Source organism: Pan paniscus, chromosome 17, assembly GCF_029289425.2.
Source record: "Pan paniscus chromosome 17, NHGRI_mPanPan1-v2.0_pri, whole genome shotgun sequence".
In the NCBI taxonomy this organism is placed as follows: domain Eukaryota; kingdom Metazoa; phylum Chordata; class Mammalia; order Primates; family Hominidae; genus Pan; species Pan paniscus.
This window is the reverse complement of record NC_073266.2, coordinates 65,336,432-65,458,327: the sequence shown is the minus strand read 5'-3', so window position 1 is coordinate 65,458,327 and position 121,896 is coordinate 65,336,432. Positions and strand designations below refer to the sequence as shown.

Here is a 121,896-nt window from a genome sequence, read left to right as displayed (position 1 = left end):
TCCCTGCCTGTGTCACAGTGGGTGCATAGTAAACACCTGATGTGATTAGTTGGGCTCAATATTTTGTCAGCAGAGGCTTGGGTGTTCCTAAGGGTAACCGCAACAAGGTTTTCCCTGGGTGCAGTTATGTTCTGGGCAGCCGTAAGTTTAGGGCCTTGCTGCCTCCTGTAGGGCAGATGTGCAAGTTGGGGCCTAATCGTCACAACAGTGGAGAAAAGGGGAAGGGGAAGATATCCCAGTCATTAAGGGACATCGTGACAGATGTTTCTTTTAGACTTCACAAAGACCCTTCAGGACATGGATTATTGATATCATTTTTACTGAAGACGGAACCAAAATTTAGGTTAAACACTTATACCTGGCATCCCCTACCCGGGCCCTAAGTGCTCTCCAAAGACCCCACCTCTGGGCTTATTTACATCGCGAACCCGCCCTCGTTCAGCAACACGAGGGCCCCGCCCACTCATTTGCATAGGGCGCGCCCAGTCACGGGCCGGGTCCTCGGGCTTCTCCCGAAGCCCTTTTCTCTCTCAGGCGCGTCCTCCGGGCTGCCCGGGGCCTCCCCGTGGGATGAGCACGTGTCCGCTGCCGGCCTCACGACGGACGGTGGACGACGCGGCAGGCCCCCACAGGCCCCACCCCACGACGCTGGCGAGGGATCGGGCGGCCACCGGGAATCGTCTTAATGCGCGGCAAGGCGCGGGCCTCTCCCTCTCCGCCCCTGAGCCCCGGTGGGAACGCGCCGGCGCCCAACTCAAGCGAAACCGCGGGCGTCCCGCCCCGCCCGGCCGCGCCCCGCCTCGCCTCACGCTAGACTGGGGAGGCGGGACCAATCAGCGAGCGACGTCTCCCTTCCGATTCGAGGCCCCCGATGCGCGGCTCACACCCCGAGCTTCCCTCGTGCTGATTGGCTGCGGGCGCCGCCGGTCCGGCCGGGAGGCGGGGCGGGCCGTAGGCAAAGGGAGGTGGGGAGGCGGTGGCCGGCGACTCCCCGCGCCCCGCTCGCCCCCCGGCCCTTCCCGCGGTGCTCGGCCTCGTTCCTTTCCTCCTCCGCTCCCTCCGTCTTCCATACCCGCCCCGCGCGGCTTTCGGCCGGCGTGCCTCGCGCCCTAACGGGCGGCTGGAGGCGCCAATCAGCGGGCGGCAGGGTGCCAGCCCCGGGGCTGCGCCGGCGAATCGGCGGGGCCCGCGGCCCAGGGTGGCAGGCGGGTCTACCCGCGCGGCCGCGGCGGCGGAGAAGCAGCTCGCCAGCCAGCAGCCCGCCAGCCGCCGGGAGGTGGGTGCGTGGCGCCGCGGCGGCCGGCGGCCGAGGGCGGAGGGCGGAAGCGGAGGTGGGCTGGCGGGGGAGGGCGCGGCCGTGCGGGCGGCCGGTAGGGCTGCGGGCGCGCGCCTGAGGGGAGGAGGGGCAGCGCGGGCGCGCGCGTCCTCACCCCCTCCTTCCCCGCGGGCGGCGGCCAGGCTCCCTCCCCTCCCCTCCCCTCTCCTCCCCTCCCCTACCCTCTCTTCCCCTACCCTCCCGCGCGCCCGGGCCGCCGGCCGGGCCCGGGCCTGGGGGCGGGGCGGGAAGACGGCGGCCGGGAGTGTTTTCAGTTCCGCCTCCAATCGCCCATTCCCCTCTTCCCCTCCCAGCCCCCTCCATCCCATCGGAAGAGGAAGGAACAAAAGGTCCCGGACCCCCCGGATCTGACGGGGCGGGACCTGGCGCCACCTTGCAGGTAAAGCCTGGGCGCCCGCGGGCCTCCAGCTAGGGAAGTGTTTGCGTGCGTCCGCGGCCGGGGCGATGGGCCGTGTCACATGGCCGCTGCGGGTGGGGGCTGGGGTGTGGTGAGTTCGGGGGCTGTGGGTGCGCCGGCCCGGGCGTGCGGGTTCGGGGCCGGAGAGCCGGGAAGGGACGGGGCTCGGCTGCACTGCGCTGCCGCCCAGGCTGACGGGGGCGGGGGCTGCCTGCGTCCCTTCCCCTCGCTGCTCTCACACTCCATAGTTTGTGGTTCTGATTTTTAAAGCCGAAGGGCCAGAGCTCTTGTTTCAGGAGTTGTGGGGAAGCCTTGTTAGGGACGCGTAATACTTTGCCTCCACTTTTTGTTTTTGGTGTCGTAACCTTTGTTAACAGTGGTAGTCTCGGGTTTTCCATGGCTTGTGTGTACTCACAAACACGCACACAGCTGATAACTCTGTGATCATCCTTCACTCACTTGTGAAAGTTGTTCTGCGGGTGGAGCCTATTAGTTTTTATCACACGCCTTTGGAAAGCCCTCGAAGTGATTTCTCGTATTTCAAACTTGGTTTTTAAAATTGCAACTTACTTTGTTCTCTTGGAGGGGGATATTGTCCTTGGGTCAGGTACGTTTGTCTTTTACTTATCCTTAAAATTTCCTTTTGATCCTAAACAGAAAAAGAATGCCTGGGTTGGTTTTGTTATTCCTTTCTCTTGACCCTTTAAAAGCAAAATACCACCAGTGTGTTGTCAACCATACCTTTAAAAAAGAAATTTCCAGGTAAAACGAATTTGCAAGCAGCATTTTCCATCAAAGTCATGTCTTGTTTGTTGCAATTTGGACTATCTTAAATTTGGGTTTGTGAAACTTTTAAAACGACATGTGTAAAATAATTGTTAATAAATAAATAACTTGGAATAATTACATCTTTTTAGAAATGGTCTTTGAAATGTGATTTAATTTCCAAAATTCTTTTTCTCTCTTCTGACTTCATATGAATTGAACCTGATAGTTTCGTATGAATGAATCGCTGATAGGATGTTTTCCTTGAGCCTAGTAATAAATTTGCTCTTATTATGCTGAAAATTTGCTATTCTACTTTAACACCCTTTAAAAAGTTTCCATCTTACAGAGAAGTTAGTCAAATAGTTAAATGGAGTTTCAACAGTTTTAATACATGAATTAGTGAAGCAGATGAAGCAGAGATGGGAGAAATAATTTAAAATGGGCTTCATAAATGTACCATAGTTTGAGGGTTTTAAAAAAATTTGCCTTCGGAAAACCCATACAAGATATTTAAAGAATTTCCTCTGCCAGAAGGTCATTTAGCAAACGTTTATATTAAATTCAAAAGTAATACTTTTATTTTTAAAGTTCCTTAGCCTTTGCCGTAAACTTAGCTGTCGTAGTAAATATAAATAGTTCACATCTTTAGGCATTTCTAAAGAGTGTGCCCACTTTTACTATAAATATTAAACTCTACTGGATTTAATTGAGTTCAAGGCTGTTCACTGGCCAGGTTTAATTAATGTAATGTGATTGGAAACGTTCATTTTGGGGTTTTAGTAAGAAATTGCTCTTAGAGCTTGGTTTTTATACTTAGCCACACCTTCTTTATAAAGTGCGGCCACAAGCATTGTAGATGTTCAACAAAAGTTTGGGTTTTCAAGGTTGTAACCTACGTTTACTTAGTCATAAGTGGTCATGTCTCTACACAGTCTGTAAGTTTCATGAAATAATAGTCTTTTAAGAAACTGTGCAGGGTAATTTCCTGTTGTTTGTGTCTTATCAGGCTTGGTATGTGTTTTAACTCTTGTGTAGGAATATTGGGGATGGTTTTGGTATTTCAACAGAACTTTAGTAGGAACAAAGGTTGTTTCTATTCTACTTCAAGATGGCCTGAGGTTGTTGTCCCCTTTTCATTTTCACATTGTAAATATTAGAATCATGTTGCTATAATCTTTACTTCACATTTGGGGGAATATATGTGAATGGAAAAACTCGGTTTAGCTGTGTAAACCGCTGGCCAAAGACCTATTGAATTTTTACATTTTGCAAATACTGTCAGTTTTAAAAGTCTTTCCTTGTTCTTGTTTGGTTTTGATTCTGTTGGTTTTGTGCTCTAGGGCTCCAAAAACCTCGTTTTGTAGCAGCTTTTTTATACAGGTGTTTTTGTAATGCATATAAAAGCTGTATTTAGTGCAGTCTGGCAGATGGAGATTTATTCATATTCTTAGGACAAAGAGTCATTTTTAGAGGGTAGAGGGGGGCATGTCTTTTAGATTCTTAGTCTTTTGATGGGTGTAGAAGAGCCATTTTTAGGCCCTTAGTTTCTGTGAGAGGTAAGATGTTTTCCCCTAAGTATTCCAAAGGTATGTCAGAAAATGTGAAACGTAAGGAACTCACAACCAGTTAAGAGAGGTTATGAGAGATTATGCATTTATATATTTTATTTTATTTTATTTTGAGACGGAGTTCACTCTTGTTGCCCAGGCTGGAGTGCAATGGCACGATCTCGGCTCACCGCAACCTCCGCCTCCTGGGTTCAAGGGCTTCTCCTGCCTCAGCCTCCTGAGTAGCTCACCGCAACCTCCGCCTCCTGGGTTCAAGCGCTTCTCCTGCCTCAGCCTCCTGAGTAGCTGGGATTACAGGCATGCGCCACCATGCCTGGCTGATTTTGTATTTTTAGTAGAGACGGGGTTTCACCATGTTGGTCAGGCTGGTCTCGAACTCCCGACCTCAGGTGATCCGCCCACCTCGGCCTCCCAAAATGCTGGGATTACAGGCGTGAGCCACCGCGCCCGGCCGATGCATTTATTTTCAACAAATACATTTATTCATTTATTCAACAAACAGCTTTTTCTGTGTGTCAGGCTCTGGACTAGGCAATAAAGTCTCTTAACAGCAAACAAGTACACCCCTGTTCCTTAATGGAGTTAGAAAAGTGGAAACTCGTGTCCCTTGCCCTATTATCCAGTGTTTAGAGTAAGACAGTTGTTAGTGTACAAATCAAGGGCACATGCATTACTGAGCCATTCCTAAAGTGAGCTTGCCTTGCTTCCTGTAACATGTAGCAGATAGCACTAGGGAAGATGTGAAGTGTTAACTCAGTGTCACTGGGAACAATCTGTGTATTTTGGGGGGACCTTGGCACCAGTTTTGCACAGTCTATACAAACTGAAGATACGGCCAGTCTTTCAGAAACATGTTTATTGCTGAACAGATGTACACTTGTAGAGGTAAGCTTCATCTGACCTTAATTTGATCACTTATTGCCCTTTAATTACAGAAGCTGGTTAAGGAAAGAAAGCAGAGTTGAATAACTCAGTGAAAGGATTGGGAATAAAGTGTAAAAACAGTTAGTTAAACCGAGACCCAGGATTGGACAGCAGTCTCATGTAGTGGAAAGGCCTTGGGTTTTGGAATCAGAGAGCCCTAGCCTAATATTTTGTTTCTCAGTTACAATACTGGGCAATTTACTACCAACCCCTGACCCTTGGTTTTCTGACACAAAATGGAAGTACTAACCCCTTCCTCTTATTCAGTGATCACAATTCAAGTACCTAGAACATTGCCTGAGATATAAGGGTCCTCTCAAATGATTTCTTCCTCTCTTGTAGTTGTGGGTTTGTTACTTGGGCTCTTTCTAATCCAAATGATTTGCCTACACTGTTATTATTGACCTATTGTAAAATGTATTTGAGAAGCAGACAATGAACAACAAAGGCCTGGGATAGCCAAATTGTCCCAGTCCATAGCTTAAAGCTTAGGAAAGCCTTGGAGACCCTTAATAAGAATGTGTTGGCATTTATTTAAAGTGTTTCTAACAAGCAAAGTTATCTGGCTTCTAAACCTGCACTAGATTAGAAACAAGTAGATTATGGGTACTGTGGGAGGTTTAGAGGGAGTGTGGTGGGGGCTGGGGAGTAGGATGTTAGCCTAGTGTCTCTTGTCAGAAAAAACAGATAACAGCCCGGTGAGGATAATAGAGATAATCTACAAGACACAAAAATAGTCAAAGCCTGACTAGCATGTCTGGGGCCATTGAGTGCAGGACCAGACCTGAAAGCATAGTAATGAATGTTCATCAATTAGCCTAAATCATGTTTGGGAAAATCTTTTTAAGAGTGCAATAATCTACGTAATATACTTTAGATTGTCACTCAGGATGATTAAGAAATGTTCTTAAAGGGGTTGAAGATTGTGCTATAGCTTATGGCTTATTTCATGAAAGATCACAGTACCTGTTATGACCAAGATGTTTTTCATTTGTTTTGCCATTCAGACAGCCATTCAGATTCCAAGCTGAAAGGGTAGCCAGCAGTAAAGAAAGGCTGTTTCAGTGTGGTAGCACCCTATGTCACCCCTTTCTTCGGTGTAAGTAATTTTTTTGTCAGTCTGCAGGAGTATCATATAAATTTTCACTTGTGCTTTGATAGTAGCGTATGCTTTTCACTGTGTTTTGAGATAGAGTATGCTCAAGATTTCTAGGATAAAGCAAGAGTGGATAGTTGGCCAGTCTCTCTGTTGAGGGTTTCTTGACTCTTGTCATGTGACTTCTGCCCAGTATTAGCACTGATAATTTTTTTGATCCTCTTTCTTGTAACCTTACCTCAGGGTTACTTCTTAAACCATCTACACCATCAGATAATTATTGGTGACCTTGTAATATGTAGCCTTGGCTGTTTTTAAGAATCAGGTTTTTTTTTAGCAGTAGTACAAAAGTACTAGCCTTTTTGGTTTAAAAATGCATAGTTAGAGGCTTATTGCTTGTCATTGATCAATTTTGATCATTTTTTCAGGTTGGTGTAATTGTGATGTATTCAGTTAGGACATAATTCAATGTTGATTCTAGATTTACATCTCAAAGATAGCTCGCAGCTTCAGTTCAGCAATTTCATGTAGGGAGAATATAATTTTTCCAAGCCAGGTGGATTTAGACACTGCCTTTAGTTTGGTCAGATAGCCAGAAATATTAGGGCAATTCTGTGTCTTCTGTGCTTGCCTCACATTGTACAGTGTGAGTGGTTCTCCTTGGCTCAGTGGGTTCCTCTTATTTGTAACTGAGGCACATTGATAGGACAGGTGCTTGATGTATCTTTAGGTTTGTAGTCTTAAGAAAATAGAAATTCTGACGTGATTAATTCTTATCAAAGTTTGTGAATTTACTGTGAAATTGTCACTAATTATCCTAGGTAGCCCTGTCATTTTTCAAAATCTGGTTTTACATTGGCCTCAAGGCTGTAGAGTAGTGGAAAGGGAGGATAGACTTTAGTTGCTTCTGTTTAGTACACGTGTCTACCTTAATGTAAAAATTTGCATTTCCTTGAATAATCTACAGTGTCATACCTTCCCTCATTTTGTGGGGAAGGGGGATGTAGTTTCACATTTAATGTATTCAGTAGGAATAATCTTGGGTGAACCACTGGTATTCCATCTGTTCATTAGTTTGAGTCTCTTAAGTCAAAAAAGACTCTTGATCTGAGGAAGTAGCATAGTGAATCTGTGATCTTATAGTTTGCCTATGTTTAAAAGTAAACTACATTTTCATATGCTGCTTCAGCTACTTCCAGAAATTCTGTAGAGACATAATGGTTAAGGTCTTGTAAATATCAAGGAAACGTTCCATCCTCATCACGTCTTTCATTTCAGAATGTGAGGTGGTGAGGCCGGAGGCAGTGGCTCACGCCTGTAATCCCAGCACTTTGGGAGGCCGAGGCGGGCGGATCACTTTAAGGTCAGGAGTTTGAGACCAGCCTGGCCAACATGGTGAAACCTTGTCTCTACTAAAAATGCAAAAATTAGCTGGGTGTGGTGGCGGGTACCTGTAGTCCCAGCTGCTCAAGAGGCTGAGGTAGGAGATTTGCTTGAACCGGGGAGGCCGAGGTTGCAGTTAGCCGAGATCCCGCGACTGCTCTCCAGCCTGGGAGACAGAGCAAGACTCCGTCTCAAAAAAAAAAAGAAAAAAAAGAAAATGTGGGGTGGTGAATCTTTTTTGCAGAGCCTCCTATATAAAATCCTCATAAATGATGCAGTGGAAGCTGGGCCCATGAGCCTTCTGCCTTGACTTGAGTGAACTATTGAAACTCTTTTGTTGACTAGAGATACTTTATCTGTGGTAGTGAATGCAAATTTTCCTTATTGAGATCAACTTTTAAAATTCTTTTTTTTTTTTTTTTTGAGACGGAGTTTTGCTCCTGTTGCCCAGGCTGGAGTGCAGTGGTGCGATTTTGGCTCACTGCAACCTCCGAGCCTCCTAGGTTCAAGCAGTTCTCCTGCCTCAGCCTCCTGAGTAGCTAGGATTACAGGCATGCGCCACCATGCCCGGCTAATTTTGTATTTTTAATAGAAACGGGGTTTCACCATGTTGGTCAGGCTGGTCTCGAACTCCTGACCTCAGGTGATTCGCCCATCTTGGCCTCCCAAAGTGTTGGGATTACATGCGTGAGCCACTGCGCCCGGCCTAAAATTCTTAATAGACAGGTAGTTAGGTTGTAGTTCATGTTAGCTGATCAATTAAACTTTTTTTTAAAAAATGTTTTAGTTATCAGGAGGGTCCAGCTTTGGCCTGAGGTTGTGCATTGGCCATTTCTGCTCGAAACCAGTAGTAGTCAGACTTAAAATGTGCACACCTGCACACACAGCAGCAACTAGAAAGCCTTTAGAGAGAAATATGCAGAATTTCAAAATGTAAAACAGATAAAAGGAGTAAAGCTGTTTTGTGGAAGGAAGAATAGGCAGTTGTTGAAGTCCTGCCTGATCAGTTTTCCTCTCATCCTCACCACCAGGAAGCCTTTGAAGCACAGCTGAAGAACAGTAGGTCTTGGAGAAATTTTTGCTGTAGACCTGCTCTATCTTAACAGGTAGCTGCCAGCCACATGTGGCTATTTAGCACTTGAAATGTGGCTGCTGTGACTGAGAAACTGAATGTTAAATTTTACTTAATCTAAATTTAGATAGCCATATGCAGCTGATGGCTACTGTATTAGACAGCACAGATACCCAAGGACATTTACATCATTGTATAAAGTTGTGTTGGGTGGCACTACTCTAGACTTTGCTTTAATTGAACTTTTATGGCCTGAGGACCCCACTCACGTGAATTGACGTGGTATTAGTTGCTGCTTCAGAAGAGGGTCAGGATAGACTTTGGGAATTTGAAGAGCAATTAGAGTACTTGTACTTTATATTTGTGCTGATTTGAGTCTGGGCCTGTGTAGTGTTGTCATAGGTGCTTTTTTTTAAAAAATAATCTGGGAATGATAAACCAATATGTAAGTTACGTGTTTACAAGTTGATTATAGAGTTGTGGATTCCACAAAACTCATTATAGGTGATAGGAATATAACTCCTAGTTAAAAAAAAAAAAAGTAGTCTCTTTACACAGCAGTCCCTATTTAATGTGGACTTTTGCTAAAATAATAATTTTCTTGAATTAAATTCAAGCTTGCATTAGGTTTGACAGTCCATAAAGTTGAACACATGAATGTTTTCTGTTTGCTTTTGTTTAAAAGACATGACCCATCATTCTCCATGGGGGCCGACCTAGGTTTCCAGTTGGCAGTGTCTTTCCTTACTAGCTTACGCTTTGGAAAGAACATAGTTGTAGTGAGAATTGAAAAATCTGTTTTTAAAAAATTGGGTTTTATGTGTTTTAATTTTTTTGAGGTTTTCTATTATCCTGGTTACTAATGAATTATTTATTTGACTAAAACAGTTATACAATTCCAGGTCATTGATGCTGCTGCTTTTATCTCTGCCATGTAGTATGTTTAAACATAGATTGCTAAAAATCTCGGTCTCCATAGAGGATTGGTTCCGGGACTCTCCTGCAAGCACCAGAATATGAGAACGCTGACGTCCCTTGTATAAAATGGTGTAGAATTTGTTTTATGCACATTTTATTGTTATTCTTTAAATCATCTCTAGATTACTTAATATCTAATACAATGTAAATAGTTGTTATTCTATATTGTTTTAGAAATGATGAGAAAAAAGTCTGTACATGTTCAGTACAGTCACAGTTTTTTCCTGAATATTTTTTATCCATGGTTGGTTTAATCCATGTATTTGGAACCCACAGATAAGGAGGATTGACTGCACATTGATTTTATATTATTTCTAGTGGGACCTTAGATGTTCTAGATGAGGCAGCACCATCATATTTAAAGTATTTTTGTTGAAATAATTAACTTTGGTTTTCTTTCTAAATAAAAATTCACATAGGTATTTGGGGAATATTTTGTATTTTCCTGCAGTTTGAAGATTTGAAATTTCTCTTCCCTCCATACCTTTTAAAAGTGCAATCTACTTTTGCTTTCTACATTTAATCACTATCTGTTCTTGACTTCAACTTTGCAAAAATATTTTTTAACCATTCTTTTTCACATTTCCCTTCCTACTGTCCTTCCAGATGAACTGTCAAGTTTAGCAGTCTTTTCTCAGTGATCATACTTTCTTCAGTGTTTGCTGTTATTGTTTATACTGTCTTTATCTAAATTTCTTAAAATGACACAGACACAAGTTAGGCCCATTCTTCCTACTGTAAACAGATGAAAATGTTGGATAAAATATAAAAGTTTTCTCTTATGTATACAGTTGATCTTGAGAGAGAAAGTGCCCAGGTACTAGAAACTTAGAAAAATCAGTCAACTTTAAGGAAAGTGTGGCCTTGGGGGATTTACTAGAGATAAGATTCAGTAGTTGGGGCTGAGGTTATAATGCCATTCAATGAAAGGAGACAGAACTGTGGGAACTGTGTGCTTAAAAAAATTAAAAAATGAAAAGTGTTCTGGTATCATTGAAACATCTGGGGCTTCTTGGAGAAAGAAGCCTCAGACCTCTCTATGGAGGAACTGGAAAAACAGTAGGCTTTAGATGGACTTTAATATCACAGCAAGGCAAGGCAGGGTACATGAAAACATCTACAGCTGCATGTGGAATAGTGAATTTTTGTATACATAATCCATGACTGTAATCCAAAATTCAGGGATACCCAGTGAAGAGTCTCTTTACTGGTCTGTTCTTTGCATACAGTTGCCTTTTCAAAGGCAAGTAGCTTTACTAGGTTTTTGTGTGGTGTTCCAGAGATTTTATGCATCTATGAACAATTTTGTGTGTATATTACCTTTTAGTACAAGTGGTCACATATGTCACTTTAATAGTACATCTTATTTTGTGTCAGTATGTAATGAATGCCTTTCTTCTTTTTTGGAGTAGTGGGTTGTATAATATTCTTTTGTATGGGTGTCTGTAAATTTTTTTTTGAGACAGTGTCTCACTCTGTCACCCAGGCTGGAGTGCAGTGGTGTGATCACAGCTCACTGCAACCTTGACTGCCAGGGGTCAAGTTAATCTCCCACCTCAGCTACCTGAGTAGTTGGGACTGCAGGCGCATGCCTACCATATCCAGCTAATTTTTAAAATTTTTTGTAGAGGTGGGGTTTTGCCATGTTGCCTAGATTTGTCTTGAACTCCTGGGCTCAAGTGATTTGCCTGCCACGGCCCCTCAAAGTTTTGGGATTACAGGCGTAAGCCACTGTGCCTGGCCGGGTGTCTGAATATATCATCAGTCCTCTGTTGAATGTTTCCGGTCTTGTGGTATTAAAAACAATGCTACAACAAATAACTTCGTTTATATAGCATTTTGCTCCTTTGCAGGTATGTCTGTAAGATAGATTTCTAGGAGTAGTTCAAAGAATATCTACATTTGTAATTTATTTTAGAGAATGTACTTTATTCATTTTTTCGAATAACACATGCACATGGTATAAAAGTCAAGGAGAACAAAATAGTAAATACTGAAAAAAGTAAGCCTCCTTTACATCTCCTACCTCCTGCTGCCCAGTTGTGCTTTCCAGAAATGTAATCACTGTTACTAGCTTTTCGTTTATCCTTCTAGAGTTGCTCTGTCCAGTATGATAGCCACTAGCCACCATGTGGCTATTGAGCTCTTGAAATTGAGATGGACCACAAGCATAAAATACACACCAGTTTTCTAACAGTACAAAAACAGAATGTTAAATATTTCAATGGTTTTTAATACGGATTGCGAATTGAAATAGTATTTTGGATATATTGGGTTAGATTAATAAAATTATTAAATTATGATTTCATCTTGTAATTCCCGCTGTGATGGCATCAGGAAATGGGATCTTTGGGAGATATTGAGGTCAGGAGGGTAGAGCCCTCATGAACGGGATTAGTGCCTTTATAAAAGAGACCGTTGTTAGCATTCTGTCCTCCATGTGTAGATACCTGAAAAAAGCGGCAGTCTGCAACCCAGAAGAGGGCCTTACTTGGAACCTAACCATGCTGGTACCATGATCTCGGACTTGCAGCCTCCGGAACTGTGAGAAATAAATTTCTGTTGTTTATAAGCCACCTAGTCTGTAGTACTTTGTTATACCGTCCTGAACTGACTAAAGCACACCAAGTTTTACTTTTTTAATGTGGCTGATAGAAAATTTAACAATATGTGGTTTGCATCCTGTTTCTGTTGGATAGCACTGGTCTAAAGAAATCCATACATATATAAACATGTACTAACATAAGAATTCCACTTAGGCAAAATTTTTTTCTTTTGCGTTGTAATCTTTGGAATCAGAAATCTGCTGAGATATTGGTAAAGAGTGGTACAAAGCTGTTCTTTATGGCCTCATCAGTCACCCCCATCCATTTATCATTTGGCTCTAATCAGTGAAGGTTATGCTTCCATTGACTTTTACAGTGTTCACTTTGGAGAGAAGGCTGCCGTTGTTTTGGCTTCGTCTTTTTTAGCTTGCTCCGATTTGCACTGGTTGCCTCTACACCTAGTACGCAGCAGTCATTCTGAGATTTCCCCCTCACTAGCATATTAGGGATTGCCTTCATTTTTCTTCTTTGTTAGATCTCCTATTCTTTGTGTGTGTGTGTGTGTGTGTGTGTATTTTTTTTTTTGAGACAAGGTCACACTCTGTTGTCTAGTTGGAGTGTAGTAGGGTGATCATGGCTCACTGCAGCCTTGCACTCCTGGGTTCGAGTGTAGATCGTATTCCTTTTTGTTTTACTAGTATCTCCTTTTGATGAGACATATTCTTCAGGACCTTCCTGGAGAATGTGTTGGGGGTGGGGCGGTAAATACTTGGAGATGTTGCATGTCTGAAAATGCCTTTGTTCTGGGTAACATAAGTCTAGGTTGGAAATTTTTTTTTGAAAAATTATGAAGCCCAGAATTACGAAGCCATTGCTCTCTTGACTTTGTTTACAGTATACTGTTGACAAAACCAAAGCCATTTTGATTGTTTTCTATATAACCTATTTTTTTTCCTCCTTGGAAACTTTAGGCCCTTTCTTTGTCTTTGGCATTCTGGTTTTGCTACCATGGGCCTTCTTGTAGGTTTGTTTTCATCTGTTTTACTGGGGTCTTGATGGGCCCTTTCCATCTAGAAACTCCCATCTTTCAGTTCAGGGGCTTTTTCTTAATTTATCTATTTGACTCCCCTACTCTGCATCTCTGTTTGGAACTGTTGTTGGGACATTGGACCTCTGGAACCAGTCTTCCAATTTTTTTCATTTTCTCTACTGTTTCCCATCTTTCTTTTCTGCTTTCTGGAAGATTTCTTCTACTTTATCTTCTAGCACTTCTATTGATTTTTTTCCCCCGTTTCTGCTGTCATGAGCTATCAAGCTATGCAAGAGCTGTTAAGTTCTCTGAATGCTGCCTTTGAGAGCATGCTGCTCTTTCTTCAGGGTTGCTCAGTCTTATTTCTCTGGCCATGTTGATGTTTTAAAAATGTTTTCTTTCTCTGTATAGTCTTTTCTTGAAGCTGAATTTTTCTGGTTTTGTTTGACCTTTTTCCTCAGATAAAGTAATTCTTAAGAAGTGGGGATCTAAAAAGCTGATCAAAAACTCAACACGTGGGTGAAACTTGTCTCCTTTCAGTTTCACTGGAGAGGGATCTGAGCAGGCAGGCTGTTTGTTGGTAAACTCCCAATATTAGCATCTATATGCCTTTCCTCCTGGGTCGGTCAGGTACCCTAGTGAAGTCTTTTGATCTGAATAACTGGGCGGAGGTCTGGCTGCTAGTATTTGGGAGCCAAAACCCAGTGGAGGAAGGGGTTTGGGAGTCGACATTTAACATAGCGTGCTCATGTTCATTCACACCCTCTTTTCTTCCTACTTATACCCAGGCCATCTCCTAGTCCAGGGATTTTGTTTTCCCCTTTGCAGAAAGTAAACGTTGAGGCAGAGGATTAGTTATCCAGAGACAGTGGGGGCGGAAATCTAAGAACCGAATTCCTTTCTACAAAGCTCTTAACAAGTGCTACCTATTATTCCTTCCCCTGCCTGGCCCTCAGTTCCTGCCATGACTTGCTGTTGGTTCCTTAAGTTTTTGAGGTTTCTGTGTTAATCAATGGTTTTCAGCTTTCCCTACAGCTAGCCTAGAGTTAGTAGTTTCTGATCTGTTCAATTACTGCTCACCCATTTTCCAGCCATTAAAATTTTGCTTCTGTTTTCTCCTTACCTCTTCTCCCTATCCTCATGAGGTTTCTGGTTTTAAAAAATTCCTTGGTTAGGCGTGGTGGCTCATGCCTGTAATCCTAGCACTTTGGGAGGCTGAGGCAGGAGGATTGGTTGAGTCCAGGAGTTCAAGCCTAGACAACATAGGGAGAACCCATATCTTAGAAAAAAAATTCTTTGTTATGGTTTTCAATAGGCTGTTTTCATCTACAATGCAATGATGAGTTAAAGTTTTCCACTAAAAATTTTTTTACCAATAACTCTCCAAAAGAATTGAAATAGAATAACGTATAACTCCAAGTCAGTGGGGATGAGGGGTGGAAATAAAGAGAAATTGATCACTCCAGTATAAGGCAGGGAAGAAGAAAAAAGCAAAGAAAAATGCATAGGTATTAGAAAACACAAAATAAGATGGTAGAAAATAAGCTGAAATATCTCCATAAACCCAATATGTAATCTCAGATTAAACTTGCTGGCTAAAGGAGAACAAAAATTTAAAAAATCTAACCAACTGTATTTTACAAGTGGAGAGACTCCTAAAAGTATGATGACATAGTTTAAAAGCAAAGGAATGGAAAAGATATACTAGGTGTAATTTATAAGGTAAAATTGGAAGAATTACAGGTATAAATCAAATCTATAATCGTAGTAGAAAATTTTAATATACCTCTCAGTAATTTATGAAAGGGTAGATTTAAAAAACTACAAGGTTATGAAGGATTGGAAGAGTACAATTAGCAAGCACCCAACAATTACAGAAGATACATTCTGTAAGGAGAATCGCTTGAACCCAGGAGGCAGAGGTTGCAGTGAGCCGAGATCATACCACTGCACTCCAGGCTGGGCGACAGAGCGAGACTCCGTCTCAACAACGACAACAACAAAAATAGTGTCAGCGAGACTCCGTCTCAACAACGACAACAACAAAAATAGTGTCTTTGATTTAGTGCATGTAACTAAGTTGAAAAGAGTGCCAAGATTGATAGAGGAGAAAAAGAGTGTACAAATGTATTGGAAATGAAGGGATGGTATAACTGCAGACAAACTGAGATTTTAAAACTGCAAGAATACTGTGAACAGTTTTATTTCTTTAAATTTGGAAACAGGTAAAGTGGACAATTTCTAGCAAAATAAATTACCAAGTTGGCTTAATAAGAATTAGAAACTTCACTAGATTATGATTTAAAAACTTAGTCATGTTTAGAAATACACCTATATCAGGCGGGGCATGGTGGCTACCACTTTGGGAGGCCAAGGCGGGTGATCACTTGAAGTCCGCAGTTTGAGACCAGCCTGGCCAACATGGTGAAGCCCTGTCTCTATCAAAAATACAAAAATTAGCCAAGCATGGTTGCAGTCGCCTGTAATCCCAGCTAATCAGGTGGCTGAGGCAGAGCCCAGGAGACAGAGGTTGCAGTGAGACAAGATCGTGCCACTGCACTCCAGCCTGGGCGACAGAGTGAGACTCTGTCTCAAAACAAAACAAAACAAAATAAATAAATATACCTGTACCAATGTAAAATTTTAAGTCCTCAAGCAAAACACCAGACTACAAATGAAGACCCCGTATGGGCAAGTGCAACCAAACGTGAGGGATTAACTCTAATCTTATACAAAATGTTACAGAAAAATTATTTTGCAAGGCTACTATAATCTTGATACCCCAACCAGATAGTGTGAGAAGGGGATATAGGCTGCATTCTCACCAAAGAACATGGCAATAAAAATTGTAGTTTGTAAAATGTTAGTATTTACTCAAAACAAAAATACCATGACTAATTAGGGTTTGTCTCAGGAATGTAGGGATGATTAAGCATTAGAAAACTCGTAAATGAAATTCATCATGTTAACACATTAAAGGAGAAAGGCCATATGATAATTTTGATGGACAACGGGAAAGCATATGATAACATTTAGTACTTGTTCATGACAAAAATTCTTAGGAAATGAATACAAGAGAACTTTCGAAAGGGTGTTAAAAAACACAGAAGAGTACATACGGTATAATTCCATCTATATGAATTTCTGGAACAGGTAAAATTAATACTCAGTAATAGAAGTCAGTAGTTGCCTGACGGGGGAAGGTGGATTGACTGAAAAGGAACGTAAGGGAGACATCTGAGGTGCTGGAAATGTTGTTTTTTTTTGGGATTGTGGTTACATTAGTGTAAACATTTGTTAGAATTATTGATTTCATGCCCACTCACGGTTCGCGACCCTCAGTTTAGAGAAATTGTAGAGTGCAGCATATGGTGAAATGTCTCTTTTAGCAAAGTGTGTGTGTATATACTAGGTTGCATGTAAAATGTACTTTTCACTGTGGGACTCTTTTCGGTTAAAAAGTTTGAAAGTTTGAAATTTTCTACCCTAGAAGAGCTTTTACATGGTATAAAATGATATATACCAGCCTATTCATAGCAGATTGTGAGAGAGGAAAATTGGAAACCTAACTAGTCATCCAGAGTGAATGGACAGTGAACTGTGCTAGTCATAAAATGGAATGCCATGTGACAGCTAAAATGAATGAACTAGGATTTAGGATTATGTATGTATCAGCATGGACTGAACAGTATCAAACTTTCATATAAATTTATAAAATGTACAGAACTGTATTGTATGGATACAATATGTAGCAAAACTGTTAAATGACCATGGGGGAACATCAGGATAGTGATAATCTCTGAGAAGCAAGAGGGAGGGAAATGTTATCAAAGAGGAATACATAGGGGGCTTTAGCTGTATCCGTATCTTATTTCTTATGTCTGATCAAGTACTGCAAAATGCTAAGATACAACAGCTAGATGGAAAGTACATGAGTGTTGAGTGTAATATTTTTGTATAATTAAAGTCCCCATTTACAATAAAAACCAAGATACCTGGAGAAATAAGTAAATTTGACAAGATGTAAGATTTTTTATGGAGAAAATATGCAACTTATCAATAGATAATAAATAAATGGAAATACTCATTTGCATAGTCGGAGTACTTGATATCATAAATATGTTCTCCATAAACTAATATAAATTCATTGCACTTCCAATCAAAATCCTATAGGATTTTTGTAGAACATGCTAAACTTAAAGTAACCAGCAATACTACACATCTGAAAAATAAGGAAGGGGGCTCACCCTGGCAAATATCAAGACTAACTAGAAAGCAGTAGTAATTAATATTTTCTTACATTGATGTTAAGTGTGAACAAATAACAGAATGCGTGTGATCAGACCTTTATTTAGTAGGAATTTGTTATGCGACAGAAGTGGCATTATGACTTAGCAACAGGTAAGCTTTAATACACAGGCTGTCCTTATGAGAGATGGTTAGATCACTGTCTCACCTCTTAAAACCAAATTTCTGATCTTTCTTTTAGAAACTTAATATGAAAAGTAAACTAAAGTGTCCATAAGAATATCTAGAGGGGATTCTCTGTATTACGTCAGGGTATTTATTTGTGCCTCACATTCCTCATTTGTAAATAATAGTACCTAACCCCAGTTGGTTCTTAGGATTCGGAATTCTTGCTTACTGGACTCTTAGGCTTAAGCACTCAATAAATGTTTCCTACTGTATTTAGAGGCACAGCAAGATTTCTTTGAAAAGCAAGGTTGTGGCATAAAAGATTTTTAATTAAAATATAGCTTTGTGTGTTCCAAAAGACAACATAAAATGAAAAGTCATTCTAAGGATTTGGAGATTTTTTTGTAATACATACTCAGTGATAGGGTTTATGTCAGAATAAAAACAGTAAGAAAAGGACCACATAGTTGAGGACTCTGGAAAGAGTATGCACTGTTGTTTAATTAAATGTGCAGAGAATGCTATTTGTCAAACTATAATATAGAGTTAATAACTTGAAGGCTTTACTACAAGTTCAGGATAATTAGACCTCTTACCTTATTGAAACTTTCCGGTGAGTAATCTTAGAATCCTAATTTTACTAAGGTATCATTTGGTAAGCCGACTTATTCAGCTGTAAAGATAGTCTTTGTGTTCTTTTGAAATCTGCATTATGTAAGTATCACTTATTGCTGGAATTAGAAATAAGTGTCTGAACTTAGATTTCAATTCTTGCAGATGTTGAAAATTTATTTCAGTAGAGAACTTGCTGCCACACCGTTGAAGGAAATCTGTATATTCTGTAAATGACTCATTCACGTTTTGATAGCAACTTGATTATAAATCTAGTTTTCTTTTTTGTATTTCATTTGTTTTTAACCTGGAACACATTGTTATCTGTTCCTTGTCAGCCTACATTCAGTCTATTTACACTTCAAAAATATTGGCTAAAAATGCTTCAGTTTTTAAAATAAAAGCTTAACTAATTGAGATATATTATCAGCATTACTTACAACAAATGTTATTTTATTACATAATTTAAAAATTTTCCGGAGATATTAGACAGATGTCAGCCAACCATGGTTACTGAGACATGCAAAGGTAAGGCTGGTAACTTTAAGTGTTCACTTAGTTCCAAAATGGTTTTAACTCCTCTTGTAAGACATGGGACACTGAAATCATGTGGCAATACCAGGTCATGTGGCCATTCAGATGACCCAGAATAGGCCTAAACTTAAGTTAGTTTCATTTCAGTGAAGAAAAAATATTGTAAAGGTTTTATAGAAAAGTTTTAGATCCCCAGGAATACAGCTTAACTCATAAGAAACATTTCTCCTAACGAAAGTGTAACAGACTGGGCGCTGTGGCTCATGCCTGTAATCCCTGTGCTTTGGGAGGCCGAGGCGGATGGATCATCTGAGGTTGGGAGTTGGAGACCAGCCTGGCCAATATGGTGAAACCCCATCTCTACTAAAAACACAAAAAATTAGCCGAGCGCGTTGACGCGTGCCTGTAATCCCAGCTACTCCGGAGGCTGAGGCAGGAGAACTGCTTGAACCTGGGAGGTGGAGGTTGCAGTGAGCTGAGGTCACGCCATTGCACTCCAACCTGGGCAACAAGAGTGAAACTCCTCAAAAAAAAAAAGTGTTACAGAAACTGTTTACTCTCATTCCTCCTAATGCTGGAAATCCCTTTTTTTTTTTTTTTTTTTTTTTTGCTGTTTATACAGAAGTTTCATTTTTTATTCTTTTTTTTAGGCTAAATTCTTATGAATGGAATAATTGAACCAAAGATATAGATACTTGTAGGGAGATTCTTTTATTTTGCTTTTTCTATCAGTTTTTCACAAGGAACAGAGAGATTACTCATGCTAACTCAAAAAGAGGTTTTGTTCTGAGGATATAATTGTGGAGCTGGAACAGGCCTGGACAGTCCTCAGAAACCAAGCCTAGAGATTGGCTGCTCTGCTTTTCTTCAAGACACCAGTTGTCTCTGCCTAGCTCGGGCACACACTCTTACTTGTACACTGACTGCTAGCTCCCCTGAGTCTACTATATTTTATGCTGCCTCCTGGCCATGTGATGAACATAGTTACTTACATAAAGGCATGTATAAAACTGACCCTTTAGCCTTCAGGGTTGCTTCTCTTTCCTCATTCCAAATAGTGATGAATGTACCATTACATGCCACTCAGTTACATTAGGTAGTCGGTCACATTAGTTGTGTTTCAATCCTTTTCCCTAAACTGCACGTCCAGTAGGTCATTCAAAATGCGAATTGTCACTGAAATAAATGAAGTAATACTCCTATCATTAGCAGTAATTTCTATCTTCAGCTCTTTAATCTGCACTGGCCTTATTTTCCCCTCATCTTCTGCCACAGTGCTTCCTGTGCACCGTATTTTAGTGATAACCTAAATTTTTCGTCTCTCCTAAAACGTTTCCTGTCTTTAGAAAACATGCTGAACTTTCTGCCTGCTGTATTATCTCTCTCAATACTTGTGCTCTGGTGTCAACTTTAGTGTCACCTTTCCCTTCCAAAGGTTGAATCCTGTTCTCTGTGCTAGGATAAGACTGTGTCACATGATACTACGGTGTCTGTAGTTGGCTCCTCTAGAGCATACTTTGTGGCACAGAGTAGGAATCCAACAGGGGCCAAAGGTAGCCAAGTACACTTTTTGCTACCTGATAGTCCCAGGTTATTAGTTGGTAGATGATTACATGCGTTTGATGGAGTTTTGTGTATTTGCTTAATTTTATCAAGTTACATACTACAGTGCTTATTTATGTGTCGTATTATAGGTCTACCACTATAGACAGTTTAACCGGGCTGTTAAGTTCACTGTTGCTCTTTTATTTGCATTACAGTTCCCTAATTCTACGCAAACCTCACTTTCCCACCATTTCTACTATATTGCTAAAGAAAGTTACATAATCCTATTATTGACTCCTTTCAAATTTTTAGTGTTTGAACCCTAGTTGGACTCCCAAGGTTGCCAATGCAGTATTGTTATGTGGCATTCCATACATCCCTAAAAAGGGTTGACATGGCCAAATTTATGAAATTTATGAAATTTGGCATGCTGTGTTGCCTCTTCCTGGAGGGAGGCCTTGGGGCCAGTCTCCTGAATTGAGCTTGAGGACGCATTGATTTTTTTTCTGTTTCGAGGGGCGTGAGTATGATTATATTAGGTTATGGCCATTATTTTCTTTTCTTTTTTTTTTTTTTTTTCCAGATGGAGTCTCGCTCTGTTGCCCAGGCTAGAGTGCAGTGGCGTGGTTTTGGCTCACTGCAACCTCTGCCTCCCAGGTTCAAGCGATTCTCCTGCCTCAGCCTCACGAGTAGTTGGGACTACAGGCACTCGCCACCACGCCCAGCTAATTTTTGTATTTTTAGTAGACATGGGGTTTCACCATGTTGGTCAGGCTAGTTCTCGAATGCCTGACCTCGTGATCCAACCGCCTCTGCCTCTCAAAGTGCTGGGATTACAGGCGTGAGCCACCACGCCTGGCAGTTATGGCCATTATTTTCTAGCAAATTATACCAAGGGCTGAATATCTTCAGTTTGAGGACCTTTTTTGAGAACATTCTTTTGATAATTTAAAGTTCTTTTTTGAGCTTTTACTTAATGTTTCTTTTTTAGTAAATATACAGTTGACCCTTGAACAGTGGGGTGGTTGGGGTGCTGTCCTGCACAGTGAAGAATCTGTGTATAACTTTTGACTCTCCTAAAACTTACGACCTACTGTTGACTGGAAGCCTTACCAATACATAAACAGTTGATTAACCCATATTTTGCATGTCACATGCATGATAAACTGTATTCTTTAAGCTAGAGAAAAGAAACCTACTAAGAAAATCATAAGGAAGAGAAAATACATATACTATTCACTAAGTGGAAGTGGATCATCATGAAGGTCTTCATCCTCATTGTCTTCACTCTGAGTAGGCTGAGGAGTGGTTGGTCATGCTGTCTCACAGGTAGAAGAGGCAGACTGGGAGTCAGGCACATTCAGTGTAACTTTATGAAAATAAGCAATTTTTGCCTGACTTTTTGCATTTTCATTTCTCCGAAAATGTTTCTGTGTGGTACCAGTCCTCCTTACACCTTTTGCTTTAGTTTCAGTGCCCATGTAATAGAAGGATCTGTGTTATAAAAGAAGTCAAAAGCAGCCTTCAATAACTAGAACCCTATATATATATAGCTAGATTGTCCTATGTCAATTTGTTTTCTGGCACTGCTTCTTCTGCATCTTCTTCCTCATCATCTGGAGCTAGTTTAGAAGCACTGATCTCTGTTATGTCGTCTTCTGTTAATTCCTCTGATGTGTGGAGTCTGTTAGCCCTTGAATTTCTCTAAAAAGATTCATCTCTTGAAGCCCTTCACTCCCCACTTTTTTTTTCCCCCATATCCACAATCTCTTATGATTTCCTCGATAGGCTCTGGTGTAAATGCTGTGAAGTCGGGCACGTCTGGATACTGTTTTCTCTAGTAGGAATGTATCATTTTGGACTTGATGGCTTTCATGGTTTTTTTCTATAACAGCAATGGCATCTTCCATGGCGTAATCCTTCCATACTTTGATGACACTCTATCAGAGTTCTTTTTTGTAACATTGACAGTCTTTTCCATGGAGTACTGTGTGTAATGAGCCTTAAAGGTCCTTATGACTCCCTGATTTAGATGTTATTAATGTGTTCAGGGACAAGTAGATCACTTTGACATATTTGGTGTTGGAATCATGGGATTGTGGGTTACCAGCGACATTGTCCAATGTCAAAAGAACTTTAAAAGGCAGTCTTTTACTGGCAGGGTCCTTGACTTCAGGGACAAAGCATTGATGGAACGAATCCAGAGAAAAGCGTTCTGGTTGCCCTGGCCTTTTTGTTGTGGCAGCCGGTGTTTATCTTTTCCCTTCAAGGATTGGAGGTCAGCAGCTTTATAGAGAAGGGCAGTCCTGATCATAAACCTGGATATATTTGCACAAAACAGTAGAGTTAGCCTGTCCTTTCCTACCTCAGATCTGGTGCTTGTTTCTCTTTTTGCTAAAAAATGTCCTTTGTGGCAGTTTTTTCCCCTAGAATACAGCACTTGCATCTGCATTAAAAACCTGTTCAGGCAGATACCCTTTCTCCTCAATGATTTTCTTAATGGTGCCTAGGAACTAACTCATCTACTTTGGTTGACAGAAGCTCCTTTCCTGTTATCTTGACATTTTTTAAGCCAGCCTGTTTCTAAATTCTCAACCATCTTTTGATTTCATTAAATTTTCCAGCTTTTGATCCTTCACCTTAATTTTGCTTTAAGTTGTCATATAATGACTCCGCTTTTTCTCAAACCATGTAATAGTCTATAGGTACGCCTTTCTTTATAGCAATCCTGTACCTACATAAAACCTGCATTTTCAATATGAGATCAAAAGTTGTTTCACAAAAGGTGCAAGATCTTCACACCTGTTGGCCTAGCTGCAGTGGCAGCTTCACAAATTTTCTTTTTTTTTTTTTAACAGTAGTTCTTAACACTGGATTCATTTATCTTGAAATGGCGGGCAACTGCAGCTGCAGACCTCAGTCTGTGGTACATACCAAGCAATTGGAGTTTTTCTTGTAATGTCATGATTTTTCTCTGCTTCTTGGGAGCACTGTCAGCATCACTAGTGGCACATCGTATGGATCTCATGGTATTAGTCAAGGCTTATGGTATTGCACTACACATGGTGAAAATTACATGAGAAATGTGAGAGATCACTTTTTACTGTGATAATTTACTGGAGAGAAGAACTGCTCATGCAGAGATGATTAGCCTCACACAGTGGATACTCGCAACACTTCCGCTCACCGTGTTAGCAACAGGAGGTGGCGATGAAATTATTACAGTAGTACAGTATGTACTACCGTTAATTTTATGTAGTTAATGATTTAATACTTCATCTGAATGTTTACATTTCTCAACTGTAAATGGCTCCATGTATGGTCTGTGTTTGTGTAAGTTTTGATAAATTTTAACTTTTTATAGTAGATTTTTGTATTTCATGATGGTAAATGATAGAGTAGTATCTACATATCTTTTATGCTTTATAACATACCTTTTTCTTAGTTTTTTTCAGTGTTTCTAGGCTACCTGGTTTATGAGTTTTTTTCAGATTGTCTCAAATCTCCAAGACATTTTGCAATGTTTCTTGAATAAAATCTGTGTATAAATGGACCTATACAGTTTAAACCCATGTTGTCCAAGGGTCAATTGTATAGCTCTGTTACAACAACCATTTTGTCAGTGCCTCATGTATGTTTGTGATGGCTGTCATTTGGGCTCTCAATTTTTGTCCTCAAAACAATACCCCTTCCACCCTCCATCCACGAACATTTGCCTACATGTACTTGCAGAGGCTATCTGCATGTTGTGGACGGCAACTTCTAAGCTTACATCTTTGGTCACTTGCAACCTCCTCCCTTCTGAAATTTGTAATGTGCATTGGCATGTTGAAGCTTTTGAGAAGTTCTTCAGTAAAGAAGTCTATTTAACTTAATTTAGGAACTTCTTAATGTGTTTGTCCAGGCACCTTTTAAATTTTTTTGAATTGTAATTTACATTGCTAAAATGCACAGACTTCAAATGTTCAGTTCTGTGAGTGTTTTTGAGATAGAGTCTCACTCTGTCGCCCAGGGTGCTGGAGTGCAGTGGCACGATCTCGGCTCACTGCAGCCTCTGCCTCCTGGGCTCTAGTGATCCTTTCAAGTAGCTAGGAGTATAGACATGCACATGGCTAACTTTTTTTCTGTATTTTTTGTAGAGACAGGGTTTCGCCATGTTGCCCAGACTGGTCTTGAACTCCAGAAATCAAGCAATCTGTCCGCCTCAGCCTCCCAAAGTGCTGGGATTATAGGTGTGAGCCACTGGGCTCGGCCAGTTCTGTGAGTTTTGGTAACTTGTACTCATGTGTGATTACCTCTCAAGATAGAAAACATTCAGGAATTCAACAGTGGATTTACAGGAGCGAGGGAATAAAACAAAGATAGAGAACACTTTTGTCACCCTAGAAAGGTACTTTGTGCTTCTGTCCAAACATTTCCACTTCTCTTCCTCAGTGCCTCTGAGATGGTCATCTTGACTTGTCATTAGATTAGTTTTGCCTGTTGTGGGAAGCCATGAATGAAATCAGTCTATATTTCTTTGTCTTTTGCCCAGCATGTTTTTGAGACTGATCCGTGTTGTGGAGTGTATAAGCTCATTCATATTTGTTCCTGAGCAGTATTCCTTTTTATGAGCACACTATAATTTTTTGTTTTCTTTTGATATTTTGGCTGTTTTTAGTTTTTGGCGATTATTAACATGGCTACTATGAACATTCTTATACAGGTTTCTTTTTGTGGACATACGTATTTATTTTTCCTGAATGTGTGATACAGGGTAGATCTAAGTTTAACTTTTTGGAACTTGCCAGTTTTCCAATTGTGCTATATACCATTTTATACTTTCATTTCGGCAGTTTATGAATGTTCTAGTTGCTTGATGTGGTAGACTGAATCATGGTCTCCAAAGATATTCAGGTTCTAATCCCAAGAACCTGTGAATGTTGTTTTATATGGCAAGAGAGACTTTACAGATGTGATTAAATTAAGGATCTTGAGATGGAGAGATTATCCTGGATTATCTGGGTGGGCTTTAAATGTAATGCCAAGAGCTCTTACTAGAAGGCCGTAGAGGGAGATTTGAATACAGAAGAGAAGGCAGTGTGACGATGGAAGCAGAGATTGGAATGATGTGCTCTGAAGGTGGGGGAGGGAGCACAAGCTAAGGGAAGGGAGCACAAGCTAAAGACTACAGGTAACCACTAGAAGCTGAAAAAGGCAAGGACGAACTTCCCCTCAGACACTCCAGGAGGAATCAGTCTTGCCAACACTGTGACTGTAGTTCATTGAAACTGATTTTGCTAAATTTGTGCTGTGATTGCGATTATTTGTTGCAGCAGCAGTAGTATACTAATACACTCCACATCTTCATCAACATTTAGTAGTGTCAGAAAAATTTTAAACCATTCTAGATGGTGTGAAATGGTATTGCATTATGGTTTTAGTTTGCGTTTTCCTGATGATTGGTGATACTAAATACCTCTTCATGTGCTCCTGTGTCTTTTATGACATGTCTATTATTCTTTTCCTGTTTAACAAAAAAGCTGAGCTTACCTTTTTGTGTGATTTTTAAATTTTGATGGTTTATGTTACATACACAGATTTGAGTATCCCTTATCCAAAATGCTTGGGACCCGAAGTGGTTCAGGTGTTTTCCAATTTTTAGAATATTTGCATTATAGCTGTATAGTACAATGACCGTTTTTTTGGGGGTGTCATGTTGGTACTCAAGAAGTTTCAGATTTTGGAGCATTTTAGATTTCAGTTTTCGGATTTGTGATGCTCAGCCTGTATTTTTTTTTTCTTTTTCTATTTCTTTTTTTTTCTTTTTGAGACATGGTCTTGTTCTGCCACTCAGCCTGGAGTGCAATGGAGTGATCTTGGCTCACTGCAGCCTCCGCACCCCTGTGCTCAAATGATCCTCCCACCTCAGCCTCCTGAGTAACTGGGAGCACAGGAGGCACCACGCCCAGCTATTTTTTTTGTATTTTTTGTTTTTTAGTAGAGATGGGGTCTTGCCATGCTGTCCAGGCTGGTCTTGAACACTTGAGCTCAAGCAGTCCTCCTATTTTGGCCTCCCAAAGTGCTGGGATTACAGGTGTGAGCCACCATGCGTGGCTCAACTGTATTTCTCTTGTGGTTAATGCTTTTTATGTTTTAGGGTCATGAATGTATTCTGTGTTTTCCTCTAAGAGCTTAAGATTCTGCTTTCCCATTGAAGATGGTATGCACTTGTGGTTGAGGCTTGTTATTTTCCATGTTGTTGAAAAGTTGTTGAAAACTAGATTGACCTTGGGCCTTACTGGAAAATGAGTTGACTGTATATGTGTGGGTCTATTTCTAGACTTGTTCTGTTCCACTGATCTTTTTTTCTTATGCCTACTCTATACTCTTGATTACTAAGTCTTTTTAGTAAGCCTTGAAATAAGGTGGTGTAAGGCCTCCAGTTTTCTTTTTCAAGAATGGTTTGGTTATTCTAGTTTTTTTTTTTGTTTCCATATGAATTTTATATCATATGAATTGCTTAACTCTGCTGGAATTTTGGTAGGGATTACATTGAATCCATATATCAAATTGGAAAGAATGGACATTTAAGCAATATGAGTCTTCCAGTCTATGAACATGATCTCTCTTTGTTCAGTGTTTTTCATTTTTCTTAGCAATATTTTGTAATTCTTAGTGTTGAGATCTTGAGTATCTTTCTTTAGATATCTAGAAAATATCTGTTGTTTCAAGCGTATTTCTTGAAATTTCATTTTCGAAATCTTGACCCTTTATCTTGAAACCTTGCTAAATTTACTTACTAGTTCCAGTAAGTAGATTACTTGTAGATTCCATGCACTTTTCCATGGAGACAGTCATATCACTGTAGAATATAAAGTCAGTTTTATTTATTTCTTTCCAGTCTATCTTTTCTTTGTTGCATAGTTGTCCTGTCTAGAATATCCAATGCATTACTGAATAGAAAGGGTAACCGTGGACATCTTTGTCTTATTCCCAGTTGTAAGGGAGAGATTTAATGTTTCTTTATGACATATGCTAGCTCTAGGTTTTTCATAGATGTCCTTTTCAGATTGAAGAACATTCTTTTCTAGTGTTGCTGGGAGTTTTAAATTATAGATGAGTGTTGAATTAACATTTTCAGATACCTTTTTTCTTGCTCATTTGAGAGAATCATAGGTGCGTTTTCTCCTTTATACTATAAATGAGGTGCTTGATTTTTGAATGTTAAACCAGTTTTGCTCCTTGGGATAAATCCTACTTAGTGATGATGACCTTTTCTATTATGTTGCTGGATGTGATTTGCTAATATTTTGTTAAGGATTTTTGCATCTAGTAGTAACAGACCTTTGCTGTGTATTAGTACAGGATCTTGGGCCCAAGCTGGCTTGTTGTCCCTTTTTCAATATCAGACAGCTGTTGCTTCTCATTCCTCAGCATCTGTGTGCCTTTGTCTGGGACTGGTGGTAGCAGTGTTTCCTCCCTTCCCATGGCAGTAGAATATGGTGGTTATTGTTACAGAGTGAAAGGCATGTTTGTGTGTGGAGGATGGGCAAGTAAGTTTTGCTCCACAAATCCCCCAACTCAACAGCACATGTCTTTTGCTCTACCCTTCCCTTTGAGGCAGGGGATCTTTGCTTGCCCTTGGGTTTGGTAGACTTTCCTGCCTCTCCCGTCATAGTTGAAGGCATTTGCTTCATACGAGATGCCACCAAATGGGAGGAAGGAGCTCTCTTCCGTTTTCTGCCTTTTTTCAAGAGCACTCAGTTGAGGCCCTTGGAAAAGAGCTTGTGAATGAGTGCAGATTCTCTTTCTATCGAGGACTCCCAGGGATTTTAACTGTTATCCTAGCTCGGCCTTTCATCCTTACTTTTATCTTCAATATTCAGCAGGTTGACCATGAATGTGTTTTCTTTCCATATGTGGATTAGTATCTGTCATCTCTTGAAAAGTTTGTGGCCATTATCTCTTCATACATTTTTTTGTTCCCCATTGTCTTTCATCTTTCTCTGGCACCCCAATTAAACCCAACTGACATTTGGTTTTGGATATTCTGAGTTTTCCCCCCCCCACACTGTTTTTTCCCTCTTTGTGTTTCAATTTGTATACTTTAATTTGGCCTGTCTTCAAGTTTACTGCTCATTTCTGTTAAGCCCATCTAATGATATCCTTAATTTCTAATACTATATTTTTCATTTCTAACGTTTTCCTGTGATCCTCTTTTGTAACTTTGATATCTGTGATGAAGTTTTTTCATTATTCATGTTGCTATCTCTTCCATCAGTTTCTTTAGCATTTTTATTATAGTTATCTGATTTTATTCATGTTTTGACTGTTTGCTACTCCCTGTATCTTGTAATTTTTGATTGAATGCTGAACATTTGTATAAAAACAATGGAGATTGAAGTAAATAATATTTACTTTTAGAAAATGGTCCATCATTTCTTGTTTTGTCCAAGTGTGATTTTGGATCTCTTTTTGGTTTATAGCTGAGCCATCAGCTTTCTGAACCATGAGAAATTTCTCTATAGCTCAGCTGTCAATTCCTTGGTCATTCTTATTTTCTTTCCCCCCACCCCCTCTTTCTCTAGTCCTGCCTCCAAGCTTTTGTGCCCAGTGAGAGGTCTTTCTGCTATTAATACCTTCCAGAGGTTTCTTTTAGCAATCCTACCCTGTCTTCAAGTTCGCTACTCATTTCAGCCTTGGTAGGTCAATGTCCTGAGTATCTGGGTGAAAGTTTTCTCATCTTTCCTGTCCTACTGCAGCCCTTGGCAGCTCAATGTCTAGAGTCTCTTGGGATCATCTTTTTCTCACCTTTCTTGCCTGTCCCTCCCCCCATCCCCCATTGATGAGGGTAGATTTTTTGCATTTATGGGAGATCTTAAGCTCCTTAGGGGATCTCCCTCAGCTTTCCAGTCCTGTTCCCCAAGCTTTGACATACTTTTTGCAAGTACTTAGTGGAAACCTATGGGGATGAGTGGTTGGGATGGATGCACACTTGCTCTGTGGGATCCTTGCAATTTAATATGTCATGTCGGTGTGCATGTAGGCTGGTTTCTTCTTACTTTCATTTATGGCAGGATTATTCCTCACTAGCCACTCCACCAGGAAAGAGACCATCCATGCAGCCTCTCTTCTCTCAAGGCTCAACACTTGGAATTTAGTTCTTCTTAGGCTGCTTTGTATCCTCAACTCTGGTTCAGAGAGACCATGATTTTGTAGCTTATCTGGCTAGTTTTGATTATTAGAATGAAAGTGATGCTCTGTTGTAACTTTCTACGTCCTAATCAGAAGTGGAATTCCTTCTATGGAATACTTTTTAAATATATAGTCTGATAATATATAACTGACATGTTTTCTGTTGTTTCATAATGGTTGATTTTCTCAGGGCTAGGTTTCTCTATTTTTTCCTGTTCTCAAATCTTAACTCTCCATCTCTGTCCTCAAGTGGTAAGTGATCTTGTGTCTTATTTTGAAATTAAAGTCATCAACAAATTATTTCAACTCATAGATTTATAGTTGTGGAAGACTTACTACTCAAATGGAATTAGAACGTCGTGGGGGATAGGATGCAGTAGTTCTTGGTAGTCCAAGACTCTTAATAAAACAACTAGAAAAGCCAGGTAATTTACAAAATTTATATATTTAGCGATAGAGAACAATGGGTGTAAAAATGATTAAAGAAAGCAAAATTTTGCACCCTGGGGGAATACCTTTCACAAGTGAGCTGAGAGGTCTGCAGCTGATCATTGTTTTTCCTGGGTACAGAGTAGAGGAGGCCTTTGGGCTGCAGCCTGAGTGGCAGATTGGAAATATGAGGGGCCTTTAAACACAGAGAACCCCCTCAGTATATTCCTAAATTCTGTAGTTCAGCTGGGCGGAAGAGATAAACCAAAATCTCAGAAAAGGAGATTGGGATATTTTCTAGTCCTATGGTGTTGAGATAAAGATTCTCTAGGGGAAGCGACTTGAGAACAATAGGTGAGAGTTGAAAGCGTTTGAGGAAGTGGTGAATACACACTGATGATTTTCAACACACCCAGTTTCTTCCCCCGTAGACATTTGCCAAATTCTGAAGCTGCTTAGGCTAGAGAGCTAAACCAGAAGTCTCTTAAAAACAAAGCAATTCTTATAGTATCTAGGTACCTAGAAGATAACGATCTGCTAGCTTTTGAAATGAAGGCTCTGCAGAGTCTCATCCTAGGAACAGGGACAAACCAGAGGTAGTCTCCTTCATAGCAAAACTGCTACTCAGCAGTGTTCTATGATTCTGGCATTATAGAGGAAGTAGTAGAAGTATATGTATGAAAATTGTGTTAAGTGAAGGATGAATAAGAAAATATCTAGGGTAACCACTAAAAGAAAAGAATGTGTAACAAATGAATACAGAAAAAAATTGGATATAGAATATGTGATAAATTCAGAAGAAGACAAGAAAGAAAATATAAAACAAGCAGGCAACTAAATTAGTAGTTATGTTACATGGAAATGGGCTAAATATTTCAAGTAAATGGCAAAAATCATCAGACTGGACAAATAATAATTACCTAAATATAAGTACCTAGAAAGATTGAGAGAAAATGATGCGAAAAGGTATACCATCCAAATGCTAACTGAAGGAAATAAGTGTGGCTATACCAATCAGGCAAAGGAGACTTTATTAAACAGTAGTAGAAAAAGAGAACTACATTTTATAGTGTAAGGGGATTGATCCACCAGAGTTACCACAATCCTTTATGCGTACCCAGTAAAATAGCCCAAACATCTATAAACCAAAAATTTTATTTTGAACTAAAAGAAACAGACAAATATGCCATCACAATGGATGCACATATATAGGACATACATACATCACAATTAGCAGGCTTGATTTAATTGTCATACACAGAACATTGAAACTATTAATGGTGGTATTAACCATCTTTTCCCTTGCACATGGAAATTATACTAGAATTGACCATAAGCTAGGGCCATGAACAAAGCCTCAGCAAATATCATTGATTTTAATAATTGAATATGTTGTTTGTATTATAGTAAATAAAAATAACTAGAAAATTCCTAGCTGCCTAGAAATAAAACACTATGCTTTTGAATAACATATGACTTAAAAGAAGAATTTATGATGGCTATTAGAAAATATTTTAAACTGATTGAAAATGAAGGTGAACTACAATGATCTAGAATGCTGCTGCTGAAATGCTAAGATGAAATTTATAGCCTTAAGTCTATGCATTGGAAAAGAAAGCTTTTTTAAGGAGGTAGAAAAGGAATAGGAAATCAAACCTAAAGACAGTAGAAGTAAAGAAATAATGAAGACAAGAGCAGAAATTAGTGAATAGAAAGTAATCTTACATAGAGAAAATTGACAAAGCTAAGAAAAAGTTGGTTCTTTGAAAAGATTAATGTAATTGACCACTTAGCAAAACTGATAAAAGGAGGATGGGGAGGGAGAGAGAGAACATAAATTTACATAATAGGAATTGAAAAATGTCACATCACTACGAATCCTACAGCCGTTAAATAGAGGCATTTATGAACAGTTTATGGAGAATATGGGATAGGCAGAGTAGGCAGAAATTTTGAGTAGTTAGGGCTGGACCATTCAATATGGGTAGGCAGCACCTTTGTGTAGCTATTGAGTACTTGACATGTGGCTAGTCCTAGTTGAGTTGTCCTGTAAGTGTGAAGTACTCAACAGATTTTGTAGACTTAGTATGAAAATTTTTTTTATATTGATTGCAGGTTGAAATGATGGCATTTTGGATATATTGGGTTAAATACATCATTAAAATGTTGCCTATTTTCTTTCCCTTTTTAAAATGTCATTAGAGAACTTAAAGTACATATGTAGCTCATATTACATTTTTATAGAGGTTGTTATATTGGCTTTAAGATAGGTACTGTTATCCTTATTTTACAGCTGAGAAAACTGGGGTGTATAGAGGTTGCCATGCAGCTAGTAAGTGGCATCCTTGGGATTTGAACCTGGCCAATTGGCTTCAGAATCTGTTCTCTGAAGCATTACACTGTTTATGGGTTCTTAAAGGATATTAAGTCATTTTACTGTTACTTTTTGCAAATATTGAAGGATTTTTAGTAGTAGGGTGACATGCAGTATGCATTTTAGAAAGCTGTTTGCATCAAAGAAGGTAGAAGGTGGTGACTGAAAGACTAGTTAAATGATTTGTAGATTGAGAAAGGAGTTGGAGCTAAATGTGTCACTCTAATCCTATCTAATGGACTAATTTGTCAGGCACAGATAGCTCTGTTGATTGTATAAAGAGCTCAGCCTTTAATGGCTCTTTTTAGGTCTCCAGATTAGCTTCAGATTGTTATGTGCAACACAATACATTGACACAATTAAGTACTTGTTCTCTGGCATCATGCTGCTTGATATAAATCCTAGTGTTGGCACTTAAAAGTTGTGTTACCATGTTGTGTTGCTATAAATTGTCCTTTGTATTCATGACACCTTTCTCCCTAATCATCCACTTTTTTTCCACATTTGATAACTCCTTTATATGTATTTCTTAGAATTTTTTTTTCACTGAACTTGGCGCTTTGTGAGCTCTCCCATATACCAGCATTGCGTTTCATTACCACGTGACAGTTTGATCTCTCTGCTAAGCCCCAAACCTTTGTTTCTAGCTGCTTATCGGGCACCTCCTTCTGGAATTTCATAGTCACAGCAAATTTAGTTTGACTAACACAACACTTATGTTCCCCAAATACTTCGTATTTTGGCGAATTGTATTTTCATTCAACTGGTTTTTCAAGCAAGAACCTGTAATTTGTAACTTTTTCTTAATCAACTCTGTTCCTTCTATGTCCCTAATATCTATTCTTTCCTTTTGTGTATTGCAATTCTCTGCTGGTTGATCTCTCTGCCCTTAAAAACTTACCCCTTCTCCATTCCCCACTGCCAATACCTTGCTACAAAGGATTTCTTTTGTCCTACCCGTCCCAGCTCAACAGTGTAGTTTGCAGATGAATAACACAGACTGGATTTGAGAATAAACAGGTAAATACAGGCACAATAAACAGGCAAAAAAAAAAAAAAAAATGTTGAATGCAAAGAGGAATGAATAAATGGCAAGCTGCCAGGGAAGTGCAAATATTTCCTCAGGAAAATCTTTCCTGACACCTAAGGCAAAATCAGGTGGTGTTTCTTTGTGTACCTGTAATCCCCCTTGCAGTTTCTCTTAATTATCATGTGTATTTTAATCATGGCAGTCTTCTTCACTAGTCATTGACCATCCTGAGAAGAGGGAATATTTTAAAAAAAAATTATTCTTCCATGTGGTGCAAACCAAAATAATGGAATTATGGAGAGGTTAGAGCAGGAATGCAGTTTGTGTACATTGGAAATGAATCTTAGCATATAATCTATGAAAATTAGCCATGTTTGATGGGAAATAAATTTGCATCTTGTGTTAGGATCTTCTTTAACGTTAAGAATATGTGCAAAGTGTGCTTAAAAACTGTTTTTTTCCTTTAAAAATGTTTCATCCAGTTTTTTGTACACACATACACAAAAACATACACAATGGCCATATCTTTCAGCCTTTTTCATCGTTTCACCCCCTTTTCTGCATATTGGTATATCTGCAACCCATATTAATATCCTAGATTTTTGTTTATACACGTATAATCCAGTTACTAGTTGTAACATGTGGCACATTGCCAGATTACTTAGAATAAAGCTGTCACATTTGACCTTTTCACCAGCAATGTGGAATGATAACAATTTCTTCACATCTTCTCCAGCAGTAGGTATTTTAATTAATTCAATTTTTGCCAGCTAGATTGGGCATGAAATTATGCCTTATTATTATTTTAACTTGTACTTCCTCCTCTACGTTTAAAAACTATTGTCTGATCATTATGATAATTAAGGAACAAACTAATGAAAATGTAAGCATCATTGTTTTCTTAAAGATACACTTTGAAAACTACAATTTTAGTATTTGGGGTGTGTGATGTAAAGACTACAGACCTCTTTACTTTCTAAAAAGGATGCCTTTTGGGAACTTTATTAAATATGGCAAATTGAACACATTCATTTTCCTTTTTCCTATATCTCACTAAAATTGAAGGCAAAGGAAAGAAAAGCGTAAGAGCTAAGATATTAAGAGCTTCTGGAGCGAAACAATTTTTAAACCCCAATTAAAGGATCAGGAATAAAAGTTATGTGGGACTTAACCAGTATCAGTAGTGGAGTCTAGAAAATTGAGGGGACAGTGCTTTCTAAATTCTGTGTGAACTGATAAGGAATGACCTACAGGGAATTAAGCAAAAAAATAAAAATAAAAAAATAATTTCAAGATATACAAAATAAGGAATATTATGCTACTTTTGTACAGCAATAAGGTGGGAATGTGGTTAGTTGTATGTATACATGTTTATATTTGTAAAATGACGCTGAATAGACAAAACAGCTTAATAAAAATGATTCCTATGGAAGAGAAAAGACAAGGTACAATTCCTTAAATTGGGAAGAGAAACTATCTGACTTTACTCACTATGCAAATTGTTATTTAGATGAAAATGAAAAATCATGTGTTAAAAAAAATTCTCTAAAGAGCAGGTGAAACCGGACTACAGCTTTTCTCCACCGACTCTGTTTGCCATGTTTATTTCTTTATTCTTGATTACTTCACACTTGACGCATTTTCCCTTCTTTTGTGTAACTGTAGATTTTGCCTCCTATTAGTTATGAAAGTTTAAAACCTGGGGGAGAGTGGGCTTACAAATTTTCAATGTATTTTTGTATAGTCTTTTGAGATTAGAGTGAAGTTCTAAAAAGTAAGAAAACCTTTTGTGAAAATATTTTAATTGACACTACTAAGAGTTTAAAATAGTATTGGTGGTGAAAAATCATTAAAAGTATCTGATTTTACTTGCAAAATTACTGTATTTTCCCACAAGAGGAGTCCTTACGACATTCTTGTTTTTAGAAGGGTTTGTTTCCATCATTCATTTAAATTCATAAAGATAACATTTTCATGGGTGGAGAAGTCTATTGGGAAAGTCATAATTTGAATTTCTATCTTGCTTTGCAGTTTGCTTTCTATGATAAGTTGAAATTATTACTTGATGTTCAAGGTAGTCTCTACATCATCCTTTCAATATTTCTGCTAGGTTCGATACAAGAGGCTGTTTTCCTAGCGTGGCTTGCTGCCTTTGGTAAGAACATGTCGTCCATCTTGCCATTCACGCCGCCAGTTGTGAAGAGACTGCTGGGATGGAAGAAGTCAGCTGGTGGGTCTGGAGGAGCAGGCGGAGGAGAGCAGAATGGGCAGGAAGAAAAGTGGTGTGAGAAAGCAGTGAAAAGTCTGGTGAAGAAGCTAAAGAAAACAGGACGATTAGATGAGCTTGAGAAAGCCATCACCACTCAAAACTGTAATACTAAATGTGTTACCATACCAAGGTAAGTTTTGTTAGATCCCAGGTTTGATCAAATTATGTCAAGGAATCTGAAGGAAAGTTACTGAATTTGTGTTCCTTTCAAGTTGCCTGTAAAAAGTGATGATTGAAATATGACTGTTTTTAACCTTGTATAAATTGTTTTTGCTAGCTGACTTGTTTTATAAATTATTTTCTTGAATAGTGAGGTTTAATCAAGCTAAATAAGATACTTAGATTTATTATCTTCATTGCCTACATTTGTATGTTATCCTCATTTCCGTGATTGAATGATACTTGAATAAAGAATTGAAGCTTTTTCTATCACTAACATAGTAGCAACCTACAGTTTTCTCCTCCTTTAGTCAAAACTTTCATCGGGGTGAAAAGAGGCTGCTCACTTTTTAATGAATTTTATATGGTTTTTCTTTGCGTTGCAGCATTGCTTCCAAGAAAGAATAGTGTGTTAGGTGGCTTCTTAATTGTTGTAGGCATTAGTCAGAACCTGTCTTAAAGACCTGCCTCTTAGGTTAGGAGGACCTGTTACTTTAAAAGTCTGAAGTTTTCTGAGGATAAATTTAATCATTTACAGATAAGTACCACTGTCATAAGTATTGTTTTTTAATAAAGTGACAGGTGTTTTAAAGTGTGTTTTACTACTTGTGTACATTACAGATTTTGGGGAGATTGTTAAATGTAAGAATTCTCTAAAATGATAGTTTGCAGTGTCATACCGTGGGCTAGCATATAGCATGTGAAACCATTCTACTTGACTTTGAACTTTGAGAAGTACACTTTTGATGCTTATAGATAACAGATCCCAATAACACCAGTGCAGCCTGTCTAGTTGCAGATACTAACAGTAGAATGTTTCTTGCCTTGTTTGGTAGACCATCCATTTCTTTCCCTTACTTGTTTTATGTATATCTTAAAGGTTGCTTTTTTGGTTTGTTGATTTGTTTTACAAATGCTTATTGAGTGTTTGCTATGTAGAAGGCACTGTTTCTAGACATATGGGGATAACAGTGATTAACAAAACACAAAACTCCTGCCTTCCTAAGGGATAGAAATACACAATAAACAAGTAAACAAATTAATTATAATTTGATATGGTAATGAGTGCAAAGAAGACAACCAAATGCAGTGATATGATAGAATGAAGAATTAAAAAGCTGCTTTGGGTCGGATTGTGATGCTTGCGTGGAGCTTCGAGAAGCAGCAGCCAACTGAGGGAAGAGTCTTCTAGGCAGAGGGAAGAGCCAGAGTGAAGACACTGAGGTGAGCTTCTTGTATTAGAATATTTAAAAGGAGCCCAGTGTAGATGGAGGACAAGACTTGCCCAAAGCTTATACAGGGCATCCTAGAGTGTGGTGAGAGTTTGAATGTTAGTCTGAATATAACAGGATGCAAGTAAGTTTATTCTGATGGATTTTAAAGAGGATCTTACATATTTTTACAAAGATTTTTCTGGCTGCGGGAGAGTGGTATGTGTGTAGTAGGGTAGATGGAAGCAGGAAAATTAGGAGGCTGTGAGGAATCTAAATGCAAGATGATAGAGGCTGGACTGGCGTGGTGGCTGTGCTAGCACACGAAGTAAACAGATTTGGCATGGGTTTTAGAAGTGGAACTGAGGACTTCCTGGTGAATGGGCTGAGAAGTCAAGCTATATTTCATTCTTCATTGTGTAGTGCTTGGGATTTCAGTTAGGTAACCATTTATCATATGCCTACTATGTGCCTGGTGTGCTGTTCCTCACTGGAGTTAAGATACAGTGTTTGCTTTTAAACTACTTACTTCCTAGTAAGGGAGATAAACTTAGAAAAAGATGGTTTCATGAGGCTTGGTAGATGTTATAAAAGAAGTATGCTTGGGGCTATATCCAGAGGAGGCTTGTGGAAAGTTTCCTTCTGGAGGAATACTGGTGATTTTGAGTTGAGCGGGGTAAAGGAGGAATTAGGAGAAGCCTGTTTCATCACATGTAGTGCGGTGGTGTGGAGATTGGGAGGTGGGGGAGGATTGGTGAAGCGTTCCAAACAAGTTGGGTATCCTTAGAGTATAAAGTAAGGGGTGGCAAATGGCCATAGTGTGTATAGGTAGTAAGGAGTCACTGCATGCTGTGCCAGTGTTCACACTTAACCTGAGGGTGACGGGTGAGGTTGGGGCCATTTAAGTGCCGTAGGGTCTGAAGGCTCAGAAGTCAGATTAATTTCAAGTGCAACGTGGGTTGCAGCGAGAAAACTCCTTGAGGCTGTCAAGAATGGAGGCCGGGAGACTGGTATCACTTGATTGAAGGGAGCTGTGTGATACAGCAGAGATAGAGCCATGTTTTTGCACAACTTCAACAAGGCTCAAGTTGCCATTGCAGTGAGGTTATCCAGAGCAGAGCCTGAGAGAGTCTAATCTTTTAGGGAGGTACAGCAGTACTAAAATTGGCCATTGCTGGTATTTAACCTGTGGAGGAGGTCACCTTAGTCATAGCTCTTTTCCTTATTTCCCATTCTTTTTACAGCCTCTTTTGGAGATAGAGATCTCTGAGAGCTCATATTCTGGAGCTGCTTCATCATTAAAAACATTTTTTTCTGCCCTCTCACCTGATTAATGAAGTTGAAGTGATAATTGTCCATTATCTTGTTTTTCACTATTGAAGTTTCCTTGAAGCGTAGAAATTTGCCTAATTTGGTGGTTTTTTTAGATGTTGCAAAAATGGAGATTTGTTATTATTGATCATGGTCTATCAAAAAAATTTTAACTTTTTACACACTGTAGCTTAGTGCCATATATTTTATAAAGCTTGTTTTTAGTAGTAGAACAATTAAATTGTGTCAGGTTATTAGTCATTTCTTAACAACTAAATATTCTTAAATGTAAGAAATTTAGTTGGAATTCAGGGAACTCATTTATATGTAGAGTGTAAAAGATGGGAAGTGGGATGGAAAAGATTTGTTATGGCTAAATCCAAACCTTAGCTTAAACAGAATTATTCAAAATGTGATACACAATGGATTTGTAAGCACGTTTACTCAGAATTTCAAGTAAAATGTTAGTAAAGTGCCTTTATGGTTTTATAAGCCAAAAAATACAACTAAGTTCAGCTGATGAAGAACGGGAAACAAATTGCTTAATTTTAAGAAATGGCAAATGTTTTCTGTTGAAATGTTTACTGAACAGTTCCTCCTCTCTACTTTCAGCCCGTTAATATTAGAGTGGGGTTAAAGTTAGGGCAGAAACATAGTCCTGGCTTTGTGTCCCTCCCACTCCCCTCATCTCATTACTCTTGTTGCCTCTGGCAGTTTAAAAGCTGTAGTTATAGATACGTCACTGTCGCTCCCTTCCCACCATTTTCTGTGGTGACACAGAGTAATTTATAGGTAGAGCTTAACCTCAATAAAAGCTGCAGTGAGCTAAATAATAAAAAATTTCAGGAAGCTTTTTCATCTCAAACATTTTTGAGTCCGAGGGATGGGAGACAACTTGGTCGTGAAATCAGAATGGCAATTGATATTTAGGTAAAGAATCAGACATAAGGAAAAAGCTTTCAATATATTATTATCCACAGTAAAGCAAAATTGAAATTGCAGTGGGGATGGAGGTCTGTAAAGTTAAAAGTAAGGACTATGGGGTCTAAAATGGCTATTTTATAATATTGATTATACATAATTGTATAGGAATGCAAAATTTATTTTCATAAGCATAAATTAAAAGGACTTTCCTAAGGTGGTACTCTGACCATGTAATCACATTTTTGATCTTTCATCCCAAGGAAATAATCAGAATATTGTCAAAGATTCCTGATGTTTGTTTCAGTATCATTTTTTCTTTTTTTCCACCAGTCCATTGGAATCTGTATTGTTTTTAATATGAATTAGAAAAAACCCAGTCCTAACCTTTAGTTTCTTTAATAAAGAACACTTAAGCTTATTTTATACCACAATTAAACAAGAATAGCGAAAGAAAAGTTTATGCCACTCTTTATAAACATAGATGCAAAAGGCATAAATAAAATATCAGAAACTAGAATTCAGTGGTTTATTAAAAACAAAACCACAAAAACATAACTAGGCATGGTGGCTCACGCCTGTAATCCTAGCACTTTGGGAGGCCGAGGCAGGCAGATCACCTGAGGTCAGGAGTTTGAGACTAGCCTGGCCAACATAGTGAAACCCGGTCTCTACTGAAAATACAAAAACTAGCTGGGTGTGGTGGCATGTGCCTGTAATCCCAGCTACTCGGGAGGCTGAGGCAGGAGAATTGCTTGAACCCAGGAGGCACAGGTTGCGGTGAGCCCAGATTGAGCCACTGCACTGCAGCTTGGGCGATGAGCAAAATTCCGTCTCAAAAAAAAAAAAAAAAGTCTAGGTAATGTTTATTGTCATTCAAGGATGACTCAACTACAGGAAATCTATTAGTATAAGATACCACATAATCATATTTAAGAAGCACTTTATGATCATCATGGATCCAGAAAGGGCTTTCTATAAAATTTGCTATTCATATTAACAAATTAGAAATAAGAGTTTTCTTAGCTTGATAAAGCATACTTCTAAAAATGTTAACACTTAATTATGAAACTTTTAGAGATTAATTGACCAAATTTTTAGTAATGAGTATGGGTGACCCAGAAAAGTCCTGTATTTTTTTTTCTAGTATTTATATATAAAAGTATATCACTTTTATAGTCAGCACAATTAAATGTTTAAATAGGACTTTTGGGCAATTTAATTCGTGTCTATTTATGACAAGACTATTCTTGTCTTTTTTCTTTGAAGTCAGTTTTTTCTGTTAAAAGGCAATTCTGTTTTTTTTAGCATTCTGATATTTGTATGTTTATGACTGTTTTTGCCTTCAAAAAGTATATTTCTAGCCAGACGTGGTAGCATTCACCTGTAGTCCCAGCTGCTTGGGAGGTTGAGGCAGGAGGGTCACTTGAGCCCAGAAATTCCAGGCTAGTGTGCAGTGATCACATCTGTGAACAGCCACTGCACTCCATACCAGGCAACATAGTGAGAGTCTGTCCCTTTAAAAAAAAAAAAAAAAAAAGTTAAAAACATAAAGTAGCATGTACATAACTGAAAAATCAACCATGATTATACGGTGGAAAAATCAGTCTCCCTCCCACCCCTGTTTTTTCGTCACCCAGTTTTCCTCTGTAGTGAATGTTGTATTACTAGTGCCTCATGTGTCCTTCCAGGATGTTTCTTCTTAATGCTGCCATTAACATTTGGATTTTGTTTTGCCTCTTAGAAACGAGACAGGGTTTTGCTCTTACTGCCCAGGCTGCAGTGCAGTGGTGGGATCTCGGCTCACTGCAACTTCTGCCTCCCAGGTTCAAGCGATTCTCCTGCCTCAGCCTCCCAAGTAGCTGGGATTATAGGCATGCGCCACCATGCCTGTCTAATTTTGTATTTTTTAGTAGAGACAGGGTTTCTCCACGTTGGTCAGGCTGGTTTCGAACTCCTGACCTCAGGTGACCCGCCCGCCTCGGCCTCCCAAAGTGCTGGGATTACAGGCATGAGCCACCATGCCCGGCCACCTCTTACAGACTTTTAAACATCAGAGCAATTAGTAACTTTATGCAGACTGTCTTCGAATAGAGCAGTTGTCATTAAAAAAACTGTCATCTTTTATTTCTAACCTCATGTTCATACCCTTTTGCTTCTCTAGGTAACCAGGAATAGCTAAAGAGAAGTCTTTTTGAACCCAAACTGTAGTATTCTTCCATTCTTAAGCGACTGCTTTTTCATAATAGGATAATTCTTTCTTCTCATTCATACATAGGCATGTGCGTGTGTCTGTCTGTATCGTAATATGTATGAAACACTATGGTGGAGGGAACTCTGAATTTCAAGTTTGATAACCTGTTTTTGTGTCAGCTTCTTTAGTATTGATGAATGTAGATCCTAGGGAATATGACTGTACTTTTTTTACTGTTCACAGCTGTGAAAGGCAGTAGTGCTATCTGAGTACTTTCACAGTATGACTTTTGGGTCCATTGAAATAATGTAAATGAGCTTCATAAGCTATAAAACATTATAGCTAGGAATATGATTTATTGGAAATATTCAGATATTCTAGGTCTTCGTTCTCTATTTTTGTTTTTCAAGAGAACTCACATTAAATTGTAGACATTAAAATGTATTGTCTCTGCTTAGAAAAAGTTTTTGCCAGGCAACATTGCATGATGTATAATTTAGTTTATTAAATGTATAAAATTTGTTGATAAAGTCAGAACAATAAAACTTTATAAATATGAATTAGAACTTTGAGGTTATGGGGAATAGGGACCTTTTATCAGCCTTAGCATCCAGTTTGTCATATACAGTTTATAAATGTGAAAGCACTTGTGATGAGGTCAAGTATCACGTGAAACACACTTTGGAAGGCACTTTGCTAAACCCTGGACCTTATCTGGTGCCTACATTTACAGTTAGGTATTTTGAGGGGGCTCCTGCTCCAGGACCTGGTATTCAAAGTCCCTTGTGTATATGGTATATTCTTGCATGGGGCATTTTTATCACTTACCTTATCAGGGAAAATACCTACCTGCCCTAGGACCTTTGTCCCTTTATAAAAATTACTGAAATTATACCCAAATTAATCAATTTCTGTAATTTTATCATGTAACACCCGATGCAATGAACAATATACCCTCTTTTCTTGTCCTGTTAGTTTAACATATTAGCTTCAGGAAAGAGTCAACCTAGCTAAAATAGGCATTTAAAAAATTACAGTAATCTTCTGTTTTCCCAACATCCTTGGTCTGTTTCCAGTCCTTTTTTTTTTTTTGAGACGGAGTCTCGCTCTGTCACCCAGGCTGGAGTGCAGTGGCGTTATGTCGGCTCACTGCAAGCTCTGCCTCCTGGATTCACGCCATTCTCCTGCCTCAGCCTCCTGAGTAGCTGGGACTACAGGCGCCTGCCACCATGCCTGGCTAATTTTTTGTATTTTTAGTAGAGACGGAGTTTCACCGTGTTAGCCAGGATGGTCTCGATCTCCTGACCTCGTGATCCGCCCACCTCGGCCTCCCAAAGTGCTGGGATTACAGGTGTGAGCCACCGCGCCCGGCTGTTTCCAGTCTTACCTGGAACCATTCTAGGCTACCCAGGCCTTGTTTTTTTTTTTTTTTTAAAGTATTTACCATCCAGCCCAAAATGTCATACCCAGGACATTCTTATGTGACTACATTCTGGGGAAAAACCATACTGTTTACTCCTTCCCCTTCCTGTCTTGTAGTAGAGTCCTTCCAGGCCTGTGTGGTCCTCACTGGCAACATAAGTAAATGTATCACTATCCAAAGTGCCTGAGATAGACAATACCCACACATGGACTATGGAGAGAGGTGAGATAATAGTAAAACAGCAGTTTAGGATATCTTGCTTTAAATCTTCTGTTGTACTTGGGCTAAAATCAGAACGTCTCTTACAGTTCTGTTGTTTTCATTTCCTTTTTTTTCTTTTTCTCTTTTTCAATTTAGATATTTTCTATTGATCTACTTTTGAGTTTACTGGTCCTATTTTTGTGCTGTATTCAGTCTGTTAAGCCTACGTAAGTTCTTAATTTCAAATATATCCTTCAGTTATAGTATGTTCCTTTGATATTATAGATCCCAAATCTGTAGAAATTCTCCATTTTGTCTATTTCCTTAATATATTTATAATAGTTACTTTAAAGTCTTCTGTGTGGCACTTCTAATGTCTGGATCATCTGTTGGTCTGCTTCTGTTATTGTCCATTCTTTCTCAAATTTTCCTGCATTTTCATGTCATACAACTTTTATTGTATGCCATATGTTTTGTACATTATGTAAAATTCACTCATAAAGATCTTGCAAATAATGCTCTCCCCAGAGTATTTGACCTTTCCTACCTTTACCAGGTAGATAGAGAGAAGCTCACCTTAATCTAATTAGCGATTGAGCTGGGTGGGGCTAGACTGCCATTTTAATTTGGTTTAGTCTGCCACTGGATTATACCTTTCCTGCAAACAGAGCTCTCCAGGGATTTTGATTGAAAGCTTGTTAGACTGTCACCTAACCCCTGAAACACTCGGAGATTCACTTCTACTTTTTCGAAGTATGAGGTGACTTTGAAAGTATGAGCTCTTTAGCCTCAGCTTTAAGATCTGATAAGCGTCTTGAGGGGGAATACTCATGCGACTGTCAAAAGTTCTACTGTTTTATTCCTCAGAGCTTCTTTTCTCAGACCAAGCCTTTAGCCCGCACCTAGAATCTACACGTGACTCCAGGGGAGGAAGTGATAGGCATTTGTCAGTTCACCTAGAAAGCTGCTTTGCTGCAGTTTTAGTTCATCTGGATCTCATTAGTTTGATAGCTCTCCATTGTCTTTTGAGCAAGTTTTTTTTTTTTTTTTTTTTTTTCCGTTTTTTCCCCTCTAATAAGAACATTGGACTGCTGTGACCTGCTTATATTTTACCTGGAGTTGGAACTATAGCAGAATGTTATAATAGGAAGTGTTCTGGTATTTACCCCAAATCTGAGAATAGTAGATTGCCAGTAACCTGCATTCAAAATTGAGGTGCTATAGTGTTCATGCAGAACATGCAGAAAAGACACCCTGAGTCAAGCATTGCTACAGTTAAAACCTGTTACTCACCTGTAGGCTGTATAAAGATCGTGAGTTCAGGAGAAGTACCCCATAGTGAAAAGATTTTTGGCAAGAGTAGTATATGTTAAGGTATTTCTCCCTTTTGTTAATCCAATTTGAAGGACTTGACGAGAACTTCTCCGTTTGACATGTGTCTGCTGAGGTTTGAGAGATAAATAGACTGGTACTTACTTGACTTCTATCTGAAAAAGCCTAAAAAGTGAGATAAAGGCTGGAGCTGCCCCTGTATCGGTAGAATGAAGAAAGGGCACAATGGGAGTGGGCCAGCACTTTGTCAGAGTTTGATGGGTCAAAGGTGGAAGAATTACCCCCATGCACAAAGTAGACGTTAGTAAGACATAATAGTTGAAGTTGGCTTACCTTGAAAGGATCAAGAGGCCATACTTGGTTGAAGGGTCACAGTGATCCAAGCAGACAAGCCTGAGAAGTTCCTGCATCAGGAACTAACTATAGGTGAGAGTCTGCATTTGGACTTCCAACCTCCACAGGACTCCATCACACATTACTGTCACATCAGATTACAGTCCAGCCAGCCACTTAAGATCGTGCCCCTTTTCTCTCAGACTCCCTCTTCCTGCTATTTCAGAACCGGGAGGGGCCTTAAAAATAATAGCTGGAGAGTACTGGAAGAGGTAGCGTGAAAAGAATTAATGAGATAGTAAGATTTTGGCTTTGCTGTGGCTGGATTTTAATTTCTGAAGACATTTATTGTTAATACAAATATCTGGATATGACTAGAAAGTGTTGAAATCTTTTTGGGATTTTGTGCAGACAGGATAAAAGCAGCTTGGGAAGAGCTTGTTGGAGAGCAATGACTAGAGTGGTGGTGGAAGGGAGCTCACTAAGTCTAGTTTGTTTCATGAGCTGTCTGTATCCTCTTTTTGAAAATTGAGAATTCCAAATTTAGTGGTTGCTGGGGACAGGAAGAATATGTGGGGAGAAAAGAGGGATGTTACGTGTGTCTACGTGAAATACATGCCATTTTAACAAAAGCCTTTTCTTTTTTTTTTTTTTTTTTTGCATATAATCATGATACTGGTTAAATTAGCCAGTGATGCTTTATTTTCAAAGAAATGTTACAACTACAGTTTTCTTCTATTATCATCATCGTTTTCCTTGAAGCGGTAGGTTAGTCTTTACTCTCAAAATCCAACTTTTAACTCTGAGTTTGGGTTATGATGGGAAGCGCTATGAAATGGTCTTGGTGCTCTTATGAAACTGTGATCAGTAATAATACTTAAATTAGAACTGAAATATATAAGGAGACTTCTCACTAACTCCTTCACCCCAGCCTTTTGTCTTTTAGAACTTTGTTTATCTTTATGGTTAGATAGATAGATAGATAGATATAGTTTCTCTGAAATTTGCTAGGACAACGGGGTTTGGGGGCAATGAAAGAAGGTTTTATATTTATGTTTAGGATGATAGGGACATTGAGAGATACTGAACACAAATTTATAATGAAGTTAAGTAATTTAAAAGGGTTTTCCTGTAATTTTTATATGATGCCTTATATAATTTGCATCCACAGGTATAAAACATTAATCTGTGTGCTTAAACATTTGCCTAAACATTTTAACATGTTATCTAAACATAACCTCTATGCATAAAAGCAGTTTATCACATTCAGAGTGCTATACAGATTTGAGTTGATTTTTATTTTGTGGGATGCTAATTGTCAAAAATTGTCAGATTATAAAAACTTTTACAATCAAAGTCAAGCATTATAAAACTGTGTAACTTAAAAAGTTGAATTTCATGGAATCACATTCTGTATTGTAATCATTGTTTTATGGTTGTTGTAAAGTCATCCCTTGGTATCCTTGGGATACCCCATATCTCCAAAATCTGGAGACGCTCAAGTCCCTTATATAAAATGGCATAGTATTCGCATATAACCTATGTACATCCCCCACCATATACTTTGTTTTGGAGGCAGTGGGGAGACAGCGTCTGGCTCTGTCGTCCAGGCTGGAGTGCAGTAGTGCAGTGTTGGCTTACTGCAACCTCTGCTTCCTGGGCTCCGGTGATCCTCCCACCTCAGCCTCTTGAATACCTGGGATTACAATTGTGTGCCACCATGCTAGGCTAATTTTTGTATTTTTGGTAGAGACAGGGTTTCATCATGTTGCCTAGTCTGATCTTGAACTCCTGGGCTCAAGCGATCTGCCTGCCTCAGCCTCCCAAAGTGCTGGGATTACAAGCGTGAGTCACCATGCCCAGCCTGTATTCTTCATTGTTGTATTGTTATTTTATCTAGTTTTTCCTCTAGTATTTTCTATCCATGGATGTGGAGCCCACATATACAGAGACCAACCATGTATTCCAGATTTTATGCACTTATTTTAAGATTAGAATAACATGTACTTATATTTTATATTTATTTTGTCATTTATGTTACTGTTTTTCTTTTTAATTGTTAAAAACAGTATATATTGGCCAGACACGGTGGCTCATGCCTTTAATCCCAGCACTTTGGGAGGCTGAGGCAGGTGGGTCACTTGAGGTCATGAGTTCGAGACCAGCCTGGCCAACATAGTGAAATCCTGTGTCTATTAAACATATAAAAATTAGCTGGGCCAAGTGTCATAATTCCAGCTATCTGAGAGGCTGAGGCATGAGAATTGCTTGAACCCAGGAGGCGGAGGTTGCAGTGAGCCAAGATTGTGCCACTGCACTCCAGCCTGGGTGACAGAGAGAGACTGTCTTGGGGGGGGGGGGGTTATATGTGTGTGTGTGTGTGTGTGTATATATATGACTAAATCTAGAAAATCGATAAGCTATGTTATTAAAGTAAATGTACCTGAACCCTTTCAGTGTTAGCTTTTGTTTTTTTTAAGTAAAAAGTTTGTATTTGGAAGGGCTTGAAATACTTCAACCATTTTTAGAATTGATATTTAAATCTTTTCAGTAGTAGAGACTATTTTGTGTGTGGGAGATACTTTGTTTTTTTCAGGGGCAGCAGAAATATCAAACGGTATCTCAGAGTAGAGTTTTTAATACAGCATTTGGAGGTGGAGGTGGAAAATATTGAGAAAGTTTTTTTCAATCATCACCTGGTCCTTCTTCTAAGAAAGGCTATACTATATCAAAGATGAGTAGAAGTGTCAATTTTATTCTTATAGGACTGTGTGACTTACAGGAGTGTGATTATGGAAGTTCTGTTGTCTCTGCCTATTTTTTATTTAGTTATTAATATTTGGAAACCTAAGCTGCTTATTTTAATTTGGAAGGGGCTTTCTCAATTTACTTGTCCAAAGAAATTTTCTTTCCTGAGAAAATGTCTCTTACAGTGAAATCTTCAGTTTTTATAATTAAACATGTTGTGTAAATGTTTTACATACCTGGGATATTATACCAGTTTTATTGTTTTAGCTTTGATTTGCTATGTTTATATTACTTGTTTCTTTTTAGTAACTATATATGGGGCGGAATAATGTTAATAATTAAAAATGTGGCCTCTGTCTCTTCCACTTGCTGGCTGTAGGACCTTAGACATGTTACTTTGTGTTTCCATTACCTCATTTGTCAATTGGGGACAACAGTGCCTGATTCATGGCACTGTTGAAGGATTAAGCGGTTTAATATGTGTAAGAGCTTGGTACATAGTTGGTGCTTAATAAGTGTGAACTATATGTAGGATGGGATTTTATATATAAAATTTGATTTTGATGTGAAACTGATGATGTCACCTATATTACATGCACCAAGAGGGCATGAAAAGGTTTATTACTCACATAATGATGCTGTCTGAGTAGAGCATGGCAGGCTTCCAAGTTGGTCCAAAAATGACTTGAGAGAGCAGTGATAGGAGACTGGCTTGGGGTTTTATGGTGATTAGGGAATGGGGCTGTGGGCTGGTTTTTACACTGTACATATGCTGAGACTTGCCTGGTTTGAAATTTCTCTAATATCAACAGGTGGAGCACCTGGGCTTTCTTACCAGCTTGCCCAGATTCGAGGCAGAAGGGGAAGAGGAAATGGTGGGGCTTGAAACCTATCAGCAGTCAAATATCAGAAATGGAGTTGGATTTCTTATTCAACACAAACAGGATAAATAAAAAGAAAACCACACTTAGATATATCATAGTCAAACTCATGAAAGAGGGAATCTTAAAGCAGCTGGTGAAAAATGGCACGCAGCATACAAATGACAGGTGATCAGCAACAGAGAAGATTGTAAAGTGATATATCTAAATCACCAACATCAGGGAGTCATAACAATAAATTGTATCTGCTTAATAAAGGAACTTAAAAATACATGCAGCAAAACTGGGTAGAATTAATGGGACAGAATCACAAATCCACAATTGGAGAGTTCAATTAGAACAAAAAAATCAGTAAAGACATAGAAGTTTTAAGTTACATTATTAAGTTACATTATTAACTACCTACGTGATATTTATAGAATACTAAACCCAACATGAGTAGAAATACAAGCGTTTCAAGTGTTCATGGTAACTTCACCAGGAAAGACTGTTTACAGGGCACAAGTCTCAATCAATTTTAAAAGATTGAAATCCAAAGTATGTTCTCTGCCACCAATAGAATAAGAAATTAATACCAATAAGACATCTGTTAAGAATTGGAAATTAAACCTTAAAATTCTGACTTATGGGTTATTCAGGGGAAAAATGAGGTAAAATATATTTCAAACCAAATTATAATGAAAATACAGCATATCACATATGTGGGGTGTAGCTGAAAGAGTGCCTAATGGAAAATTTTATAGTTTTAAATAATCTGCTAGGAAAGAAAGTTACCTAAAAAGATAAAATAGAAAGTAAGTAGAAAGAAGAAATAATAAAATTAAGAGTAGAAATCAGAAAGCCAAAAGCGAGTTCTTTGGAGAGAGAAATGCTTGTTAGACTGATCAAGAAAAAGACAGAGAGCCCACAATCACAAATGACCTATATTGGTACTGAAAGAGGGATTGTCATGGTAGGTCCTACAGACAGTAAAAAGATTATAAGCAAATATTATAAACAATTTTATGCCATTAAATTTGATGACTAACTGTAATGATGAAATTTAGGTTACCCCCAGCTGATGCAAGAAGAAATACAAGATCTGGGTAGCCCTATAACAATGAAAGAATTTGACTTCATAATCAAAAGCTTTCCTGCAAAGGAAACTTCAGGCCCACATGGTTTTACTGGTAAATTTAAGCATTTGTGCAACAAATATCACCAATCTTATAGACAAAATAAACTCAGAAAAATGTTGTTTTATGAGGCTCACATAACCCTGAAACCAAAACCTGACAAAGATGCAACTAAAAGAAAAGTTAAAGATTAATATATCACTAACATACATGAGAAAAGAATACATCATAATTGAGTTCTATTCCAACAAGGTTAGTTTATAACTTTCAAAAAGTAATCAGTGTAAGCCAGCCGCAGCGGCTCATACCTGTAATCCCAGCACTTTGGGAGGCCAAGGCAGGAGGATTGCTTAAGCCTAGGAGTTCAAGACCAGCCTGGTCAACAAAGCAAGACCCCATTTCTATAGACAGATAAAATTACCCACCCAGGCACGGTGGCATGCCCCTGTGGTTTCAGCTACTCAGAGGCTGAGGCAGGAGGATCACTCGAGCCCAGGGGTTCAAGGCTGAAGTGAGCTATGATTGCACCAGTGCACTCCAGCATGCATGAGACATTGGGACCTTGTCCCCCACCCCCGAAAAAAGAAAAATTAATCAGGTCAGATGCGATGGCTTATGCCTCTAATCCCAGCACTTTGGGAGGCCAACGCAGTAGGATTGCTTGAGAGTTAAGGAGTTTGAAACCAGCCTAGGCAACATAAGACTCTGTCTCCACAAAAAAAAAAAAAAAAAAAAAAAAAGCCAAGCCTGGTAGTACATTCCTGTGGTTTCAGTTATTTGGAAGGCTGAGGTGGGAGGGTTACTTGGGCCCGGGAAGTTGAACCTGCGGTGAGCAGTGATCACGCCACCACACTCCAGTTTGGGTGACAGAGCAAGACCCTGTCGGGCAAAACAAACAAACAAACAAAAAAACTATGTAATTTACTGCATTAACCAAGGAGGAAAACTATAAGATCACCTCACTTGGTCAAAAGCATTTGACAAAATTCATCATCCATTCATGATAAGCATTCCCAGCAAATGAGAAACAAAGAGACTTTCTCAGTCTGATAAAAGGTATTTAAGAAACACCAACAGCTAAGGATTTACTTAATCATGAAATACTGTGTTTTGCCTCAAGAACAAGACAGGGATGTCTACTCTTGTGTCCTTATTATTTTAATAGAAGACCTAGCAAGTGCAGTGAGTTGGGAAAACAAAATATAAAAGGTTTAAAGATCTGAAGGAATGCTTCAAAATTCTGTTTGTAGATGACATGCTTATTTATGTAGGAAATCCTAAAGAATCTATAAATATAGCCACTAAAACAAATGAGTAAATTTAGCAAGGCTGCACTTTATAGATTCAGCCTATAAAGCTGCACTTTATAGATGTCTAAAAATCAATTGTATTTTTGTAAATACTAGCAGCAGACAAATAGGGGTGTTAAGAAAATTCATGAATAGTAGCATCAGTACTAAAATACTTAGGAATACATTAAACACACACACACAATGACCTCTGCTTAAAATGCTGAAACCTTGCTGAGAGAAGTTAAACAAATGAAGAGGGAGTTGTGATTCTCATATGGCCAGGTATGCTCTTACCAGACTGACACTCCCTCAATAACAAACTGCACAAAATTCTAAAAATAACATGAAGTACTGGAGAATAAACAAAAATAGGCATGTTTTAGAGGGGATTGACACTCGGAAGAAGGAAATGGCGTAGGTGAATTTTCTGTTTTACAGCTTTTGTCCATGCAAAGTGTGCAGGGTAGGTAAAATTCCAACACAAAACCAAGTCTTTCTGGCCTTGAAGCACCATAGGTAAGACTTGGGAGAATCACAGCTATTGGAGAGTGAGGAGTGAATATCAGCAAGGAGAGTTTCAGAAAGAGAGCCCTGGATTCTGCCTACAAACTTTGCCAAAATCACCTGCTGACCCCACATGTGTACGGTAGACAGTACAGCCAGATAATCAGCCTGATTTGAATTGCTCCAGGACAGAGTTTGTGGTTTGAATGCAACCAGGTTAATTGTCTGGTGAAACAAAAATGAAGACTTTTGGAAGATTGTAACAGAACCTCTAACTACCATCAGATAAAATTCACAATGTCTAGCATACAATCCTAAATTACTTAGCATACAAAGAACAAAGAAAATGTGACCCTTTATAATGAGGAGACCAACCCTAGAAGACCTACATGTTGGAATTACCATGCAGTAAACTGATGGATACACTTGTGAATTGGAAAACTCAGTAATAAGTTAGAGTACTTAAATTACCCTGACTTCAAGACTCACCTTGAAGCCATAGTAATCTGTATAGTGTGATACTGACATAAAAACAGATAAGATAGCCCCACATAGATAAACACTGTGTGCCTATATGATTTTCAACAAAGTTGCCAAAGCAACCCAGTAGGGAAAGGAAAGTCTTTCAACAAATGGTGCTGGAACAGCTGAATATCCATGTGGAAGAATGAACATGACTCCACCTTACACCAGTGAAAACAAAATATTTCTGGATAAATTGTAGTCTAATTAAAGCTAAAACTATAAAGCTTTTATAAGAACATATAGGAGAATATTTATGACTTGGGGGTAAACAGAGAATTGTTCAAAGTATATAGAAAGCAGTGACCATGAAAGCTGCTAAGTTAGACTCCATCGGTATACAAAACATCTTATTAAAATACATTGTTAAAAAATAAGTCAGAGTGGGAGAAAATATTTGCAAAACATTTCTGAAAGGATTGAATCTAGAATTTATAAAGATTTCTGTAACTCAGTAATGGAAAGATAGCCTAATTTTAAAATGGACAGTAGTTGGCTACTTCAGTGAAGATAAAGGTCCAGTAAAGAAATGGAAAAATGTGTAATATCGGTAGGCTTCAGGAAAATGACAATTGAAACCACAATGAAATACCACTGCACAATCATCAGACTACCTATAAAGACTGACCACACCAAATGTTGATGAGGCTTTGGAATAACCAGGAGCTCTCTCTCATACATTGAAAGAGGGAGGACTGTAAAATCGTGCTCTGGAAAATGATCTGGCAATTTATTGAAAAGCTAAACACGCATCTATCCACTAACTCAAGATTTTCACTTCTAGGTGTTTACCCGAGAAAAAAAGAAATCATATTTCTATATAATGATATGTACTTTCTTGAATGTTCATGACAACTTTATTCACAATAATTAAAACCTGGCAACAGGTCAGGTGTCTATCAGTATAAGAATGACTAAATAAATCATGCTTGTTCAAGTAATGGAAAACGACTACACATACACACACACACACACACACACACGTCATATACATTAACATGGATGAATCTCAAAATCATGCTGAGTCAAAAAAGACGCAAAAGAATATGTACCATATTCCATTCATACATAGACTTTCCAGAAGACACGACACCTATGGTGAAAAGATCAGATTAGTGGTTGCCTCTGGGGATGAGGGCATGGATGCCAGACATTGAGAAATGGACATGGGTGATGATCTTGACAGGGTTGAGAAGTGTACAATGTATGCATCTGAGAAAACTCAAATGGTACCATTAAGATGTGTGTTTCTTGCTGTGTAAATTTAACCTAAAGAAAAAAAGAACAGCGAACTCTAGTTATGTGCAATTCTTAAGTATCTAGATTTGTGGTATCTGCAGCTTTTATTTTTCTCTCTGAGACAGGGTCTAGCTCTGTCATTCAAGATGGAGTGAGTGCAGTGGTGCAGTCTCACTGCAGCCTCCACCTACTGGGCTCAAGTCTCGGCCTCCTGAATACTAGGAGCATAGGTGTGCATCAGCACACCCAGCTAATATTTTGTATTTTTGGTAGAGATGGGGTTTCACCATGTTGCCCAGGCTGCCCACATACACCCTTATTTTTAATGTTCCAAAAAGTAAGGGATGGATAGAGAGGTTAAGTAGATACATGAGAGAGCAAAGGAAAACAAATCCAAATTACAGAATCTAGCTGATCAATGTGTAGGGTGCTTACTCGTAACTTTAATGGATGTTTGAAATTTTTTATCATACAGAACTCAGGAGAAGATGGAAAGCTTGTTCATGGAAGTATCTGAGAAGCTGGAATAAATACTTAGAAACTGTTGAGTTTTTCTTTTCTGAGATATTCCTCTCCAAAAGTTTGCTTGATACTTTCGTTTTGTTTTGTTTTTTAAGATGGGATCTCACGGTTACCCAGGCTGGAGTGCAGTAGTGCGTCATAGCTCACTGTGGCCTGAAACTCCTGAACTCAAACTATCCTCCTGCCTCAGCCTCCCAAATAGCTGGGACTGCAGGCACATGCCACCATGCCTGGCTAATTTTTTAATTATTTTGTAGAGATGGGGTCTCACTTTGTTGCACAGGCTGTTTGCTTGATTCTTAAGAACGTATAGGGATCCAGCTGTACAGAGCTTTCTGCAATCTTTCGTAATAGAATTAGTTGTTAAAATTGTACTTATTACATGAGCATCAAAGACCTTGGAATAAAGCTATTCCTCACATATCTGGACATTATTTGGACTTACTATGTTACCGATTAGGAAGACTTGGTATTAGTTTATTTTTTAAAATTCTGTTTCATGTGTGTTCTTATAAAATTACACAAATAACGGTACCACACCATTGTGTGGTGAGCTCTACTTAGAGCTCTGTACAGCTTGGGTATCTGGAATGTAGACATGCTCTGTTCTGATTTGAAACTTAGAATGAAACCCTGACATACCGGAATGCACATTTGGTGACTGTTTGTTTTTGAATGGTTACTATTTCATTGCTACAAGATAAAATCGAAAAACATTTTCTACACAGAGTGAAGGTTTAAGCCAGTTAAGGACCCTGTTAAACTGTCTCCAGATTTAATTACTGCCCAATTATGCCTTAATTATGAAGGAATGTGAGCACTTATTAGCTATTGTTGATGATTCAACCTTTTTGAAATAAATTTCTTAATATATTTCTTTTATATTTTCAATTTTTATTCAGGAATATCTCAAGTTTTCAAGAGATACAGTTTTTTGCATCTGTAATGCAGCAACTTGAAAAATCATTTGCACCTACTTATTTCTCAATCAGGATTGTCTACATTTTGCAAATAAAATATGGGGAAGAGACTGGATTCTGACTGAGGCAAATAAAAGGCTATCATTCTTAATCATTGATTAAAAATTTAAGTTTAATCAAAGTAGTCACATTGTTTTCAGTGATGTGATAAATGACATTTAAACATTTGTAATTGAATACTACAATCTATTTTGTGTCTTTCAATTATATTTGTAGTCAAGATAAAATATACAGCCACACATAGTACTTGTAATTATGGAGACTTAAAAAAATTATTACAGTGATTAACTCGTCATTCCTGAGCTGTTTAAATCTAAACTTTTAGTCTTAAGTCACATATAAAAATGAAAGGATTATTTTAAATAGAAATAATTATGGATGCATAGTTACAGATTACTCCCCTAGAAGTCTGTATTAAATGAGTAGATCAGTAATCAAGAGCTGGAGCCTTAGGAAAGTTCCTTTTGTTGATAATATTCTGCTAATTAACTAATTTTACTGAGTGTTCAGCATGCTTTTAATCTTACCAAGGTGGCAACTTAGGTTGTTATCCCTTTTGATTTGTTAAAAAAAAAAAATACACTGTTTAGGCAAGAAGATCATGAAAAATAATAAATTAGTAAAACAATGGGGTTTATTACTTTTGTTATTGGTTGTCTTAACTGCAGCAGTAAATCTTGCAGATATGGTAGGAACAGTAAAACTGGTTTAAAGGGTTACCAGATTCTGTGATACGAGCCACCTTTTGCCCAAAGTTGGTAGTGTTTTCTTCAACTTAATTCTCACTGCTTCTCTTTTCTTTCTCCATAACAAAGATGTGAATAAATATCTATATCCTTAATGCAAAAAAAGTAGTAAATTGACCAAACATAATATCTGGATAATTGGAACAAAGTGCAAAATGTTAATTTAGATGTGTATATATGTAGGCGAGTGTATACTTTGTAAATTGTACACTAGATATTAAATTTTAATTTCAGTTTTCAAAAGTCAGCTTATTCTTAGATGAAAATCTTTGATGTGTTTTACTGAAATACTTATTGTAAAAGTTATTACTAGGGAAATTTGATAAGGATTTCTATTAGGTTTATTACCAAGTCATCCTGTTAGTTTAGTGATTAATATACTGTATGCCAACAAAGGTAGTTGCTATATTAGTATGTTTATGACTTTAATAGCTGTTTTGCCTCTCCTCCCTACCTCTTTTTAATTCAAGCTAGATATATAAGCAAGAACATAACACAGTTGATGGGGGATAATCTGTCTTTAAGAAACTGTTCCATGCAAAGAACTTTGGGACTTTGCGTGAGATAACATACGTATGCTTGTTCATCTGTATATTGATGCAGGGACATCATTGTAGTTAGTTAATGGTCTGCTACATCTTATTTCAACATATTGTAATATTTCACATTAATTTGTTAGTAAACAGTATCAAATTTGTTCAGGCAGAATTTATGAGACCAATTTTTGCTGATATTTTTCAATACATGAGAGTTTTAGGAATATCCTGAAGTTAGATGGTCAAATAAATTTAGGAAATGTTGAGCCAATGTGTTTGGGATATTGCTATCATTGTTATAATAACTTAATAATCTCTTTAGGATATGTTGATTTTACATAGCAAGTAGTCTTAGTTTAACATTTTCAGACCTATTTTCTATCCTTAGTACTTTGTAAACAGCTTGATGTTGTACAGGTTTCTGTTTTTCACATTTGAGTAATGTACAGACACTTCTTGTGGACTTCCTTTAATATTATTTAAATGTATAGAAACATACTTAAGTGCAAACTTAACGCTAACCAAAAGACAAATTTATACTCAGTTATATAACCCACAAAATTCCAATTAGCATCAATTTAATAGGTGATGGATACTATTTTTACATAACTTGCAGGTTACTTTGAGGTCCCTAATCCATTTAGTCTTACACAGTGCTTGATATAAAGTAGCTAGCTTATGAAGACAATTGTCATTAAATATTTGTTTGTAAGATGCACATTTTTTTCACTTTGAGATGCCCCTTATAAATAAAATTGAAAGAGGATTTTCAAGTGTTACACAAATAATGTTGCATTTTAAAGTAGATAATCTTAGATTAGTGAAATTTATTGAATGTGTAAAAGACTTTTTATATAGTTGTTATAATCAGTGCTACTTCTCTAAAATTTTTCCTGCATTTGTTTCTTTTAATATTTTTTAGAAACTGCCCATACCTAGAAGTTATAACTTACACTTTTTATTAACAAAATGAAAACCTGGGAGATACAGTTTTTCCCCAGTGTTATTTAGGATGTTATGATTTAATGTGATAAGGAATATTATAATCCACTTTTGTACTGTGAAAATACCAGTTGGGTCACCAAATATGTTGTTTGCTGGGTGGTACACAAAGGGCTTTGGGAGCTCAGGGTGTTGTTGGGAAATACATTGTGGTTAGACAGAATCTTTAAGGAAGAGTGGGTGATTAAAACTGCCTCATTAAAACCTACCAAAGGCATCTTAAAAATTGACCTCGTTTGTTAGACTTATTAAAGAATTAGTAGTAAAGTTAAAAGGTGGCTAGGAAGGGGCAGTTAACATAAATGCACATGGAAGAAAATTGGTACCAAAGGTTCATGTGAGACAGAAAGGACATTGTGTGAGAAAAGAATGATCAGGGCTCAGGCTGGCACGTTATTATTTGTCTCTTATAGTAATGCCCAAACTGTGCTTTAAATGATGCAGTATAGGAAGTAATGTGCCTCTAATGTTTTAGAACCATATCTTTTTATAGAAGTGTCGAGATGACATTGACTTGCATTTTATTCTCTGGCAATATTTTCTTCTGTTTTATTTTTACAATTTTGGTGAAAGGCAATACATTCACATGGCTCAAAAATATGTATGTTTATGTATGTATACACATACAAGCATGCATATACACATACATTGGAACCTCTCCCTTCCCACTCTGCACCTCAAGTAACTACTGTCCATGATGTATGTGTGTCTTTATGCATATATTAGTGAGTAATTACAGATCTTTTTACGTGTCCTTTTTTAATACAGGGAGTAGCATATTTTAGACCTTTCCATATCAGTTCATAGGGTGCCTTCATCATATGCTAAATTGTTCTATGAATTTTTTGTTGGGACTTTTTCTGTTTTGGTTTTTACTTTTCTTTGCATTCTTTTGTGTTTTTCCTTTTTTCAGGTAAATTTTTTATATGGTGAAGTGCACAAATCATATATTCAGTTTAGTTAGATTCAACAAATGCATACACCAGTGTTTTAAGATAAAGAAATTTCAATCATCCAGAAAGTTCTTTCATACTCTTTCCTAGCGGTTCTTCTGGAAACAGTTACTGTTGTTTTTCACTTTGAATTTGTTCTGCCACTTCTAGAGCTTCGTATAAGTGGAGTCATTCAGTGTAGATACTTTAGTGTTCAGCTTCTCTTGATCAGAATATTCCCAAGATTCATCCATGGGTCAGTAATTCTTTTTCAAGATTGTTTTGCTATTCAAGATCCTTAGTATTTCCATATACACTTTATATCAGTTTGTCAGTTGCTACAAAAATATTTTTGCTGAAATGGTCACTGTAATAGATATAAAACAAATAGGCAACAATCATTAGGGAATTAGGTCAGATGGACATCTTAATATTGACTCATCTGTGAATATGCTGTATCTCTATATACTTAGCTTTTAAAAAATATCTTTGAGCAAAGTTGAGTTTGGGCAGAGTTCACAGTCACATTTTGATGTTTTTCCCTTGTGCCTCTTTCTTTACAGGGTATCTTCCTTCTTTTTTCAAACTCTCTGGCAGCCCCAAATGTGTCCTCTGATTCTAGGTCAGTAAAACTGCAGTTTTCTAAAAACAACCGCCCTGCAGTGTTCTGTTTGAATTCTAGTTGCACTGCCTAGCTGTGGCTGGGGAGTGCCCTTGGGTACACAGCCACAGAAATGCAGCTCTCATCCAGTACAGTTTGCAGCTTTGACAGTTGGACCTCCCTTCAGCTTTTGTCTGTTTTTGATCTGTGTCTACTATTTTCAAATAGTTGATTATTTTGTTCAGAATTTATCATTGTTATATGAAGGAAAGTTAGCCTAATTGAGGCTGCTCTGCCATTACTGGAATTAGAACCTCCATTCTGTTTTGTGTATTCTTTTACTAATTGCATACTGTTCTAATTATTGAGAATTTATTATGTGCTTCAGAATCTGGTAGGACAGGTCTTTACTATTTGTTAGAATTTTCTGGTCATACTTATTTGTTTTGGCTTATTACAGTATTTGGACTAATACCTGGATTTTTAAAACATTTATTTTTATTGAGATTGCATCAAATATATAAATTTGGTAGAGTTAATACCTCTATGATGGTATCTTCCTGTGTAGGGACGTATGTTTTTCTTTTTTGCTCAGTGCACTTTTGTGTTCTTTAGTTATGTTTAAAATGTTTCTTTGTATAGTTTGACACAGTTTTAATTACATTTATCTAGATGCTGCTTATACAACTCTCACTATCTAAGGGGGATTGGTTCTAGGATTTCCCACTCATACCAGAATTAGTGGATGCTCAAGTCTCTAATAAAAAATGGCATTGTAAGCCTGGGCACGTTGACTCACTTCTGTAATCCCAGCACTTTGGGAGGCTGAGGTGAGAGGATCACTTGAGTCCAGGACTCAAGAGACGTTGTTTGTACAAAAAGTGTTAAAATTAGCCAATCGTGGTGACACACGCCTATAGTCCCAGCTACTCAGGAGGCTGAGGCTGGAGAACTACTTGAGGCTGGGAGGTCAAGGCCGCAGTAAGCCTTATTTTAAAAATAAAATGGCATTGTATTTGCATATAACCTATGCACATTTTCTCATACTTTAAATCGGCTGTTCCCAACCGTTTTGGCACCAGGAGAAGGAGTCATGAAAGACAAGTTTTCCACTGACCGTGGTGGTGCGGCAATGGTTTTGGGATAAAGACGTTCCACCTCAGTCATCAGGCATTAGTTAGATTCTCTTAAGGAGTGCCCAGCCTAAAGCCCTCGCATGTGCAGTTCACAATAGGGTTCTTGCGCCTATGAGAATCTAATGCCACTGCTGATCTTCCAGGAGGCAGAGCTCAGGTGGTAATGGTCTCTACCCTGCTGCTTACCTTCTGCTGTGTGTCCTGGTTCCTAACAGGCCGTGGACCGGTATCAGTCTGTGGCCTCTGAGACTCCTGCTTTAAGTCATCTCTATATTATGCATAATATGTAATACATTGTAAATGCTGTGTAAATAGTTGTTACACCATATTGTTTTTAAATTTTGTATTTTTCAATTGTTGTATTTTTTAGTTTTAAAAATTTACTTATTTTTTCTACTTTTTGATCCACAGTTGGTTGAATCCAAGGATGTGGAACCCTTGGATACAGAGGGCTCTATGTTTTATTATAAATTGGCTTATTTTTAAAAATATTTTTTATTATGTAAACAGGCAATGATTTTACTAGCTAGAAGCAAATTTAATATTTTAAAATAAACCTTCCAATTTTGTTAGGCATGATAATGATGGAACTGAGGCTTAAATATACCCTATGGCAGCAGTTGGAAAGTGGCCGAATTAGGGTTGGGGTCTAGATCTGTCTGCCTCTAGATTGATTGCAAGTTCTTAACCATTACTGTTTATTCTTCTCCGATTCCTTTCAAGGATTAAATAAAGTACAATGTAAACTTCATGCTCTATTTTAGATTCTGGTTCTCATGTGAGTCCCAGAATAACTTGAGTGAAATGTTCTGATACAGAGCAGAATAGCCTCTTGTGCTACACTTTTGTTAATTATTTTCAAAGAATAGTCTCCTGTATACCATTTCTTTAATAGACTCAGAAGTCTGTAGAATTGAGGTGATTCTGTTGTGATTTAAACTACATCATGCTATATGTTTCCAATAGATATTTGAAAATATCTTTTAAATAAACCATTAATGTCATGGTTTTTCAATCAGTATATCTTTGGAAAAAAGGGAAAGGTCTAAGCCTTAATTTACCTGGCTTTTTCTGGCTTTTATAGTCTGGTAAATTTTGCAGCCTGAAAAAGCAAGAGAATCTATAAAATACTTGAATGAGATGCTGGAAAATTTCAGAACAGGTTTTGTTTTGAACTGTCGGGTCACTGTAGCCCCCAAAGCAGGGCATGATGTGTTCCTGCAGCCTGATAGCTATGTGACAGCACCTGTAGTACTAAAGCCAAGGATGCCAGGTGGTTCTGTTGCCTGGCCACAGGAAGCCAGCGCTTCTCACCATTGCCCTTTGAACTGTTGATCCAGTTAAGCTCACTAACAATGTGTAAATTTGAAATTTAATCAATTGCTTGATTCATTTTCAAAAGATGTTTTGAAATACTCCTTTATCCGCATTGAAGTTTTGATGATTTTGTAATATGTAAGAAATGGACTTTTCAGAAAAGTACAACTTAGTACTTGAGACATTGGCTGTCAAAGTTCCATTCCAAAACTTCCTTTTAAGCTCTCTTTCCCTTCTCTCACTGACCAGAAGTTACTTTGAAATGAAATAGAGGTAGGGAAAAAGGGAGAATTATCTCTGAGCTGCCCATATTCTGGAGAGAAATGTGGGAGAAAATTTTTAAGGCGGTATACTAAATTAGAATGACTTCAAAGTCTATTTATTTATTCTAGAGATGAGAACAAAATAATTTTCAGTAAAACTTAAAAATATCATGACCAGATAACCTGAAAATCTTAACTGTGGATGCATGTCTATTTTTATTGGGATTTTTTTCTATATTAAAAATCAGTTGACATCTGTTTTTAGATAATTTTTTTAAAAACTGGATTATAAAATGAAGCACTTAGTAAAGCTGATGGCAGAGGTTTTAGATCTTTTGAATACAGGAAAGTGGTAAGGGCATTATAGGTATGATTCATTGAGCTAGAGGGCATTGGTGTTCACATTTTAAAAACATAATCATGACTTATCTGGAGTCACATGTTCCATTTTATTGGCTTCCTTCATATAGAAAATATAGTAACCAGCACGACATGCCTGTGAAAAAGTGAAGCAATTGTATATTTTCTGGGTGAAGGAAGTATTCTGTACATTCTCCATGTTTTACATCATGGTATTTTGAATAACCATGCTTCCATGTTCACATCAATTTTTTGTTTTTCAATTTATGCACAGCACTTGCTCTGAAATTTGGGGACTGAGTACACCAAATACGATAGATCAGTGGGATACAACAGGCCTTTACAGCTTCTCTGAACAAACCAGGTGAATATTCTGCCCTCTGTCGAATCTTAGAGATCTTGTGGGAGGGGGGTATATTTTGAAAGACCTATATGGGGTTGCTTAGTATAATTTTGCCTAGGATGTTTCCTTAATGTAAAATAAGGCATAGCATTTAAAATATCTGCTTGCCAGTATTAAAAATATATTAAATGTTTCAGCTGATGTTTTAATCAATGCAATTCTAGTTTGAATCTTCTTTAAATTACTGTATCCCCTAAAGAATAATAATTTTGATAACTATATATTTATTTTAGCTTGAGATCAGATTATAATCTGTTGTTGGCCTAATTTTTAAGTAGATACATGATGAGTTTTGCTAAATTTCTTGTTATCAGAATCTCATCTTTATACTAATAAATACATACTTAATGAACCCCTTATATCACAATTAACAGTAGGTTAACTCATTTTTATGTTACTTTTTTTAATCACTTCATTTTCTTTTTTGCGTATATGGTATTTGTTCATTTCATCTCATCATATTCATCACCATCCACATTTATTTGTGAACTACATAAATATACCTCAGTTCTCAAAACAGTCACAACTGGGTAAAGAGTTGCAGTAGTCTGAGGAAGTTACTATCACATCATTGTTGGTATTTATCATTCTTCACACTAGTTCCTTTTCTGACTCTTCAGTCACCTCCAGAATTAATATCCTTAGAAGCATCTCTAAAATGAGCTTGATTTACTAAACATAGAAGTTGACAAAGTTTTTCAAGTATAACTGCATAAACTCTCTTTTTTAAAAAATCAGTTTTTCCCAAGTTGTTAGCCTTTCATTGGCATTTGAGTCATTTATGTGACATATTTATAAGAAACATCTGCTAGTGCTGCTGCATACTTTTATCAGATCCATTAAATAGTACATTTTTGTTCTTGATTCTCACTAAAACTAACTAAATGGCTGTCATTCTTTTCTTTATGCTTTTATTGTACTAATTTAGCCCATTTGACTGCACTTTTTTTTTTTTTTTTTTTTAAAGTTCCCTCCTTTCTTTTCCCCTTGCTTCCCAACAGGTCTCTTGATGGTCGTCTCCAGGTATCCCATCGAAAAGGATTGCCACATGTTATATATTGCCGATTATGGCGCTGGCCTGATCTTCACAGTCATCATGAACTCAAGGCAATTGAAAACTGCGAATATGCTTTTAATCTTAAAAAGGATGAAGTATGTGTAAACCCTTACCACTATCAGAGAGTTGAGACACCAGGTAGGAATATTGCAAGTTTTTTTCTTGGTTTTGAATTAAATGCCTGAACTTCAGTATATTTAAGTACTCTTGTGACCCAGGAAAATTTTAGTGTAAATTCTAATAAATTACCTTAAATTGTGCATATTATTTGGTGGTAATTAAAAATTTTTTATTTTTAAAATTTTTTAATGAGAAAACATATCTGTTTCTTGGAATAGCATATGATTTGGCATGAAAGTGCATATCCAGGAAATCCTGTAGATTGGCAGTCTGCTCAGAGCTATGCTGATGTGCTTCTACATGTCCCTGCTGCAGTAACATTTTCAAGCATTTTGCACTTGGAGTGCTTTTAGAAGTACTTTAATGACATCATTTGTATGTACACCGTTTAGTAAAGCTTGTAACAAGACTTTTCATTTAGTTAGCTGTCTACCTGAAACTATTAAAAAATATAGCAGTAGCTGCGTTTTTGGAAAATTTCCTATATCTGATTTTACAGATAAAGACAATGTTAAGTTTTCCAATGGGGATTTATGAACTTTAATGGTAATATAATATTACCAGGATCACATTGTTCCCAAAAGTTTGAGATAAATTAGAACTTGGAAATTTGGATAATAGACTACCTAAGTTAGAGCCATAATCAGATTTGTCATTTTCTCAATAACTAGTATATATCGAATAGGTGGACCCTAGCTTTAAAAATTAAGCTACAACTTCTCTTCTTGTTGAAAACTTTAAAAAAGGTTCCCCCACTCCCCTTTGCTCTTTGCCATTAACTTGGATTTCTTGAACTTTTTCAGTTTTGCCTCCAGTATTAGTGCCCCGACACACCGAGATCCTAACAGAACTTCCGCCTCTGGATGACTATACTCACTCCATTCCAGAAAACACTAACTTCCCAGCAGGAATTGAGCCACAGAGTAATTATATTCCAGGTATTTTTGCCTTCTGAATCTCCTAAAACTTGGATAGATGCAAATTTTGTTAATAAGCATTCAAGTTTTAGTAAATTGTGGTTTCACTTTTTTAAAAATGCTTTTGAGTTTTTAATAGAAAAATCGGATTCGTTGGGTGATTATTTTGTGAAATGTATAAGCCTAGTACATTAAACAGTTTTGTTTGGAGAAGAGTTTTACTTTATATTTCATTTTCTTTTGCAGTGACTTTAATCAAAGTACTGTGAGAAGCAGAAAAGAAAAGATCTTAGTAAGTTTGTCTTAGTTGTTGAAGCCAAGCGAGATGCAGAATGTAAGCAAAACAAATGGTGTAGGAGAAAAGTACCCCCCAAACACATGTAACTGAATATCCACCCAATGATCACTTTTTCTTAGATAACTTGGTAATATTTAACAGAAATATAACATTTCTATAAGAAATATAATACTTAGTTCTATAGACATAGCAACACTTACATATTATAACCCGAACGTCAGAAAACCTCTTTTAATTATGTTTCGTCTGCATCTCAGTAATTTCTGATGAAAATTGAATTCAGCTACATGGTTCTCAAATTTTGTTCTGATGTATTATGTGATCCAGTAATACTCCACGATATGATATCTGGCCTTTTCGTTTTTTATGGTTTCTTTTTTTTTTTTTTTTGGAGAACAACTAATACTTTGTTACTTTTCTTGTATGTTTTCCTTTTTGTTTGGTTGATTTTTCTCCCTAGCAGAAACAGCATGATGTTAGGATGAGGATTAAGCTGTAGTGTCTCGATTTCTTTCTTCCTTTTGTAATATTCTTTTATTCCACTCTTATTTTATACACTAAAAATATGTAAGGAACTTAAGAGCATTTACAAAATTCTTAAAATACAGTTTTAATACATTTAAACAATTATTTCTTTCATGTATCCATCATGGAAATAATGCTTATTCATTGAAGATAATTTTTAAAATGTAAGGAAGAAAAAAAAGAAAAGATAACTAAGAAAGATAAGTTTTTTTTTTAAATAGCTGGTTTTACAGATGGGAAGTGGTTTTTGATTGTTTTAATGTATATTTCTTTGATTACTGTTTTATTCCAGAAGAGGATTTAAAGCTGCTTTTTGGGTTGCTAGGAAATACAAACTTACTGAAGTTAAGAGAGGGAGAGGGTGGGATGTAGTATGATAACACTAGGAGGAGGGAAAACCCGGGACTATGAAACAGGGCAATTGCTAGGTAGAAAAGGGAGTGGAGTTGTGTGAACGTTGGTGTGGGGAAGGGGAGGCATTTTAAGTCGTTAGTGTGGAAATTACTGTTATTCAGCCAGCAATACTAACCTTAGGTATAAACATGCAGTCTTAGGGACAACACGCATATCCAGTAATTATTTGGAAGGATATTCACCAGAATGTTTAGTGGCTTTCACTTGTGAAGATGTTCGGGCTCATTTTTCCTTTCTTTTTTATTCCTTTAATTATTGATAGATTTGAGTATTTTATAAAGTAGAAAATCAGTAGTGGATTATACCCATTTGCTTTTCTGGACAGTGGGGCTTTATCCGGTTTCAAGCAACAGCAAAACCAAAGGGTTCACATTTTATTCCACTTAAAAGAAATTTTAACATTTTCTCAAAAATGCTAATAGCTTTATTATTTATTACAATAATGGAAAAAATAAACACAGTAAGATAACGTATTTTAAGGTTCAGCATTTCTTTCTGATTAGATCTTTGAAATACAGGTTAAACTCAAAAAGCTTAGCACCGTTTAACTTCATTAGCTTTAACTTTTAAAATATGCATAATATGTACCCTTATTTTTATGTTCTTTGAGTATATGAAGATAATTTATTCTTAGAATTTTTGTTTTAAAAATTTGGGGGTACTGACACTTAAATGAAAAGTTTGATACTTAAAGTTTGTGGTTAGTTTATTGAATAGATATTGTAAAAGGTTATTGAAGGAGACCCTTAACCTGTATCTTCTCTCCCTCTTTTTTTTTTTTTTTTTTTTTTTTGAGACGGTGTTTTGCTCTTGTTGCCCAGGCTGGAGTACAATGGTGTGATCTCGGCTCACCGCAGCCTCCACCTCCTGGGTTCAAATGATTCTCCTGCCTCAGCCTCCCTAGTAACTGGAATTATAGGGATGCACCACCATGCCCGGCTAATTTTGTATTTTTAGTAGAGACGGTGTTTCTCCATGTTTGTCAGGCTGGTCTCGAACTCCCAACCTCAGGTGATCTGCCTGCCTCGGCCTCCCAAAGTGCTGGGATTACAGGCGTAAGCCACCGCGCCTGGCCTCGTTCTTTTGATAATTTTAAAATTCTGTTTGGATATGTGTCTTTGTTATCTTGAATCGCTCAAAACTGTTCAGTGTAAATGTAAAACTGATGAAAGTCTTCCGAACTTATTTTTCCTCCCTGGAATTACAGTTGATTAAATTGTATACATGTTTTTATTTTACATGCAGTTTATTCAGCTATTCAGATACCTTTCTGAATATAAGTGTTTTATTCAGACAACATGTTGGAAATAATATATTAGAATCCTAATGGTTATTTTCAGGGAGCATTTTACCTCTTTATACAGTAGTCTATATTTGAATTGAATTTTCTGCTTCAAACACTTAGACTTTACCGGTTAGGAATCCTTGGAGAAACACACTTTTTAGATAGAATTCAGCCTGGACCAATCCGGAACCATACTCTACCATATTTTACCCTATAGAACTTAGTGTAAGTTGTAAGCCTGTATTATTTAATACTTTTATAATCCAAAATCTTGTGTGTTTTTTAATTTTCTAAGTACTCATAAAATAACGATGTTCATTAGATTAAACAACAACAAAAAAAAATTGTAGTTACTGATGGTTTTGCAGCCTACTGATTCAGATCTGAGGCATTTTTAAAGTTACGTTTTTGGCTCTTGCCCCAGAATATGTACATATAGGAATGAGCAAGATACGTACATAATGTGTATGTCCAGAGAGTAGGATTTTATTAAAAGTAGATGTTAAGGATTCACTGCAAAATTTGGACAAGATCCTGAATTATACACCCTCAGTATGCAATATTACTTTTTATAATATTATATAACATTATTATTTGTTATTTGGAGTGATTCATTGGTTATCTCTGGTAGCTGAGAGAAAAGGTAGTGAGATTATGTTGCAGCTATGCTTGATTTGTTTTAAACTTTTGTAGAAACGCCACCTCCTGGATATATCAGTGAAGATGGAGAAACAAGTGACCAACAGTTGAATCAAAGTATGGACACAGGTAAAAAAATGTCTTTGAAAATTCCTCAGTTATTAGATATACATTTCTTGTATTGTTTGAAATTCACAAAAGATGTTACTCTTAAATTTAGAGAAGTTGAGACGCATACCAAAAAAGATGATCTTCTATCTTGATTTAACATATCTGAACTACCAAAGAGGTCCATGTTGTCACTGAAAAATTATAACGTATGCTACTCTGCAGAATAATTGTTATTTTTTTATTAGAGTAAATGAAAATTTGAAAACATGCACATACTTTTATTTCTTTTTAAGTATTTGCTTCTGTTGAAAATTTTAGTAACCCTATGACTAAGTATCTCTCTGTGATAAAAAACCATAATTACTCAAATAACAGATTTTCAGAGGAATTTGGGGGTGAAGGATGGGGATCAGCTTTTCACTGCTTTTTTAACCTAATAGTGAGTTTTGAATTATAGTAGATTAATTTCTTATACTTAGCTATCAACTCCAAAAAGTGATGAAGAAAAAAATTAAAGCTTTAAATCACGTCTTATGTAATAAAATGTATAACTCAGCAGAACTAATAAACTACCAGTGAAATCACTTTGATGTCATTGTAATTGTCCAGTTTGATTCATTTTACCTGTCTGTATCTTAACTGTTGGACACCTTAATATCACAACCTGACAAATTATACCATCAGTCTTTCTCCACATCTTAACACTAATGCATTCTTGGTTATGATAATCTAAATTATTTTTAAGTGGATTAACATTGGTGGGGGAGGGAGGGGTTACAATAATTCTGTTGTTTAAATCCGTTTTTTTGGACTCCCAGGTAAAGAAGTTTCTGCTGTAGCTAATCATACATTTGGGTGTTTAGGAGTACCAGATAACTAAGAAAGGTAGATAATCTAATGAACATTGGAAATAACGTGTTATACATCTTAATGCAAATAATATTTGACTTTCCACATATGTTTTACTAAAATTAGATGACACTCTTCTTGAAGCAATAATATTCTTTTTTGCCTGTGATGGACAGCTGTTACTGTGACATTTGAAAGTGAATGATGGGAAAAGATACTGAACGTCATAAACCACAGTGAGATACTACCTCACACCTACTAGATGCTATAATCAAAAAAGGACAATAACAAATGTTGGTGAGGATGTGGAGAAATTGGAGTCCTCATATATTGCTAGTAGGAATGTTAAATGGTTCAACACTTTGGAAAAGTTTGCTGTTCCTCAAAAAGTTAAATACAGAGTTAACATATTGTGGCCAGCTATGTATCCAAGTGAACTGAAAACATGTCTACTCAAAAACTTGTACATGACCATTTATGCAGGCATTATTCTTAATATTCAAAGTTAGAAACAACTCAGATGTCCATCAAATGATGAGTGGATGAATAAAATGAGGTATGTTTCTGCAATGGAATTATTCAACCATGTAAAGGAATGACAGTATAGCATGACGTGTGGCAACATGGATGGACCTTGAAAGCAGTATGTTAAGTGAAATAAGCCAGAAAAAAAAGGCTGCAAGGATTCTAATTTAGTGCACAGACACCTATTCAACAATAACTGAAACACAGGAGGAGCAATAATACGAGTATTCGTTACGTATGATAAATGAATCAAAGTACAAAAGTGGAGAATAAGCTGAATCAGCCAGCTAAAATAATTGCAGTGTTGGGGCTAACTTTGAACCCAACCTAATATTTCTGTTTCAGTGGAGCAGTGTTACTGGCTTTCTGAATGACAGGTTTAAAATTACTGTATGGCAATGGGAATATGTGATTCATGAGATGCCAACAGTTTGTTTGGCTGCCAGCCTCTTACCCAATATCAGTTTCTCTCTTGGGGCCATGGCAAGAAACAATTCTGACTGATGCAGGGCTCCAATTTAGAACAAAGTTGGCCACCTCTCTAACTCTGGTTCATACCTTCCAGAAGGAAAGACATAATTAAATTCATCTTTCATAACCTGCTGTTAAAAATAATGAATTGAAATTTTTTAAAAGGGCAACCAGAGGATAAATTAGGCATAATAAGTAAGTGTACGAACAAGCACTTGTTACTTTTTTCTTTTTTTTAAATTTAGATTTTGCTGGTCAAGACTTTATTCTTCCTTTATAGTGGATATTAGAGATCAGGCTGGACATCGTAAGAAATTTATAAGTTCGATTAACCTTTGTAGTATTGTATAATCAGTCCCTTTTCAAGTCATGATTTTTATGAACATATTTGTTCAAACAGGTATATAGAGAAATAGAATATAATAGATCATAAGATGTGGATCTCATAACTCACAATTCAGTTTTGTATCTTCTACATACACGGTGCTTGGTCCAAGATACACAAAGAGACTTAAAGGGGTTTTTAATCTGCCTGTGTCCCAGAAGATAAAATGAGGTGCTAACCTCCAGTACCTCAGAATGTGGCCTTGTTTGGGAGTAGCATCTTTGTAAATGTAGTTGTTTAAGATGAAGTCATACTGAAGTACGATGGGCCCTAATTCTATATGACTGGTGTCTATAAGATAGGGAGGAATGTGCCATATGAAGATGGAGGCAGGTAACTGGAGTTAGCACCTGCAGGCTGAGCAATTCCTAGGATTGTTGGGAAACCCAAAAGCTTAAGAGAAAGGCATGGAACAGATTCTCCCCTTGAGCCTTTGAGAGAGCATGGCTTTGCTGACACCTTGTCTTGGGACTTAGGTCCTTCAAAGCTCTGAAAAAATAAATTTCTGTTGTTTTAAGCCACCCAGTTTGTGGTATTTTGTTAGAGCAAGCCCTAGGAAGCTAATACAGTGAGTATTAAGATTTTGAGAGTATCCTACTAATATGTACACTTAATTATTTGTAAGTTATATACAGGTACTTCATGTACATTTAAAAATATATACAAAAATTAGAAATTGAAGGATGAGATTAAATAAATAGAAAATACGTTTTAATTTTTTCTTCTTGTAAACTACTAGTTTTTTGTACTCCTAGACAGTTTTCCCATACACTCCACTTACAAGACTTACTCCTCTTAACTAAATGCATATAATCAAAATAGCATAGTGAGACTCTGAGCTAGACTATCTGAGTTTGAAATGTTCCTCTTACATATGCTAGCTAGGTAACCTAGTTTTTAAATCTGTAAAATAGGGACAATAATAGCATTTAACTCATAGAGTATTAATAGGGCTAATATTTATAAGGCATCTATGTGTTCTAACCTGTAATAAGCACTGTATGAAGGTAGTTAAAATGTTAAGAGGAGTTAACCATTAAGAAAAAGGAAGATAGTGGATTGCACAAAGATTTGAAGGAAAGTGAAGAATTGAGATCCAGACACAGAAGCACTTGATTTTTGTGGTTTAGGATCAGCTCTATAAAATAGGAAAGTAAGATTTTTGTCAAAAATGAGGGGTCAGGTTTGACAACTTCAGGATAATAGTCTTAATAACAATGCCTTTTTTCTGCCATGTGTTAAACAGTTTTTGATGTAGATGTATAGCATGTCTTTCATTAGATAAATTTTTTAGTATTTTATACTTTTAGTGCTGTTACACGTTTTTGTTTTTACATTTTATTTTCCAGTTGTTCCTAGGATATGGGAAATACTTGATTTTTGTATATTCTTTTCTCCTGCATTCTTGTTAAATTGACTTTTTGGTTCTAGAATTCTGTAGATTCTTGAGGTTTTCTGCATACACAGCCATGTCATCTGTTGATAAGGACAGTTTTTTTTGTTTGTTTTTTGAGATGGAGTTTCACTCTTGTTGCCCAGGCTAGAGTGCAATGGCATGATCTCAGCTCACTGTAACCTGAACCTCCTGAGTAGCTGGGTTTACAGGCATGCACTACCACGCCCAGCTAATTTTTCGTATTTTAGTAGAGACGGAGTTTCTCCATGTTGGTCAGGCTGGTCTCGAACTCCCAACCTCAGGTGATCCACCCGCCTCGGCCTCCCAAAGTGCTGGGATTACAGCCGTGAGCCACCGTGCCCGGCTGACAGTTTTTCTTTTTTTCCCCAGTCTTCATGCTTTTTTCTTTTTCTGTCCTAACTAAGACCTACAATAAACTGTTGAAGCTGTAAGAATGGACATTTTTGCATTGTTCTGATTATAGGAAGAACACATTTCACAATTCCCCCTTTAAGTATGATGTTAATTGTGGATATTTTGGAGATTGTATCTGATTGAGGAAGTTCTTTTTCCTTTTTGTTCTTAATGTTCTAATTGTGTTTTATAAATGGCTGTTGAATTTTGTCAAATTTTTTTTCTGCGTTTATAAAGAGGATCATATAGTTTCATGGATTTGAATTGTTTTATTTTTGAGAATTTTTCCATCTATGTTTATGAGAGATTGGTCTATAGGGTTTTTTCCCTTGTAATGTGTTTATTAGTTTTAATATCATAAAATGTGTTGGAAAGGGCTTTCTCCTGTTTTCTCGAAGAGTTTCTTTAAGGTTGGCATTATTTCTTTCTTAAATTTTTGATAGGGCTGGGCATGGTAGTTCTTGCCTGTAATCCTAGCATTTTAGGAGGCCAATGCTGGAGAACTGCTTGAGCACAGGAGGTCAAGACCAACCTAGGCAACAAAGCAAGACCCCGTCTCTACAAAAAAAAATTTTTTTTTTTTTAATTAGCCAGGGGTAGTGGCATTCACCTGTGGTCCCAGCTACTTAAGAGGCTAAGGTGGGAGGGTCACTTGAGCCCAGGAGGTGGAGGTTGCATTGAGCCATGTTTGTGCCACTGCACTCCAGCCTGGGCAACAGCGAGACCTTGTATTCAAAACAAAGTTTGATTTTTCCAGAGAAACCATCTCTTGTAGGAAAAGGTTTTTTAAATTGAGAATTATTTACATTTTTAATTTTGTGTATGTGTTTGATAAACTTGGATTTTGTTAGAAATGTGTTCATTTCATTTAAATCATAGGATTGATTAATTGAGACAGGATCTCACTTTGTTGCCCAGGCTGGAGTGCAGTGGCCTGGTTGGCTCACTGCAGCCTCAACCTCCCAGGCTCAGGCAATCTTCCCCACTTTAGCCTCTCGAGGAGCTGGGACCACAGGTACATGCTACTGCACCTGGCTAATTTTTGTGTTTTATTTAGAGATAGGATTTCACCAGGTTGCCCAGGCTGGAGAATGTATTGATATAAAGTTATTTCTGATATTTGTTATTCCTTTCATATATGTGAGATCCATTTTAAAATTTATAATGTTAGTAATTTGACTTTTTAATTTTTTATTAGAATGTCTTGTAATGGATTAATCAGTAGTCTCAAAGGACCAATTTTTTGTCTTGTTCATTTTTTGTTGTCTTTGTCTCTTTTCTGTTTTGTTTGTATTCATCTTTTTGTCTGCTTACTTTTCATTTAATCTGGTCTTTTCTAGCCTCCTGTGGTGTACATTTAGATCATTGATTTGTTTATAATGTACACATTTAAAGCTATAAATTTCCCTCTAAGCTTTATGTTAGCTCTATATTACAAATTTTATGTTGTTTTTAAATTATCACTTATTTTCTAATTCTTCTTGATTCATGAGTTATTTAGAAGTTTGGGTTTTTCTTAGGAGTGTGAGGATTTTCTAGATACTTCATCAATTTCTAATTTAATTCTGTTAACAGTCCAGCATATAGTGTGTGTGACTTTAGTCCTTGGAAATTTATGAAAATTATTTTATGCTATAACTTGTAACTTATCTTGATAAGAGTTCCATATATAGTTGGAAAGAATGTATATACTATAGTGTTCCAAATGTCATTTAGGTCAGGGTGGTTGATGGTGTTTAAATCTTCTTAATTCTTTATGATTTTTTAAAATCTCCTTATTTTGTCAGTTATGATAAGTGTTAAAATCTTCAGCTCTGATTTTAGAGTCATCTGTTTGTGCCTTTAGTCCTGTCAGTTTTTGCTTCATGTGTCTTTAACCTCTGTTATTAGATGATACACATTTGGAATTACACATCTTCCAAATTAATTTGCCCTAATTATAAAATGCATTTCATATTAACATCACCATATCTTCTTTCTTACCTCTGGTTACATGATATATTTTTAATTGTTTCAGTCTATCCGAATCTTTATATTTATGATGTGTTTCCTGTGGACAGCATATTTTTGGTTTTATTTAATCTAACAATTTTTGTCTTTTAGTTGGAAAATTTAGTCCGCTTATATTTAGAGGAATTATTGATACTGGCTTTAGGCTACCATTTTGCAATTGTCTGTCTATTTGTTCTCTCTGGTTTTTATCTGTTTGTTTTCCTGCCTTTTAGACTAATCAAATAATTTTTGTTTCTCATTCTATTTACTCTCTTGGCTTTTTACCAGTAACACTTAGTATTATTTTCTCAGTTGGCATTCTCGTGATTACATTGTACTTATGTTATACCTAGAAGTTTATTTAAGTTGTAATATTTTACAACGTCATGTAAAATTTAACTTTACACCACTCTAGTTTCATTCATCTACTTCTGTTGTTTGTACTATTATTGACATGTATTTTACTTAATAAAAATATATAAACCCCAAAGTTCAGTGTTATTTTTTGCTTTTGATATCAAGTTGATTTTTAAAGGAAATTAGAAGGGATAAAAAGAAGTATTTTATATTCACCTACATATTTACCAGTTTGGCTCCTTTTTGCTGCTTTTTATTCCTTTACTACAGACATTTCTTTCAGTTGTTTTAGCACCATTTTGCAGAGACATTCCTTTCTCCATTGATTTACATTGGCTCCTTTGTTGAAAATCAAGTGATAATATGTATGTGACCCTGACTTTGAGTCTGCTCTTAATCCAATTAAATGAATTTTTCATTTCAGATCCTTTATTTTTTAGCTATAAAATTTCCATTTTAAAGTCTTTGATAATTTGTGTCCAGTTAATATGTAACATGGCCTGCTTTTGTTGACTGTTTTATCTCTTGATTATGGGGTCACTTTTTTCCCCCTCCATCTTTGAATATCTCGTTTTTTAATTGGATAGTGGGTGTTGTATATATAATAATATTAGAGATTAAAATAGATAACACTTTCTTTGGAAAGACCAACTCTTTTCTCTCTCTATTTGCCAAGTTGAGGAGCTGATCCTTTCCCTGCCCTTAGGATTTGAGTTGGAACGGTGATAATTTGGTGCTTTAATGTCACATCACACAGGTTTCAGGGAGGGTCAGTTCCCTACCTTATCAGAACTTTCAGATACAAATATGGCAAGACTGCATATTCTTATTTCTTTCCAGCCTTGCCCAGGACTTCCTATGCTACCATGTACTCAGCTAAAGACATGTATTAAAACTGACTGGTGAAGAGGAGCTCTGTGCTTGCAGCTTCTTAGATTCCTGTTGTCTGTGCATGGCCATTGAAATTTTAGTTGGCTTCTCCTTTGGCAAGCTCAGTCCTTTGTCTGTGTCCTGACTTGGCAGATGCTGTCAGTAGTGAACCACTCTCTGTTAACTGGGGAGGAGCTCATCCCTCTCTGTAAATTAGTTCCTGTGGACTTATTTGGATCTATATCTGTGTGATAACTTTAAAGAAAAATAGAATTTTTCTTTGTTTATCCACTGTTTTCTTACTGCTATTTCAGAAGCAAAGGTTTTCCCCAATCTTCTACATACTAACTATAAGGGGAACTCTGTAGGAGTTTCTAATAAAAACAAAAGCAGCCTCTTTTCTCATTATGAACAGAATTATGCTCTCATAGAAAAATTGGAAATATGTAAAACCTAAGATGCTATCGCACTGGGGATTAAGTTTTTTAAAACAAGAAATGAAAAAACGATCATTCATGCATTATATATTTCATAAGCTGAATTTGACGATTATAATGTATCACTTTGGCAGGGAAGCTTAATCTCTTATTTCTACCATTATTCTGTGTCAGATAAAAGTTAAACAGTGTTCTACACATAAGATTATGATACAGCATTTCAAATTATACAACAAATGGATGTTCATTATAAAAAATTAGCATAGTTAGGCAAAACAGGAAAACTTAAGCATTATATGTAATTGCATCTAGCAAAAAATTAAAATTTTAAAAGGTTCAACTTTTACCAGAAATTAAAAAACAATGCTGTAATGAACCTCATTAAAAAATAGCTAGAAAATGACAGAGAAATTCAGTAGGATGTCAGATTCTAGAGTTCCTGTTCTTGTTTATTACACTATATGTCTGGCTGGTTTTAGGTGACATGGGGGAGAAGTGGGTGCTTTTGATACATATTGCTGAGGCTTAGAATATGACTAGTGATCATATTTGGGTTAAGGTTGAAGAAGCAACCCAGGATGATTCCCAGTTTTCTGGAAGGTTTGTGAACACTTTAGTCTGTATTCAGTAAATTAGACTTTTTAAAGCATACATTTTTATTGTATATGTTTAAGGTATATAACATGATATTTGGTGTATGTAGTGAAATGGTTGCTGTAGTCAACTAAATCCATCATCTCACATAGTCACCTTTTTATGTGTGTGATAAGAGCACCTAAAATCGACTCACTAAATTTCCAGTATACAACACAATATTGTAACTGTAGTCCTCAGGTTGTACATTAGATCTCTGGGCATATCTTACATATCTGCAACTTTATACCCTTTGACCTATAATCTCCCTATTTTCCCCCCAACCTGTAATCACCATTTTATTATGTTTCTATGTATTTGGCTTAAAAAAAAAAACCCACATATGAGATTATGCCATGTGTCTTTCTATGTCCACCTAATTTCCCTTGGCATAATGTCTTCCAGATTCATCCATGCCAAAAGTGGTAGGATCTCCCTTTTTAAGGCAGGATAACATTCAATTGTGTGTATAACCCTCCATTTCTTTATTCATTCATCTGTTGATGGGACACTTGGGTTGTCTTCTGTATCTTTGCTATTGTGAATAAAAGCAGCAAGAGTAAAAGCAACGTGCCACATAACAAGGGAGTCTTCATTAGACAATCAGATTTTTCAGCAGAAAGTTTGCAGGCCAGGAGAGATGGGTGGTGTATTTAAAGTGCTGAAAGAATTAAAAAACAAAACTGAAATTAGCCGGGTGTGTTGGTACACACCTGTGGTCCCAGCTACTGAGGAGGCCAAGGTGAGAAAATTGCTTGAGCCTAGGAGGTGGAGGTTGTAGTGAGCCAAGATTGTGACACTGCCCTCCAACCTGGGTGACAGAGTGAGACCCCATCTAAAAAAAAGAAAAAAGTACCCCTGCCAACCAAGAATACTATAACCAGTAAAGCTGTCCTTCAGAAATGCAGGAGAAATAAAAAATTTTTCAGACAAAAGCTGAGGGAGTTCATCAGTGCTGGTGTGGTGAGGATGGGGAGCAACAGGCACACTCATTTATTACTGGTCAGAATGAAAAATGGTATAGCCACTTTGGAAGACAGTTTGGTGATTTCTTACAAAACTAGCTATATTCTTACCATATGGTTTAGCAGTCTTGCTTCTCCTTGGTATTTACCCAAATGAATTGAAAACTTAGGTCTACACAAAAACCTGCAGATTGATGTTCATAGCAGCTTTATTTATAATTTCCAAAACTTGGAAGCAACCAAGATGTTTTAATAGGTGACTAGATAAATAAACTGATATATCCAATTAATGTACAACAGGTCCTCAAGTAATGTCATTTCGTTACAGTGTTGATGATTGGGGAATGTTGGTTTTGTTGTACAATTATTTTGCTTAAGTCAGTTTCCAAAAACCTATGGAAGATGTTAAATGAAGACTTACTATATATGACATTCTGGAGAAGGCAGAACTATGGAAGCAGTAGAAAGATAAGTGGTTACTGAGGCTTTGTGGGAGGTAAAGAGGACTAGGTGGAGCACAGGGCATTTTTAGGGCAGTGAAACTACTCTGTTTGAAACTGTAAATGGATACACGTCATTATACATTTGTCAAAACCCAGAGAATGTATAACATAGCCCTAATGTAAATTATGGACTTTCAGTGATAATGATGTATCAGTGTAGGTTCATTATCATAACAAATGGACCATTGTGGTTTGCGGATGTTATAGGGAATTTGGGGAAGCAGGGCAGGGGTCATATGGGAGGTTTTTGTACTTTCTGTTCAGTTTTGCTGTGATCTTGAAACTACTCTAAAAAAAAAGTCTTTTTAAAATTAAAACAATTTAATGTCACCTTAAAAGTTATAACAGATTTTTTATAAAAAACCTGGGTGAATATTTGCAAATAGATGACAAGTCTAAGAACTGATTTTTAAGTTTAAAAACTTACAAATCAAGAAGAAAAAGATAGTTAATAGAATTGGCTAAAAGAACAGAAATACACTGTTTACAGCAAAAACAAGAAATTAAAAAATTGCTCCTTTTAAACCTGTCATATTGGCAGATGTCAACATGTAGTGACACGGTGTGAAGAAACACTAGCTTATAAATTCTTAGTGAGATGAAACATTTTTGAGAGGGTATTTTGGCACTTATAAAAGTTTAACACATTTTATTTGACATTTGTTAATTTGTCAAAGGTTTGATGAATGTATCCTACAAATATATGTGAATTTGTACGCGAAGATACATGCACAGGGATTTCTGTAGATGGTTTAGCTGTAAGTAGACACTGCTAATTCACGCTGGATCTCAAATAGGATATTTATAATATTTCTTCTAAGTGGAAGACCTGTGGTAGGTGAGACTCCAATAGCAGCATTTATGTATGAATAATTCATAGGCTAATCATCAGTTCCTTGCCTCTGGTTTTTTTTTTTTTAAAGGCTTCTATTAATTGTTAGCTTATTTTAAGTTTTTAAAATTTGTCTTTTTTGTAATCTGTAATTCTAACCTGTCACATCTGACTGAACGCCTGTTAATTTAAATGATCCTACTGGTCATTTCTAAGTATTTAATAGAGGAGTAAACAGTTAAAAGATGAATAATTGGGCAGTTTCCTCCATTTCTAATAGTGGCTTTGTTTATTTTATGTTGGCTTCAGGAAACAGCAGTGAATTTTAGCTCATTGTTCCAAATATGTTTTGACCTTTCTTAGTTGTACCTGTTGTGACTTGCCAGCAGATTTGTGACTTGCCAGCAGATTTGTGACTTGCCAGCAGATTTTTCAAACTGAGAAAAAAGGAACATAACTTAATTATGTTGTGGAAGACCGTACTGTCTTGTAAAAACTAAGCATCTCTTCTCTGATTCATTTATTTATCTAGGGGCTACCATTTCACCTTTATTGCCTGGTATTTTATGTCATGGTTATAATAGTGTGTGGTAGGGAGGAGGTGTGTAAGATGGTCTGACCTATCTTACTCTTTTTTTTTTTTTTCCCTCTCGAGACAGAGTCTTGCTCTGTCGCCCAGGCTGGAGTGCAGTGGGTTGCCCTCAGCTCACTGCAACCTCCGCCTCCTGGATTCAAGCGATTCTTCTGCCTTAGCCTTCCGAGTGGCTGGGATTACAGGTGTATGCCACCATGCCCGACTAAGTTTTGTGTTTTCAGTAGAGATGGGGTTTCACTATGTTGGCCAGGCTGGTCTCTAACTCCTGACCTCGTGATCCACCCACCTCAGTCTCCCAAAGTGCTGGGATTGCAGGCATGAGCCACCATGCCCAGCCTGACCTATCTTATTCTACAATTATGCTCTTGGTATACATTTGAAGCTTGGGTCATGCTCTTTTAGGTAACTTTGCCTAAACGTGTAGGGAATGATGATCATAAAAGAAAATATATTTTATATTTTTAATAAGATTATTTAACAATGTTTATAGCAAATGTGTTTTAAAATTGAGTTGCATGGAACTGAGCAGACTAGTTGCGCCATGATTTTTCATATGTTGTCTCTGGTGGTTCTTATTTTGTATATTTGTGCCCCCTTATTTTCTTGATTAGATTTAGCCTGTTTACCCAAAAGAAGAAATAGATCATTTTCTAAGAAAGTGTAATTTACCAGAACTGACTCCAGAAAATAGAGCTATCTGAACAAGTCACCCTTCATAGAATAATGTCTCGTAGTAAACCCTAGAAAGTTACTAACTATAATTTCACAGAAGAATTCTACCACACTTTTAAAGAATATGCTGTTATAATACTATTTAAACCTTTGCAGAGGATAAAGCTGCTAGATTGTCATAACATTGACCACAGAGCCTTACAAACATAGCACTCATGTAAATCTTCAGGCTTGTATTGCTTGAGACTATTGATGCAAAAATCCTAAATAAATATTTTATTACTGTTAGCCTGAAAGCCAATGCCATGCTTAATGGGAAAATGGTAGAAACATTACCCTAAAAGTCAAGAGTAAGATATCCACCGTCATCACTGTTTTATCCCAAAGTGTGATGCTAACCCAAAGATGATTGATAAATCTTGTAGAAGGGCTTTTATTTTAGTGCTACATGATCAAAATTAGGATTAAGAGTCATAAGACCAATGATTAAATATTTGTAGCTCATACCATAAGAAGACTTACATCCCTAATACACATAAAGAGCTTTCAAACAATCAGTAAGAAAATGATCAACATCGCAAAAGAAAAGAACAGACTATCACAGGAAGGAAATATAATATAAACATGTGTAAAGCTACTCAAAATTAAAACTGTACTTGTGACCATGTTTTCATCTAGAAGCAATAACACCTCAAGCATCCCTTTACTATGTTGTGACTGGGAATGTAAACTGGTACAACCTTGATGAATGATAATTTTACCCAAATCTATCAAAATTGCAAATACACAAACCTTTTGACCTGGCAGTTTCTTGAAGAATGTATCTTTCAGATGTGATTGGAAGCGTGCAAAACGGTCAAGATTAGTTATTGCAATCTCAAAGCATTGGTTCTTATAGCAAAAGATTGAAAATAGCTTGAATATCCATCAATATGGGATCCCGATGTTATGTGACTAATTGATATGTAGACAAATAAGGAAACACATTGTGAACAATCTGATAGAATAATATAGAAGATGAAAAACGGTTACCACTTGTATATGAAAAGAAAGGACACAGAACAAAAATGTATTTGCTTATGTGGTTCATAGAGTAGTTTGGAAAGATACCCAAGGAACCGTCAACATTAGATATCTTTGGGAAGATGAACTGGTGGGCTAGAAGCCAAAACTGTTGCACCTTTTATACTGGAACCCCCCCTTCTCTTCCCCCGACCCCCCACAAATTAAACTAAATTTAAGCACTTACATATTCTGAATTCTTGGTATTTAAATTATCTTTGTATTATTGTTGATAATTATAACCAGATAAAGCTAGTTTTATGATTACTTGATCAGAAGTTCTGGAAATACTTCATTTATTTTTAAATTAAATCCTTTTGTTTTAGGATCTCCAGCAGAACTATCTCCTACTACTCTTTCCCCTGTTAATCATAGCTTGGGTAAGTTGCACATATGTTCCCCTCATCATTTTTATACTGTATCACCTACTTAATAATAAAAATCATCTCTAGGAGTTATTTTTTATATATCCAAGAAAGGGATCCTAATGAATAGCCAAATAATTATGTATGTGGTTAAAGTAGTGCTTTTTAAAAAGAATATTGACACCATCCCTCAAAATTATTAAGTCTTTTCTGCTGGCACATATAAGAAATAGGTATAATCTATTTATTATTGAAATCATATTCCTCATAGAAAATTATATAACCTGTTATGGCTAGATTTTTATGGTTATGTTTATTTTATGATGTAATTAATAAAAGAGGTATGTGTATTACATATATACACATTGACATAAATATGTATACATGTATACGTAGTATGGGGATTTATATATATATATTATATATATAATATATATATGAGAGTGTGCACATATATGTACAAATGTGTATGTGTATGGTCCCTTCATAACCATGCGTTCAGCATCTGCAGATTCAACCAACTGCAGATTGAAAATAATCGGGAAAAAATGAAAATAATACGACAGTAAAAACTAATACAAATTGTATTTATTTTTATTTATTTTTTGAGACAGAGTCTTGCTCTGTCGCCCAGGCTAGAGTGCAGTGGCGCAATCTCGGCTCACTGCAACCTCTGCCTCCTGGGTTCAAGCAATTCTCTGCCTCAGCCTCCTGAGTAGCTGGGACTACAGGTGCATGCCACCACACCCAGCTAATTTTTGTATTTTTAGTAGAGATGGGGTTTCACTATGTTGCCCAGGCTGGTCTCAAACTCCTGGCCTCAAACGAATCACCCACCTTGACCTCCTAAAGTGCTGGGATTACAGGCGTGAGCCATCGTGCTGGGCCCAAATTTTAAAATACAGTATAACAAATATTTGTATAGCATTTATATTGTTAGGTATTATAAGTAATCCAGAGATTATTTAAAGTATACAGGATGACGTGAATTTAAGTTACATGGAAATACTACACCCTTTTATGTCAGGGACTTGAACATCTAAGGGTGTTTAGTTAGGGGGAGCCGGTCCTAGAACCAATCCCCTGTAAATGCCAAGGGATGACTATATATATATACATTTCTGTATTACTATTATTATTTTTGCCCTCATTTTACCCTATTTCACAATTTCTCTTCGGTTGTTACATGTTTGGAATTTATTCTACAAAATTGTGAGGTTTTTTTCTTTTGCAGTATTCCTTATGATATGTTTTAGTCAAAACTGCAGAAGCTAAATATATAGTTTTCCAGTGAAATAAGTAGTCTTTTGACTCTATGGTCTGTTTCCACTTGCATGATCTTTGTGTGTTACTGCTTTCTGGTTCTTATGTATGAGTGGGTTTTCTCTTTTTGTAGCTAGGGTATCTCACCAAGAGTATGATGTTAAAATAGACAAATGTCAAAAATATGTCATATTTTGTATCCTTTTATTATTACTGTTTTTCTTTGTGTGGCTTTTGACTCATTAATCTTTGCTCTGGCTTTATCTTACCCCACTTTAGCTTTTTTATGTGCTTTAGAAATGCACCAAGTATGGCAAGTTGACTGACTTTGCCTATGATTGTTTTGTATTTGAACAGGAGCTAGACTAAAACTACTGGTAAAACAAAGAATCCAACATAAAGTGATTTAATGACATGGGAGAAATTTGAAAAAATCTGGTATGATCTATGAAACTGGAGTTTTGTGTGAAAAATACTGAAAATCTGGTATGATCTATGGAAACCGATAACAGATACTATGTCTACTTCCTGAGCTTTTGCCAGTGCAGGCTGGCATAGAGCATGTAAAGATGATTATATTAAATCTATTTTTGGCTTGAATTGTTCACACATTTCTTCCTTTTATTATTTTTTTATTTTTTTTCTTTTTCAGATTTACAGCCAGTTACTTACTCAGAACCTGCATTTTGGTGTTCAATAGCATATTATGAATTAAATCAGAGGGTTGGAGAAACCTTCCATGCATCACAGCCCTCACTCACTGTAGATGGCTTTACAGACCCATCAAATTCAGAGAGGTTCTGCTTAGGTTTACTCTCCAATGTTAACCGAAATGCCACAGTAGAAATGACAAGAAGGCATATAGGTATGTTTTATTTTCCTTGTTGTGAAAAATAAATGCTGTATACTCATAATGTAGGCATTGCGTGGTGTGCCACATCAAGAAGCTTGTGTGCAGTAAAACCAGCTTTCTCTCTGGTGGTTTAAGTGCCGACACATTTAAGTGCACAGGCTTCACTGCTTCTAATAGATCCTGGTGATGCTTCAGCTGCAAACTCTTCAACTTTTATTTGGCACCCTTGGTACTGGAAAGTTCTTCAATAAATATGTGTTAAGATAAGTTTAATTTGCTGAGTCTCTACCAGTCATAAAATTGCCATGTTCAGATTTGGGGGTTAATACTTTTTTATAAATCATGTTTTTTTTTTTGTTTTGTTTTTGTTTTTTTTTCAGTTTCTTTATATAGCTCCCAGGTTTTTTCCCCCTTTGGTGAGTTTATATATTAAATGAAATCTGCTTGCTGTTCATCTGAAATGAGATATCTAAAACAAGAACTGCATTTAATATAGTTCAAAATATAATTCAGGGACATCTCAAAATGTGGTCTGGGGACTTCTGGTAGTCCCAGAAACCCTTTCAGCTAGTTTGTGAGGTCAAAGCTATTTTCATAGTAGTACTGAGATGCTGTTTGCCATTTCTACTCTCATTCTCTCATGACTGTACAGTGGAGTATTCCAGAGCCTACATGCATATGATTTTGCAAGAGATGAAATGTAGATTTGATAATGAGACTCCAATTCTGTTACACTAGACATGAATGTTGAAATGTTGCCACTCTATTTTTTTTTTTTTTTTTTGCTTTGGAAATGTTGTTTTTCATAGACAAAAATGGTGAAATGTTGCCACTCTATTTTTTTTTTTTTTTTTGCTTTGGAAATACAGTTGTTTTTTATAAACATTGTTAATATGTAATGGATTTGATTTTTAAATGAATTTTTTAAATCTCAGTTTTTATATCTAATATGGTCATTTTCCATAATATTCACATAAACAAAAGCTCTTTGGGGTCCTCAGTATTTCCTTAATGATGAAGTGAAAAAGTGTGAGAACCATTCATAATTGAACATCATTCTCATCACCTTAAAGTAACTTCTTTTAACAGTAGTTTGCTTCTGTTTTTTTTCTAATTAACCATTACTTCCTGTGAGAAGTAATGCTGGTTATCAAAGTGTGATTTTGATACTGCAAAATGATAGTGACTAGAAGATCTATTACTTGGTTCCAAGTGGAAGTTCTCAAATCTTGCTTGATGTATAAATTTGGATAATCTTATTAAGATACCCAGTGTCACTGTAGGTGCTTTAACTAAAATAGTTTTTTGTTTTTGTGTCTTAATTGGGGTTCTGCAAAAAAATTTAATGGGTTTTCTCTGCCTTATTCTCTTCTCCCTCCAAAGTTTTAGATTGCTGTCGTTATTGGATTTTAAAAATTTTTTTATTTCTAGTTTTATAGGTGATATTGATCAGGGAATATAGCCTGAAAAATCTCTACTTTTTGGACTTAGTGTTTTCCCAATGACCATGTGCATGACTGTTTTACAGATATTCCATAGTCTTAACAGAACCAGCGTACCAGGTTCTGTATTAAATCTGGAATGTTAGTTGTTTGATTAGTTTTCTTTTGCTGTGTAACAAATTACCACAAACTCAGTGGCCTAAAACATCAGTTTTTTACCTCACGGTTTCTGTGGGTCAGGAGTCCAGACATGGGTTAGGCGGTCTTTTCAGGGTTTAACAAGGCCAAAATTGAGGTATCAGCTGGCCTGTGTTCTTATCTGGAGCTTGAGGTCCTCTTCTAAGCCCACATGGTTGTGGCAGAATTCAGCTCCTAGATGCCTCCGGAATTCCTTGTCACATGGTGCCATCCATCTTCAAAGTCAGCAATGGAGAATGTCTCTTGTGTTGAATACCTTTCATGCTTTGAATCACTTAGCCTATGACAGTCTAGTCCCTTTTAAAGGATTGCCTGATTAAGGTTAACTGATTTGCTGCCTTAATTACATCTGAAAAAATCCTTAACAGCAGCACCTAGTGTTTGATTAACAGAGAATATATGTGCACCTCAGGGCTGAGACTCTTAGGTGTCATGTTAGAACTCTGCCTCTCACAATTTTTTTTTAATTCTTATATCTCATATTATTTTGCATCTGTGATCTCTCAGATTCTGAAAGAAGTATATTAAAAATCTCCCAGTAGAATTTTTTCTCACCTAATCATGCTTATACATCTAGAGGTTGGGTTTCCACCATAATATATAGTTTTTAAAATGGCAAATGACTCTTCTTGATGGTTTTACATCTTTTTTCTTAACATTAAGTGGGATCTCTAAGAAAATACAGTTGTAATGAAGATATATTTCTCCAAACATTAGTGAATTCCTTCAAAATTAACTCAATCTTTTACTTATCTTAATATATATCATTTGTATGAAACTATTTTACTATGTGTACTTTTTCTACATTGTTTAAATACTTTCAGTCAGTACACATGTATTTTAAAATCAATAAAATTATTGTTAGAAAATACTTGGGAGAAATATACAGTAGTATATTTAAAGTTAGACTTCAGAAAGACATTATCTGTGAAAAAGATCCTGGAAATACCTTATATCATTTTAGAATTTTTCCAAGAAAATGCTTCCAAAGTCACACTGAAATAGTAAATGTTACAAAACTAATCTCATTTGTATTTTGTTTCAGGAAGAGGAGTGCGCTTATACTACATAGGTGGGGAAGTTTTTGCTGAGTGCCTAAGTGATAGTGCAATCTTTGTGCAGAGCCCCAATTGTAATCAGAGATATGGCTGGCACCCTGCAACAGTGTGTAAAATTCCACCAGGTATGGATTCAATAATGTACATAAACCTATCATGTCAACTTGCTTAGTTTTTCTTGTTGCTAATTTTAGGAATCGGTAGATGATTGCATGCTCATATTCTAAAACTTGTAACCCTTTTAAAATTACTTTTTAATAGTGATACTCTTTTGACAATTTCTTTTACCTTTTTTAATCATAGGCTGTAATCTGAAGATCTTCAACAACCAGGAATTTGCTGCTCTTCTGGCTCAGTCTGTTAATCAGGGTTTTGAAGCCGTCTATCAGCTAACTAGAATGTGCACCATAAGAATGAGTTTTGTGAAAGGGTGGGGAGCAGAATACCGGTATGAAATACATATTTGGTTCTTAAATTTCCACAGTGTAATTATGTTTCATTGCATTCTTGCATATTCTGGAGTTCATTTGTATCTATTTTCAGTGAGGTTATAGAGTCAGCTGATCTTTATGTAAAATAAAGTTGGAGGCCTCCAAATTCAAAACTGTTGCAAATTACCGAGCTGCCATTATGGAAGATATTAAAACATGCACAGGCGTGCATTTTAACATAATTCAGAGTGTTAAATATCATAAAAGGGGTGTATATGAAGGGTTATGTCAGTTTATGGAAGGAGAGATGTTTGCACACGGTGCTCAAGGAAAACTTGATGGCACATGATCTAGTTGTAAAAGGTGCATTGGATTTCAATAGTCATAAATGGGGTGGGCAGAGTTGGGAAGTGATAATCTTGACAATAGCATAGCAATTCAGTTTGGAGAATAGAAAAATAAGGCTGGACAATTAAATTGAGACAAACTAGATGTAGGTTAAGAGGAGGAACTTCATTCAGAAGTAGAAGGAATACTTGCTAATGTGCCAGGCACTGTGCTGTTTTAAGTGTAGTATCTAAAAATTATTATTTCTGTTGTCAATTCATTCTTTGTAAGGTTGAAATATATGAAATTGCCATCGTTGCAGGTAACAAATGGTTCAAACTAATACATATTTGGAAATAGACATAGAAAGCTGATAATTTGCCCAAGGTTACATTATAAGTGGTTGAGATGGGACTGGAAGATAGTTCTCCTGGACTCTTTACCTCTTTTATAAGGATAGTAGTAACAATTATGTTTAAGTTTTACAAAAACTAATTTGTCATCAGTGGATAAGATAGTCTAGATTATTGATGAATTAAACAATAGATTGGATTTCACATCAAAGAGAGAGAAGACTTCTTGACCATATTTAAGAGTAGGAATTAGGTAAAATACTTAGTCTTTCTTCAATTCGTATTGCTTACTCCATATGCCTGCTTAAGAAATATTCATGTAATATAGTGATTGTATTCCTGCTTCTTCCAGCAATTTAGTCCCTTCCAAATTTATTTGTTTTGGACTTGCTTGTCTATCTTAAGTTTTGTCAGAAATCTGATTTGAGATTGTGCAATGTGAGGTCTACTTGTTGAATACATTTAAAAATATATGGTATATATTTGTATCAGAGAATGAAGACTTGTCACTATTTTTTTCTGAGTTATATTGGTAGAATAATTCATTTTGTGATTTTGCTGTAGTTCTGTTTTGATTATTACCCTTTTGAGATGTTGTTACCTGTTAAGAATGCTGAATGCCGTTTTTTAAAATTAGACTTGACCTGAGTTGATAGCAAAATTAGATTTAAATTATATTGTCTAATAAGATTTCAGGTCAGACTTTTTTTTGTTCTTCAGAAGGTTAGATTAATGCAAAATATGGTAGGAATTTAGTGGAAGTAGGAGTGAATTACAGAGAGAATTCCATGTATATCTATAGATCTGCTAAGAACAGTTTTACTTGGTAAAGATACTGCCCTTCTTCATTCACTGTGGAATCTGCTGTTCTTTAACTCACAGATAAAGTAAAATCTGTAATTACAGAAGCAGTAATATGCAGTATGTTTTTATGAGTATTGGGAGTCAGGTACATCTGACTTTGGAAAATCAAGTAGTTTCCTGTAACATTTACAAATCAAAATGGCAAATATCCATCTATCTGTGGATATGTGGGTAGCTACCAGGAACTTACTGTCTGTAATCATTCTGGAGCTGAGGAAATAGACCTAATGTTTAGGTTTCTAAAACTATTTTTTTTTTAATTTCCTTAATGTCATCTTGGTTGTTAGCACAAAAATGAGGAAATGTAGTAAACAGGAAATTTAGATGTATGAAGAATTTGTATTTAATCGAGTGGCAGCCTTCTTAAACCTACTCCCATTGGGTGACCTGGATTATGGATTATTCTAGAAAGGGAAGTGGGACAGGGGAAAACAGGGCAGCCAGGACCATTGTTAAGCCATCTGCCAGAGTGGGTGGGTCACTAGAACTGACACCCTTGGGGAAACTCTAGGAAACAGTAAACAGTCTACAGAATTATCCTACCCAGGGGAACAGAAGTGCTGGGCACGTAAATGTCAATTTCTGTTTCCTTGGTTGAGGGCTGCTCCTGGGGATGCTTATTTCCTGGCACCTCTAGCCTTTTTGGGTATATCAGAGAAGTTCCTGGGCACAGAAATGCAGATACCTGCAGTTGGAAGTTGTCTAGAGCACACTGAAAAATCCAAAGGGTATAGTGGGGCACTGATAACATCTGCCTCAGAAAATGACATCCTTGGAAGTACAGTTTTAAATTACATTGAACATGTGTTGCTTGGAGATGAAGAGTTGATAATGGGCTTTTCTCGTATTTGAAGGGCTGTTAGTTTGTAGAAGCAAGTGGATTTATTGACTTTATTCTGTATAGCAAATAAGATGGAACTAAAATCAGTGCATGGAAGTGACAGGATGTCATTGAATAATTTGTAATTCTCTTAGAGTTGCCCCTTTTGTTGAAGCACTATTAAAAGCCCGAATGGTGTTGCTAAGAGGGATGTTCATTGGCTTTGGCAGGGAAAGTTGAATTCCAGCTTTTAACACTCTCTGTGGTGTGGGTTTAGCTTGGGCCAAAATTTTGTTTTTGCTTTGGTATACTTTTACTTAGATTCTGTTTGATATTTGAGTATCTACTATTCTGTGGTTGATTTGGTAAGTACAGTTACTTTATGTCTTGGTTTGCTTGGACAATCCTGATTCACGTGTCTCCTTTTGGCCTGATACCCCCCCCCCCCCCCAAGACAGAGTCTCACTCTGTCGCCAGGCTAGAGTGCAGTGGCATGATCTCGGCTCACTGCAGCCTCTGCCTCTTGGGTTCAAGTGACTCTCCTGTCTCAGCCTCCTGAGTAGCTGGGACTACAGGCACATGCCACCACGCCCAGCTAATTTTTGTATTTTTAGTAGAGACGGGGTTTCACCATGTTGGCCAGGATGGTCTCAATCTCTTGACCTTGTGATCCGCCTGCCTCGGCCTCCCAAAGTGCTGGGCTTACAGGTGTGAGCCACCACGCCTGGCCCTGGCCTGATATTAATAGTATCTACATTCTCTCTCAGGTGTTCCATTTTGGATGATGGTGAATAATAAGATCACCTTATTAATTTTAGTGTGATGAGAAAAAGATGTTCTTGTAAATCACTTCTAAAACAAGGTCATCAGAAGTACTTTGACTTTGAGGAGCAACCATTTTGCGGAATAATCGTGTCCAAAATTATATACACAACCTTTTAATTTCTGTAAATTTTTAATGCAGTGTACCTAAGCATAGCCATTTTCCCTGCCTGTGGACTTGAATTTCATAATCATTTTCCTGTATTCTTTTAAACAGAAGGCAGACGGTAACAAGTACTCCTTGCTGGATTGAACTTCATCTGAATGGACCTCTACAGTGGTTGGACAAAGTATTAACTCAGATGGGATCCCCTTCAGTGCGTTGCTCAAGCATGTCATAAAGCTTCACCAATCAAGTCCCATGAAAAGACTTAATGTAACAACTCTTCTGTCATAGCATTGTGTGTGGTCCCTATGGACTGTTTACTATCCAAAAGTTCAAGAGAGAAAACAGCACTTGAGGTCTCATCAATTAAAGCACCTTGTGGAATCTGTTTCCTATATTTGAATATTAGATGGGAAAATTAGTGTCTAGAAATACTCTCCCATTAAAGAGGAAGAGAAGATTTTAAAGACTTAATGATGTCTTATTGGGCATAAAACTGAGTGTCCCAAAGGTTTATTAATAACAGTAGTAGTTACGTGTACAGGTAATGTATCATGATCCAGTATCACAGTATTGTGCTGTTTATATACATTTTTAGTTTGCATAGATGAGGTGTGTGTGTGCGCTGCTTCTTGATCTAGGCAAACCTTTATAAAGTTACAGTACCTAATCTGTTATTCCCACTTCTCTGTTATTTTTGTGTGTCTTTTTTAATATATAATATATATCAAGATTTTCAAATTATTTAGAAGCAGATTTTCCTTGTAGAAAAACTAATTTTTCTGCCTTTTACCAAAAATAAACTCTTGGGGGAAGAAAAGTGGATTAACTTTTGAAATCCTTGACCTTAATGTGTTCAGTGGGGCTTAAACAGTCATTCTTTTTGTGGTGTTTTGTTTTTTTTGTTTTTGTTTGTTTTTAACTGCTAAATCTTATTATAAGGAAACCATACCGAAAACCTTTCCAAGCCTCTTTTTTCCATTCCCATTTTTGTCCTCATAATCAAAACAGCATAACATGACATCATCACCAGTAATAGTTGCATTGATACTGCTGGCACCAGTTAATTCTGGGATACAGTAAGAATTCATATGGAGAAAGTCCCTTTGTCTTATGCCCAAATTTCAACAGGAATAATTGGCTTGTATAATCTAGCAGTCTGTTGATTTATCCTTCCACCTCATAAAAAATGCATAGGTGGCAGTATAATTATTTTCAGGGATATGCTAGAATTACTTCCACATATTTATCCCTTTTTAAAAAAGCTAATCTATAAATACCGTTTTTCCAAAGGTATTTTACAATATTTCAACAGCAGACCTTCTGCTCTTCGAGTAGTTTGATTTGGTTTAGTTAACAGATTGCATTATGAAATGGGCCTTTTGTAAATGTAATTGTTTCTGCAAAATACCTAGAAAAGTGATGCTGAGGTACGATCAGCAGATATGGGCCATCTGTTTTTAAAGTATGTTGTATTCAGTTTATAAATTGATTGTTATTCTACACATAATTATGAATTCAGAATTTTAAAAATTGGGGGAAAAGCCATTTATTTAGCAAGTTTTTTAGCTTATAAGTTACCTGCAGTCTGAGCTGTTCTTAACTGATCCTGGTTTTGTGATTGACAGTATTTCATGCTCTGTAGTGAGAGGAGATTTCCGAAACTCTGTTGCTAGTTCATTCTGCAGCAAATAATTATTATGTCTAATGTTGACTCATTGCAGTTTAAACATTTCTTCTTGTTTACATCTTAGTAGAAATGGAAAATAACCACTCCTGGTCGTCTTTTCATAAATTTTCATATTTTTGAAGCTGTCTTTGGTACTTGTTCTTTGAAATCATATCCACCTGTCTCTATAGGTATCATTTTCAATACTTTCAACATTTGGTGGTTTTCTATTGGGTACTCCCCATTTTCCTATATTTGTGTGTATATGTATGTGTTCATGTAAATTTGGTATAGTAATTTTTTATTCATTCAACAAATATTTATTGTTCACCTGTTTGTACCAGGAACTTTTCTTAGTCTTTGGGTAAAGGTGAACAAGACAACTACAGTTCCTGCCTTTGCTGAGACAGCAGTTACACTAACCCTTAATTATCTTACTTGTCTATGAAGGAGATAAACAGGGTACTGTACTGGAGAATAACAGATGGGATGCTTCAGGTAGGACATCAAGGAAAGCCTCTAAGGAAAGGATGCATGAGCTAACACCTGACATTAAAGAAGCAAGCCAAGTGAGGAGCCAGGGGAGATAAGCATTCCTGGCAAAGAGAATAGCATCAAATGCAAAAAGGTTCACACTAAAGGAAACTCCTGATTAGGTATTAATGCTTTATATAGAAACCTCTATACAAATCCAAACTTGAAGATCAGAATGGTTCTACAGTTCATAACATTTTGAAGGTGGCCTTATTTTGTGATGGTCTGCTTCATGTGATTCTCACTAACATATCTTCTTCCTCAACCTTTGCTGTAAAAATTTCATTTGCACCACATCAGTACTACTTAATTTAACAAGCTTTTGTTGTGTAAACTCTCACTGTTTTAGTGCCCTGCTGCTTGCTTCCAGACTTTGTGCTGTCCAGTAATTATGTCTTCCACTACCCATCTTGTGAGCAGAGTAAATGTCCTAGGTAATACCACTGTCAGGCCTGTAGGAGATACTCAGTGGAGCCTCTGCCCTTCTTTTTCTTACTTGAGAACTTGTAATGGTGTTAGGGAACAGTTGCAGGGGCAGAAAACAACTCTGAAAGTGGTAGAAGGTCCTGATCTTGGTGGTTACTCTTGCATTACTGTGTTAGGTCAAGCAGTGCCTACTATGCTGTTTCAGTAGTGGAGCGCATCTCTACAGTTCTGATGCGATTTTTCTGTACAGTATGAAATTGGGACTCAACTCTTTGAAAACACCTGTTGAGCAGTTTACTTCATGGTTGTAATTACATTTGTGTGAATGTGTTTGATGCTTTTTAACGAGATGATGTTTTTTGTATTTTATCTACTGTGGCCTGATTTTTTTTTGTTTTCTGCCCCTCCCCCCATTTATAGGTGTGGTTTTCATTTTTCTAAGTGATAGAATCCCCTCTTTGTTGAATTTTTGTCTTTATTTAAATTAGCAACATTACTTAGGATTTATTCTTCACAATACTGTTAATTTTCTAAGAATGATGACCTGAGAACTGAATGGCCATGCTTTCTATCACATTTCTAAGATGAGTAATATTTTTTCCAGTAGGTGCCACAGAGACATCTTGGGGGCTGGCTTAGGGGAGGCTGTTGGAGTTCTCACTGACTTAGTGGCATCTTTATTCTGTACTGAAGAACTGCATGGGGTTTCTTTTAGAAAGAGTTTCATTGCTTTAAAAAGAAGCTCAGAAAGTCTTTATAACCACTGGTTGAGATTAGAAAAATATAACTGGATTTAGGCCTACCTTCTGGAATACCACTGATTGTGCTCTTTTTATCCTACTTTAAAGAAGCTTTCATGATTAGATTTGAACTATATCAATTATACCGATTATACCTTATAATACACATTCAGTTAGTAAACATTTATTGATGCCTGTTGTTTGCCCAGCCACTGTGATGGATATTGAATAATAAAAAGATGACTAGGACGGGGCCCTGACCCTTGAGCTGTGCTTGGTCTTGTAGAGGTTGTGTTTTTTTTCTCAGGACCTGTCACTTTGGCAGAAGGAAATCTGCCTAATTTTTCTTGAAAGCTAAATTTTCTTTGTAAGTTTTTACAAATTGTTTAATACCTAGTTGTATTTTTTACCTTAAGCCACATTGAGTTTTGCTTGATTTGTCTGTCTTTTAAACACTGTCAAATGCTTTCCCTTTTGTTAAAATTATTTTAATTTCACTTTTTTTGTGACCTTGTCAATTTAAGACTAAGACTTTGAAGGTAAAACAAACAAACATCAGTCTTAGTCTCTTGCTAGTTGAAATCAAATAAAAGAAAATATATACCCAGTTGGTTTCTCTACCTCTTAAAAGCTTCCCATATATACCTTTAAGATCCTTCTCTTTTTTCTTTAACTACTAAATAGGTTCAACATTTATTCAGTGTTAGATACCCTCTTCGTCTGAGGGTGGCGTAGGTTTATGTTGGGATATAAAGTAACACAAGACAATCTTCACTGTACATAAAATATGTCTTCATGTACAGTCTTTACTTTAAAAGCTGAACATTCCAATTTGCGCCTTCCCTCCCAAGCCCCTGCCCACCAAGTATCTCTTTAGATATCTAGTCTGTGGACATGAACAATGAATACTTTTTTCTTACTCTGATCGAAGGCATTGATATTTAGACATATCAAACATTTCTTCCTTTCATATGCTTTACTTTGCTAAATCTATTATATTCATTGCCTGAATTTTATTCTTCCTTTCTACCTGACAACACACATCCAGGTGGTACTTGCTGGTTATCCTCTTTCTTGTTAGCCATGTTTTTTTTTTTTTTTTTTTTTTTTTTTTTTTTTTTTTTTTGAGAGGGAGTCTCGCTCTGTTGCCCAACCTGGAGTGCAGTGGTGTGATCTTGGCTCACTGCAAGCTCCGCCTCCCGGGTTCACGCCATGCTTCTGCCTCAGCCTCCCAAGTAGCTGGGACTACAGGCGCCCACCACCACACCCGGCTAATTTTTTGTATTTTTAGTAGAGACGGGGTTTTACCGTGTTGGCCAGGATGGTCTCGATCTCCTGACCTCGTGATCTGTCCACCTCGGCCTCCCAAAGTGCTGGGATTACAGGCGTGAGCCACCGCGCCCGGCCTAGCCATATTTTTATCTGCATATATCAGAATGTTTCTCTCCTTTGAACTTATTAACAAAAAAGGAACATGCTTTTCATACCTAGAGTCCTAATTTCTTCATCATGAAGGTTGCTATTCAAATTGATCAATCATTTTAATTTTACAAATGGCTCAAAAATTCTGTTCAGTAAATGTCTTTGTGACTGGCAAATGGCATAAATTATGTTTAAGATTATGAACTTTTCTGACAGTTGCAGCCAATGTTTTCCCTACAATACCAGATTTCCATCTTGGGGCATATTGGATTGTTGTATTTAAGACAGTCAGAATAATGATAGTGTGTGGTCTCCAGAGGTAGTCAGAATCCTGCTATTGAGTTCTTTTTATATCTTCCTTTTCAATTTTTTATTACCATTTTGTTTGTTTAGACTACACTTTGTATGTAGGGATTGAGGGGCAAATTATCTCTTGGAGTGGAATTCCTGTGTTTTGAGCCTTACAACCAGGAAATATGAGCTATACTAGATAGCCTCATGATAGCATTTACAATAAGAACTTATCTTGTGTGTTCATGTAATTTTTTGAGTAGGAACTGTTTTTATCTTGAATATTGTAGCTAACTATATATAGCAGAACTGCCTCAGTCTTTTTAAGAAGGAAATAAATAATATATGTGTATGAATTTATATATACATATACACTCATAGACAAACTTAACAGTTGGGGTCATTCTAACAGTTAAAACAATTGTTCCATTGTTTAAATCTCAGATCCTGGTAAAATGTTCTTAATTTGTCTGTGTACATTTTCCTTTCATGGACAGACCATCGGAGTACATTAATTTTCTTAATCTGCCATTTGGCAGTTCAGTTAATATACCATTTTTTGGCAACTTGGTAACTAAGAATCACAGCCAAAATTTGTTAACATCAAAGAAAGCTCTGCCATATACCCCGTTACTAAATTATTATACATCCAGCAGATTCTGGGATGTACTAACTTAGGGTTAACTTTGTTGTTGTTGATAATACTAGATTGCTCCCTCTTTAATTCTTCTTCTGGTGCAAGGTTGCTGCTTAAGTTACCCTGGGAAATACTACTATAAGGTCAAATTTTCTAGTATCTTACAGCCTGATTGAAGGTGATTCAGATCTTTGCTCAATATAAATGGATTTTCCAAGATTCTCTGGGCCATCTTTGACCCACAGGTGATCTCGCTGGAGTATATTAACTTCAGTGCCAGTTGGTTTGGTGCCATGAGATCCATAATGAATCCAGAACTTCACCATTGCTTAGATATAAGAGTCCCTTGGAAGAATAATGCCACTGATGATGGGGGTCAGAAGGTGTATTAACATAGAGGGCTTTTAGATTTTTCTTCAAAAAAATTTCGAGAAAAATATTCTTTTACCCTCCAAACAGTTAACAGCTCTTAGTTTCTCCAAATATGCTCTTTGATTTACTTATTTTTAATTAAAGATGGTAATTTATTGAACAATGAAATCCGTAATATATTGATTTAAGGACAAAAGTGAAGTTTTAGAATTATAAAAATACTTAAATATTATATATTTTCCATTTCATAATTGTTTTCCTTTCTCTGTGGCTTTAAAGTTTTTGACTATTTTACAATGTTAATCACTAGGTAACTTGCCATATTTCTGGTTCTATATTAAGTTCTATCCTTTATAATGCTGTTATTATAAAGTTGGTTTTTAGCATTTGTCTGTAGCAATAGAAATTTTACTAAGTCTCTGTTCTCCCAGTAAGTTTTTTCTTTTCTCAGTAAGTCCCTAAGAAAACATTTGTTTGCCACTCTTACTATTCCCAATCTTGGATTGTTCGAGGTGAAAAAAAATTTGATGAGAAACAGGAGGATCCTTTTCTGGTGAATATAGGTTCCTGCTTTAAGAATGTGGAAATCCATTGCTTTGTATAACTAATATACACACAGATTAATTAAAATTGTGAGAAATAATTCACACATGACAAGTAGGTAACATGCATGAGTTTTGAATTTTTTTAAAAACCCAACTGTTTGACAAAATATAGAACCCAAATTGGTACTTTCTTAGACCAGTTTAACCTCACACCTCATTTTTGCTTTTCCAACCCTGACTTGAAAGGCATATTTGTATCTTTTTATTAGTGATAGTGAAGCTGTGACACTAACCTTTTATACAAAAGAGTAAAGAAAGAAAAATTAAGATGAGAACAGTTCTGCAGTTGTTGAACTAGATCACAGCATTGTAGGCAGAATAAAAAATGTTCATATCTGAGAATATTCCTTTCGCCATCTTTTCCCAAGGCCAGACCTCCTGGTGGAGCACAGTTAAAAGTAACATTCTGGGCCTTTGTAATCGGAGGGCTGTGTCTCCAGCTGGCAGCCTTTGTTTTAATATATAATGCAGGACTGTGGAAAACAGTTGGCATAGAATATTTTCACCTAAAAAAGAAAGAAAAGACATACAAAACTGGATTAATTGCAAAAAGAGAATACAGTAAAATACCATATAACTGGACAAAGCTAGAAGAACCTTTAGAAGATTTGTCTGAAAACAGATTTCAAGAGTGAGCTTTTATACACTGCTCACTAATTTGCTTGATGACTACCAACTCTTCTTAAAGTTAACACGTTTAAATAAGGTATTTCTGGACTTCCTAGCCTTTTAGCAAGCTTAGAGGAACTAGCCATTAGCTAGTGATGTAAAAATATTTTGGGGACTGATGCCCTTAAAGGTTATGCCCTTGAAAGTTCTTACCTTTTCTCTAGTGATATTAAGGAAAGAGTGGGTAGTGTTCTCAGGGTGACCAGCTGCCCTAAAGTGCCTGGGACTGAGGGTTTCCCTGGATGCGGGACTTTCCCTGGATACAAAACTTTTAGCAGAGTTTTGTATATATGTGGATTTTTCTGATAAGTAGCACATCAGAGGCCTTAACCACTGCCCAACAGCGATTCTCCATTGAGAGTACATATCTTGAACTTAAGAAATTCATTTGCTCTGATTTTTAATCTTGTAAAGTTTTTGCTAAACTCAAAACAAGTCCCAGGCACACCAGAAGGAGCTGACCACCTTAGGTGTTCTTGTGATTTATCCTCACTTCCCTATGTTGTCATAGTTGCTTCTAAACTCAGCTGCACTATGGCTGTCAACATTTCTGATACTTACTGGGATATGTGCCATCCAGTCATTTAGTACTTTGAATGGAACATGAGATTTATAACACAGGTAATAGCTGAAGGTACCAGTATGGTGGTGAGACTCACACTTAGTGATCCAGCTAAGGTAACTGATGTTTTAATGGAACAGAGAAGAGGCCAACTAGATAGCTAAGTTCTTCTGAACCTATGTGTATATGTAAGTACAAATCATGCGTCCTTATGGGGTTAAACTTAATCTGAAATTTACATTTTTCATAGTAAAAGGAAACCAATTGTTGCAGATTTCTTTTCTTGTGAGGAAATACATGGCCTTTGATGCTCTGGCGTCTACTGCATTTCCCAGTCTGTTCTGCTCGAGAAGCCAGAATGTGGTGTTAACATTTTTCCGTGAATGTTGTGTTAAAATGATTAAATGCATCAGCCAATGGCAAGTGAAGGAATTGGGTGTCCTGATGCAGACTGAGCAGTTTCTCTCAATTGTAGCCTCATACTCATAAGGTGCTTACCAGCTAGAACATTGAGCACGTGAGGTGAGATTTTTTTTCTCTGGTGGCATTAACTTTGTAATGCAATATGATGGATGCAGACCCTGTTCTTGTTTCCCTCTGGTAGTCCTCAGTGGCTGCATCCTTGGTGCACTGTGATGGAGATATTAAATGTGTTCTTTGTAAGCTTTCGTTCTATGATTGTCAAAAGTACGATGTGGTTCCTTTTTTATTTTTATTAAACAATGAGCTGAGGCTTTATTACAGCTGGTTTTCAAGTTAAAATTGTTGAATACTGATGTCTTTCTCCCACCTACACCAAATATTTTAGTCTATTTAAAGTACAAAAAAAGTTCTGCTTAAGAAAACATTGCTTACATGTCCTGTGATTTCTGGTCAATTTTTATATATATTTGTGTGCATCATCTGTATGTGCTTTCACTTTTTACCTTGTTTGCTCTTACCTGTGTTAACAGCCCTGTCACCGTTGAAAGGTGGACAGTTTTCCTAGCATTAAAAGAAAGCCATTTGAGTTGTTTACCATGTTACTATGGGACTAATTTTTAATTGTTTTAATTTTTATTTAAACTGATCTTTTTTTATATGGGATTACATTTTGGTGTTCACTCCCTAAATTATATGGAAACCAAAAAAAAGTGATTGTATTTCACATATGGACATATGATTTTAAGAGTACATGTTTTTGTTTTTTTAATTTGGTGTTATATAAAAGATTATCCTATCCCCCCGAGAGATAAATTTACACTACTTAATATAACCCCACAACAGGCGCACACCACACACTGCACAGTGCTATTTATACATTTTTATTTATTTCAGAGTTTGCCTATGCTACATTAGCGCTCTAATACATAAGATCTATGCTGTAAACAAAAACATCTTCAAAGTTGAAATTTGCTGAAATATACTTTTAACAAAATAACATTTTTAAGGCTCCATTGAAAAATACTAGATAAGATATAATCTCATATAATCAGTATGAATAATTTTAAAAATGAGGAATATTTAGGTCAGCCACACTTCCTTTGTGCCTTGCAAGAATTCAGTTCTGTGGATGAATCAGTACTGGTTAGCAGACTGTTTTCTGCAAACCATTTTAAACATGCTTTAGTATGCAAGAAAAAGGGACCTCAAATGCTAAAATACACTATTTTACGTGGCATTGAATAGCCTTGGGACTGGTGTAGTTTTATCAACACTTTTTTATTAGGAAGAAACCCAAGAAAATTTACTGTAATTGCTACCACCTGCCACTGTATAAATAATCTAAAAGGGACTTCCCAACATTGAACAACAACATTGAGGGCTGACTCGAGATCCTTCTACATTGTCACCTCAGCCTGGCTTTGCCTGCCACTGCTTAGCTTGAGGTAGTGACACTGTTCTGTATCAGGAGATTTTTATAATGGCCCTAGCATCCATAATTCCACATGTTCATCAAATGGCTGAAGAGTATGAGAGAAGTATTAAGGTCTATGTTTGGGCTGCCTCCCCACTTGGCATATTCTGTTTTTCCCTCTTCAAAATAGATTGAAAGCCTCTTAGTGCAGGAAGCAGGCATCAGTATCAAACTAATGTCATCCAATGTAATTATTTTAAGCTCCAGGTTTGTCTAAGTTTGGGTGAAGAATGTTCATGAACATGTTTGCAACATACAGTTATCCAGCTTCCCCTTTGACAGATTCACCCTTCTCATCAAAATACACAGTAAGCCCAACCTAAAAATTATAAGTTTACAAATAAAGGAATAGAAAAACCCAAAAAGCTAATTTACACATAAAAATTATCTTTTGCTGCAATAAATAGGTATGGAAATATTTGTAGAATTGGTTTAACTGATTTTGTAAAACAAATGTCATGCTATTTTGCCGTAGTGAGACATGCAGTAATTGTTAAAATCACATTAATAGAAGGCAAGAACATTGAATCAGACTTAGCAGATAACAGATTCAGTGATAAATGAACAATAGACTAAAGCATACTTAGGAAGCTACATGAGAACAGAATGTATTACTGTGCTCCCATCCAAACTGCATGACTTTATTGGTTATAGAATAAATGGAATTTGAGATAGGGATTTGCCAGTTTTTACAGTCTGTCTTCAATAGTTTTGTTGGCTGCCTCTGCACCTTTCTAAATGTTATGTGAAAATAAAATTATTTAAGTTCTAAAGTAGTTTAGGAAAGAGATGTGATGACAGGAAAAAGAAGTTAACTTCTGAACAGTTTGGTCCAGGAAGAAGATGGGCAGAATACAGTAAGCCCAGGGTTGAAGAATACATTCAATTTGGAGAGATGGAGAAGACCTTTGAAGAAGGTCAAAATGAGATCTTGGAACAGAACTCTCACCTGTGTGTCTGGATATACATGAAAACTGGACGGTGTTATTGAGCTACTGCTTATATGGTGAGCAGAAAATTGATAACCACAAGCCTGGTAGGTTCTGCTATGAAGCCCACATATAATCACAAGGCCTAGATAGCTTGGAGTTAAAAGCCAAGGATAGCTGTATAGTTTGGGTTCCATAGTTTGCAGTGAGATTGTGCTTCTGAGCAGTCATTTGGGGGCAGTGGTTCTGAGATTACAAGCCATAACCCAGCCAAAAACGGGCTACATGTGGAATGAGGATGAGGAAGTTGCTACATATAAACCCTAGTGTGTGTGTGTGTGTGTGTGTGTATGTGTGTGTGTATTAAGTGAAACTTAGTTAACTTTTTTGCTCACAGCCAAAGATTATTCATCTAGAGAAGCCATTGGAATTTTAGCAGAGTTTTGTATGTATGTGGATTTTTCTAATAAGTAGCAAATTAGAGGCCTTAACCACTGCCCAACAGCGATTCTCCATTGAGAGTATGTATCTTAAACTTAAGAAATTCATTTGCTCTGATTTTAAATCTTGTAAAGTTTTTCTTCATGAGAGGTCTTATCTCTAAACTATATTGTGGCAGTATTTGATCAAACTACATAAGTACCATGTAAATAAGATTTTAATACAAATGATGACTCAATTCTAAATGGTTTGCCATTTAGAAATGTGCTGCTGTGAGAAAAACGAATTTTTTTTTTTTTTTTTTTTTTTGGAGACAGAGTCTTGCTCTGTTGCCCAGGCTGGGGTGCAGTGGTGTGATCTCGGCTCACTGCAGCCTCGCATCCCGGGTTCAAGTGATTCTCCTGCCTTAGCCTCCTGAGTAGCTGGGATTACAGGCACACACCACCACGCCCAACTACTTTTTGTATTTTTAGTGGAGACAGGGTTTCACCATGTTTGCCAGGCTGGTCTTGAACTCCTGACCTCAGGTGATTTGCCTGCCTCGGCCTCCCAAAGTGCTGGAATTACAGGCGTGAGCCATCATGCCTGGCTGAAAAGTGAAAATTTAAGCCAGCTTACCACCTGGAATAAAAATGTTTTATAGGAATGTCTAGGTTGCTCTTTTATATTGAAAAAAAAACTTATTAGTGTCTGTTTTACCCAAGAACCACAAGCTACTTCATTTCAACTTTTAAATCATGAATAATAACGTGTTATCACCACATTTAAAAATGTACATCGTCAATCACAAACACATATTCTAACGAATTGAATTTTATAGAGATAATTGAATGCTTTCATCTGTAAAAGAATTAGTGGCCGGCAAACCACTGTGGATTCTTGCTATGCTTTGAAGTTGTCAGTGGGGGAATTTGCTGCTGCAAGTTACTTACACTTGTAGGCAAAGGGAAATTCAAATTTTTAATTCTAAATTGAAAACCACTGACAAAATTTTATACTCTGAAAGTTTGGTTGTTAGCTTAGTCATTATTTTCCTGTTCTTTATCATTTCGGGATTCAGATGCTTAAATTTAACATACAAATTATTTGTTGGTAAAACATAAAACATATAAAAAGCTTCATTTGGTAAACTAAATTTTAGGATTCAAAGTCTCTAACAATTTCTGTGTGACATGTCATACGGTGCAATTTTTATTTGCCAAAGTGTCTACTTCATACTGCCTATGCACTGCTTCCCGTTTTTAATCTCTCTACCCCTAACCCCCTATAATTAAAGAAACCCTTAGAAAACTGCCTTCTTTTAGAATACCTAATTGATTACTTTAAATATGTTTTCAGAATCAAAATTACAAAAGGGAGAGATACCTAAGAATCTGGCTTGTTTATATTCTTTAAAAGATCGCATTTGATTGAAGGTGGGTGCATATTTTTTATATCCACTCTTTCCCCATTTGTATGTGACCATTGTAAAAGTGGATGTGCTTTTTTTTTTTTTTTTTTTTTTTTTTTTTTTTTTTTTGCTGAGGTCTAGAGACAATGTTTTAGAGATACAGAATGAAACATTTATGGGTAAAATACAATGGGTAAGACTTGCTTCAAAATAGTATGTGACAGAGGAAGTAGATGGAGGTATGAATGAATAGGACATTGATGGTTGGTTGTTGGGATTGGGTAAGGGAGCTTTGTTGTATTCTATTTCCTTTTAGATAAGTTTGAAATTCCTTGTAGTGAAGAAATTAAACGTCTCCATGAGGTGCATTGCCACGTCTTCTCTAGGAAGCCTCCTTAACATCCTCTGGTGGCTCCTGAACTTTTTCTGTTCTCATTCACAGGGAAGCTCATGGGGCTGCCTGGAGACTTGAGGTTACATCTTGCCTAGTATTACCAAAATTGTGATACTTTTCTCCACCGCATAATAGCACAGTCTTTGGTCTCAACTTGAACTAAAGTCTTTTTTTTTTTTTTTTTTTTTTTTTTAGTATTTATTGATCATTCTTGGGTGTTTCTCGGAGAGGGGGATGTGGCAGGGTCATAGGACAATAGTGGAGGGAAGGTCAGCAGATAAACATGTGAACAAGGGTCTCTGGTTTTCCTAGGCAGAGGACCCTGCGGCCTTCTGCAGTGTTTGTGTCCCTGGGTACTTGAGATTAGGGAGTGTTGATGACTCTTAACGAGCATGCTACCTTCAAGCATCTGTTTAACAAAGCACATCTTGCACCGCCCTTAATCCATTTAACCCTGAGTGGACACAGCACATGTTTCAGAGAGCATGGGGTTGGGGGTAAGGTTATAGATTAACAGCATCCCAAGGCAGAAGAATTTTTCCTAGTACAGAACAAAATGGAGTCTCCTATGTCTACTTCTTTCTACACAGACACAGCAACAATCTGATCTCTCTTTCCTTTCCCCACATTTCCCCCTTTTCTATTCGACAAAACCGCCATCGTCATCATGGCCCGCTCTCAATGAGCTGTTGGGTACACCTCCCAGACGGTGTGGCGGCCGGGCAGAGGGGCTCCTCACTTCCCAGACGGGGCGGCTGGGCAGAGGTGCCCCCCACCTCCCGGACAGGGTGGATGCTGGCTGGGGGCTGCCCCCAACCTCCCAAACGGGGCGGCTGGCCGGGCGGGGGTTGCCCCCCACCTCCCGGACGGGGCAGCTGGCCGGGCAGGGGCTGCCCACCACCTCCCTCCCAGACGGGGCGGCTGCTGGGCGGAGACGCTCCTTACTTCCTGGACGGGGTGGCTGCCGGGCGGAGGGGCTCCTCACTTCTCAGACGGGGCGGCCGGGCAGAGACGCTCCTCACCTCCCAGACGGGGTGGCGGTCAGGCAGAGACACTCCTCAGATCCCAGACGGGGTCGCAGCCGGGCAGAGGCGCTCCTCACATCCCAGATGGGGCGGCGGGGCAGAGGCGCTCCCCACATCTCAGACGATGGGCGGCCGGGCAGAGACGCTCCTCACTTCCTAGATGGGATGGCGGCGGGGAAGAGGCGCTCCTCACTTCCCAGACTGGGCGGCCGGGCTGAGGGGCTCCTCACATCCCAGACGATGGGCAGCCAGGCAGAGATGCTCCTCACTTGCCAGACGGGGTGGCGGCCGGGCAGAGGCTGCAATCTCCGCACTTTGGGAGGCCAAGGCAGGCGGCTGGGAGGTGGAGGTTGTAGCGAGCTGAGATCGCGCCACTGCACTCCAGCCTGGGCAACATTGAGCACTGAGTGAGCGAGACTCCATCTGCAATCCCGGCACCTCGGGAGGCCCAGGCGGGCAGGTCACGCGTGGTCAGGAGCTGGAGACCAGCCTGGCCAACACGGCGAAACCCCGTCTCCACCAAAAAATACAAAAACCAGTCAGGCGTGGCGGCGTGCGTCTGCAATCCCAGGCACTCGGCAGGCTGAGGCAGGAGAATCAGGCAGGGAGGTTGCAGTGAGCCGAGATGGAGGCAGTACAGTCCAGCCTCGGCTCGGCATCAGAGGGAGACGGTGGAAAGTGGGAGACGGGGGGAGACGGGAGAGGGAGAGGGATGTGCTTTTTTTCTAACCGTTATTGCCACCAAGTAATAATGTCTTAATTCACAATTTACATAGTGATTGGCTGGAGACAGGTATTGAGCATAAATTTTTTTTTAAGATTAAACTGGGAAATGGATGATTTACATGATTTTAGTCTCTTTAGTTGTCTGGGTATTTCTTGACTGGGAATAGCAATATCTTAAAGGCCATTTTTAACAAGAATGCTAAGGATGGAACACTTGAAGGAAGCAGTCCTGTATAGTCAAATACTTCAGTTACCTTGGATAATAGAATGAAAACTCAATTGCCTACTTTGAACAAATTTTTTTTTTTGGATTTTAATGGCTGGACAGAATAACATTCTGCTAATTTTAATCCTTGGTCATTTCTGATGTAATGGAAAATGCAGTTTGACTCAGAATCGGAGGCCTGGGGTTTGGACCCTGATTGTGCCAATTTATGTGACTTTAGATAAATCTTTTCATCAGTCTACCTTAAAGTTCTTCATTTCCTCCAGTTCCCTAAAATGAGGAAGTTAGTTTTCAGGGTGGTTATGAGAACTAAATGAGAGCACTTGAGAGATCATTCAGCCTGAAGTGGGTTCTCAGTATTAGATGGCTAAATCTGCACAGTCTAGAATACCAGGCAAAGGTTACTCTGAAGGTCTTTGCTAATAACAAATCTTTCTCTAAGAAAGTTTGTAAATGTGATGTTAAACTCAGAAATGTCACATAGAACATATTGGAGCAATTATTGCCGCAAAAGTAACTCGTAGCAACCACAAAAACCCAGTGGTGTGCAGCAATAAACAGTTTATGAATTAGATAAGTGATTTCGGCTAGATGTCTCTGGAGCAGTTGTAGTCTTTCCTCGTTCATGAGGGAGTTGGCCTCACCTGGAAGGACTTGGCATTTTTCCACATGCCTCCTATCCTCCATTAAACAAGCATGTTTTTGTGGAGGTTGTAGAAGGCAACAACAGCCAAGCCCAATCCCATAACTCCCTTTCATGTCTGCATGCTTCATGCTAACTAGCATTCACCAGAAACAAGCCACATGGCTAAACCCAGTGTGGAAAGGCACTACAGAGTTATTAGACCAAGGGAGAGAACATAGGAGGGGTGAAGAATTGGAGCCTTAAATGCAGTCAATCTACCACACCCTTGCTTTGTATTTAACAGGTTACTGTAGTGGTTTGCCAGCAAACAATGGAAAATGTGGAGAAGCTGAAGAATGCTCAAGCTGGGACTTAATAGAGTGGCCTATTTGGTTTGAAATGTTTTAACTTACAGAGCATTGAGTAGAAGCCTAATCTAACATACATAAGGAAGACAAAAGCAAAGGATTGTGTTTTCTATCTAAAGGTTAATCATTGTGGTTGCTCCTGGCCATTATCACATGACTGGAAGTTAACACTCTCCAAACACTGAGCCTATCCTGTACAGCACTAGAAAGTAGAAAGAATCACTCAATTCAGGGAAACCGTTTTCTCTTAATGTGAACATTTACATTAATGCCATTTCCAAAACCTTTCTGGGACCTCTTAAATGCAAAGATGCTATCTGCTTTACTTCATGCTGGCTGTTTTTAGAAGCTTGGGGTGCTTTAGGAAGCTTCCCAATACTGGTTTAGCAGTAATTTGGTTGACTGATCAAGGCATGTTTTAACTTTGACACTGAAATTTTAAAAAGACAACAGTTATCTTGCCCGGAGAGTCAAGTTTCTGCTTCCAAGGAGGTCAGGAAGTGTTCTCTTTGGTGATGTGGCTGTGCTTGGTAGCCCTTGAAAGTGGAGTCGACAGCAGCCCTCAGCTTTTGTGTGCCTGTCTTAGTCTGTTTTGTGTTACTATAACAGGATAGCTGAGGCAGGGTCACTTATGAAGGATGCTCACATTTCTACAGGCTGGGAAGTTCAAGGGCATGGCCCTGGCTTTTGGCAAGGGCTTTGCTGCTGCTTCATAGCTTGATGGAGAAGGTCAGAGGGGAAGCAGACGTGCAAACAACCCACTTGTTAACAACAACCAAACAAGTCTCTTTAACAACCCACTCCTGGGGACTAATCTAGTCTTGAGAGAGTGAGAACTCATTGCAAGAGCAGCACCAAGCCGTTCATGAAGCATCTGCCTCAGTGAACCAAACATCTCCCACTAGACCCCAGCTCTCAACACCACCACAATGAAGATAAAATCTCATGATACATTTGAGGGACAGTTTGGGAGACAGACCATAGCAGTGCTCAATATTTCTACCCAAATGTTCAGGTAACTTAATATATTTTTCCTTGAATATATGTTTAAATGGGCTTCCCTTCCCCACGCTCATCTTGAATGGTCCCACAACAACTTTTGATTATCACGTTCCTGTAAATACACAAAAATATTTTGTGGTCTTTTACTGGCAGCCCAGTGGATGGGACTTTAAAAAATCACCCAGATTCCAACAACCAGAGAAAATGACTTCCAGTCTTTATTTGTATGTCTGTGTATATTCAATGGAAAATGTTTGAAGCTTCACTCACAGCACATTCCATTAGAGAAAGCTACTAAAATCATACGGAAAATCTAAAATGCAGTAAGCCAGTCAGCAAGCCATAATGGGCATATGAAAACAAAGTTTTTTGCCATGATTTGTGGACCACAGAAGATCTGTGTTATTAGTCTATTTAAGTTTGGTGTTTGAAATTAAAAATGTTCGACATACTTTTTGTGTTTTTTTAAAATATACTGTCTATATTTAAAATTGAGTATACTGTACTTCAGTGTGTTTGGAAGCAGATGTCCCCAAATAAAAGTATACAGTAGAACCAAAGAATTTTGTTGATCAGCTAGAATTTAGTTTTCAGGTGTAATAACTGTCAACCTAAATAACAGAGGCTTTCTAAAAGAAAATGATGTTTATTTGGGAATAGGGCATTGTGAAGGCAATATGCATGCCATAGTAAACTGTGTGTATTCAGGAAGGTAAAGGAAGACAGGTTTTTAAAGGACAGATAAAGATTATATAATTGTCTTGAAATAATTATTCTTGGCTACAAGGATTAATAACAAGGATGCTGCCAGTTTGGGTTTGGACAATCGGCTTCTAGGCAGATGTCCCAAAAGTATTTTCTGTGTAAGGTTGCGAATAGTGTTTGTGCAAGCTGGCATGGTTTCTTCTGGGTCTTTGAGGTAGTGCGTACAAACCCTCTCTTCATGGACTTCCCTGGCTCCATTTGTCAGGGCTTTTGGAAACATGACTCTTGATTCTGACAGCTTTCACCTTTCCCTCTCTTGATCAAGATGTTTTTCCAAAAGTATCTATGATGAATCATCTTGTAGTTAGGCTTTGATTGTCCCTTGGTGACAGAATAGACCTTTCCCGGGTTATTGGTCTGGTCCTGCATCCTGCATTGGCAGGAGTGATTGGCAACCAAAAGTCAGTGTTAAAACCCTTTTAGCCACCTTTGAGGGCAGGGAGGCTTTAAGGGAGTGGCACTTAGGCTAAGTCCACCTGGAGTCTATTATTAAGTCCAATTTTTTTTCCTTAGTCCTTTGTTGTCCCCTCAAAGTGCTGGGCTAGCATTATTCTGTTAGGAATTGTACTTCTTTCTGCAGAAAATTTGGCAAATAACAGATACAAAGTTTAAAAAGGAAATACACAAAATTAATAGTAATGTGACAATCCCAGTTTGCATAATGGTTTTGAGCCCTGAACCTAGGCTTAAAGGCAACCAATTGAATAAATCAAATTGTAATACAATTCTTGCTCTGATGTCTTAGGAAAAATGTCTACAGCCTGAAATCATCAACTTTTTGTCCTGGTTTGCAGTTTGAATGTCTCTAGCTATGGCATTGGTTGGTATGGTGAACTTTTGTGTGGCCCATACATCAGCATGAGACTTGCTCCTTTAAAAATTCATCACATCTTAGCTTATAGGCCGCAGAGCATGGGAATAGTTTTTTTTCTTAGAGAGTCATAGCCAAATATTGAAGGAAATTAGGAGGATTCAGGAGCAAATCCAGTCTGCAGGTGGATAACAGGAGTTTCAAAACGGTACAGAGCTGTGATCTAATAACAGGTACATATAGCTTTCTTCAGAAACTTAAAGTTACCCTGATTTTTACCAAAGATGTTCAGAATAAAACAGATTTGTAAACTTTATCAGATTTTGTCTGCAAGAATAGTAGTATGGTCACAGTAATCTCAGATTTAAAAACCTCCTTGAGGCTAAGAAGCTAAGTCAAGGTAGACTTTAGATTTTACCTATAGTTTTAAGGTTCCTGGGCCTGCCAGGAAATGATAATTTTTAATTCAGTGTAATGCTGAGAACCATTGAAGCCAGGCATTCTACACATTCTCAAATATGACATTTTAATCAAAGCCTTGGTAATACAACCAGTGTTTCCAATTGTATCCTGTTATAACGAGAGCCGATTTTTATTGAACTTAAGCAAATCATACTGCCTTAAGAGTACTCACAAATAGGCTGGGCACAGTGGCTCATGCCTGTAATCCCAGCTCTTTGGGAGGCCAAGACGGGTGGATCACCTGAGGTCAGGAGTTTGAAACCAGCCTGGCCAACATAGTGAAACCTCCCCCCCGCCACCATCTCTACTAAAAAATACAAAAATTAGCTGGGTGTGGTGGTGCATGCCTGTAGTCCCAGCTACTTGGGAGACTGAGACAGAATTGCTTGAACCCTGGAGGCAGAAGTTGCACTGAAACAAGATCGTGCCACTGCACTCCAGCTGGGGCAACAGAGCGAGACTCCGTCTCAAAAACAAAAACAAATGAATACTCAAAATAGTTTCCAAATTGGAGGGATCAAGAAGAAAGGAAAAGCAAATATTTCCACCTTTGTTCACAAAAGTATTCCAAATTGCTGTAAACTATAGATAGCATGAGAGAATTTCCTTAAATATGGAAAACAAAACATTTAAGTAAAAAACCAATAATGCTTCAAATAAAAGTCACAGACACATCTTCAGTTACTTAGTCTCATGTAACCTTTTTTGTTGTGGTTGATCTTAATTAGTAGTTACATGGACTCATCAGTTTCTTGAAGTTCTGAAAAAATATTTAGTCCATTGGTATTAAAGTGATTAGTAACCTGTATTTAAAAGTGTGTTAGCATCTTTTCCATGAATCTGATTGCAAATGCTTTTAGAGAAAAAGCAATAACTGGGAATTACAAAAACTTAGAATAACCATGATTAAAAATCTGATGAGAGTTTACCATAACCAGAAATAGACAAAGAGTTTTGGTTATTTTTGTGGCAAACAGCATAATCAGAATTATGACTGATGACATATTTCTAACGGCATTGTACAATTTTGGAACACTCATATCAATAACATACTCATAAATGTAACTGTGTCTAGTATTACATCATTAGACAATGCTTTTCATACAATTTAATACATCAAAGAAGCCTAATTAGCTAACATCTCTACCAGATGGCATACACATGCTCTGAGGCTTTCCAGAGGCCCAAGTGGAAAACTCCAAAGGTAATTTTAAGTCAAAAACATTTAATTTAGAACTTGAGCCTAGAGAAGCCTGTCAAAGATGTCAAAAGTTCGAAACAGGATCACAGGTCACTGTAAAATATTTAACAAGAATGATAATCAAAAGACTTAAGAAGCAATGCAGAAAGTTACATACATTTAAAAACCATCTTTTCAAAGCTTCATTTTTCCCAAGCAAAAAAAAAAAAACTTAAACACAAGAATTTATCTTGATAGAACATAAAATTTTTCTTAGGCCAGTTACCAAAATGGTAAAGAAAAATCTCTTGCAGTGTGACTGCCTTTCCTTATGGGAAGCCTATTTGGATATACTGAAAGTTGAATCTGATGAAAAGGTACTTGAATTTAATCAGACACAGGAAGAGTATTTCCAAGGTTATGAGTGTACGCCTTATAGAGGAATGTAAATAAGAAAGCTAGTATGTTGAACAGAATACATGGCTCTTGGAAAAATTACGAGAAATTTCCTGGTTGCGTGGAACAATTCAAACATGAGAAAAGCCAAGAATTCAGAATCAAGTTATACTGGAGGAAAACATTGCTTTTCTAGGCCTTCTACAGAACATTTCAGTATCAAGTTATAACAGCAAGAGTTAGAACCAGAGGAAAAAAGTTACAGGAGCTAATGAAAAAGTTAAGAGTTATCACCCCTGCCAAACAAAAAGATGTACCTTCTTAAGGGGAGAAAGAGCTAAAGGCAATGATGTGTGACCTACAAATAGGGTGCAGCAAGATACAGCAAAGGTTGAACTTGTGAGATATAAATCAGGATCTTCAAGAAGAAAACTCTACCTCAAGAAATGAAATGACCATCTTAAATGAAAAAAGACAGCCTTTCTAACCTGAATCTAGGGGAAATTAAACGGATCTCAGAAGGAAATATGGCAGAAATTTAAACTGTGGTTTAGAAGATGGCTGATTTTAGAATTAAAAATTAAAACCTCTTTCAATTTTATTAAGACCAGATCCTTAAAAAGAACCTTGTTCTAACATTGGGGACCAAATTTTGTGTGTGTGTGTGTGTATAGTGCATGTATAGCATTTACACTATAGTGTATATACAAATATATAGCATATGTATAGAATATACTGTATTATTGTACATATACATATGTACAAGTATATATGTAAGCTCAATGTCTTATGATTTCATTCTGACCTATTGCCAACTTCATTACACACAACTCCTTTCATAAATGTATCCTTCATGAACATTTCATGACCTGCACAGACCTTCAGTGACATGCTTAAACTTTCTGCTTTGTTTTATACTTCCCCTTAAACAACTGTTCATCCTGCTTTAGGATAAAAAGTTACTATGCAAGACTCATACAGAATTATTCTGTTAATTTTGTAACCTTCCTTACCAAAGGTACATTCTCACACCCATTAACTTCCTTCATATTTCTCTCCTCCTCCTACTTAGTGGTTCCTTTCTGTCTTGTTTCCATATTTGAAACAGCCTCTAATAAACTCTGAATTTAAACAACTTTTTTCCCAATAAAAAGCAATTTTTATGCCTTATAACTTTTCTCATCAAAACATCTTTTTTTGGGTACACTTTGTATATGGAATTGTGTATTTTCAAATTTTAACTTATTAACCTTAATTTTTAGTGAAAACCTAGGAAGCAAAATTTTTAAGTGTTATATCAGCATTTTATAAATGAGAACCATATTATAATTTTTAGAAACATGTTTCCTTATAACTTTGTATATTAATAGGCCCAAATATATTTAGTCTTTCTATGATTTAGGAAGCCAAGAACAAACTAATATTTTCAGCAGTTTATTGGTTTTTTTTGGAAATGATCCAGACATTTACTGAAGATTAATTCATAAGATTTCAAATTACATGAAAAGTTCATTAACATCCTATTTTTAAAAACATTCTTTTGGTTTATTTTTTAGAGACAAGGTCTTGCTGTGTTACCCAGGCTGGAGTTCAGTGGCTGTTCACAGGCACAATTGTAGCACACTGCAGCCTCAAACTCCAACTCACACAATCCTCCTGCCTCCGTTTCCTGAGTAGCTGGAACTATAGATGCTTACCTGCATACCACCATGTCTCACCCTTGCTTATCCCATTTATAATCCATCCAATTCTTTTTTTTTTTTTTTTTTTTTTTTTGAGACGGAGTCTCGCTCTGTCACCCAGGCTGGAGTGCAGTGGCGTGATCTCGGTTCACTGCAAGCTCCGCCTTCTGGGTTCATGCCATTCTCCTGCCTCAGCCTCCCGAGTAGCTGGGACTACAGGCGCCCGCCACCGCGCCCAGCCAATTTTTTGTATTTTTAGTAGAGACGAGGTTTCACCGTGATCTCGATCTCCTGACCTCGTGATCTGCCCGCCTCGGCCTCCCAAAGTGCTAGGATTACAGACGTGAGCCACTGCACCTGGCCCCCAATTCATTTTTAACAATTATTCCTAGATTACTTATAAAAACTGAGATATTAGACATAGCTAGTCATTTCAAGTTATTTTCCTGTTAACCATTTTTTTACCTGTGAGTATCATGTGTTCAATTAAGAACCATAAAAATGAAATATGTAGGTATTTTGCCAGTAACTCAGAGGACACAGCTGAAGTCAATAATACAAAATTAGTTCAACTTACAGTTATACAAAGATCATTCTGTTTTTGAGTTTATAGTTTTATGACCTTAAAAAGTCTAACAGAGACAAATATAAAACTGAGTAGTAAATTCAGGCAAAAATTTTAAAGACACTTATTTTTGATTTACCAATTATTTTAAAACCAGTTTATCAGATGTTTAAGTTATATTAACTAAAAGGCATTTGTGTTAATTACTATATATTTTGTATTAGCACTCATTTATCTGATGAATAGAATTCCTTAAGGGATTTGTGGCCAACTGCCAGATTTTACCACGTAGACACAACATACAACATATATGTACATATGTGTAAACACACCTAAACATACACATACACAAACATAGCTTTCATTTTAGAATTTTAGTCATACGATAGTAATACAGGCTTGCTGGTTTATAAAAGACAGTTATTGGATTCAAATTATATTTCTGAGAAAGTGGGACCTGCTCAGCTGGGTAAACATGCAGAATAGGTAATCTTATGAAGGCTGTGAACCAAAAGTTTTGGTAAATAGCAGTTTGGATTTTTAAAAAACCTCTTACCCCACCTCCCCAACCCCTTTTTTCCCTTTTTTCAGTTTCAAATGAGTTTAATGTTAATATTTAAATGCTTACATTTTTAGCTAGGACTGGCTGAATTGTATAAGAAAAAACAATCTCCAGGTGGCCTTGAATTTTTAGTAACAAATCTTTTGTTTGCCATTCTGGTTTTTTTGACTAGTCAGTGCAGGCAGGGAAGCATTTTAGCAGTTGTGGATGAGGGGTTTTTGTTTTGTTCTTTTAGCCTTTGCATAGCAGGCAAGCAATTTTTATGCTATACCAGAGATATATTATTGCCCTGAGCTCAAGATTTTGACCTGTTTGAGAGCCTAATTTTTATACGTATTTATCTAGTTCTTTTAGGCTATTAATCCTTTAATTAACTGTTCCATCACCCTAAGCAGTTATTAGGCAAACCTAAATTTACATTAAAAGGGATACTTCTTAATTCTAGGTGTTGGTTGCCAGGGAACTATTATAATTTATAAAGCCATTAATTTAAGACCCTTTAAGACCTTTTTTTTTCTTTTTGTTCTTGGCTGGAATGCCGTAAGGAGTGAGTTTCATCTCAACACTGGCAGAAACAGCAGATTTAAAGTAGGCAGGAAAAAAAATAGAGAGCTTAGGAGACTACATATCAACTCTATAGCTGCAGTCTCTTGGTACTAAGAATAAAAAAGCTTCGGGAGTTTAGACAAAGCATAGACAATCTCTATGATGGTCATTGATCCAAAAACATGCATGAGGAAAAGCCACATAGCTGACCTGAAGTCCCAGAAAAGCAGGCATGCCTTAATGTTTGAGAATTTCCATTTTGTTTCTTCGCAATCTCTTAAGAGCAAAGAAAATTCTGTAAATCCTGACAGATAAGTCAGGTGTTTGGACCAGTGTTTTAATTGGTGGCGATTGCCCTAGTGGCTTTAAAAGAGCCATCCTGTGCCCAAAATTTAGAATGTTTATTTTTGCTCTTGGGAGATGTTCAGAAACGGGAAAAGAGCCAAATCATTTACAGATGCATGTAACCATACCGAAACGAAACCAAAATCAGTGTTCCCAAAAGTGTTAACCCAGTCATGCAGATTAAAAAATAATATAAACACAGAAGAACTCAAAGTAAATTTACCAGAAAAGGCATGCCTCAGAATCCAGAGTACTCAGCCAGGCGCAGTGGCCCATGCCTGTAATCCCAGCACTTTGGGAGGCCAAGGCAGGAGGATCGCTTGAGCCCATGAGTTCAAGACCAGCCTCAGCAGTATAGTGAGACACTGTCTCTAAAAAAAAAATTGTTTTTAAATCCAGAGTACTCAAACCAGAGGGACACTTGTCTTTATATCAAAAAGGACCTGCCAGCAAAGACAAAATGTCTTTTGTCATCCCAGGAGGGATGTAAAGTCCTTTATTAAAGTGGTCTTAGAACCAAGACAAATCCAAAGTCAAGTCAAAAAGCCTCTGCCAAAAGTGGGAGGCTCTGCCTGAGAAAAGACTCACTGGGGCAGAACAGACAAGCGTATGTAAGCAGAGAGCCCAAAGGGCTCCTGTGAGTACTGCATACTGGTTCTGAGATCACCACTTCTCTCTGAAATGTGTCCTACTTCAGGTTCTACTGCTGAACACCATTTATGTCAACACAGAGAGAGGCTCTCTAAAAGAAAACTCTATTTGGGAATACAGCATTGCTGTAGAAATATGCATGTCATGGGCTGTGCGCGGTGGCTTATGCCTGTAATCCCGGCACTTTGGGAGGCTGAGGCGGGCCGATCACGAGGTCAGGAGTTTGAGACCAGCCTGGCCAACATAGTGAAACCCCCTCTCTACTAAAAATACAAAAAATTAGATGGGTGTATTGGTGGGTGCCTATGATCCCAGCTACTTGGGAGGCTGAGGCAGGAGATTGGCTTGAACCTGAGAAGTGGAGGTTGCAGTGAGCCTAGATGTGCCACTGCACTCCAGCCTGGGCGACAGTGCAAAACTCCGTCTCCAAAAAAAAAAAAAAAAGACCCATGTCATGGTAAACTACGTGTGTATTCAGGGAAGTAAAGGAAGACAAAGATTTTAAAGAAAAATGAGGGTTGTATAATTGTTTTGAAATAATTGTCCTTGGTTACAAAGATCAATAGCAAGGGTGGTGCCACTCTGAAGTTGGACAGGCAGTGGCTAGGCAAAAGTATTTTGTGGGTAACCTTTGTGAAAGGTTGCAGTTTTTGTAACACAAGCTACTTTATTTTCCCAAAAGCTTTCACAGTACATAGAAAATATATTGGATGTGTATTAAATGTGCCAAATTAGTCAGCAATATTACATTAAAATATGTGTTATTACTTGTTAATGTTCTTAATAAGTTGTTCAGGCAGTTATACCAGACTCTATCTTTTCTCATTTTCCAATTTATAAGTGTATTATCCAAAAATGTTAGTTTTAGGGTGACCACTGTATATTTTGGTATTTTTTAAAGCTACCCAATTGTGTATAATTTATAAAAATCTTTTTTTCATAAGACCTAAAACTTCTGAACAATACATAGGTGCAAATAAATAAATTCCTTTTTATCTCAAACTCACTTCCACTGCCCTCCCTGAAGAAAGCCTTTTGTTATTGTTGTCTTGACTAAATGTGGCATGGGAGCTAACATTTTCAAGGGAAGCTGATCTTATCTCCGGGCTCTAGAAGCCAAGACATGAGGTATGTCTTTACCGTCTCTTAGGTGACTCTCCAGAACTTTCATTCTCAATCTCCTCCCTCACTGCCAGTTCCTCCTCAACTTCTTAGCCAAGTGGTAGAGGAAAAATGGTCTTTTATGTCAGGACTAAGCCATGTGCTCTGAGCCCTGGGTAAGTCTGCAAGGCTTCTCTAGAACTCATACATAGGTCAATTATTCCTCCTCTGAAAACTTAAACTCTGGCACCACTAGCTTTTTCCTACAGCATACATGGGCTCAGTAAATCCTCTGTTAAGACAACAGGAAAATTAAGACAACGTCCTTGCAAGCCCCATAACTACTTTCTATCCCGGCTATTCACAGCCAAGTGTGTCGAGACCAGTTCACACAAACCTTGTTGATTTTCGGTTTCACCCCCTCCTTACTAAATCACCCCTCCATTTGCTGCAGTTGCCCTTGGGTGCTGTACTCAGACTTGGAGGAAGTGATGTCTTTTTCAAGGCCAGTTTTTATACTAGTGGTTAAATAAATGGTTTCCAAATTGGAGTCAGAAGGAGAGCTTCTAAAATGTAGGTTCCCTGGCCTCAATTGTGAGATTCTACTTTAGCAGGTCTGGAATTGGAGCATTGGGATCTGCATTTTCAGAAAACCCAAAATGATTATCAGCCAGGACTTAAACCTCTGCTTTAGACCACATTCCCTGTGGGCTTTCAGATTTTCTATCAATGTTCTTCCCTCTTTCCAGCTCCCACACATTAAAACTCAGATCATGCAGAAAAGAAGTTACAGTTCCTTCATTTCACATCAATTTCTCATGCATCCCATCTGGTTTGGGGAAGGTGTGGGAAGAGGTGGATGGCCTTAAACTTGCCAATCAAAGATAACGTTCTCTTTCGATTCAAATAGCCTATCTCAGGCTTAAAACCATCTCTTTGGATAAATGCTCAGCTTTTCAAAGGTTCTTCCTAGCTTCTTCCTCATGATGGCATCTAGTGGGTGAGAACAGTCATCTCCAGGTGACACAGGAAAGAGTTTCTCTAATGTACGTGCTGAGGTCCTTGATGGTCCTGCTGCTGGTGCTCATCCTGCCATCTTTGCTGGATGTCACTGAGTCTACTGGGTAATGTAAGTGGGTCCCTGGCTTTTGTTCACTGCTGTCATGCCCTGCTCCTGACCACAACTCTGTCATTGCCTTTGGTCTCAAGGTCTCTACCTTAATAGCTTCCATCTCCCAACTATGGGACTGTTAATCTGCTGGGCTTTGGAGTGGGTGGGAAGGGATGATGTTGGAACTTTGGGATGTACTGAATATCTTGCTCAAGCTTTGGGAAGCCAACATTTTCTCAGACTGACTAGACACCTCCTTCCACCAATGCTGAGCTAGTGCTCCTGTGCCATACTGGGTAAGCCTCTAAGTCATGAGTAGGACTTTTTTGAGTGGCTTGCAGTCTTCCCCAGGCTGTGCCAGGAAAGTAGTTGACTAACCCTGCTGCTCCAAGACTCGCATACCCATCCTGAAGTTTCCGTTTATTTCCCAGCAGGGCAATTGCAATCTCAATCAATCTCTCCCTGCCCTGGGAGTCATTCCACTCCTGCCTAATGAAGAGACTCTTCTCACATCATATTCTCAGTTTCTCTTATCCATGGTTTGGAGTAAAACTCATGTTCAGTTGTCCAAGCTTTGCTTTTAGTATGTGAATGGAGCTCTTAGCATGTAGAACTCCCTTCTCATTCTCAGTAAAGTCTGACTTTGAAGACTACTTATCATCTTCCTAGAGATGCCAAAGAATAATCAAGATAATAAAGGCAGGCTCTGAGATTCACAGCTGAGTAGCAACTGTGCTGTTACTCTAGTACACACCCTCTGCTTTCCTGTGACTGTCAGGCTTCAGGGCTTACCTTTATTGGAAAAACAGCAGGGGGGCATATATGAAGAAAATGGAATCTTTTATATTGTCAAAGTCTTGACCCAATAGAGACATTCTTGCCCCAGACTCTCTTGCTTCAGTGCCTTTGCCTGTTCTGGTCCTAAGTACCTTGAATATCCTTCTCTTGATGCCCTGATATAAAACTCTTTATTCCTCAAAGCCAAGTTCAGGTTATCACCTCCACCACAGACTTTTCTTTCCCTCCCCAAACTTCATTGCCTCTTCTCATCACTCCCTTTGTAATTTGTTTATACTGGTAAGAGAGCATTCATCATAATTAGGCCTATCTATGCCTACCTTTCTTGTTAAATTATGAGCTTTGTTCTGCCTTGGATATCTCTCTGGCCTTTGCTCTGCACTTCCAAATGTATCCATTATTCAAGACCCAGGTTTCCAGCCTGATCAACATAGCAAGATCCCATCTCTCCAAAAAAAAAAAAAAAAATTGTGGGGCCGGGTACAGTGGCTCATGCCTGTAATCCCAGCACTTTGGGAGGCCGAGGCAGGTGGATCATGAGATCAGGAGTTTGAGACCAGTCTGGCCAACATAGTGAAACCCCATCTGTACTAAAAATGCAGAAAATTAGCCGGGTGTGGTGGTGTGTGCCTGTAATCCCAGCTACTCGGGAGGCTGAGGCAGGAGAATCGCATGAACCCGGGAGGCAGAGGTTGCAGTGAGCCGAGATTGCGCCACTGCACTCCAGCCTGGGTGACATTGCAAGACTCCATCTCAAAAAAAAAAAAAAAAAAAAAAAAAATTAGCTGGGCATGGTGGCAGGCACCTGTAGTCCCAGCTACTTGAGAGGCTGAGGTGGGAGGATTGCTTGAGCCCAGGAAGTCAAGGCTTCATGAGCCATGTTTGTGCTACTGCACTCTAGCCTGGATGACAAAGTGAGATCCTTTTCTAAAAATAAGGACCCAGTTTATTTTATTTAGTTATTTAGTTATTTTTGAGACCAAGTTTCATCACTCAGGCTGGAGTGCAATGGCACAGTCTTGACTCACTGCAACCTCTGCCTCCTGGATTCAAGCAATTCTTCTGCCTCAGCCTCTTGAGTAGCTGGGATTGCAGGTGCCCGCCACCACACCTGGCTAATTTTTGTATTTTTGGTAGAGACAGGGTTTCACTATGTTGGCCAGGCTGGTCTCGAACTCCTGACCTCAGGTGATCCACCTGCCTTGGTCTCCCAAACTGCTGGGATTACAGGTGTGAGTCACCCTGCCTGGCCAGAACCCAGTTTAAATTCCATCCTCTCTGCAGAGTCTTCCTTAACCACCCCTATTGAAAGTTACCCCTGCTTCCTACAAGAAGTGGTACTTGGATGTTCATGAGATACCTGTGCAAGGCTCCTGTGGGGATCCTGGGGAGACAGTGACATGGACACTCATGAACCTTGAAATAGCGAGTGTGTGTGCTACAAAATGTGCTTTAGATTTGATTACCACCACTTAAGTTATGAGCTCTGATATGGTTTGGGTCTCCATCCCCACCCAAATCTCATCTTGAATTGTAATCCCTACATGTTGAGGGAAGGAAGTAATTGTATTATAGGGGTGGTTCTCCCATGCTGTTCTCATGATAGTGAATTCTCACAGGATCTGATGGTTTTATAAATGGTAGTTTTTCCTGTACTTTCACACACTCACACTCTCTTCTACCACCTTGTGAAGAAGGTGCCTGCTTCCCCTTCTGCCATAATTGTAAGTTTCCTGAGGCCTCCCCAGCTGTATTAGTCTGTTCTCACGCGGCTAATAAAGAGATACGGGAGACTGGGTAATTTATAAAAGAGGTTTAATTGACTCACAGTTTTACATGGCTGGGGAGGCCTCACAATTATAGCAGAAGGTGAAGGGGGAGCAAGACACATCTTACATGGCATCAGGCAAGAGAGCTTGTGTAGGGGAACTCCCCTTTATAAAACCATCAGATCTCGTGAGACTTATTCACTATTACAAGAGCAGCACGGGAAAGACCCACCCCCATGATTCAGTTACCTCTCACTGGGTCCCTCACATAACATGGGGAATTATGGGAGCTCCAATTCAAGATGAGATTTGGGTGGGGACACAGCCAAACTATATCACCAGCCATGTGGAACTGTTGAGTCAATTAAACCTCTTTCCCTTATAAATTACCCAGTCTCAGGTATTTCTTTATAACAGTGTGAGAACAGACTAATACAAGCACCTTGAGGTCAGAGGCTAAAATCACTTTTTCCCAACCATTTCCTTTTTATATATGCTACATCTTTGTGTCTGCTTCAACATTTCCAGCAGTGCTTTATATATGGTAGGCATGCAATAAATGCTTCTTGATCGACTGACAGGTGCTCAGAAGATCTAGGTTGGTTGATTCTCTTGTGATGCCATCTTTTCCTGAGAGCTCATTAATTTTTAAGTTGTTTTCCTTGAAATGCATGGTATGTTTCCTCCACCCTGCTCTTTGCCTTTCATAGGGTTCCATTTTGATCAGCTGCTCTCATTGTCTGTTTTGTGATCAAAGGTTCTGATGAACTTTGGAATATGTGTATGTTTGGAGTGAGGATGGGGTCTGGAGGAGATGCATGGTTGAGGACCAATTCACCCAACCCAGCTTACAGAAGTAAAGTGGCCCCTTAGGAGCACTGAAGCATTGCTGTGGATTTCAGAATTACCTTATTTCTTTCTCTTTTTTTTTTTTGTTTTTGTTTTTGTTTTTTTTTGAGACGAGGTCTCGCTCTGTCGCCCAGGCTGGAGTGCAGTGGCACAATCTCAGCTCACTGCAAGCTCCGCCTCCTGGGTTCACACCATTCTCCTCCCTCAGCCTCCCCAGCAGCTGGGACTATAGGTGCACGCCGCCACGCCTGGCTAATTTTTGTATTTTTAGTGGAGACGGGGTTTCACCGTGTTAGCCAGGATGGTCTCAATCTCCTGATCTTGTGATCCGCCTGCCTCGGCCTCCCAAAGTGCTGGGATTACAGGTGTGAGCCACCGTGCCCAGCCAGCTTCTTTCAAATCAGAGTAGGCCTTCCAGTGTGGCAGGCCATAAGATCTGAAGTTTTCACCCTGTTCCTGGAAGCCAAGTGGACAGCAACTAATTTTTATTTTCTTTATTGCACATTTGGGGCTTGGGGGATAGAGTCAGATGTGTGTCAGTTGAAACTGTAGCTACTGCATTCCACTCCTTGGGGGATCGTAGTGCTCATGCCAACAGAAAACTTCGAGGCTAATAATTACTGTCTTCAGAGTACAAGACAGGCACGGAAGTTGTTTTGGCATAAGAAAACCACGATTTGCATCCCACAGTCTAAGGAAGACGATGCTGAATTCAGAAGATGGTGCAAAAGTGTGACAGTTCAGCTGTGGCGGCTGTTGCTGATGCATGGGGCTATTTTATTTACATTTCCTTTCTTCTTTTTTAACAGAGACAGGATCTTGCTGTGTTGCCCAGCCTGGTCTTAAACTCCTGGGCCCAAGTGATCCTCCCACCTCAGCCTCCCAACGTGTTGGGATTACAGGCATGAGCCACCATGCCTGGGCTTTATTTATATTTCCAAGTCAAATGTTAGTTGGTCAATCAGTCTTTTTAAGCACCAATTTTGTGCCTAGCCTTGTGGAAACTGTAGGAAAAAGATACTTTTTATTTGGGAGGACCTTGATTTGCTGTCACAGGTGCCACTAAGGCCAATTATAAGGCAGTGTGGAATCAGGTGATTGAAAGCCCAGTCTGTAGCATAAACTGCTGCAGGGTTCCAGTGGGGGCAATTAAGGTGGGCAGGGAGGGTGGATAGCATTTGACTTTGACAGCATAGCCTGAGCAGAGGCACAGTGGGGATGGTGAGTGTGCAGTGGGAGGAGGGAGAGAGGTAAGTGGTGGGGAAGAGGTGGGAGGGGGCAAGGAGAAGGCTCAGGAGGTTTGGGGACAGGGAAATGACTTGGTTGGCGACCTCTTACTTTCTTCTCGTGTGCAATTTGGAATTCACTTGGTTCTTAGTATTTCTGGGTCAGATGACTTCTTTCCAGTATGAGAAACCATTTCCCAGGCTGGCTACCTGGGCTGTGGTATCTTCCAGTGCTTCTCTGTGATTGTACTCAGATCAGCTCGTCTAGGCAGGCAGGATGGCAGAAGCCCTCTGACTTCATGTCTGAAAGAGTATGTGTTTCAACTCTGTAATTACAGCATTTAACAGACGATATCAGCCCTCTTTGGGATGGCTTTTGGCAAATGGGCTAGAAGTCTATTGTGCATTTAAATGATACTGCATCTTCTCTTTAAAAGGTTTCTCAGTGAGTCCACCCCACTCTGTATCCAAGTATGTCTCAGGCCATGAGGCAAAAGGAAATGAGTAGTTCTTTTTGGTTGGAGAATTAAAAAGAAATCTCCACCCAAGTAACAGGTACATAGTGGGAAAAAATAACATCTGCCTGAAAGCTTCATCTTCAGGCAAAGAGAGGGTCAGGGGGCGGGAGCGTAGTAATGGGGAAACCTCAGAAGATTTAAAGAGAATTACAGACAGACAAGGCTGAACATTGGCTGTCATCCAACAAAGCTCTTATAAGATTGGAATCACTGCCCGGTTCTTGAGCTCCGACCTGGAGGGAAGAGGAGTCTGGAAGACTTGGCACAGGCCTGAGTGCTTCATTGTCTTTCTGGTTCCAAGTCCTCCTCAGCTCACTAGGAAGGAGGTGGGGTGGGGGCAGGTAGGCCACTCTGCATAAGTGCACACATCTACACTGGCCAGTCTACTTCACAATTCCCCCGCAGGTTATCCTTATCTCTACCTGGTTCCAGTTCCAGATTGGAGGGATATAGAATACCATCCCCACCCCTCACCTTGCTTGCTCTGGCCTGGAAAACTGTCATTCCTTTACCACCAGCTGGCATCTGCCATATGCTTCAAGGAACTGAATAAAGAGGAAGGGGAAAGAAGAAACTAGAAAACTGGAATGCTTCCTATCTGACCCCCAAGTACAGGGACTGCCTCTTTCCGTAACGGCACAGAACGTCTCCATCCCTTTGACCTCCACCTCCCCAGAGATGCCCGAGGAGGACAGCCTTGTTTCTGTGATCTGTT

General features: G+C 37.8%; 1 protein-coding gene across 12 annotated transcripts; it reads left to right on the top strand.

Moving 5' to 3' along the window:
- The first annotated feature begins 925 nt into the window (after positions 1–925).
- On the top strand, positions 926–90,705 carry SMAD2 (SMAD family member 2). Of its 12 annotated transcripts, none has more exons than XM_063597275.1 (13): positions 926–1,276; positions 11,969–12,066; positions 35,326–35,614; positions 58,152–58,210; positions 61,540–61,629; positions 62,670–62,863; positions 63,649–63,783; positions 66,978–67,052; positions 80,319–80,372; positions 82,273–82,485; positions 85,159–85,296; positions 85,475–85,619; positions 89,006–90,705. In XM_063597275.1, the coding sequence occupies exons 3-13, from the start codon at positions 35,597–35,599 to the stop codon at positions 89,127–89,129; spliced, it is 1,245 nt and encodes a 414-aa protein (XP_063453345.1). In that variant the 5' UTR covers positions 926–1,276; positions 11,969–12,066; positions 35,326–35,596; the 3' UTR covers positions 89,130–90,705. The 12 variants fall into 12 exon arrangements, with proteins under 12 accessions (XP_063453345.1, XP_054958623.1, XP_063453346.1 ...); XM_055102648.2 differs by lacking the exon at positions 11,969–12,066 and adding an exon at positions 1,630–1,715; XM_034943636.3 differs by lacking the exon at positions 58,152–58,210 and adding an exon at positions 1,630–1,715 and having other exon boundaries at positions 927–1,276.
- Positions 90,706–121,896: the final 31,191 nt, after the last annotated feature.

Excerpts from the sequence above, each read along its gene's own strand:
- SMAD2 (XM_034943635.3), top strand. The coding sequence starts at position 35,379 with ATGTCGTCCATCTTGCCATTCACGCCGCCAGTTGTGAAGAGACTGCTG. Across the intron at positions 61,630-62,669 it reads AGCTTCTCTGAACAAACCAG|GTCTCTTGATGGTCGTCTCC; the intron begins GTGAATATTCTG and ends GCTTCCCAACAG. Across the intron at positions 85,620-89,005 it reads GGGTGGGGAGCAGAATACCG|AAGGCAGACGGTAACAAGTA; the intron begins GTATGAAATACA and ends TCTTTTAAACAG.